The sequence below is a fragment of the Stegodyphus dumicola genome, chromosome 12 (genome assembly GCF_044657685.1).
Source record: "Stegodyphus dumicola isolate Sdum_Otavi_A_Nest chromosome 12, ASM4465768v1".
In the NCBI taxonomy this organism is placed as follows: Eukaryota; Metazoa; Arthropoda; class Arachnida; order Araneae; family Eresidae; genus Stegodyphus; species Stegodyphus dumicola.
The window spans coordinates 113,113,655-113,257,833 of NC_140779.1; the positions used below are offsets into that span (position 1 = coordinate 113,113,655).

At 33.5% G+C, this 144,179-nt stretch overlaps 1 protein-coding gene across 5 annotated transcripts; it reads right to left on the minus strand.

Moving 5' to 3' along the window:
- Positions 1-14,303: 14,303 nt before the first annotated feature.
- LOC118179836 (uncharacterized) lies at positions 14,304-108,457 on the minus strand. 5 transcript variants are annotated; one of them, XM_085806806.1, is made up of 25 exons: positions 108,183-108,457; positions 107,654-107,753; positions 107,481-107,519; positions 96,022-96,103; positions 95,769-95,827; positions 86,389-86,467; positions 86,130-86,194; positions 82,742-82,820; positions 82,483-82,547; positions 78,936-79,014; positions 78,676-78,740; positions 75,002-75,080; positions 74,747-74,811; positions 71,287-71,365; positions 71,028-71,092; positions 67,361-67,439; positions 67,106-67,170; positions 63,604-63,682; positions 63,345-63,409; positions 44,352-44,430; positions 44,093-44,157; positions 39,140-39,218; positions 38,884-38,948; positions 18,720-18,804; positions 14,304-17,711 (listed from the first exon to the last, which is right to left on the minus strand). In XM_085806806.1, exons 1-25 carry the CDS (start codon positions 108,314-108,316, stop codon positions 17,590-17,592), a joined length of 1,917 nt encoding a protein of 638 aa, XP_085662932.1. In that variant the 5' UTR covers positions 108,317-108,457; the 3' UTR covers positions 14,304-17,589. The 5 variants fall into 5 exon arrangements, 2 of the variants coding, with proteins under 2 accessions (XP_085662932.1, XP_085662933.1); XR_015038258.1 differs by lacking the exon at positions 14,304-17,711 and adding an exon at positions 35,172-35,372 and having other exon boundaries at positions 18,738-18,804; XM_085806807.1 differs by lacking the exons at positions 95,769-95,827; positions 108,183-108,457.
- Positions 108,458-144,179: the final 35,722 nt, after the last annotated feature.

Sequence of the window (144,179 nt, forward strand, 5' to 3'; positions counted from 1 at the left end):
AACTGGTTAACTTCAAAATCATTAAAGATAATTTTTTTTCTTCCTAATCAGTTCTAAATGTTTCTGTTAGCGACTTTCCTTTCAGAAGAATTCCATTGTAACTCCATTGCTTAAAATAAAACGAATAAATAACTTTAGTTGCTATTTTTTTTAACCCTGAACATAAGGCGTCCCCGAAACACTTCCTATGGCAGCCTCTTTTGTGAACACATCCGCTCTCTCATTACCGTATATTCCGATATGGGCTTTAACCCAACCAAACTTAATATTAAAGGATAAGGATAGTTTTTGGAAAAGATCTTTAATATCGATAATCAGACCACGATAGGTAGATGGTAGGACGATATGAATGTACGATATGGTAGGACATTATTCCCAAAGGCTTCTACTAATTCACTGTGACATTCATCGCATTTCTCCCTCGGAGAACGACTATTTCGATGTAAGCGTGCTGCTCAACACGGATTACTTCCATCTCGCAGGACACTCACCAACTGACTCATTTCAGAGCTCTCGCTACCACAGAGCCAGCTATCATAGAGCCATTTGTTGTTCTGCATACACACTATGCCTGCAGAACTTCCACACGACACATATACGTTTTGTGATCCGTTCACATATTTACAAGAAAAAAATAGTTGCCATGACTTTTGCCCCAACCCTCGTAGTATCAAATTAATTATAATAATATTCATATTAATTCATTAATATTCAATAATAACTTAATAACATTAATATTTTTATTAATGTTTATTCTTTAATACATTAATATTTATTATTATTTTTACAGATATTTTATGCAATGGTTTTTGCCTTATTTTATGTACCATTTTTCGTTTTTATCAAACTGAATGTGATAAATTATTTTACTTTGCTCTAAATTTAATTTGAATTTGTGTGTGTGTATACACACAGTAAGACATGTAGAGAGAGATACACATACATATCAGTATTTTTGACACCATAAATAAACGCCGGCCTAGAACATCATTCTCTAATACGACCTCCTTCTGGGAGCGGTGAGCCATAGAGAGGTTTTATTCAATACCGATATTTATTTATGTTGTCATAAGTACTTGCCCTTTTAGAGGTGGTCATGTTAGATTCAAAAGCTGATCACTGTCTGCACATATAGTGAATGCTCTCTAAAACGACCATGCATGATTCCAAAATTTAGTAAGGGATACTGATTCTGGTCTCCTGTGGAAGTGATGAAATAAAGTTACTGACGTTTATTTTTTATTTTTTTTTTTTTTTAATTTTTTTTTTTTTTTTAATTTTTTTTTTTTTTTTTTTTTTTTTTTTTTTTTTTCAGAAATACTGCTCCTTTTCAAAGACCAGGAGACGTTTCGATGTGCAATTCATTTAAAAACAGATAAAGCGTTCTTGTTTAAATACCTTTTGTGACATTGCACCGCATTGGATATCAAAATCACCCTTTTTACTTCTTTGCAAGGAGTAAAGAAATATCATGAAAAATTTTAGGTATCATATACTCTTTTTTTTTCTTCCAAAACGGATTGTAAAATGGATTTAAAAATGGATTAAAAATGAATTTTTTTCGTGACGTCTTGTACGTACGTACATACACATGTATGTATCTCGCATAACTCAAAAACAGTTAAACATAGAGCGTTGAAATTTTGTACATGTGACTGCTATAACATCTACTTTTGCACCTCTCTTTTATATCGCAATTGGCAGCACCAATTGTATTATATGTGTGGTACTGCCAATTGCACCCATTTTGAAAGTCTTTATCCGCCCTTTATTTTCGCAGTGTCACATACTTCCAATAACAGAAGTGTTTTAAAAAACGAAAATATTCATGTTTTAACAATGTGAATTTTTTTTAAAAGAATTTAATTTTCGACAATTAACGAAATCTGAATTTTAATGCGGTTTTCCGGTTAATATACTTATATTTGTGAATGTTTTATTCACAAATATAAGTATAGAAATGAAAAATAAAATGAATATGATTCCGTTATGAAAAATAAAATGAAACGTTTGACTCCCGTACGACAAGAATTTACTTGAATATTTAGTTTCAAAATTTTCAAGTTTTGTATGCCATCTTCAACTTGCCTCGAGGGATCCGTTAGAATTATTCTAGAAACACGTTTAAATAAAATGCAGCAAATAATGCGTATAATTTAACAGGGCATATAAAGAAGTGATGTGGTGTCCACATCATATTTTTTCATGGCTTTATGGATCAAAAATTCTGTTTTCAGTCTATTAAGAAGAAATTTTCAGTTTTATTACCACACCAGAAAATTTTCTGAGAATAAACATTTTCCTTCATGTTTGCCGTAGAAACTGAAAACTTTCCACCTTCCTAAAAGGTAACTGCCAGGGCTGGTTTAGGGCCTTCTCAACACTCGCAGTTTCAGAAAGGCCCGAGCTAATGATGGGTCCCGCTCTGTATAAATATTGATAAAAATAGACTGAATTTCTTGCCAAAACAATAGTTTTGCACTTAAATTTTTGAAATCTTGCATGCACTGATATTCCAGTTTAGCAAGTCAAAAATAACACTGTAACTCTTTATCTGTTTTTGGGGGGGAAGGGGGGGCCAGAATGTTTAGAATTTTACAATCACATATAGGTGCTACGCCATCGCCTTGAAACCAAAATACTTGAAACTCCCATTCAAGTTCTTTGCTTCAGATACAGTGTTCCAATAGTGGTGTCTCCAGAAATGATTTTTATTGCCGCTTCCGAAATGGAAGATTCCTGGCTGCTGTTACTAGAAATGTCAGAATCAAAAAGCCGATCAAGTTATTCGTATGCACTAGGCAATCGCAAATGGATTTCTTCAGTCTACTTAATCATGTAGCTTTCGCATTTTCTTATTTTTCAACATAATAATTTTCCTTTTTTCCTATTTATACTAATTTATGTTGGCAGAAGAGAGAGATACACAAATAATTTTTAATTAGGTTTTAGTTTTATTTAATAGCAGGGACTGTTGTTTTCATTTGACGATAATAAGCATTAAATTTATTGCAAAGAAGATGATAACTAGGTTCTACTTGATTTTCACGGCCTCTATTATCAAAACGGAGCGAAGATTGTCGCCAAGCTGCTAAATCTCCCGGTTACTTTTAACATGGCATCAAGAAGCTTATCTTTCTAAGGGTTTCCAGTACATGAATTACTAAAAGCACGACTCTACATGATGTCGAACCGTACCCCTTTGTTTTTTGTTTCCTCATTTAACGCAGCCATATTTTGAGTCCGAGCACCCGTTGTTGGATCAACAAAATTAAATGTGTGATTTACAGTTAAATGGTTGTAATCATCCTTTGCAAGCTCCTCTGTTTTATAGGCTCGCCTCTGTTTCTTTATACGCTGAATATATTGTCGATCCTTTTACTATGTGGTCTATGATCGTTGATGCCAGTGTGCTTGCTTCCCGATTTGGAACCTAAACAAGAAAGCACTCGCCACTTTCACGGAATAACCCGCCGAATATCCATTGCTGTGGAAGTACCCTACCAGCATTTTTTTTTCCGTTTGTTATTGTATAATAATGCTTATTATTGCATTGATGCCTTAGTTGTAAGTATGGCATCCTGTCCAGGGATTGTACTGCCCGGTACGTGCAGTCTTTGGAAAGGGGGCAATGTTAAGAATTTTGTGTACACATCCGTTCTAATGACCAATAATTGATCACTTCATCATGATTTCTTAATGATTGGTAATGACGACTCAGCCAGTCGTCCTGGGATATCTCAAGCACCTCATCTTCTAAACATGGTTTCCCCCCTTACGGGGAAAAGTTCTTTTATTCATACACGGTATAGGGTTTATGTCATCATAATAACCGAAGTCCATTTCATCAGAAGAACGTTTCACTTGCGGAATATAATTTTTCTAAACGTCAAACTTATTCGAATAGTCTTCACTTCGGGCTTCGTGTTTCCAGCCTACATTCGCGGGGGGTTTCATCATTAGAAGCGATCCATGTTCCAGACTCAGAATGTGAGTCATATAATTCTCTCTTGTAAAATGCATCACTCCCGTCGCACCGTAACGCAGTGTGAGAATGCTGTAGCAAGGGTCCAGAGAGCTTTCATCGTCTCCGTGCGCGGAAATCTTGGCATCCCCGTCAGGGTATTTGTTGAGCAGAACGTAATTATATTTTTCGAGGGTGAGGGCTTCCACTTCATTTTTAATTTGGTGCATCATAGGACTCCAGGCCTGGGTACGTACAGAGTTTCTCAAAAATAGAATTGGCCTTTTCTTTACTATGAAAATCTTTGAAATAGGATAGTATTAACTGATCATCAAATATTTCGGTTATGGTGAGAATTGTTAAGAGTTAAAAATGACTGCTTTGAAGTACAATTTGTCAAGATTTGCAACGAAATGAGAAATCTACTGAGATCGAATATTTTTAAACTTATTTATATAACCATCTACTGATAAATAAGGATCATTTGATACATTCTTCTAATCGGTAATCGCCTTATTTATTAGGATAACATCATGTTTTTCAGGACGATGCCAATATATCGAACCTTGCCATGATGAATCATCTAAGAATAAACAGACAGGGTAGTTCGTATCACTTTAAGTTGGTAAACCATCGATTAGGAAAGTGAGGGCTTGTTAAAATAGAATATATACACATCCTATTTTGTGTCTTTATCCTGTCTGTTTATCCTTAGATGATTTATTATGACAAGGCTCGATATATTGGCATCGTTCTGGAAAACATGATGATATCGGAATAAATAAGACAATTACCGATTAAAAGAATGTATCAAATGATCCTTATTTATCAGTAGATGATAATATAAATAAGTTTTGAAATATTCGATCTCAGTAGATTTCTCATTTCATTGCAAATCTTGGCGAATTGTACTTCAAAGCAGTCATTCTTAACTCTTACAATTCTCACGATGACCGAAAAATTTGATGATCAGTTAATACTATCCTATTTCAAAGATTTTCATAAAAAAAGGCCAATTCTATTTTTGAGGAACTCTGTACGTATCCTTTCCAACCCGTGAAATTGAATATTTACGGCCACCAATATATTCCAGCTCGACTTTGTTGCCCTTTCGAGGATGAAGATGGACTCACCTACAGTTTTTCGGGGACATCGATCTTCGCCCGGCACTGGACTCCTATGCTGCACCAAATTAAAAGTGAAGTGGAAGCTCTCACCCACGAAAAATATAATTACGTTCTGCTCAACAAATACCCTGACAGGGATGCCAAGATATCCGCGCACAGAGACGATGAAGGGTTCCTGGACCCTTCCTATTACATTCCCACACTGAGTTACGGTGCGACGCGAGTGATGCATTTTACAAGAGAGAATTATATGACTCACATTCTGAGTCTGGAACATGGATCGCTTCTAATGATGAAACCCCCCCCCCGAATGTAGTCTGGAAACACGGTATTCCATCCCAGCCGAAGTGAAGACTATTCGAATAAGTTTGACGTTTAAGAAAAATTATATCTCATCAAGTGAAGCGTTCTTCTGATGAAATGGACTTCGGTTATTATGACGATATAATCCCTATGCCGTGTATGAATAAAAGAACTTTTCCCCGTAAGGGAAACCATGTTTAGAAGATGAGGTACTCGAGATACCCCAGGATGACTGGCTGAGTCGTCATTATCAATCATCAAGAAATCATGATGAAGTGATCAATTATTGGTCATCAGAAGGGATGAGTCGTCTTTCCATCATTTTTTAATTGAAAATTTAAAATTCCTTGTGCATCATATAGGCTTACAGAGAGAGGTAAGTTTAAAAAAAAAAAATACAACAGCACAACACAAAATAAAATAAACTTACAAATTCACAGATGACATGTAAGAGATAAATTTACAGAAGAAAGAGAAAGCCATTGTAAGTAGAAATAATAATGTTCGAATTCATATACAAAACTTTGCAAAAAAGAATAATTTCAACTGTGGATCGTCTCTTGAGAGTACGAATAAGACTCCTGAGACGTGGTATGATTTCATGAATAAATTACCAAACTTTAATTTCAAGTGTTGGGAAGCATCCTTCATAGCCAATAATAAGTCGGCGGTACTTTCTGCAAACGCGCAATGTGTCCTTCAACAAATTTTTAAAAGATCCTGCGGTGGTTTCCCTCTCGTAGCAGATTGTTTTGAATTAGAGTCATATCAGACTGATAAACTTTTAGATTTATACAGTGAAATAACACATACTATCCAAACTGCTCTATTTGAAAATGTGTTACCCCATGAGATAAGAAAACGGTGATCAAAATGCTGAAACATTTAATTAGCGAGCAATGCATGCAGAAAGTTAACAATGTTATTTACGAGCAGTACATAACCAGTCCAGTGGCGTAACTAGAACTCTTGGGCCCCTATGCAACAATTTTCCTGGCCCTCCTGAGAAACTAACTGTGCTTAAAAAAATGGAAAGTTGAAAAAATCAAGTATTCCAGAAGCCAATGTTTTCATGATTTTTATCAGATCTGGAATAATTATAGAAAATAAAAGCACATTTTTAGAGAACCAGTTGAAAGATACGTAACACGAAGAAAGAATAATAAGGAAAATATTTTCCCTTCACCAACTGTATAATGCAAAGTTACTTTACTCTGGGTGTAATATTTGAAATCAGAATAATTTTAACCAGTTTATTTAGGATATTTTGTGAGCGTGTGTGTGAGAGAGAGACAGATTTTATAATGTAACTTAATTTTTAATGAGAACTTTTACAATGTAAGCGATACATTTGTTAAATATAAAACATATTTATCATAAATTTCATAAAGAAAATTATTTGAACATACAATCTTTGTAGAAAATATGGTAAGCGGTAAAGTTTTTTCCCCCCTCTCTTTTTAAAATACTTTTTGGTACACTCAACTAGTTGAATACATGATTTTCATACAAATACGTATGGTCAATTTTTCCCTGTTATCTTTTAATTTTTCTCGGTCCATACTGGTCTTCTCTATTGTTTTTCATAATTAAGTATAATTATAACACTGGTGGCCAAAATTCGTCATAAAGACAAAACTCCTTCTTTATTAAAATTTGCTGCTCCTAACCTCCATTTCCGCAAACTTATTTATCAATACCTAGACGTCTATTTTCTCAGACATCTCAGCTTCAACACTCTTTGGTCATAGGTCTGACAACCGATCTTGTGTTATAGCGTTTCTCAAATATGTTTTTATTGGTTACAGTTTTGAAAATAATCTCTCAGTTTTGACTGTGGTTACAAGTAATGATAAACACAATACAAATAAAATGCACACTTCTGAATAACTGCTTGCCATGTCATAATATTTTACCACTGCTAATTTAACTAAATCCTTAATGTATTTCTGATCTGAAAGTATTTATAAATCACAGCAGTTTACTTCCAGTGCATTAGTAAAGTCTCCTTTATATATTTTCTGTATTTTTGAAATATTATTATTAATTTTCGCATTTGGTAATGATGACGGATTTTTAGGTCCAAAAAAGGAAAACGTTATTGCGATTTTTGTCATTCCAGTCATTCTATATGTTAACTGAGTATTTAAAATAACGACAGCAGCATAAAAACAGTTACTTTAAAAGATATTTCGGAATTTTCAAACACCTGTTATCCTCACATTCAAACTTATTAGTTCCTGTGTTCCTGTGTCTGCAACAAACTCAGCTTCTTTCATAATATATTCAAACTTGTTTCACATATTTTGCATACCGATAGAAACATCTTTTAGATATTGATGAGATTGATTTTCTTTGTAATACTTGAGACGCTGCATTAGTAAAAGATAAAACGTTTTCCATAAAAATTGTTAAGAATAAAAATTTAAAAGACTGCATTTTTTTAAACCCATTTGCAATGTATTTTCTTTGCGACGTTAATTTAACTTAATTTAATGTTTTTAAGATGTCAAAGTATCTTAGCTTAATTGCTATCAAAAATGATAATCGTCCAACCCACCTTGAAGGATTTAGAATTTTGAAAGTAGTATCAGTCTCCCGAAGAAAGTAAACTCCATCTTCTTAAACTTTCTCCGAAATGCACGTAAATATTTTGAAGAATTTCGAAATGTTTACGTAGCTCTCTTACACTTTGGACTGCATCTTGCACATTGCCGCCTCAAGAAATTTAGAACTTGTTCTCACAATAGACGAGCAATAGCCTGGCCTCAGTTATTACTAATAACTTGAAAGCTGTCCTCTAGAGAGGAATCAAAACGAAAGCATACAGTCTTTTTGTTTTCCTTCAGTTGAAATTTGGGTGTCTGTAACACTGAATTTAGCTGCTTCATCTGCTTCCAAAGTCCTCCTATCTGCGTCGTATATTAGAGGGGGGTTTAGAAACTTAAAATAAGAAGGATTCTATTATGTACATGTTGATAGATAATACTGTTGTTTTAAGTTTGTTGTTTTAAGTTTAAGCATGTAAATGTAGTTCAATAGGACACTCAAGCGCCCCCTAAACCTTTGGGTCCCTATGCGACGACATTCCTTGCATACCCTTATTTACGCCACTGAACCAGTCTCAACGATGTATTTATTTGTGAGGGATGTGCAGTCGATCATCCAATTCAGCGTCGCCACCCCTGTGTAAGAGACGACTCAGGAAAAATGTATGAATAATACTGACAAAGTAATTTTGTCAATGAACTTTAAAAGACTTGCTCAAAAACTTTATGTAGACACTTGCTGTTGTATTTATGGCAATGATGACTTTTTGAAAAATATTTCATTGTCACCTTTATGTGATAGAATATTTGTGAGAAAATATTATTTTAGTATGTATTTTAATAAAAAATGTTTATTTATATTGAAATGTTAAATTATATTGAAATGAAAGTTAAAATATTCAAAAATATAGCGGAGATTTTGGTAAAATGTCCCTGTTTCTTTCTTTGATTCGTTCTGAAAATATAAGTACGTTGGTAATGATATATATTTGTAAAGGTATGCTAGTGTTTCACAAGATTTCGTTCGTAAGAGAATAAAATGTCTAGGGAAATTTAGTTGGAACTGAACTAATTATATAGATTAAACAAAATTGCAAGAATAAGACACAATAGCACGCCGAATAAATACTAAATCAGAAGTCAAACAACAAAAATCAGCGTTAATTTTCAAAAATTTCACAGGACTAGTTTCGATGGTTTTACCGAACGTAAAATTTCAAGAGTTGAAATGAAACCAACGGGTAAAATCGATGGTCATTCACCTTGTATGTGTAACTTAAATAATCGTTAATTCCACATGAAAGTTGCGGTGAAGGCAGAAATATTCGTATTTAGGGTAGGAAAAAGGCAATAATGTGAAAATTTGCGTAGTCGATACATTTAAAGTTTAAAAATAATAGTATGCAATGTAGTCAATTATCAAAAAAATACTGAATTGGAAGGTATGAAACGTCCAAAACAATAAGAAAGACTTCTGGATGTGTACATGAAACTGTGAATATGGTTCTAAAATTACGCATGAAAGTAGTGAATTCATTCTAAAAATGCGAAATCAATCAAGTTAGCTTAATGAGAATAAATAATAAATGGTTCAAAACTGAACATTGTTAACATTAAATAGTTGAAAAACATATTCAGATATAAAGGTTATTAAGAATTAAAAGGAAGTACCAGAATATGCAGGAAATGTTAAAATTTGAAAATACGAATGAAGTTAATAATGAGGTAAAATAGTAGAGTCAGTCATGATAAAAGTGCTACAGAATGATAAATTGTAAAGTTGGCAAATTAAAATAGTACTATAAAATATAGACTAAGTAAGGGCTATTCAACGAATTTGATATGAGTAACAGTTTAGGTTTATAAAATAAAACACTTAATTAAAAACTATTTCTATGTTTAACAAATCTAAACATGTAAATTTAGGAAAAATAGGAAAATCCAAAGCGTGAATATAGTCGAAAATTATAAAAAAAAGAGTTAAAATTCAGAGTATGTTGGAAACTAGAAAGAAAAAAAGGTGTCGGAAAAGTATAAAAATTACATCTAAAATTAATTAAAGTTCATGCATATGGTAGGAAAACGTAATAAACAAGTTCAAAATTAGAGTACTTTTAAAGTTAAGAAGGTTTGAAATGTACTAAACATGTTGAAAATAGCATCTAAAATTCAATACAGCTCATATATGGTCAGAAAATAGAGGAATTAAGCTAAAATTAAGAGCTTGTTTGAAATTACGAAGGTCAAAAAGGTATGAAAGTAGCTACAAATAAACTGAAAGCCATGTACATAATGTGAAAATATAGTAAATTGTTAGAATTCAGAGTATGTTGTAAACTAAAAAAAGTTAAAAAGTAGAAAAGAAGTTGAAATTTACATCTAAAATTAAATACAATTTAGGTATATGATCTGAAAATATAGGAATTATGTTAAAATTAAGATTATATTAGAAATTATGAAGGTTAAAACGTGTGAAAGAAATTAAATAAAAGTCATGTATATAGTGTGAAAATATACTAGTTAAAAATTAGGGTACATTGAATATTATGAAGGTTAAAATTTACAAAGCAAGCTAAAAAATGTTACACCTAAACTTAAGTAAAGGTCACATGTGTAATCACAAAATACAAGAAATAGTTAAAATACAGAATATGTTGAAGATCACTAACGTTAAAATGAGCGAAAAAAGTTAAAAATTACATCTAACATTGAATAATATAATAAATAGAAACAGAAATCTGAATAATTATGCTCGTAAAATATAACAAGTAAGTTAAAAATATTGGTTAAAAAGCATGAAAATAATTCTGGGTAGAATAAATTTAATACTAAAAATGAGTAATGTAATTAAGATTACAGAAAGTAAATCTGGTATTATGATCAGAAGATTTAGAAAATACGGAAAAATTCTGAGTATATAGGAAATTATAATGCTTAAAATATATGGAAAATTTTTAATTTACATCTAAAATTAAGGCCTTCTGAATCAGTCATTTAAATCGAAAGTAAGCGCCGTTCAGGGCACCTAGGAAATAACCATCTTATATGTAGTAAAATAGTTGGAATAGGAAGAAAAAATACAAAGGCTAAAAACTGATTAACAAAAATCTTAAAATCAATAAAAAATAATCTCTTATCAAAGTGTGACATCATTTTATCGGCTAGCTGAAGAATCAATAAACACTCCTTCTTACCTACTGCACCTCCGCAATCCACCTCCTGTCGTTGAACCGGCTGTTTCACATTACTCTAATTTTATATAAACACGTGTCAGACACTTTTATTAAAAGAGAGAGAGGAAGGAGAGAATTTGTATTATATTATTATGTCTTATATGTGGATATCTTTAAAAACATGTTTACTAATAAATGGAGCTAATAAAAACAGTCGATTATTTACTTGCAAAATATTTGTTTACTAATAAATGGAAGAATTCAGCGGTCTCTAATATTACTCTAAAACTCGAAACAGAAAGATTTAGAGCCTGCGAGATATAATCTGATCTTATTGAGAAAAATTCAAACGAAATTTGGTGATACAAGTATTATAAAGAAAGAAGCAGATGATGGAGAAAAAGAATATTTTCTTGAAAAACTTTCTAATAATGCAATTAAAATTAATAAAGGAAATTACATATTCAAAATATAAAGGAATGATAGATGAAGAATATTTTTATAGTTAGGAAAAACTGGAATTTAAGATTTTTATTATTAATTTATGCCCTGCCTAGTGGGGGGGTCATGAAATTTAACAAATATCTTTAATTTTCAAGGAGGGGTAAACATTTATCCGCCTGTATTCTTTGCAAAATATGTAATATATTGATATTTTTCAGAATTATAAATTCTTTATAAAATATGCAATATTCTATGCTATTTAGTGTCGCTTGATTTTTTTTTTTTTTTTTTTTTTTTTTTTTTAAGCATAAAAGAAATGTTTAAAAATTCTTCTGTCTTTATAATTATTTTAATATTTTTTCTTCTTCTTTATGCTTTTTATATTAAAAATGAAATGAAATTCAGTGTAAAATGAACTTTAAACTAGTGTCAACTTTCAAGTGTGTTTAACGTCTAAAATTGAGCAGCATGTGTCATATAATAGGAAATAAAGGCATTTCATTCAAGATATTCACTAAAAATCAATAAATTGATGAAACTTTCATATGTTCTAGAGCATCAGACATATGTTGCTCAATTCTCTACACTAAATGTACAAAAGGGAAAATGTGCTGGCGAACGGAAAGCAAGATAAAGTGCGTAAAATGCCCTTATAGGCTCATGGAAGGTACATATCCTGTCCATTATTGAGGACGCAAAGACAATGATCCTCGATCAGTTCCTCAATTTATTCTTCAGAATTTGTGTTTTTACTTCCACAGAGCCGACTATGGAAGTTAAAATTCCCTATTATGATAAAAAGTTCAAGCAGTTGCTTTATTAAAGCATCTAAATTTTGCTGACCGACGCATTCGTTTGAAGGAAAATAGACACAACTGAAACCAGAAACCTTATATTTATTCGAATTGTAACAGCTTAAAGGCTTGTTCTTAAAGGAAATCAACTGGAGAGGTAATAGAGTGAAATGAGAAGACCATGGAGGTAGGAAGTTCATTCTTACCTCCATGGAGGAGACCTACACCTTCCTTGCAAGCTCACCTATATGATTGCCTTTCCTGACTAATGAGAACCTTCGAAGCTTAGTTTCCTTCTTTGGTTTCAGGTGAGCCTCCTGTACTACCAAACACACAGAATAATCTTTATCAATTAAGTCTTTGATGTTAACGAGATTTTAGTGGAAGCCACGACGATTTCATAAAACAAGGGTGATTCATTTTTCAGTTTGATATCACAGCATGGGTTTTGAACATCCCTGCATCATGAGTTTTACTGATAATTACGTGTAAATAAAATGACTTCTGATTAGTACATCTCTTTCTCTATTATAAATGTATATTCATACCAAATTTCATTAAAATCTCTCCTTAGTTTTTCAGAAATTCAGCATAATGTGTAAATTCCCTTAATTTCGCACTCAAATATAATTATCTATTGGATTACAAATTATGTCTTAAATTATATAAATGAAATAAATTAATTAATATTAAATAAATAAAAATAGTTAAATTACTAAGAAATGCCTTTATTCTTTTCATATCAATCACTTTGTTAAGCAGATTAATTCAATCTGGAATTATGTTTTACCAATTTGTAACAGTCTGAGAACTAGATTTCTGTGACGCTGCATTGAAGAAAAATATTGTTTCTCACAGCTACAACTACTCACTTGGATAACATGCATAGTTTAATAAAACAATGTAATAATAAAAAAATTTCTGAGAAATTCAGCTTAAAATATTTCTAATGTCAAAAATGCAGATATAATGCTTTAAAATTATCTTAAGTACTAAATGTGTGCAGAAGTTTTATGTGTTGAAAGAGATGGTATTTAAAAAAAAAAAAAAAAAAAAAAGCTATAATGACTGTATTTTGAAACAACAAAATTTCCACAATTTTAGAACCTATTTAGAAGCATTTTTATGTCATGCATTTAATAACTTTTGGTTTCAGAATAACTTATTCTTGTATCTTCTTTCCAAGTTCACAATCCCTTTTGAATTCTTTATTGATTTAAAATATTACTATGCAAAATCTCATCAAAAGCATAAGATAAAAATTTTTCATTCAAATTCAAGCTTCTGCTTGGTTTGAATGCATAAGTGGGGCATGACATCATATTAAGTGACACCATCTTAATTTATGAAACCTTATCAATTCCAATTCAGCATTTCTTGAAAAGTGTTAAGTTACTGGGCATGGTTGACAAGTATTAGTAGTTTTATTAAATTCTTCCTATTCAGCATTTTATTTTCTGCCTTTTTTTTTTTTTTTTTTTTTTTTTTAATTACGCCTGATGTTTGCTTATTTTGTGAAGAGTAATATGATTTTTCTAATTCTGCAAACTCATTTCTTTGCATTTCCGTAAAGATGTCATGTTTTATCATCTAAGCAATGTGAAGCAAAAATTTATACCATAAAATGCAATCTAAAACAGACAGGAGAAGAAAGATTTTGAGTTTTCCATCTTGATGCACTTAATGATTAATTGATGATATTTGTTTTTTTCATTTTAGCTTCAAGTAAAATGCTTGTTGTAACATTGTTATTACATCCAATTTCCAAAACAGAGCGTTCAAAGTGATTTCTTCATTCTCTAAATGTTCAGTTATTTTTCTTTATTTCATAATTTTCTTATTATTTATTGACTATGTTTTAATAATGACTAAAAATTTTTAACATGTGATTCATCATCATAATCATTGATGATGTGTAACTGAGATTTAAGAAAAAATACAATTAAGAAAAAGTTTTTATACGGTAAGTTTTATTTAAAATGGGTACAACAAATACACTGAAAAGAAGAAAATAATTTATCTGTACAGTTTAACGGGGAAAATAAATTATTCTATTTACAAAATTCACCTACAATTTTACATCACTAATAATAAAAGAGTGGAGAAACTAAATAACAAAATCTATAAATTTAGTTGCACTGTTAAATATATGTCATTAGCTTTTTTTAAATGTCTATTAATTTCAATGCACTGTTAAATATATAAGCCATATTTTTTTTTAATTTATCATGGATGCCCCACGCTTTCATTATTGGGTTTAAGGAGAGAGATGGCTTCATGGAAAATTTTCTAGAGGAAACTGGCTCTTCCATGTAATTACAAATAAAGATTCATATATATTACTAGGCAACGTTTACAGCAGAGGTCTTAATTCAAATTGCATGTGGGCCAAATTCTCGATCTAAAAGCAGAAAATGGCTGACAAAAAAAAATTAACAAAATGTAAAACAGTTTTTATCAAAACAAAACCAAAACAAACTAAATTAAATTTCCTTAACTGAATATTTATCAAACTGTACATGAATAATAACAACAAAGGAAAAATCAAAATTTAGATTTTTTTTTTTTCTCTATCTGAAAGAAATTTCCATTGGTTATACTTTGTAATTAAATGTACTGGCAGTTAAATATTAAATTCTATATTGATATTCATTTCAATTAATTTCAATATATTTTAAACCTTAACAGTAAAATTTCATAATAAAAATGTGCCACAAGTAGTAGTCTGGCAAACTAAATCTGATTGATAGCACTACGATGTGAAATTCTCTCACTTTACTATAGTCCAGCATTTCTTAAGCTGTGGTTCATGACCTGCACCAGGGGGTCGCAAAAAAAATTTAGCAGCTTTGACATTTCTTTAACTTATTATAATAATTTTGCAATTACCAAATATTTTTACAAGATGTATCTGAATATAGATAAAGATAAGACAATACAGACAAAGAAGAAAAGAAAACGTTTCGACACATACTTTTTATAGTAGAAACATTCATTTTACTTGCTTTGCACGTGACGCTGTCATTTCATCTGTTATTTATTTAAAATTTTCACATTGTTCTATGTCTTAAAATTAAAAATTAATGACCTAAAACTGCAATAGTATATTACAGTACAAGTGAAAAAATTGACTGTTTCCCGCACGCGTGTGTCGGATTTGTGCAATGCTTATGGGAGTCCCATAAAATTTTCGTAAATATTATGGACTCCTGGAGGTCACCAAAAAATCTCAGTGATAAAAAGGGGTCGTGACTGAAAAAAGTTTAAGAAGCCCTGCTCTAGTCACATGGCCAGGCGTACAGCGACATAGTCAAAGCCTCGATCTATTCATTCTATCCCTTTTCATTCAATAGTAGCTGTACACATAAACTTAGTCCATATCTTTATGTCTCGAAAAGAGGTAATGTTCAGAAAGGAACCTTGTTAACAACATTTGGTTCCTTTAAGAATGACGGCTATATTTTATTTCACCAATGGAAGTAAATATTATGAGATGAATAACAGCAAAGGAAAGTTGAAAATATGTAGGGAAAATATTTAAAGAAATGTGTTCTTCTGTTCGACTGCTGATTATTTGTTCAGATCCATTACTGGTGAACTTAGGATTAAAAGCTAATTAATATGCATTTTATTTTATAAGAGAGAGTAAGGCAATTTCAATATTTAGAGGAAAGGACTTAGTATCTTTTTCTAACTGCCAGCTCCTTATTCATCTTGATTTGTTATCCAGCCAAGTTAGTATTAAGTCAACAAATGTGTATTTATGACAGAATTTATGGCAATAGCTTTTGGATCTGACTTCATATTTGTACTATCACTTTACATTAGCTAGTTAGTTAAAATGCCTCAGAAGTTGTATTTATTCCTAATATAATGTGTTTGATTTGAAGAGAATACTTGGTAAATCAGGAGATTTGTATTTCCTTCTCATATTCACCCAAGAAGTATGCTAAATAGTTATTTATGGTGTTCCTTTGCACATCATATATTTAAAAGATATTTTCTGTTTATCCTCATCTCCACAAAAAATTACCAATTCATTGCCAAGTCCACGAACTGTGGAAGACATTTTTTTGGCTTTCTTCATGGCTCACATTAAATAGAAGTATGCTAAATAGTTATTTCTGGTGTTTCTTTGCACATCATATATTAAAAAGATATTTTCCGTTTATCCTCATCTCCACAAAAAATTACCAATTCATTGCCAAGTCTGCAAACTGTGGAAGACATTTGTTTGGCTTTCTTCATGGCTCACATTAAATATCATATAATAAATATCTGTTCATTAATAATAACAGCACATTTTTACAGCCAGTAAATATGGGAAAAACACTGATCAGTGAATCAATGATTAAAATATAAAGCATGTAACTTCATTTAGACATACGTGGTACGTGCATGTATGAGATGAACTGTCGCATGTACACTCAAAAACAGCAATTCTACCAAATGTTAAAACTAGGGGTGCAGATAATCAAAATGTACCATTCAAAATATGCTCAACATATCCAAAAAATGAGTTAAATGAGCACAAGGAATATCTTAAGTAATAGGTACCAGGTGTTGCAGTTGTGCTCAGAAATAAATAAGTTATACATTTTCTAACAAGAATATAATACAAAAGTGGCCTGAATAAAAAAAATACAAAATTATAAGTAACTACAATGAATCTTTGGCAAAGGTAATAACTCCTTTAAGGAAAAAGAATATATTATTAATTAAAATAACTTGTATGGACGCAAAACCATGGTTGATAATCAAGTAACCTACAAAAGTTTCTTGAATTTAAGTATGAAATAATACAGAATACTAAAACTATAACTATCATTAAAGATCTGATAAAGCCAATCTTGCAACTTTAAGTATCAAATAATACATAGCATTGAGAATAAAATTATATGAAGTTCATCAAAAGCATATTTATAACAATCATTAAAATCTGATAATGCCAAAACAAATTGGCAAATATGAAGATTTCTAATTTTTAAATAAAAAATAAATTTTTGTTTATTACAATTCATTATTAAGTTCAAAACTTAATTGGGTATTTTAAAAATATCTCATTCATTTCAGAAATATATCAGAATAAAAAAATTAATTTAATTTAATTTTCTGCTTCCTTTTCCATTTTCAAGATATTTAGGATTATATTTTGGTTTTGAATTATTTTTTTCTGATTTTCAATAGAAATTCTTTGATTTTCTGCTGATTTTTGAAGTAAACTGTGTATCTGATCTAATATATTACTATTATTTTTTGTGGCTGAATGGCCTCCTTTTCTTTCTCTTCAATCTTTTCAGTTTTCACAATTTTCCTTTCTTCTGTCATTCTCCTGTCTCTGATTGTAGAATCTGTATCTAAAAATAAAACATTTTAAATGATCATTAAAAAATTTACACTTTATAATAGACAATTTCAGTTTTTATTTCAACATCCCTATAAAGGGAAACTATTTTTAAATATGCACTGAAAACTCCCTAAAAGCCTGTTATAACATGTTTTCCTAGCAAAGTTAAAGATTTCCTTCATAGGCTTGCTACCCAATGGCATGTGCCTATAAATAAGTGTCACTGCTGTTTAAGCCAATAAGAGAAGTTGTTGAGATGATGATGTTAAATTTTTGTGGAGGTCATCAACATAGAAAAACAACTAGAGTGAACCTCAATATTATTTAAATTATGCAATCATCTTCAAAAACAACTACCATAATAAATTTTACTGTTGATATTTAATTTCCATTCTGTAATTCATTTAGAAAACATTTGGTACAAAAAAAAAAAAAAAAAAAAAAAAAAAAAAAAATTACTTCACTTATTTAAATATCAATAATACAAATGTTGATTACTAAAAAATGGTTACCTGAACATCTAAAATATACTTTAGATGTCATTTCATACATATTTATTCTTTCCCACCTCCTAAATTTCACTGATGATTTTCACAAGGACAAGATATTCATGAAGAAAAATACATTACGTACATTTGACTTCCCCCCCCCACCCTCATTTATATCATCTTATTCTGCACCATATGTTATCCCTTGTTAGTTTAAACAGATAAAAATAGGACAAAAGCTTAAGGGTTTTAAAAATATGGGATATATACTGTAATTTTATATAACTAGATTATAAACTTTTCATTTTTCCTAAATGCCATTGTGTTGTTTTAGCCACAGTCACCTGTAAATTTAGAGGGAAAAAATCATATGAAATCAATATTATTTACTCAAGTTTCCAACAATAAATTTAGGGGGAAAATCACATGAAATAAGTATTATTTACTCAAGAATTTATACTGACATACTTATATAATCAAACATTATCTATAATATTGCATAACCATTATTAAAAGATAACATAATGTACCACTAAGCATTTCAGCATCCTTCACAGCTGTAAAATTTTCTTTGCTATTACTGGATATTATGCTGCTTTCTATTGACGATAACTCCTGAAATATAATAAATATTTAGAGAAACAGAAATACCATTTAAGCAATGCAATATGAGATTAATATCAGTTTAATATGTTTTGTAGGCTTGGATACATCTGAATATGTACAGTAAGATCTAATGTCTAATGCTGTACTCTTTAGGAAAAAAAAAAAAAAAAGAGAGAGAGAGAGAGAGAAGGAAAACATATGCATATATATATATATAAGTACTTGAACATGTACATATTCAATTTGTTTTTAATACATTATTATACAAAAAAATTACAAATACATTCACGAGTACTTTGAAAATAAATGGCATTAACACACTTTTGGCTCGGAGCTTTTATTACAGAATTTTCTGAAACTTCCAAAAAATAAAATAGATTAAACTAAATTACAACAAAACTGATTTCAAAACAAAAATTTTTTAAAATGGTTTTCAAAATAAGTTTTTCAATTTTAAAACAAATGTTGTCACAATTTATATTTCCTGTCAGTTTTTCCCTTTGTTACTGAAGATAAATATATTAGTGAATATTGTTTAATTAAGTTTTAATTATGCACTAATTGACACTTTAGAAAACTTCTAGTTAAAAATTATTTGAAAACTTAAGAATAATGCCATCTGAAGGAAACTGGTAATCTGGCAAAGGAAACTAACTAGCTTACACATTTCCTTAAATTTGCAGCTTCTATTATGCTTGTAAGAGATAACATAAACACTACTATTTAACCACCAGTATCTCCACCAAACTTGTAAAAGTAAAAATCAAAAGAATTTTGACAAAAATTTAGACAAACATGTAAAGTGAATTTTCAATGGGCATATTTTGAAACAACCACATATGCGGTACTTATTATAAAAAATTAGGAAATTTTAAATGAAATTTTAACATAATTATAGTAACTTTTCTCCTTTTACTAAAAAGTAATTCAGAAACTCTGCTTTATAACGCATATTCTCTTCTTTAAAATTCAGACTCAAAGTACTCAAATTGCCAGAATAAAGAATAAATATACTTTAATATATGACACAGGGAATTATAAATATTTCTTTTTAAACTTCCTTATAGCATTTGATTTTCATACTTTCTGCTTGTGATGGGATAACTTTATTTTAGCATTTTCTTTGCCTACATTAAATACTGTCCCATACTTGCCAAGCGACAACAGTTAAAAATCAGGAGAATTTTCTCAGTGGCAAAAATACATGAAAATAAAATATACTTTTTAACAATGAATTAACACTGAATTATAACTAATTAATATCTGAAAGTTCAGTTACCTGTTCTTAAATGCAAACAGTACAAAAATACTTACATGTAAAAAACATTTTAATTATTTGTATATTGTAAGAGAAAAATAATACTTTAATCAGTTTTCCTACAAATGCTAAGAATGGTGGCACATTTTGCTTTCATTAGCAAAGAAACTCTTTGGTGATGAGCTGCTTTTGCTAATGAAAATTTTTCTAATGTATCATTACTAATATTGAATCTAAATGTAGTCCTTGTTTTAATAACACTGAAAATACTCTCACAACCTGCATTACTATAGGAAACTGCCAGAACTGTAATTTAAAATTCCATAAGCACATTTCAGTTTTCCAATTAAACTCCACTGGGTGTCAATCCTTTTGCTTTGATAACTTTATCCAAGTATATATAAATATAAAGAGTTATTTTATAACATTCAGTACAGCCTTTTATCTTAACTCTAGAAGCATTTAATTTTTCCTTAAAAAATGTAAGATGTGGTTCCACTGGCCGAGGATTCTAGATAAACATTTCTCTATAGATAACCAGAGTGTACATACATGTTTCAAATTTTTTCTTATTTCAGCATTATGCAGCTGTTGGAATTGTTTCAATTTTTTTTTTTTTTTTTTTTTTTTTTTTTTTTTTTTTAAGAACTCTCTTCAAGATAATTATAAATATCAACACTGTGTTCATCCACATTTATTGGCAAAAAGCTGCTGATTTTTCAGTTGCTATATTTAAGAGGTGACAGGTGCAGCTCTTCAAACCCTATCTTTACTGGTGCACTGTAGACAAAAGTGCTAAGCAATTATTCAGAGGAACTGCATTTTCCTTTAAAGTTTTATTATTACCCATGCTATATTAAAGCCTGTCGAATCTCCTCCTAAAATGAAAACAGAAAGTAAACTACACTCAACTTAAAAAAACTCTAGATTAAAGAAAGAAATAATTGGATACAGTTTCCATTTTGCCTTAGTACTATTGCTTTCATTAGCAGACAGGCAGAATGGAGCTGTTTTAATGAAATCAATAACTGAAGATTTATTTTTCATACCCATTTCTTTAATAATTGCAGCCATTTTTGTCCTTGCATTTGGATATTTTTTAGCAGTTTCCTTATTGTAAATATTTTTCTAAATACAGCTGCAGCATGATCCAATGCATTCAAAGGCAGGTTGTGTCCATTAAAAAGGTACAGAACAGCTGTAAATAACTTTTGGTCTGTTTGTGTTAATTTGTCTTTTGGTCTGTCTGTTGGCTGTCTGCGTTAATAACTTTTGGTCATTTGTTTCCAAAGAAAAATTTACCTTTTTTTTTTTTTTTTTTCAATACAACTCACTTTGTCCTTGTTTAATATTAGCAGTAGTATTTTTGATATACACATGTTTAAGAACATTCATTTTCCAGCATGTGAAATTGAAAATCACAATGACAAACAGAACATGTTGCAGACTCATTACACTTCCTTGACAAAATAACAGAAGCAAAGTAATATGTGTGCAATTCTTGAAAAGTTTATAACTATTTTAACTTTTTCACACAACTAAAACAAAACATTTCTTGAACTCTTTCTCAAAAGCACATGAAATTCATAATGCTCAATGGCGAGGAGAACAAAATAACCTCAATCTGGCTTTGTGCTTACTGGCTAATTTATGCCAGATGATACAGCAGTGCTTGATGTACATTGCAGAACTGGAACATGATGTTTCCAGACATATGTGCTCTCACAACAAAGCAGGAGCATGTCATAATGTCTCATGAAGTGACTTTGGTTTTCTTTTATATGTAGAGAAAAACAAAGCACTTTCACATGCCAAAACTCACGATTTAGGAGGGAAATAATGAAGAATTACTCCAAGCTACATAAAAATGAGAAGTTTTAAGAATAAGAGAAAGTCAGGATAATTATGTTGTAAATCAGGATATTGGGACTACAGTTGGAAATCGGGTGTCTCCTGCCTGAATCTGGGGAGTTGACATCTCTCTCAACAGTTTTTAAACTAGAATAAAATCTTAATTACTTTTTTTTCAAATTATATATAATATGATGCACATGATTTCAGCAGGCAAGATTTGCAAGTAAAGAAATACATATGATATTTTTATTTTTAGAATTTAATTTTACCAAATTGCAAAAATTTTTATACACATTTTCCAATAAGACAGAAAATATAACATTTTTAAAAAAGAAAAATTACTCTTCTTCAATATTAAATTACATACATACCATATTATATTGTTACTAAATTTATATAATGCAATATAAAATGCATAAACAGAACGAACCTCTGCCAGATAAACAAGATTACAGTAGTACAGTTTAAGCTTACATTTGTGCTTACTTTTGGACAGACTCGATGACAGTTTTGGCATGGATCATGAACACAGAACCATGGAACATATTTGTTGGAAATCAAGTGAATGAAATCAGGGAACTGACCAATATAAATGACTGGAGATACATTTCAAAGAAGGACAAACCAGCAGACTTGAATACCCAAAATTACGACTGGTCGGAAATTCTGCGCAGTCAACGGTAGGAGAGTCCAACCTGGTTGTAAGTAAAGGAAGTGTCTTGGCTACTATCAGAATTATATGTTCCAGAGGAAGCATTTCTAGAATGATGCAAGACAGTTGTCACAAATCTAGTCACTGAGAAGGAAATGAAATTTAGCAAACGAGTTTTGTATTTTTCAAGCTACAAAAGATTTCTCTGCATCACTGCTTATGTATTAAGATTTTATAACACCATCAAAGCAAATTCTAAAAACCTGAAAGATGAGGTTTCTTGTAAAGAGACTGAAAGGGAGAAAACTCAGACAAAAATCATCCAGTCTGAATAGCCTTCTGAAATATGCTAGAGGTAAAATAATACAATGCAGTTTTAAATTGCAAATGGAATTCTTAAGGTTCAGACAACAGAGAATTTTGCATGCCCTATAGTTTTATCAAACCATCCTATTCTAAAGAGACTGATATTGCATACCACTCTTTGATGCACACTGGAGTATTAACGGCATTAACACAATTAAGAGAAAGATTCTGGATTTCAAAAGTATGGAGAGTTATCAGAAGAGTTTTGTGACAATGTATACAGTACAAGAAACTGACTTCCAAAATTTTAACCCAGATTCATTTTCTTTGCCTCCACACAGAATACAGTGAGCTACAGCATTTCAAGTAACTGGTGCAGATCTCGCTGGACCTCTTTTCCTATGTAATGGAAACAAAGCGTGAATAATCTTCTTCATGTGTGCTGTTTATAGAGCAATGCATCTGGAACTAGTTTTTGGGCAAGTAGAGGAAGATGTTCTACCCTTTATACTGATAATGGTATGAATTTATATACTCATAATGGTAGGAACAGCAAATGCTTTGAAATCTCTGGACTGGGATTTCACTCAAAAGGAATGTGCTTTAATGAAAATCAAGTGGATATTAAGCCCTCCATTCTGCCCCATAGTATGGCAGGTTTGGGGAAAGAATGGTTCATTGTATCAAGGAACTTCGAAAAGTGTTTGAGAAAATCCTATGTCACATATGAAGAATTGTTGACTTTGCTCATTGATTGTGAGGCCATTATAAATGGATGACCACTGACATATTTATCAGACGATCCCAATGAATTGAGACTTCTTACACTTACTGCTCACTTTATTCAAGACTGGCGGAAATACCAAATGGCAGTTAAGTTAGATTGAGAATAACACATCTAACAACAGAGAGAGCAATCCTGCTGTAATCCTTCTCTAATAATGATGCAAAACATTCATAGTCATACATTTTTCAGTCTGATGCGATATGGAACCCATATAAAAAATATCAATAGAATAATAAGCAGCTGAAATGCAATTTAGTAAATGCTCCAAGAAAAAAAAAAAAGTAAATGCACATAGATTTTATAGGAAAAGGTGCTAATTTTATTTCTTTAGTGATGTGAACATTCAGAACAAATATAAAATGATATACGGTATGAGCCGGTTGCAGAGCCGAATTTAGTGACACACTGAGCAATAAAATCAAGAAATGGCAAAATTTTAAAATTTAAGATCCAGAGAGATTGCATCAGGTAGGAAAATGCATAGTACCAGCCCTGTGTATGATGCACAAAGCTGTAACTAAGGTTTTCAGCGTCCAGGGACAATTAAAGATTTTGCGCCCCCTCCTGTATGCCAAGAATGAAAAACATTTCATTCTAAAATTTTGTAACATCAATTTGGCATCCCATGGATGCTGCGCCCAGGGACACATGTCCCCCCTTGCCCCACCCTAGCTACGCCACTGACGATGCATTGAGGCATATGATTAATCTTTTAAATTGTCAGTTTTCAATTTCTTTATTAATAGAAAAATTCCTTTCTATAAATTGCTTGTCCATGTGATAAGATTAAAAGCATTTTTGATATTTTCCATGCCTGTATCTAGTGAAAAGTAGAGAAAACAATGGGAAGATAAACGTATTAAGAAAACAAAATCTAGTATCAGTAATAAAACAATTAAATATTATGTTTTCCTTGTTTTTCAGAAAATTCTCCCAAAAGTAAAAGTTTATCACAAACTTTCTGTAAAATACATCCATTATGTGTCCATGAAGACATTTGTCTGGAATCTTCTAGATTCGTGGGACCATAAATCTTGCCTTAAAACCCTTCTAAACTTTGCAAGTTGCAGAGTCAAAAATCCTGAAGAAAAATTACCCCAACCAATTCTGTAACAGCAAAAAGGTTGAAATTTTTTTTAAAAAAAATCAGAGGAAAAAGTATAAAATTAATTTCATAGAGAAAACTGACGCATATTGAGACAACTACATGGGAAAAACTCTCACCATAAAAAAATTACAACGAAGACAGTTTTAATTAATTACATATCTATTTTTCTTTTGCTAAGAATCGTTTCATTAATTGTGCTAAAGTGTTTACTACCTTGTTTATTTTTCAGATTCTAAATATATTGTATAATAAGTCGCCAAAATTGAAAGTAATGTCACTTTATATGATAGCGAAAAACAAAAATGTTTAAGTTTAATGTTATTTCTTAGTCAAAATTTCAATGTATTAGCATTATTTTAATGAAATTGATCAAAGTTATAATATTTAAAAAAATATCGTTGAAAAATTCCCAGATTTCCAAATTAAAAGTTTTCTATAGAAATTGATCTTAAAATCGCCAAAATATTGATAAGTCACCAAATTTGGAACCGTATAATAAAGAATTCACATTCCCAAATGTGAAATGTTGTTTAAGAGTTCTTCATTAAAAAAAAAATGAAATAATTTTGAAATGCTTATGTTTCACTTCTTGCTCAGAAACTTGAGTATCCCACCGTTTATATTAGAAATAGAAACAAATTATAACCCATGAACCTATTCACCCATTTTGTCAATGAATCGCCAAAAATGTTTGTCCGAAATGCTAATTCACAAAGCATACAAAGTTCAAAAACATAAAAATTTCCAAAAGTGTCCACAATTTTGGCCACTACTGTATATGTAATTTTTGAATTCAAACTCAGAAGTAATGACCAAAAAATTGGAGGTGAATGCAGATTAAATCTTCAGTTTTAATTTCAGTAACATGTTGCGGTTACACACAAGTCAGCACATTAAATGTGCCTGTTCCAAAAGGCTTACATTTTTGATAACTTTGTAGCAAGAAAGCAGCAGCATACATACAGCAGTGTAGCTAGGCCAAAGCGTGGAAAGAAAGTGCATAATGTTCAGGATGAAATCGGAAGTCAAAATGAGTTAGTTTTGGTTCTCAAAGCATTTTGATTGGATAGTTAATATTGCTCTAAAATTACTATTGGCTGGTTGAGTTTTAGTTCCATTTACATCATTATAATTATGTAAGAATCATACGACATAGAATATTCTCAAAATGACGCAGTGAAGAGAGGGGTTACTATTTTTAGAATAGAGAAGGGAAATTTACGTTGCTAATTTAAACTTTAACATATTCTTTATATTCTTACATGTATATATTCTTCTAAAGATGGAAGATGAAATATTTTGTGGATTTGCTGCAGGTTTTGCTTATTAGAACTATACACAAAATAACAGTTTCTGCCTTATTTCATGTAATACTTGAATTACAAACGCGATAACTAATCATATAGTTTTTTAACTCTGTACTTAATTTAAGAAATTGAAAAAGATTTGTCAAATTTAAAACCAAGGAATAAGAGCTAGAATAGAGTATTGTAACTGTATTGAACTCAGAAAGAGTATTGTATTCATGGCAGTAGAATACCCTACTGACGAGAAGAAATTGCGATTTGTTAAGCACTGAAGCTGAAGTCAGCCCTGGATTTGAATTATACTATTTCTATAAGCATACAAAGTTCAAAAACATAAAAATTTCCAAAAGTGTCCACAATTTTGGCCACTACTGTATATGTAATTTTTGAATTCAAACTCAGAAGTAATGACCAAAAAATTGGAGGTGAATGCAGATTAAATCTTCAGTTTTAATTTCAGTAACATGTTGCGGTTACACACAAGTCAGCACATTAAATGTGCCTGTTCCAAAAGGCTTACATTTTTGATAACTTTGTAGCAAGAAAGCAGCAGCATACATACAGCAGTGTAGCTAGGCCAAAGCGTGGAAAGAAAGTGCATAATGTTCAGGATGAAATCGGAAGTCAAAATGAGTTAGTTTTGGTTCTCAAAGCATTTTGATTGGATAGTTAATATTGCTCTAAAATTACTATTGGCTGGTTGAGTTTTAGTTCCATTTACATCATTATAATTATGTAAGAATCATATGACATAGAATATTCTCAAAATGACGCAGTGAAGAGAGGGGTTACTATTTTTAGAATAGAGAAGGGAAATTTACGTTGCTAATTTAAACTTTAACATATTCTTTATATTCTTACATGTATATATTCTTCTACAGATGGAAGATGAAATATTTTGTGGATTTGCTGCAGGTTTTGCTTATTAGAACTATACACAAAATAACAGTTTCTGCCTTATTTCATGTAATACTTGAATTACAAACGCGATAACTAATCATATAGTTTTTTAACTCTGTACTTAATTTAAGAAATTGAAAAAGATTTGTCAAATTTAAAACCAAGGAATAAGAGCTAGAATAGAGTATTGTAACTGTATTGAACTCAGAAAGAGTATTGTATTCATGGCAGTAGAATACCCTACTGACGAGAAGAAATTGCGATTTGTTAAGCACTGAAGCTGAAGTCAGCCCTGGATTTGAATTATACTATTTCTATAAGCATACAAAGTTCAAAAACATAAAAATTTCCAAAAGTGTTCACAATTTTGTATATGTAATTTTTGAATTCAAACTCAGAAGTAATGACCAAAAAATTGGAGGTGAATGCAGATTAAATCTTCAGTTTTAATTTCAGTAACATGTTGCGGTTACACACAAGTCAGCACATTAAATGTGCCTGTTCCAAAAGGCTTACATTTTTTATAACTTTGTAGCAAGAAAGCAGCAGCAGACATACAGCAGTGTAGCTAGGCCAAAGCGTGGAAAGAAAGTGCATAATGTTCAGGATGAAATCTGAAGTCAAACTGAGTTAGTTTTGGTTCTCAAAGCATTTTGATTGGATAGTTAATATTGCTCTAAAATTACTATTGGCTGGTAGAGTTTTAGTTCCATTTACATCATTATAATTACGTAAGAATCATATGACATAGAATATTCTCAAAATGACGCAGTGAAGAGAGGGGTTACTATTTTTAGAATAGAGAAGGGAAATTTATGTTGCTAATTTAAACTTTAACATATTCTTTATATTCTTACATGTATATATTCTTCTACAGATGGAAGATGAAATATTTTGTGGATTTCCTGCAGGTTTTGCCTATTAGAACTATACACAAAATAACAGTTTCTGCCTTATTTCATGTAATACTTGAATTACAAACGCGATAACTGATCATATAGTTTCATAATTCTGTACTTAATTTAAGAAATTGAAAAAGATTTGTCAAATTTAAAACCAAGGAATAAGAGCTAGAATAGAGTATTGTAACTGTATTGAACTCAGAAAGAGTATTGTATTCATGGCAGTAAAATACCCTACTACCGAGAAGAAATTGCGATTTGTTAAGCACTAAAGCTGAAGTCAGCCCTGAATTTGAATTATGGTGATAATGTAAAATGGGTACTTAAGTATTAATGCAACCATCTGACTAGACGTTTTCAACTTTTCTGAATGTGCCAAACTCTGGCAACCATACGCACAACCATTCTTAGACAAGCATACTCACAACAATCCTTCAGTCAATCACTGTAGTTATTTCCGTAAGTGTTCATTTTTGTTGTATTCCAAGATCCAACAGTTTTTATAACCAAACCATGATAAGTTTTGCCTTTATATTAAAAATATGGGCTTGTGTAATTTGGCAGTAATGGAAGAAACTCCAGTAAAATTTCTGCAGGAATACAAATTTTTCTAAAGAGAACAGTGAGAAAATGAATTTCTTAGGTAGCGATTGTTCCCAAAGTTTGTACATGAACCAAGTCTCCACTTCTCTGGTATGTTTCTAAGTGCAGAAAAATTGCTGAGTACTTCAGGATAAGACTAGCGCAAAAAAAAATACTCAAAGATTTACAGAAGAATGTAAATGTTCTGTATTTTAATGTATGATAAACATCAAAATTTGCATTTTAAATTGCTAAGGTATATTTTCTTTTCATATGTTTATAAAAGTTACCAACTTACAATACATATCGATAGTTTGGAAATCTTTCTAAGAAACGGAATGAAGATGACGAACTTCTATAGGAACGTAATTTCCGGAAGAAACGCAGCGGCGTTTACGTGTTTAAAACTTGAATTTTCAGCAGGTGTTTTACCCATGCAGCATTTAGGTGCACTAAAAATAAAATATTTCTTATGATGGTCATTGTACATAGTTTGAACAACTTTGTCATTGTACATAGCTTGGATGGCCTTGTCATTGTACATAGAATGGAGAGCTGTTCCTACACAAAAGACCAATCAGTTGCTTTTTGCAAACGTTATTTTGTTTACATTCTTTCTCTTGAACAGACCTACATGCCTTATTCACCCTAAATGGGATCTAAGAACAATAACATTTTCCCCCCTTTCAAAGCAGCATTCTCATCATTTTGAAAAGTCTCTCTCCTCTGCCATTCGATGAATCTTCCAGGACCCATCCTCTCCCCACCCCTGCCTTTTCTGTAATTTTTTTCAAAGGCGGACACAACTCCACCTGCCTCGCAATAACAAACTCTGACGTATTTCCCCTTCAGCATGAATCGATTTTTCTTGGCATTCTGCCAGATACAGATCCCATCAGTTTGGGTACAAGTACTTGCTGGATAGTTTTTAAGTAAGAAGGGAGCAGAAAATTTTTGAAAATGGCACCTAAACAGCACAGAAGCTATACTGCTGGTTTTAAGCTTAATGTAATTTCACGTGCTGAACAAATTGGAAATAGAGCAGCAACTTGAGAGTTTGAAGTGGACGAGAGATGTATTCGACATTGGAGAACTGAAGAACCTAAAAGTATGCCACAACAGAAACGAGCCAAAATAAGTGGTACTGTAAAGTGGCTGAATCTAGAGGACAACCTTGCAAACTGGATAAAGGAGCAACGAGGAAAGGGAATGGCAATTTCGACTGTAAAAATTCGCTTACAAGCAAAATTTATAGCAAAACAAATGAACATAAATGATTTCAAAGGAGGGCCTTGTTACAGTTTATGTAGCTGGCCACGAGAGGGCGCAGCATTTTTTACTTTTAGCTTGTTATATTTTTCTTACCGCATGATTATAGCGGTTTTTTGAGATAGATGTAGTGGCAACCAGAAAAACATGATGAATGTTCTAATGTAAGCATACAATTCTTGTACATAGCTGTAAATAAAGCTTCTGTGTGATAAAAATGAAAAGGAATTCCAAGCGTTCCTGTGGATATTTATTAAGAAAGGTAAGCAAAATTTCACTTATCGATGTTGTTAAAATATAAATAATAAGAATAAGAAAAAAGATCATAAGTTGCAACATGGTGCCGAAACCCGGGATAACAGTGATCTTTAGATATATTGTGATTTAAGTATTTATTATTGTTCAATTAGTGATTGAATATTGATTATTAAGATGGATAAGTTAAAAGCACTAAAAAAGAAGCGAGGAATGTTAAGAGCATCAGTAACAAGATTGATAGCTAAAATGGAAAAGGAAATAGAATCGGATAATATTAAATTTGATTTATTAGAAGATGATTTATCCATCTTAAATGAAAATGAAAACGATATACTAATATTGAACTCTGAAATCGAATCTATCCTAACAGATCAAAAAGAGTACGAAACTGAAATACAGGATAGCTTGGAATATAAAAATAAAATTACCTTGTGTAAATCGAAGATCAGCAAAATATTTAGAAATAGAAAATGTGTTAAATTAAATGAGTTGCCATCTAATTCTGCTACTATAGATACGGTAGAGAACACAAATACAAATGGTGCTAAACTTCCGAAACTAACCATAAATAAATTTAAAGGCGAAATATGTGAATTTCAAAGTTTTTGGGCTCAATACGAATCTGCTATACATAATAACTCTGCTTTAAAGGATGTAGACAAATTTAATTACCTCACATCTTTACTAACGGACACAGCTTTAATGTCAATAAAGGGATTACCGTTAGTTGCCGAAAATTATGCTAAGGCAATAAATATTCTGAAAGAAAGGTTTGGTAGAAAGGACATTTTAATAAATGCACATATGAATCGTCTGCTGAATTTAAAGCCAGTTAAAAAAATGGATGATATTAAAACATTACGTAACTTATATGATAGCTTAGAAATTGAAATTAGAAGCCTTGATTCCCTTAATGTTACTTCGAATTCTTACAGCTATTTGTTATGCCCACTGTTAATGAGGATACTTCCTAGCGAATTGGTTTTAGAGTTTAATCGATCTTTAACCCGTGACACAGAAACCACAGTGACTAACATTTTGGAATTTCTGAAGAAGGAAGTTGAAAGCAGAGAGCGTACGTTTTTCTAAACATCGCCAAACTATTCCGAGTTTAACATTAGAACCGAACAACATAAACAATCGCGAGACCTTATTAAAAGTGAGAAATATACTGCCTTCAAAAACAAACATTTTGTTCCAGCAGTTGCGTCGTTGAATACGAATACATCAACAGCCGATTGTATATTTTGTGGGAAGATAGAAAATGAATCTTTGAAACATTCTACTTCAAATTGCACAATTCCAATTGAGGAAAAAAGAAAAAAATTAAAATTGGCTAACAGATGTTATTTATGCTTTCGTAAGTCTCATACATCTGCCCGTTGCAGCTCGGATATACGCTGTGATTTATGTTTATTAAGGCATAATACTATTTTACATGATAATAAATTTGAAAATAAACGGGAAAATAAAGGTGAGCTTAAAACAGACACAGTGGTGGCGTCAATTTCGGAAAGAGATAACAAAAATAGGGTTTATTTACAAACTGCAAATGCAATAGCTTTAGGTCAGAATAGAAGAAAAAATGTAAGACTCATTTTCGATTCTGCCTCTCATAAATCTTTCATCCTGACGGAAGTATCAAAACAATTAAAATTAAGTGTTGTGGGGAAGAAGAACTTCAGATTTACACCTTCGGCTCTACTGAGCCTACAGTTAAAAGGCTAAAAAAGGTTAAGGTTATTCTTAAAGATATATGTGGACCTGGGAAAATAATAATTGAAGCTCTTGAAACTCCAGAAATTAATCAAGCTGTTATTGGTATGCCAAGAAAGGAAATACTTAATTATTGTAAGGAAAATTCGATAAGACTTGCTGATGCTACAGATATAGGTGTCTATAACTCTCAAATATCAGTATTAATTGGTAATGATTATTACTAGAAAATAGTCACTGGGAAAGTTAAAAGATTATCAAAGGGTCTTGTTGCCTCTGAAACCTTATTTGGTTACACTATAAGCGGAACTGAAGCATTAAGTTATGTTTCTACACTTCATTCCGGAATTATGGTAATGAATGTTGTAGAGAATACTTCACATCCACATGATTTGGAAATTAGTGCAGCTCTAAAAAGGCTATGGGATTTAGATGCAATTGGAATACACGACTATTCAGCAAATGAAAATGACACTGAAGTTATGCGTAGATTTGAAGAAACTATTGAATATAAAAACAATCGTTATGAAGTTTCATTACCTTGGAAGGACAATATGAACAAAATAGGTAGTAATTATAACATCGCCTTAAACAGATGGAACAGTTTACTTAGAAGGTTTAAGAAAAATCCTGAAATTTATGACAAGTATTCAAGGGAAATTGAAGATTATCTAAATAAAGGAATAGCTGAAAAGGCTCCGAAGAATTCTGAAGAAAACATCTATTATTTGCCACACCATTGTGTAATCAGAGAAGATCACGTTTCTACAAAATTAAGGGTCGTATTTGATGCTTCCTCGCATACTCATGACAGTCTATCTTTAAATGATTGCTTACATTCAGGACCAAATTTAAACCCTGAATTATTAGATTTGCTAATTAAATTTCGTCAACACAAAATAGCATTTGCTGCAGATATCGAAGCTGCTTTTCTACAAATTCTGTTGAAGCCTGAGGACAGAAATGCAGTAAGATTTCTTTGGACTTCAAAGGAAAAGGAGCAACCGACGATTTTAAGAATGACGCGTGTAATATTCGGAGCAACCTGTAGCCCCTTTTTACTAGCAGCAACTATAAAGCATCACGCAAGAAAGTTGAAAGCACAATATTCGAAGATCTGTCAGCTTCTTAAAGAAAATTTTTACATAGATGATTTGATTCATGGTACAGATGATGAAGAAGAAGCTGCAGAAATTTATGAAGATGTGAAAAGAATTATGATGCTTGCTAGTTTCAATATGAGAAAGTGGAGGAGTAATAATGCCCAATTACATGCGATTTGGAATGCAGCTGAAAATACGAAGTTTAATGGAGACGGAATGAATAGCACTTTGTTAGGATATATTTGGAATCATGAAGCAGATAAACTGAAATTTCGAATCAAAGATGAATTACTCAAGGATCCGGCTAAGGAAATAACAAAACGGAAGATTCTTCAAGTTGCGGGCGAACTATACGATCTTATCGGTTTCATATCTCCCTTTGTTGTTGCAGCTAAAATGATGATGCAAGAATGTTGGCAAAGAGGTTACCAATGGGATGCACCACTTGATCAAGAATTGCAGAATCGATTTAAAACCTGGTATAATGAAATTCCTAAATTAAAAAATGTTGAAATTCCAAGACATTATTTCAACAATCTGTCAAAAGGAAATCTTTCGAATATTCAATTGCACTGTTTTACAGATAGTAGCCAAAAGGGATATGGTGCCGTTGTATATTTGAGATACAATGAAAATGAGTTAACAAAAACATCATTTGTTATGTCCAAAGCAAGAGTTGCTCCCATAAAAAGGGTTACGTTACCTCGACTGGAGCTTTTAGGAGCAGTCCTAGGAGCTCGACTCATCACATACATCCGACATTCGTTGAAAAACATAGAAATGAAAATTTATATGTGGACAGATTCAGAAATTGTATTACATTGGGTCAAGGCTGATCCGACAAAATGGAAACAATTTGTACGAAATAGGTGTCTAGAAATCCAAGAGAAAACTGATCCAGATTGGTGGAATTATTGTCCCAGCCATGAGAATCCTTCGGACTTATTGAAGAGAGGACAGAAGGTAGAAACCCTTTCAAAAAAAGAGTTGTGGTGGTATGGCCCACCTTGGCTTGTCAAAGATAACAACGTTTGGCCCAGATCTTCGGGAAATTTTAAGGAAGATGATAAAATAACAAATTCTGAGAAACGAAAAGGAAAGAAGCAAGAAATTTTAACAGCAAACTGTATTGTTGAAAATATCATTCCTATCGAGAACTTTAGTGACATAAAAAAGGTATATAGAATAACATCGTATGTTTTCAGATTTATCAATAATTTGAAAAACCCAAAACTAAGAAGCATTGGACCTGTTAAGGCTGAAGAGATGAATGAAGCAGAGAATTTCTGGATCAAGAAAACTCAGGAAGAAAATTTTAGAGAAGAAATAAGGAAATTAAAGATGAAACAAAGCATACATAGTTCCAAAATATTTACATTAAATCCATTTGTAGACTCAAATGGAATACTCAGAGTAGGAGGAAGGCTTCAAAATGCTGGGTTAAGCTATAATCAAACATACCCAGCAATACTACCTGAGAAGTCTTATTTCACAGATCATATCATTAAAGATTGTCACGAAATGCAAGCACACGCTGGTGTAGCTGAAACTTTAACTCAAATTAGGGAAAAATTTTGGATACTTAAGGGTCAGCAGCGTGTAAAGAGTAATATTAACAAATGTGTGATTTGCTACAGATTTAAAGCTAAGCCACTAAGTCAGGATATCGCTCCTTTACCAATCGAAAGAATAACAGAGGCAAATCCCTTCGAAGTTGTAGGACTTGATTTTGCTGGTCCTATGAGTACAAAGGATGAAACTGGGAAAGCTTATATTGCTCTGTATACATGCGCTGTAACCAGAGCAGTGCATCTGGAACTTGTGTCTAGCCAAACAGCAAATAATTTTCTTCTGTCCTTTAGAAGATTTATTTCAAGAAGAGGAGTATGTCGAATAATATATTCAGACAATGCAAAAACCTTCAAAAGAGCAGACAAGGATTTACAAAAACTATGGAATACCATCAAGGACACAGAAGTTCAAAATTATTTTGCTAATAAAGGTATTGAGTGGAAATTCAATGTGGAGAAGGCGGCTTGGTGGGGCAGTTTTTGGGAAAGGCTTATTAGATCTATCAAGTCATGTTTGAAGAAAATACTCATGAAGGCTTCACCTAAATTTGAAGAGCTGGAAACAGTTTTAATTGAAATTGGAGCGATATTGAATTCGCGTCCACTGACATATGTTTATAGTGAAGTTAGAGAACCAGAACCGCTGACGCCAGCTCATTTTCTAGTTGGATGAAGACTGACATCCTTACCATCTGGCAAAATTCTTGAACCTGATTCAACTAAAGAAAATTTAACAAGGCGATATAAATACCGGCTAAGGTTATTAGAAGAGTTTTGGAAAAGATGGAAAAGAGAATACTTACTTGAAATTAGAAACGTAAAACAAATTCAGAGAGGTAATGCCGTAACAGATCTTTTGAAAGGCTCTGTAGTTCTAGTACATGAAGAAAAATTACCAAGAATATTATGGAAGATGGGAGTTGTACAGGAGTGTCATCCAGGACGAGATGGGAAAACAAGAGCTTGCACTGTCCGTTTAGCTAATGGAACTCATCTTCGTCGTCCTGTGCAGTTATTGTACCCATTAGAAATGACTTGAACTCTTTGAACTTAATACAATGAACTAAAATTGCGAACAATGCATGTATGAACATTTAAACTTGTAGAACATTAAAAACATTTAGTGTTTAAGATAACTTCATAATCCAATCCTCTGATGAACCAAGAGTTCATCGAGGGGGAGAATGTTACAGTTTATGTAGCTGGCCACGAGAGGGCGCAGCATTTTTTACTTTTAGCTTGTTATATTTTTCTTACCGCATGATTATTGCGGTTTTTTGAGATAGATGTAGTGGCAACCAGAAAAACATGATGAATGTTCTAATGTAAGCATACAATTCTTGTACATAGCTGTAAATAAAGCTTCTGTGTGATAAAAATGAAAAGGAATTCCAAGTGTTCCTGTGGATATTTATTAAGAAAGGTAAGCAAAATTTCACTTATCGATGTTGTTAAAATATAAATAATAAGAATAAGAAAAAAGATCATAAGTTGCAACAGGCCTTGCTGGTGTAGCAGATTTATGAAAAGAAAAATATTTATGTGCGTTCTTAAACAGTTGGGCAACAATTACCAATGGACTGGCAGGATAAAAAGGCATCTTTTCTAAAATATGTGACAGATATTATTGACAAAAAAAAAACTTCTTTGGTCACAGATAATAAATATGGATGAAACGCCGTTAGCTTTCAACTCTCCTGCAAACAAAACTGTTGATGAAACTGGTGCAAAAACTGTATCTGTGCTTACAACAGGGCATGAAAGAACGTCATTTACATGTGTGTTAGCTTGTGCCCCAAATGGTGACAAGCCAAAGCCGATGATCATTTTTAAACGAAAAACTATTCCAGAGGGAGATTTTCCTAATGACGTAATTATTTGTGCAAACAAGAACGGCTGGATGCGAGAAACAATAATGCATGAGTGGCTACAAAAAGTTTTACAGTGTCGTAAGGGATCTTTTTTCCAACCAAAAGGGTTAGTGATAATTGATTCCATGCATGCTCATTTACATGAATCAGTGAGATAACAAAAATTGTCTATGACCGTAGCAATAATTCCTGGTGGTTTCACAAAAATCTTACAACCATTAGATTTGTCAGGTAATAAATCCTTCAAAGCTGAAGTCTGAAAGCGGTGGGAGTGTTGGATGAGTGAAGGATTGCACACGTATACCAAAAGCGGTAAAATACGTAGAGCATCTTATGAAGAAGTTGCAAAGTGGGTAGGAAGTGCGTAAAAACATCGTCAATAATAGCAGGGTTCAAAGAAGCTGAAATTATATCCTTAGATAAAGACTGTAAACCAAGAGGATGAATGTGGCGATCTGGAAGACTTGGTATTAGATCAGGATTTACTAAATCTTTTTAATTGAGATAGTGAAGAAACATATTTTGATGGCTTCACATGATGTATAGTTTCCTGTAATTCCTTTTGTACGTAAAATTTAAAATTTCCTTTTGTCATCCAAATTTAATATTTCGTTGTTGCAACATTTTTTATAATATAGTCTGAGTATTACAAATATGGACTTCTTTAGTGGGTATAAGTACATTCGTGAACGTAAATATATTTTCAACATTTCTTACCTTTATTTTTGAGTTATGGTTTCATTTCATGGATTTTTCTTAACTGATATCTCACATATTAGGACATAGGTTGAGATTTTGCATCTATACGGCCCACGACGATGTCACACGCAATTTAATCTATTGCAGCATTTACGCTGATGTGGCATTTTTGTGTAATTTTAATTTTTTCCCCGCCATTTTTCTCGGGTGCAGGCGTTTACGCTAATACGGCCTTTCTTCCGGATATTACGATAAGTAACTTTTTTCCTTTCCATCTGTAAAAATCATAAAATTGCACCCGTGTGGTTGTGTTAACATGTAAATAGCATAAAATATATATACAAGTAGGAAGATATTGTGTATAAGTAAAAAGAATATTATTGCAACGAATAATGTCTTTGAAATACCTAAAGTAAAAAATAAGTGGATCTTTACGTGTTTAATGCGCTGTATTTATCATTTAAGGCAGCTCTTCATAAATACAATATACAATGCATTTTCACATTTTAATGGAAAAGGAGGGAACATACAAGTATACGATACAGAGATAATACAAATTTAAAAATTGATATTTTCCAAAATGATTATTTTATGTGTTCTTCTGGTTTCAATTTTTAGCTTTTCGATCTTCACCTTCTTACAAAGAAGCTACATATTTAAATTTTTAAAAAAATGCAAAAGAAACCTCTTTCAATAAATATTATACATAAACACTGAATAGCCTTTTCATCAATCTAATATTCAGTTCACAGTAAGGAGAAAGACACTTTAATGACATTTAACAATTACAGTCAAAAGGCGTTAATTCGGACACCCATAATCCGGAATGATCTATAATCCGGACCTCAAAGCTACAAACTTTCTGCGCATGCGTCGCATTCATTTACAGGTGCGAATATGTTTGTGCACATGCGCGTTTAATGTGTAACTAACGGTATAAGCTAAGCTAAAATTATTTAATTCAGTTAATGTTGCAGATTGCATTGTTCCTTAATCTTCGAATTGGATCCGGCTTATTATTTTTTGCAGACTGTTAGAGCAATTTCATAAAAGTAAGCTTGAACTTTCGATTATGTCAAATAGAATTTCCGATATATATTTACTAATATGTAATTTGTATCTACAAAGCAAAAGTATGTTTGAAATCCGAAATCTGTTTATCAATTTCACGCAGCAGATTGGAAGTTGATCTGTCAGCACTATCCTTATCTTCAGGGCAGATGTTTTTATTTTATTTGGCTTATAATTCCTTACTAAGTGTAGTATTTCATCTTGATGTACTCTGTCTTTGATATGATTTAAAACAAGTTAAAACAAGTTCCTCGTCATTATAATTCGCTTCCGATAGTGAAGAAAGTGACCCAGAGGTTATTGAAAACGAAAACATTTCGATTGACAAATTAGTCGATATTCTCAACACAGCAATTATAGGACTTGAACAGCGGAACTTTGTAACTAAGCAAGAAATTATGTCTGTTTAATAGAATTAAAGAGAAAGTATTATCACATGAAACAAAGCAACTTACATTGAAAGAAATGTTTAACAAAGTAAACAAATAAATATTAAGCTTTTTCTTTTTGCAAATTTTGATACCCTTTAGATCATAATTGTTCTTTATTTCATAAATTACGGTTTGATATTTTTAATTTTGTAATTTCTGCATGCCATCTTACCAGATTTAAACTGATGATCTATAATCCGGAAAAATCGATAATCCGGAATCGCCGAAGTCCCGACGAGTCCGGATTAACAACTTTTGACTGTATCAAATTGCTTCCATTTCCCTCTTTTCATAATTTCCGTGGCATTAAGAGAGATCAATGTTCTTTTCTACTTTTAAATAACATCGTAAATTAAGATATTGCAGAACCTGTTGCTCATTATTATTTTATTAAAATTTTAACAAACTAAATTTGAAAACAGGAAGTAAAATTTTTTATTTACCTCATTACTAATTTCTGGAATATCTTCCAGCTGATTCTGTTCTTCGAATTCATGTTTAACTATAACTGCATGCAGAAAAATTTAATGAAATTATAATAATGCATACACATTTTCAGACATTTAATATTTTCAAATATATTTCACTTAGCTGCTTATATGATAAGTTAATTCATTACTTTACGTTCAAGATCAATTTCTTCTCAAAATTACAAAAAAAAAGGGACAAACTTATTTTTTATTCTCAATTTATAATTACCTGTCGTGGGTACCTCAGTAGGAACACTTTTATGATTACTATATGATGTGCTTATTTCCTTATTTATTCCATTCTCTTCCTAAAAAATAATTCACAAATTGTGTTTCATAACATGTATTTAACTTGTTTAAATTTCAGGGTCAAGGTATTCGAAAACTGCCAGAATAAAATATAAATATATTTTAACACATGGCACAGATAATCAAAAATACTTGATTTTAACCTTCCACGTACAGCTTGCTTTTTATAATTTCTGCTTCTGAAATACGGGATGACATTTTTTAATTAAAATTTTCTCACTCTCCACTAATTATTCACATCACTATGGGTTACTTCTACCATCTCTTACTGGACAGTTTATAAATAATACAATAATTTTAACTGCTTTTGCATTTTTAAGCTACATATAATAATATATAATAAACTACACTCTGTGGCACAAAAGCCATTAGCACAACAGCCATGGCTTGCATTGCCCTATTATATGCTTTCTTGACCGTGGGACCTGGAGTGCATGAACATATGCCCTGGACTAGTGGTAACCTATTCCATGCGGTGTTTAGTCCCCAAGTGAACTTGATATTCATATCATCCACGAACTGAAGCGATTTATAAGGCAACCTTGCCCTGTCCAGGGCTTGTGGACTGTGGTGCTGTTGCATGACATGGCAGCCACTTCACCAATATATAATACAAGGCACATAATTACAGATGGTATGATTTATAAGTTTAAAAAATTCACACAATAATTTTATTCTTAGGCCCTTTATGCATTATCTTCCCACTTTTATCTTTATTTAAACAGTAATTTTCACACTGTCTTCTAGTTTCCTTTTCTATAAGACTTGGTAATATATGCCTGGCAAAACACCTTTCGACAAAGCTAATAAGGCCCTTCAGTGGAAGATTTTTATGACCACATTTGAAGCTTTTATGCAACTTTTTTGCAAATGGACCTCGTAAAGACATCTAACATTGAAATAAAGAATAGATAATGAGTTTTATCTTGCACAAAATCAAAAGGAGAAAACAAATATTTGCTCACAATTTTCATGTGAATCCTAGCAATAGATAAAATTGATAACCCTGCTCAGATTGAAGCCATATGCGAAGTTTTTTTTTTTTTTTTTTTTTTTTTTTTTTGACTGTTTAAATACTGGCAAATGGGCAGGTCACTTGCAAGTTTTTATGGATTTCCAATGTATAATGTAAAACAGTTTCCTTTAGTAAGCCCTTCAGGATCTCTCACATGTTTTGCCAAAAATCCAAGTAATCCAATCAAACCATGCAGTCAACAGCCAACTCACCTCCCAAAATTTGATTCAGGGTTGATTTATCAGAGTTCCGTAGCTTTCCCACTGGTGGGAGCTGCAAGCCATGAAGTCAAAATATTGCAGATGAACTGATTTTATACTAATAATTCAACAAATTTAGAAATAATAATAATCAATTGATAATTATAACAAATTATTTTAATCTGAGACCACAAATATCCTTGTAATATTATCAGTTGCACACATACACAAATATTTACATACATATACCCTTCTACAGGTAAAAGATGAAGTAATTTCAGGTCTTCTGTAGACGAGTACTCAGAAATAGAAAAGAGTATTGTAATCGAAAATAGTATTGCATTCATGGCAGTAGAACATCCTATGACATAAAGAAATTGCAAATTGTAAAGCACTAAAGCAGAATTTAGCCCTAGATTTGAATTATGGTGATAATGTAAAATGGGTACTTAAGTATTTAATGCAACCACCTTACTTGAAGTCGTCAAACTTTCCGAATGTGCCAAACTCTGGCAACCATTCGCATAACCATTCTTATGGTAAGCATACTCACAACAATCTTTCAGTTAAGCACTGCAGTCATTTCCATAAGTATTCATTTTAGTTGTATTCCAAGATCCAACAGTTTTTATAAACAAACCATGATATGTTTTGCCTTTGTGGAATTTGCCAGTAATGGAAGAAACTCCGGTAAAATTTCTGCAGAAATACAAATTTTTCTAAAGCGAACAGTGAGAAAATGCATTTCTTACATACATCTTGTTGCCAAAGTTTGTACCTGACCAAGTCTCCACTCCTCTGGTAAGTATTTAAGTGAAAACAGATCACAGAGTACTTCAGGATAAGACTAGTGCAAAAAAATTACTCAAATATTTGAAGAAGAATGTTAATGTTTTATATTTTAATGTATCATAAAATTCTGATTTAATAATCAAAATTTGTATTTTAAATTGCTAAGGTATATTTTCTTTTCATATGTTTATAATGTATAAAAACTTACAATACATATCGATAGTTTGGAAATCTTTTTAAGAAAAGGAATGAAGACGAAGTTTAAAAATGCACAAAATAATTTTATTCTTAGTAAAATTTAATTTTTAACTAATTTGTTGCAAAAATTTTGACAAAAACTTTCCAATAAAACAGAATATATATATATATATATTTATTCCTGTGATAAACTCTGAAGTATGACTTCAAACATAATCCAACCTGATACTCATGACACCAAACACAAAGCCCCTTTGTGCATTTTCTTCCCACTTTTATCTTTGTTATTAAAACAGTAAATGGCACATTATCTTCTACTTTCTTTTTCTATAAGACTTGGTGATAAATGGCTGGCAAAATGCCTTTCGACAAAGCTAGTAAGGCCCTTCACTGGAACATTTTTATGACCGCATTCGAAGCTTTTATGCAAATTCTCTGCAAATGGATCTCGTAGAGACATCTAGCATTGAAATAATGAACAGATAATGAATTTTATCCTGCGCAACATCGGCTGGGGGGGGGAATATTTGCTCACAATTTTCATGTGAATCATAGCAACAGATAAACTTGATAACCCTGCTGAGATAGAAGCCGTATGCAAAGTGTTAATGTTAGTTTTCTAAAAACATATCTTTAATACAACAGATCTACGTTTATGATAAGAAAATAGATTGCTTAAATGTTATGAAATTCGCAAACCACCAAAATAAATAATTTGCATTATGGTAAAGTGAAAGAATGCTATCTGCTTAAGGAAAGACATGACTTCTAAGAAAACTGTACATATTGATATTATGCATGAGGAAAACCATAAAAGCTCTTATGCAGCTGCCTATCAGCAAGCAAGCAATAAAATTACTGAGCATTACAAGTTTGACTGTTTAAATCCTGGCAAATGGACAGCTCACTTGGAAGTTTTCATGGGTTTCCCATGTATAATGTAAAACAGTTTCCTTCAATAAGCCTTCACATATTTTGCCAAAAAATCAAACTAATCCAATCAAATCATGCAGCCAACAGCCAACCCATTTACCAAGATTTGATTCTGGGTTGGGCTATCAGAGTTCCGTAGCTTTCCCATTTGTGGGAGCTGCAAGCTACGAAGTCAAAATATTGCATTTAAACTGATTTTATGCTAATAATTCCCCAAATTTAGAAATAATAATAATCAACTGATAATTATAACAAATTATTTTAATCTGAGACCACAAATATCCTTGTAATATTATCAATTGCACACATACACAAATATTTACATACATATACTCTTCTACATGTAAAAAAAAGATGAAATAATTTCAGATTTTCTGCAGCCGAGTACTCAGAACTAGACAAGAATATTGTAAATGTACTGAACTCAAAACGAGTACTATATTCATGGCAGTAGAGCATCCTACGGACATAAGGAAATAGCAAATTGTAAAGCACTAAAGCTGAATTTAGCCCTAGATTTGACTTATGGTGATAATGTAAAATGGGTACTTAAGTATTAGTGCAACCACCTTACTAGAAATCGTCAGATTTTCTGAATGTGCCAAACCCTGGCAACCATTCACATAACTATTCTTATGGCAAGCATACTCACAACAATCCTTCATTTCAGCACTGCAGTCATTTCCGTAAGTGTTCATTTTTGTTGTATTCCAAGATCGAACATTTTTTGGAAAAAAACCACAATAGGTTTTTGCCATTATATTTAAAATGTGAGCTTGTGGAATTTGCCAGTAATGGAAAAACTCCAGTAAAATTTCTGGAGGAATACAAATTTTTCTAAAGCGAACAGTGAGAAAATGCATTTCTTACATACACCTTGTTGCCAAAGTTTGTACATGGCCAAGTCTCCACTTATGTGTATGTTTTTAAGTGAAAACAAATTGCTGAGTACTTCAGGATAAGACTAGCACAAAAAAAAAAAAAAAAAAAAAAAAATACTCAAAGATATAGAGAAGAATGTAAATGCTCTGTATTTTAATGTATGATAAAAATCAAAATTTGTATTTTAAATTGCAAAGGTATATTTTCCTTTCATATGTTTATAATGTATAAAAACTTACAATACATATCAATAGTTTGGAAATCTTTCTAAGAAAAGGAATGAAGACGACGAACTTCACATAATTAAGTAGCTTTTTTCCTTTCCATTTACATAAATCGCAAATTGCACCAATGTGTTAACATGTAAAAAGCGTAAGATATATATACAAGTAGGAAGATATTGTGTATAAGTAAAAAGAATATTATTGCAACAAATAATGCCTTTGAAATACCTAAAATAAGAACGTAAGTGAATCTTTACATGTTTAATGTGCTGTATTTATCATTTAAGGCAGCTCTTCAGAAATACAATATACTATGTATTTTCACATTTTAATTAAGAGAGGTCAATGTTCTTTTCTACTTTTAAATAATATTGTAAATTAAGATATCGTAGAACCTGTTGCTCATTATAATTTTATTAAAATTTTAACAAAGTTAATTTGAAAACAGGAAGTAAAACTTTTTATTTACTAATGTTTTCATCATTTCCATATCATTAAGAGAGATTAACGTTATTTTCTGCTTTTAAATATCATAAGTAAATTAAAATATTGAGCCTGTTGCTCATTTTTATGTTACTAAAATTTTAACAAAGTAAATTTTAAAACAAGAAGTAAAACTTTTTAGTTACCTCATCACTAATTTCTGGAATATCTTCCAGCTGATTCTGTTCTTCATATTCAAGTTTAACTACAACTGCATGCAGAAAAATTTAATAAAATTATAATAATGCATACACATTTTAAGACACTTAATATTTTCAAATATATTCGACTTAACGGGTAACATGATGAGAAGTTAATTCATTACTTTACATCCAAGATCAAATTCTTCTCAAAATTACAAATAAAAAAGAACAAACTTATTTTTTATTTTTAATTTATAATTACCTGTCGTGGGTACCTCAGTAGGAACACTTTTATGATTACTATATGATGTGCTCATTTCTCTCTTCATTCCATTCTCTTTCTAAAAAAAAAATTGAGAAATTGTGTTTCATAACATGTTTAACCTTCTTTAAATTTCAGGGTTAAGATATTCAAAAATTGCCAGAACAAAAGATAAATATATTTTAATACATGGCAAAGATAATTAAAAATACTTTACTTCCACATGCAGCTCGCTTTTTATAATTTCTGGTTCTGAAATATGGGATGACTTTTTTCTTTAAGTAAAATTTTCTTAGTCTTCACTAATTACTATTCTCATCACCATGGATTACCTCTACCATATCTTACCTTGACAGTTCTTAAATAATACAGTAATTTTAACTGTTTTTGCATTTTCAAACTACATATAATATAAACTAAACTACCCTCCGTGGCACAACAGCCGTTACAGTGCCAATGCCTGCAGTGCCCTATTATCCAATTTCTTAACCATGGGCCCTGGAGTACATGAATATATGCCCTGGACTAGTTGTCATCTTGTTCTGCGTGGTGTTTAGTCCTTAAGTGAACTTGGTAGTCATATTATTCACCAACTCAAGAGATGAAAGGCTAAGGCAACCTTGGCCTGCCCCGGCAGCGTAATGGCAGACCACACATTCAGCTGATAGTGTTAAGCGAATTTCACTTACTGCATATGCTTGATGGTGCCTTTGGCGCAAGGAGAAATATTGGCGAGTAAGCAACCCTATACTAGCTTATTCGTGATGTCCATTGCTGTCGAGTCTGGTTCAGTGATGTTTACATTTACAATATTATGGAACTTTACGTACTAGTTATTTTAACGTCCATACTGATTGAATTTGCTTATTTTTCTAATATACGTTTCATTTTAATTTAGGCTAATTTGCCGATAACAGTACATTTAATATTTGTCAACGTATGTTGTGCATAATTCATTATTTAGATTTAATTTTTTTACATCTTATAATTCAGTAAAGTAAACTGGATTTTGTCCCCTAGTTTGTTAATGAATGTTGGAGCTTTTATTTTCTTATTTCAAAGAATTAAATAAACAGCATTAAGTAATTGTAAAATTCTTCAGTGTTATTTACAAGCACTTGCTATATTCCTCCATATTTCTGTATGTATGTACGAATGGAACATGTGGCCTGAATTGATTTTATTCATTAAAAGTATAATGAATAAAATTTCAACTATTAACTTGATGGTGCCTTTGGCGCAAGGAGAAATATTGGCGAGTAAGCAACCCTATACTAGCTTATTCGTGATGTCCATTGCTGTCGAGTCTGGTTCAGTGATGTTTACATTTACAATATTATGGAACTTTACGTACTAGTTATTTTAACGTCCATACTGATTGAATTTGCTTATTTTTCTAATATACGTTTCATTTTAATTTAGGCTAATTTGCCGATAACAGTACATTTAATATTTGTCAACGTATGTTGTGCATAATTCATTATTTAGATTTAATTTTTTTACATCTTATAATTCAGTAAAGTAAACTGGATTTTGTCCCCTAGTTTGTTAATGAATGTTGGAGCTTTTATTTTCTTATTTCAAAGAATTAAATAAACAGCATTAAGTAATTGTAAAATTCTTCAGTGTTATTTACAAGCACTTGCTATATTCCTCCATATTTCTGTATGTATGTACGAATGGAACATGTGGCCTGAATTGATTTTATTCATTAAAAGTATAATGAATAAAATTTCAACTATTAACTTGATGGTGCCTTTGGCGCAAGGAGAAATATTGGCGAGTAAGCAACCCTATACTAGCTTATTCGTGATGTCCATTGCTGTCGAGTCTGGTTCAGTGATGTTTACATTTACAATATTATGGAACTTTACGTACTAGTTATTTTAACGTCCATACTGATTGAATTTGCTTATTTTTCTAATATACGTTTCATTTTAATTTAGGCTAATTTGCCGATAACAGTACATTTAATATTTGTCAACGTATGTTGTGCATAATTCATTATTTAGATTTAATTTTTTTACATCTTATAATTCAGTAAAGTAAACTGGATTTTGTCCCCTAGTTTGTTAATGAATGTTGGAGCTTTTATTTTCTTATTTCAAAGAATTAAATAAACAGCATTAAGTAATTGTAAAATTCTTCAGTGTTATTTACAAGCACTTGCTATATTCCTCCATATTTCTGTATGTATGTACGAATGGAACATGTGGCCTGAATTGATTTTATTCATTAAAAGTATAATGAATAAAATTTCAACTATTATATCCTGCAGTGTCTATTAAATTTCAGTCTTTTTTAAAAAAAAATAATTTGTACAGTGCCTGAGGAATGTGCAAAATTTTCTAAATTACTTCCGTGTAATTAAATGTTGGCATTCAAAATGTGCAAATTAAATGTTTGCATTCAAAATCTTACATTTTGAATGCAAACATTGCTTCACATTATTTCGTAATAATTAAATAATTATTTACATTCTCTCCCTCTATGCCTGCATCAGTTTTTATCAGATTATTTATCAATAATTTCAGGTAGAATAAGAAATATATATATATGATTAGAAAATTTTTTTCGTATATTGTCTCCGAGAAACAGAAATTTAATTAAAGCAATTAATTATTGGAATGAATTTTAGTCAGTATAAAGTTATTTAGAATTCTACTATAGTAAAAAATAAGTTATTTAGATTCTTTTGATTTCTGTTATTTAGATTCTGTATATACACTGGTGTGCAAAAATTAAGGACGAAGTCGAAAAATTAGCATATCAGCTGAACGAAGAGGCAGATCGGACAGAAAGACCAATCAGGAGATTAAGTAAGGTGATGTACGGTAGCACATGCGCAGATATGCAGGTAGACGTAATGGGGGAGTGTCTGAGTAGTATAAAGCATGTTGTCGGTGTAAGATCAGTATTTCTGGCAAAGAGATTGCACGCCGTATAGCAGTTAAAATCACACTGAGTTGCTGCCTCAGCGAGAAATGGCGAATAATCAATCTGTTAGATGATATCTGGATGCTTTCACCCGAGGTCGAATCATTGGGAAGTTGGAGGAAGGCCGCAGTGTGACAAGTGTGGCTGCAGAGTTCGGAATTGCTCACAGCATCGTTTCACAACTTTGGAGACAATTTCAAACTACAGGAACAGCTATCCGGGGGTTTAGTAGTGGTCGTCCACGAGGAACCACACCTGCAGATGACCGCTATATTGCCTTACAGGCCAGAAGAAACAGGCGGCAGACAGCGGGAGAAATCGCTAGACACACGACACAGGCGACTGGACGAACGATATCGCGTTTTACCGTGGCCAGAAGACTGCATGGTGGTGGTCTGTTTGCACAACGCCCTGTACGGTGTGTACCTCTAACGCCTGCCCATCGGAGAAGGCGTTCTCTGTGGTGCCGGGAACACCGGAATTGGAGAGACAATGAATGGAGACGAATACTCTTTACAGATGAGAGCAGATTCAGTCTGAGTAGCGATTCTCATCGCATACTCATCTGGAGAGAGCGGGCAAGCCGCAATCATCCCTCGAACATCATTGAAAGGGACAGGTATGGAGGTGGCGGTGTTCTTGTTTGGGGAGGCATCATGCTTGGTAGTCGTACAGACCTTCACATCTTCGACGCAGGTTCAATCAACGGGACCCGTTATTGTAACGAGATTCTTCTTCCATATGTGCGTCTTTTTAGAGGTGCTATGGGTCCGCAGTTCCTTTTCATGGACGACAATGCACCATGTCATCGCACAGTAGCTGCCGAACAGCTCTTAGAGAGTGAGGATACTGAACGTATGGATTGGCCGGCACGATCTCCGGATCTCAATCCCATCGAGCATGTATGGGATTTTCTAGGCAGATGCTTGGCAGCTCGTACCTTACCACCAGTAACAATTCCGGAGCTTCGATTGCCGCTGCAAGACGAATGGGCAGCAATGCCTCAACAACTCATTGACACCCTCATTCTCAGCATGGCCAGACGCTGTGAAACCTGCCTAGCAGTCAGGGGAGATCATATCTCCTATTAAAGACCGAATGTTTCTTGCTGGACATCCATCACAGGGATGTTTCAGCCTTCAGTCGCATTGCGCTCCATGCTACTTTTTCAATAAAGCTTCTTTTTATCCCTCTGATTTCTCTTTTAGTAAGTGTTGCTTACATTACTCATGTCCTTGCGTATTGAGGATCTTACGGTATTAAATGTGTTGATTCGGAAAGCTTTTGTACAAAGTTATTTTGAAAAAACCGTCTCGTCCTTAATTTTTGCACACCAGTGTAGTTCTATTGTATTAAAAATTATTTAAAAGCTGCATAGAAATATTATTTTGAACAGTAAAAATTTTAAATAGCAAAATTAAAAGTAAAATTTAAAGTACTTAAAAGGTAGCTATTGTCATTGATCTTAGATTAATTGACTTGTCAAAGGAAACAAATCAATCCAATATACATATATATATGTGTGTGTGTGTGTAAAAATTATTGGAAAAATTCTCCTTATAAAATCCGATATATATATAATATATATATATATATTATGGCATTCAGTAGATAAACAATATATTTTTTTATTCTGGGAGTGGGCATGGGGGATTAACATTCTTATTAATGGTGATATAATCAAATTACAAAGAATCATTGCAAGTAAAAGATATTTTACCAGTTCTTCGAATTTAGATACTTTTCTGAATATTCCAAGCATTTAAAAGAAATATATTTCATAACATTTTACATATGATACAACTGTGGCTGTATTCATATTTCCTGAAGTTCAGAATGTCTGCAGAAATGCATATTTTGGTCTATGAATTAGTTGCCTTACTAAGTTAAGAAATAAATTTTTCTTCAAGAGGAATTAATACCCCTTTCTCATGTCGATTTTTAATAACAGATGGCGCTATGAACGTTGAACAATAAAGAGTCAAATCTGCAAAACTACCTACAGCCTGGTTACTATGACAATGATGCTTTCCTTCCTCTGTGCTCGTTTGATGGGAAAGTAAGTAAGCCATAAAACACTTAAACACATCCCCTCAGTTGAACAAAAGACCTGCTGTCATTTCTTCCATCTGTGACTCGGACTGCAGGGTATGTTTTGACCAGGAATAGAACTTTTCCACTTTTGTGTTGAATGAAAGATATCTGTGAGATATGTGCAGCAGTCGCAATTCCTTTTCGCAAAATTTGTTCATCATGCTTTTCAATATTGCGCAATGTTTTATAATTTGCCGTTATTCTGTGGAACACAGTTTTTAAAAATACTAGATTTTTAACCATTTCAGTAATTTCATCGAGACAAAAATTATATGATTTTATACTTGATGATATGTGTATACATATATAGCATGCACATAATATTCCATTTACTCATCCATCCATAATATTCCATTTACTCATCCATTCATAATATTCCATAAATTACCATCCATAATATTCCATAAATATGTGTAAGTACTTTGCAGAGCTTTATATATATATTTTTTTACTTGTATTATAAAATCGTATAACACTCCTAGCTATATTTTTTTAATTCAAAAGTGGATAAATCAAATCTTTCTAGTACACGGAGAAATACTCCATGTATTTATACACATAAACGTAGTAATAGATACTATTCTTGATCAAATATCTTTGGCAGCAATATCAAAATACAACGAAAATCAGAAATCAGTTGCTAACATGCATTTTATTACAAAAACGCTAGCAGGATGTATTATTTGCATAAAAAAATTTGTGTGAAAATAATTTGTGGCACATTATCCGAGTTCCGCTTTGAATGAAAACTACATAAAGTATTATAATGAACAGGGGCATAGCTAGAGTTTCCAGTGTCCAGGGACAAATGAAGAATTTGCGCCCCCTTTTCTGTATGTCAAGAATGGAAAACATTTCATTAAAAAATTCCGTAGCATCAATTTAGCGCTCCTTGGATGCTGTGCCTGAGGACATATTTCACTTGATACTGAAATGCATAAAATCAAATTGCATTTCTATGTTTCGGGTTTATAAAATACAACTGTTAATTGAAGGGGTATCAGGTTTATAAAGTACAAGCTGATAATACATGACAAGAGGGAAGAAATTCGTAAATTACAAAATTGAACATAATATTTTAGTAAAGTAAAATGATACATATTATATACACATCCGGAAAAAACGATATACAAATATATATATATATTACGTATTTATATGTATATATACTCTTTTCCGCATGTAACTCTAATTACTTACTGAGCTGGTTTATCATCTTTGTGTATGAATCTGTTGGGGGAATTTTTTTGTGTATGTCTTTGTGTTTGAATGGGAAACACAGTATTGAAAATTGAATTTGTTTTAAGCATTAGTAATTCATATATGTTAGATTGACTAATAAGAGTATATTCATGCATAACGTATAAATAAGCATAGAGAATACTTTTTGGCAATCACCTTTCTAGGAAGGCCATTTTTAAAATAACCAGTACTGTTGATAACATAAACATCGGTACAATCTATCTGCCTAATGGAAAGAATGCCTTCGTGCAAGTTTTTCTAAGGGAAACTGGCTCCTATACACGTTACACATGCGGACACAGTCTCTTCGTGGGATTTGAAACTCGGACCGAACTACTAGTATTCAGCTACTTAACTGCTTTGCCCCTCATTTCAGAGCGGATTTGCTATATACACTGCTCGACATTGAAAATGCAATGCCAAGAAGGAGTGGTCAGAAATTTATGCAAATTTTAGAGTAGACGCACGTCACTAAGTTATGCAAATGATGTGAAATATGAAGCTCTCCGACGCACATGAAGTAAGATATAAGGGAAGGAATGTGCAGAATGGGCAATATTTGTGTCATTATTTCTGCCAGACGAATTATTGAAGAATAGTGGTTTTTGTCCCGAAGGATACGTGTAATAGGAGAGAATGCCAGGCCGCCATCAATGAAGGCACGTCCAGCAGATAGACGATTTTACGAGGGGTATGGTGATCGGGCTAAGAAGGGCAGGTTGGTCCTTACGTCAAATCGCAGCTGATACCCACATGGATGCGAGCACAGTGCATCGGCTATAGCGACCATGGTTGAAACAAGGAAATGTGGGAAGAAGGAGGGGTGCAGGTGCAGCCAGAGTGACATCAGCTTGCATGGATCAATGCATCTGCCGACAACCATTTCCCGTCAATTGGTTGAACATGGCCTGCACCCACGCCATCCGTTAAGAAGACTGCCATTGAACCCACAGCATAGATGCCAACGTTTAGAATGGTGCCGAACTGGAGCAATGTGGATGACAGAATGGCGAAACGTCATGTTCTCAGAAAGTCACGCTTCTGTTTATCCAGTGACAGTCGCCGATACGTGTGTGGCGTCAACATGGAGACAGATCTAATCCGACAGTAACTGTGGAACACCCCACCACGCGACAACGTGGCCTAATGTTTTGGTGCGCTATTGCCTAGGATTGCAGGTCACCTCTAGTTCCTATGCAGGGCATATGACGACCCAACGGTACTTGGATAATGTACTGCGGCCAGTGGCAATCCCCTACCTTCAGGGTCTGCCTAATGCAATTTTTCAGCAGGATAATGCCCAACCACACAGTGCTCGCATCTGCCAACATGCTCTGCAAGGTATACAGATGCTTCCCTGGCCACCGTACTCTCCTGACCTGTCACATGTGTGGGATGTAATTGGACGCCATTTGCAGACTCTGCCCCTGCCTCGTTCAGAAGATGAACTGTGGCAAATGGTTGAATGGGAATGGAGAGCCATCCCTCAGGACACCATCCGCACTGTTACTGATTCTATGCCTAGAAGTGTTTCTTCGTGCCTCGCTGTCCGCTGTGGTTCTACATTCTACTCAGCCGATGCTGTTCTCACTCTGTATTCTATCATTTTGAAATAAAGATCACTTATTGCTACTTGATGTCTCTTTTTTCCAAATTTCATCACTTTCTGACCACTCCTTCTTGATGTTGCATTTTCAATGTCGAGATTCGACATTGAAAATGACAGAGCAAGGTGAACAGAGCAAGGTGTCCTTACCGTATTTAGCAGCCTGCCTTTTTCCTTGACCTACCATAAAAAAATAGGAAAATTATAACAGCATTTCTAAACACATGCTTTGCTTGTATTCTCATTAAATCTTTACCATTCTGCGCTACTGGAAACGAAGTACAATAATTTCAAATTAAAAATTTTATAACATTTTTTTTACAGAAAGTGATATCATAACTTCTAAAAATGAAACCCAATATCTGTTTCTATTCACTTACGTTCTCGACAAAGTAATTTCAGTGCAATGTACGTTCCGTTTTGTCTAACTCTGAACGGGAAAAAAAAAAAAAAAAACTATGTACATAACAGGCAAAAATATTACAGCATATAAATTTACTCAATTATATCGGATTAACAAAGGAGGAAAAATACTCTGATGAGATAATTCTGAGAATTCATAATGCTAAATTAACAATAAATTTTTATAAAATGTTTACTAATGAATGCATGTATTTGCATAGTAAGTTCCCCCCCCTTTTTTTTTAATTTTTCCATCTTTATATATATAACGTTCATTGGAGTGTCGCATTTGACTTCCCAACTATGCTCCGAAATTTCATTGCTGTAGCTTGGATGATTACCAATATATAATCCTACTAGTAACCAGAGCCAGTATTCACTACAATAACTGTGGCTCCTACTTCTGCCATGCGCCATCAGTGGCCGAGTGGTTAAGAATATTGATTACTGGAAGTTCGACCTGGTTTCGGTTCGAATCCAGGCGAACCAGCTGGCTGCATGGTTTGTTTTCCCTGTGTGTAACATGAATACAAGCCAGTTTTATTCAGCAATTAGACTCACCCACGGCCAAGCGATTAAATTACTGAACACTGGCAGTTCCGACCTGGGTTCGAATCAAGGCTAACGGGCCGACTGCATGGACGTTTTCATAGTTTTCTCCATGTGTAACGTGTATGGGGAGCCAATTTTTCTAAGAAAGTCCAACATGAAGGCATCCTACTGTGCTTTGCCATAATAAACTAATCTAAGCCTTTAAAAAATTCCTCCACGAAGGCATCTGCCATCTTAAGGAGGTAACCCTTGTGGCTTTGCTACATTCAAAGAGCCTAACCCAATTCTAACAATCAGTTCCTCCCTAAATTCTAGCAAGCGAGCTGCCAAACACTGGTAGTTCAAGCCTCGATGGTGTAACCAAACTCTCTAAATTCTAAACAAACTAGCGTTCAGTTTGACTGCAATGGCTCTAGCACCACATTCCAAATTATAATTACAGTTCAAAAAATAAATGTCTGGCGTATATATTCGAATAATCTAAGTAAAAAAGGCTTTTTAATTTCTTCCACAACCAAGCATGCATGCAGATAAAGCGAATAAAGAAAAACTTGTGGAGTGCAAAGTCCCATCAGGCTTCTAATCCATAACATATTTAGTTAGTGATCGCCAACATTGGGATCTATAAATATGCTATATTGATGGGAAGGAGAAAATTTCACTTCCTGAGTGAGCTAATTCAGAACTAGTGTTATTTCATCTGTCATCTCAAATTTAGGATACCACGTTACGTGACTAACAAAAACCAGGTATTTATACGAAGCTTGATAAAAATCAAAGTTTTGAAGATGGTATATGTGATCACGTTCTGTTGACTACCATTATGATCAGTAAATATCAACAACAGCAATTTACTGATGTCTTTCTTATCTTTATATTCAGGTGTAGCTTTCAGCGCAACTAGAAAAAATTTATTACATTTATTATTTTTGATGCTTTATACGAATGAAGATTTATTTGTTAGGACGAGAGATCTAAATATCATATTCAAAAAATAAAAATGAATTGTGACGTAAAGATCCTAGAGATACGGCTTCTGATTGCTTTTCAAATTTTTTAACAGATTAGTAATGATATAATCGGATAACCTTTCAAAGATAATTTTTTACCGATTTTATGTAACAGCTAGAAAACATTTTCTTGAACTTATCCTCAAACAAGTTTGTCATGGTAATGAATACTGTATCATGCTATGCATTTTGCTGACTTTGTAGGCAATAATTTCTGTTGTCAAATGCCCTTCCCCCAAAATTCTAAAATTTTATTGCTTGATGCTTCACTGAATTTTACAATTTTGCTGTACCTAAATTCTGCCGTACCGGCAGTTATCATGATTTCAAATCTCCTCCCTCCCCCCCCCCCGAGATTTACTGTGTTATCTGAAAAACTGCTCAAAATGAAGAGAAAACAGTTACAAAAGTCTGAATATTTGGTGTAAAATTCGATTTTTCATTATTAAGTTTAAAAGCCCTTTCCACTGATTACTTTTCTTGATTTAATGAATCTCCTTTTGGTCTTTCTTACACCTAATAGAGTTTCAACCTCTTTGGTAATATATACTGTGTGAGAACTCTGGAAAACTAAACGACTTCTCACTATGTCTTGGAAATTACAACAGAGGTTTGGAATAGGTGTGAAAAAACCCTTTTATAAACTCAGACAAATTAACAGAGTGCACAGCTTATGCCTACAGAAACAGCCAGCATTTATGACATAAATCAAAAGTAAAGAAATGAATTTACTAAGTAAATTTTAGTTAGCCCAAAGGTTACACAGACAGAAAATGTGCAAATTGGCTCAAACCTAATATTGGTGTGATAAGCCTAATGGCAAGAATAATGCAGTGCCACATATAATCTGCTCTCAAGAGAGCCAACTAGTAATGTGGTCTTCAAGTAGATTCTTCGCCCTGATTCTGGCATCTGAAACCTCTTCCTTTAAATACTACTTCTTTCTACCTCATTTGAATACACTTAAACTAGAAATTAGCATTCTGGCAAGAAAATGGAAAGCGAGAAAGAAAACCTAATTAACATAAAATAACTGCTTAATAAAAATAAATGAATATTCTACAACCTCAAATCACTATTTTAATTTAGCCATTTTCATTTTTATGCAGCCTGTGTTTCAAAGTATACATTTGTTTTGGTGACAATAAACTTAATTCTTTAATTTTTTTACCTGGGTACATAGCATATCTGTAACAGCTGTAAATATGAAAAACATGTATATATATTTATTATTAAATAAATAAATATGCAATATGAAAACATGTAATATGTAAATATGAAAAAATGCATATTTTTTATTATTTGTAGGACCTTAAATAACATTTAAAAAATTTTTTAATTCAGGCAGATTACATTTCTTCGTATGAAGTTATTGTTCAAAATTTATTCACTATATATTTGTTACACACACAATATATTCAAATACTAATTAATGATATACTAATACAATATTCAAATACTAATTAAATTCTTAAAAAATTTTCCTCTATTAAAAGGAAGAACATTTTAGAATATCCAATTGAGTAGAATTTTTTTTACCTCAAAATATATCACTGTTGTATTATTTTTCAAGTTTGTTACTAATACACGAATTCAGTAAACTCAAGTATTATTTAGAATCGAGAGTTAGTGATATGGGTGCTTTGAATGTTCAGGGTTTTATGGAAAAGTACTACTAAATGATAAGAAAGGTTTATTAAAATTCAAATACAGTAATTCAATGATATACACACCTATATTGTTGAAACAAGCATTACCAAATGCTAACTTATAATGACATTAATACATGTATCATAACAAATACATAATGAAAATTAAGAAAATCTTAATGTACCAATATTTCTTCTTTCAGTAGTATTAATTTGTGAAATATCATAAAAGAGGAATTAGACATTTTTGATTAAACATTCAATTATACATCTACCAATTTCAGTGTTATAGTATGACACCAGGGTAACTATGCGAGACACACTAATCCCCTCGGAGATTTCTGAACAAAATAATTTTGGCAGTAACTTGTAAAGGCTAAAAAATATTATCAAAAAGATACAATTCTTAAGTAATTACATATATTTTGCAGAAATACTTCGGAACTGTTTAAGCTGGTATTCATGAGAAACCTTGAGTAATTTTTTGAATGCAGAATAATTGAACTGAGAAACAACAGAATGCAGCCAAATTATATCCCTAATTATTCTTTCATTTCACTTTCTAATACATGCACAATAGCATTAATTAAGAATTTAATTAAAACATTAAAAGTAATTACATGAAGCAAGATCTCTAAAATTTCAAAATTACATATAATTCAAATCTAGTTTAATATCTGCAATACATTTTTAACTCATCATATTCTTATAAATTTAACTTTACAATCTAAGACGAATTACAATAAAACATATTTTATGACAAAAGAACATGAACTTCGAAACTAAATATAAAATGTATCATTTAGTCTGAGATTAAAAACTGTACTATGAAACATTCTGGAAAACCATATTTAATACATTTTAAACTATTTTACTTTCAAAGCTAAAGTTTCCTCCATCCCATCAAAATTATTAAATATTCATCAATCTTTTGATCGTCAGTTTCCATTACTTGCTAGTGAGGCAGAATATATTCACCAACACACACAAAAATATGTATTACATACATGTAAAATATAAAAAATATGATGGCTTTGCTCTGCATGAACAGGCAACCTATAATTAACTTTCCGCAGTTTCACGATCTTCCTCCTAGACCAGTACTTTCAAGAACATTTTGGCATGCTAGTAACTCGCTAGTATAAATACTGAATAAGTGTCATTTTTGTCAGACTGCTTTCTTCTACCGCTGCTACAAGACCTTGCTGCTGCTCATCCCATCTTTTTCTTTCCTTTGTTAGAACAGTTATGACATAGAAAGTCTAGCAGCCTTCTACTCAGCCATAAGAACGTCTGGACTATGATGTAGTTATAGTGTCAAGCTTTGTTATTCTTGTACCTACCTGCCAAAATATTACATACATACTAATGAAAGCTATCAATATAAGCTACCTAATGTAATCTTCTACAATTGTTTTGCACAGTATTTAGAATAAAAGTAAAAAATATTGCCAAATCTTACAAAATATCAACTAAATCTGTACAAAAGATACGAAATATCAACTTAATCTATACACAAGAATTTTACATTAAAAATTTCTATGCAGACTTGATAATCAGTATATATACTGTTCTTTGTATAAAGTACTAAAAAGTAAAGCTCCATGTATACAAAAAATTTCAAGATAAGACACTTGATATTTAATCTGTTGCAGAAGCAGACTGTTTATTTTCAATGTATATAAGCAAAGATGATATGTGACAAATTTTCAGTTCTATAATTTTTACATCTAATATACAATGCACTATTATGCTAATAAGCAATCTTCATTTTCATATCCTTGCATTATATGTTGCTGATTATGGGTAGTCTATTATTCATCTGTTATTTTATCTGTCATGGTGACTACCTTAAGACTTAATCAAAGCTCAAATATATCCCTGCCTCCTGTAATTTTACAGAAATATTTGAAGGGACGATAGATTAATTACATAATAATTATACGTACTTTGTGCTTACAATCAGACATAAAACTCAACAAGTAGTATGCTTGAAAATGCCCAAGTGGGATTTGAATGGCTTCAATGACATATACTGGAAAGTAAATAAAAGTCTCATAAAAATATTGCCCCCATTTAGATGGCTTAAATAATAGTTGTGTAATACAAGAACATTTTAGATATGATATTAACCAATTCATTTTTTTAATTTTATCTCTTTGACTTTTAAAATGAAGAAGTAATGTTTCTGATTGATATTATGCAAAAACCTGAGAAGCAAACAACAACTACACTGAATCTAAAAATGTTTCCAAATTCCACACATTTGCAAGAAACTAATAAGGTCAACAATTCCTTATTAACTGAATTTGTTGGCAGATGATCATTCAAATCTGAATATAGGAGACATGTAAATAGTACATTAAAGCACACCAAATTTATATCAGTGTGCGAGTCATCATATGTGTAAATGAGTGCCTACTATAAATTAAGAACAAATCTTAATCTGAACTACTTAGTATGCTTATGCACTAATTTTTGCATTTTCTTAATTAGCATTATGACAAAACTAAATAAAGTCTGTAATAATTGTAATTGAAACAATTGTATTTGAAATTCACCTCTTTCATAATAACCACAATTGACTAATACATATGCATTAGCAAAGCATACAGTGCAGTTTAAGTGCTTCACAGTATTATTAACAATAACTCAGATATCATTACTTACATCTAACATTCCATTTCCAGAAACAAGGGCCAAAATTTTTCAGCTGCCATTCGCTGTGCCAATACCTGAAATTAAAACCATTTTATAAAAAATCTTTAAAAGGATGATTCAAGCATTGAAAAGCCTTAGATCATAACTTGGTCACACACACACAAAATATTTTTATTATTTTTATAGGAATACAATAGTATGTTGTTCAGTGCTGAATTAATTGTTTAACAATGGAAGAGTGCCAATGGTTGTGAAATCACATCATCAAAAAAAGAGAATTTATAAAAAAACGAAATAAGGGGTTCTATTTTTACTGTATTTAAATTTTACTATTAAGAATGATTATCTACAAACTGTAATTCATATATGCATCTCTGGTACACACTTTCTACAACTTATCTTTGGCTACTATAGTCTGTTTAGTCAGCTTGACAGATACAAGCAATGATAACTGACAGTCAAAATTGTTATCTTGCCTTCCTGCTGCATGTGCAGTTACATGTATATGTTTTTCTATAACTTACATGATGGCATATATACTTTACACTGCAGAAATATGCAATTTTCTGAAGTACTAATTTGCAATAATACATAGCACACATGAAAACAATCTAAGTATACTTTTTAATATTAAAGGGCAATGTTATGTAATCATTCATGAAAAATTACATATATCAAAATATACTTTATTGTTGGCTTTAATATTACTTTAGGATTATAAAAAATCATAATCAATTCCTACATGCTGTACAATAATCTACCTTTTAAAAATAAAAATTGTTACATTTGATATTTCATCAGCTTTTATATTCAATAGATACTTAATAATATAAGAAGTTAAATAAATTTGAACCAATTATATTTTATTTTTACCAATTTTTTACAGTTATAACACAATTCATTACATTACAAGTTCATTAACATTATTTTACATTAACTTTAAAAAAAAAGTTTCAACATATTTTGAGATAAAAATATGGTCACTTCTAGAAAATTAGTAAAGTAAAATTGCCCAAGTACATGTATCTTGCATCAGTTTTAGCTGTAATAAAATTATGCTGTAAATACTAATAGTTTTCTTCTTGAAGTTTCTTGAAAATGGTGTTTCTTTTCAAAAACATAAGAACAGTAAGGAAACAAATCCTTTATTAAAATGTTTTTTTTTAATTTTACATTATATATAAATTTAGAAAATGTTAAAAAATTAATGAATTGTATGTGTGTTAAGAAAGGTGATACTGTGACATAGTATATAAACATACTTGCACTTATACCATATAAAATTTACTGAAATGGAAAAATATATACACACCTGAAAGCAATCTTCTAGTAGCACTTGGTTTGGAGCTCTTGCGCTATCCACTGGGGCATTTGTATTTACGCTCAATTCCTTTACCCATTTTTTGCACAGTTCAATCGAACTTATACTTGATAGTATCATTGAACTTTCCAGTTGTTGAAGCAATAAAGGAAATAAATCTTATTTTAAAGCAGTAATTATTTTACATTTCAGATATACTCTACGAAGATTTAAACACCAGTTTTGTTTACAATCAGATGGCGGTACATCTACAATATACCATATTTATCTCCTTTACAAATCGTGCCAACGTAAAAATTACACCAAATTTTTTGGGGGGGGCATGCGCAGTATGCGATATTCGCTTAACACTGCTGAACTCAATGTGCAGTCTGCCATTATGCGATCGGGCCTCGAACCCCGAACCTGTGGTGCTGTTGAGTGACATGCTAGCCACTGCACCAATATATAATACAATGCCCATGATTAAAGGTGGCATGATTTATAAGTTTAAAAATGCACATAATATTTTTAATCTTGGTTAAATTTAATTTTAATTAATTTGTTGCAAAAATTTTGGCACAACCTTTGCAAATGAAACAGAATTTTTTTTCTGTGATAAACTCTCAAGTATGCCTCCAGACATAATCCAACCTCATACTCATGACACCAAATGCAAGGCCCTTTATGCATTTTCTTCCCATTTTTAGCTTTGTTATTAAAACAGTAAATGGCACACTGTCTTCTAGTTTCCTTTTCTTGGTGATGTATGGCTGGCAAAACACCTTTCGACAAAGCTAATACAGCACATCACTGGAATATTTTGATGACCACATTCGTAGCTTTTATGTGATTCATATTCAAATCAAGGGGGGGGGAAATATTTGCTCACACTTTTCATGTGAATCATAGCAGAAAATAAATTTGATAACCCTGCTCAGATTGGAACCACATGCAAAGTCTTAATGTTATTTTCTAAAAACATATTTTTATTACAATAGTTCTGATTTTATGATAAGAAAATAACATTACAATACAAAGTCCGTAATCCGGACTCCTTGGGACTTCAACGACAGATCATCAATTTAAATCTCGTAAGACAGCATGCAGAAATTATACAATTAAAAATATGAAACCATAATTTATGAAATAAAGAGCAATTATGATCTAAAGGGTATCAAAATTTAAAAAAATAGCTTAATATTTATTTGTTTATTTATTAAACATTTCTTTCAATGTAAGTTGTTTAAGTTGCTTCGTTTTCTATGCTAAACGTGCATATGTAAACCATACAAAAGAAAAATGTTTGTAGCTTTGAGGTCTGGATTATAGATCATTCCGGATAATGGACGTCCAGATTACAGACATTGTATTGTATACCATTGCTTAAATGTTATGAAATTTGCAAATCACCAGAAAAAACAATTTGCATTATGGTAAAATGAAATAATGCTATCTATTTAAGAAAAGGCCCAAATTCATGGAAAACTGTCTTATATTAATATTATGTATGAGAAAAACCACAAAAGCTCTTATGCAGCTGCCTACCAGCACGCAAGCAGTAACATTACTGAACATTATAAGTTTCACTATTTACATCCTGGCAAATGGGCAGCTCACTTGGAATTTTCATGCATTTCCCATGTATAATACAAAACAGTTTCTTTTAATAAGTCCTTCTGAAGCCCTCACATGTTTTGCCAAAAATTCAAGTTATCCAATCAAATCATGCAGCCAACAGCCAACCCATCTGCCAAGATTTGATTTTTGGGTCAAACTATCAGAGTTCCGTAGCTTTCCCACTGGTAGGAGCTGCGAACCATGAAACCAAATATTGCATATAAACTGATTTTATGCTGATAATTCACCAAATTTAGAAATAATAATAATCAACTGATAATTCTAACCAAATATTTTAATCTGAGACCATAAGTATCCTTGTAATATTAGCAATAGCACACATACAAAAATATTTACATACATATACTCTTCTGCATGTAAAAAAAGATGAAGTAATTTCAGATTTTCTGCAGTCGAGTATTCAGAACTAGACATGAATATTGTAAATGTACTGAACTAGAAATGAGTAGTGTATTCATGGCTGAAGAGCATCCTACGGACATGAAGAAATAGCAAATTGTAAAGCACTGAAGCTGAATTTAGCCCTGGATTTGAATTATGGTGATAATGTAAAATGGATACCTAAGTATTAATGTAACCACCTTGCTAAAAGTTGTCCAATTTCTGAATGTGCCAAACTCTGGCAACCATTCACATGATTATTCTTACGGCAAGCATACTCACAACAATTCCTTCAGTCTACACTTCACTCATTTCTGTAAGTGTCATTTTTGTTGTATTCCAAGACACAACAGTTTTTATACACAAACCATGATACGTTTTGCTTTTATATTTAAAATGTGGGCTTATGGAATTTGCCAGTAATGGAAGAAACACCGGTAAAATTTCTGCAGGAATACAAATTTTTTTAAAGCGAACAGTGAGAAAATGAATTTCTTAGGTACCCCTTGTTGCCAAAGTTTGTACATGACCAAGTCTTCACTTCTCTGGTATGTTTTTAAGTGAAAACAAATTGCTAAGTACTTCAGGATAAAACTAGCACCAAAAAAAAAAAAACTCAAAGATTTAAACAAGAATGTAAATGTTCTATATTTGAATGTACGACAAAAATCAAAATTTGCATTTTAAATTGCTAAGGTATATTTTCTTTTCCTATGTTTTTAATGTTTACCAACTTGCAATACATATCGATTGTTTGGAAATGTTTCTAACAAAAGAAATTAAATCCACAAACTTCACATTGTAAGCAACTTTTTTTCTTTCCGTCCGTAAAAATTACCAAATGGAACCAAATTGGTTGTGTTAACAGGTAAATACCATAAAATATATATACAAGTAGAAAGATATTGTGTATAAGTAAAAAGAAAATTATTCCAACGAATAATGACTTTGAAATACCTAAAGTAAGAAACATAAGTGAATCTTTACATGTTTAATGTGCTGTATTTATCATTGAAGGCAGTTCTTCAGAAATACAATATACTATGTATTGTCACATTTTAATGGAAAAGGAAGGAACATGCAAATATACCATACAGAGACCATACAAATTTAAAGATTAATATTTTTCCAAATGATTACTTTATGTGTTCTATTAGTGGTGATTCTTTTGGTTATAATTTTTAGCTTTTTGGTGTTCACCTTTTTATGGAGAGCTACATATTTAAATTTTTAGAATAATGCAAAAGAAACCTCTTTAAATAAATAGCATGCATAAACACAGAATAGCCTTTTCATCAATCTAATATTCAATTCAAAGTAAAGAGAAAGACATTTTAATGACATTTAACAATAATCAAATTGCTTCCATTTCGCTCTTTTAATAATTTCTATGGCAATAAGAGAGATTAACGTTATTTTCTGCTCTTAAATAACATCGTAAATTAAGACATTGCAGAAACTGTCTCTCATTATTATTTTACTAAAATTTGAAAACAGAAAGTAAACTTTTTTATTTACCTCATCACTAATTTCTGGAATATGTTCCAGCTGATTCTGTTCTTCAAATTCATGTTTAACTATAACTGCATGCAGAAAAATTTAACAAAACTATAATAATGCATACACATTTTCAGACATTTAATATTTTCAAAAAAATTCAACTTAACTGGCAATATGATGAGAAGTTAATTGATTACTTTACGATCAAGACCACATTCTTCTCAGAATTACAAATAAAAAAGAACAAACTTATTCTTTATTCTCAATTTATAATTACCTGTTGTGGATACCTCAGTAGGAACACTTTTATGATTACTATATGATGTGCTTATTTCTCTATTTATTTCATTCCCTTCCTGAAAAATAATTCAGAAATTGTGTTTCATAACATGTATTTACCTTCTTTAAATTTCGGGGTCAATATATTCAAAAGTTGAAAAAACAAAAGATAAATATATTTTAATACATGGCACACATAATTAAAAATACTTTATTTTAACCTTCCACACATAGCTCGTTTTTTATAATATCTGGTTCTGAAATACTTTATGTTTTTACTGTATTTTTTAATTAAAATTTTCTTAGTCTCCACTAATTACTATTCACAACATTAGGGGTTACATCTACTATCTCTTACTGGACAGTTCTTAAATAATACAATAATATTAACTGCTTTTGCATTTTTTAATATTAACTGTTTTTGCATTTTTAAACTACATATAATACAAACTAAACTACTCTCCGTGGGGCAACAAAAATTAAGAGTGCCATGTCCTGCAAAGCCCTATTATCAGCTATCTTGGCAGTGGTCCCTGGAGTTCATGAACATACGCTTTGGACTAGTGGTCAGCTTGTCGCATGTGGTGTTTAGTCCCCAAGTAACCTCAGTACTCATATTATCCATCAACTCAAGGGATGAATGCCTAAAGCAGCCTCGCCCTGGCTGGGCCTTGAACCCCGGACCTGTGGTGCTGTAGCGTGACATGCTAGACACTGTGCCACTAAGCAATATAATGCCCATGATTACAGATGGCATAATTTATTACTTTAAAAATGCACACAATATTTTTATTCTTAGCAAAATTTAATTTTTAATTAATATGTTACAAAAATTTTGACAAAAACTTTGCGATGAAAAAGAACTTTTTTTTTTTTCTGTAATAAACTCCGAAGTATGGCTCCAAACATAATCCAACCTGATACTCATGACACCAAACGCAAGGCCGTTCATGCATTTTCTTCCCATTTTTATCTTTATTAAAACATCAAATGGAACACTGTCTTCTAGTTTCCTTTTCTATAAAATTTGGTAATATATAGCTGGCAAAATGCCTTTTGACAAAGCTAATACAGCCCATCACTGAAACATTTTGATGACCACATTTGAAGTTTTTATGCAAATTCTCTAGAAATGGACGTCGTACAGACGTCTAGCATTAAAATAACGAACAAATAACGAATTTTATCCTGTGCAGAAAAAGGGCAGAATTCATTATGTGCTCACTCAAATCATATATTCAAATCAAGGGGAAAAACAATTTTCTCACAATTTTCATCTGAATCAGAGAGCAGATAAACTAGATATCCCTGCTCAGATTGGAACCATATGTGAAGTGTTAATGTTATTTTTCTAAAAACATATTTTTAATACAATATTTCTCATTTTATGATAAGAAAATAGCATTGTAACATTATTTAAATGTTATAACATTTGCAAACCACCAAATAAACAATTTGCATTATGGTAAAGCAAAATAATGCTATCTGTTTAAGGAAAGGCAAGACTTCATGGAAAACTGTCTTATATTGATATTATGCATGAGGAAAATCACAAAAGATCTTATGCAGCTGCCTATCAGCAGGCAAGCATCAACATTACGGAACAAGTTTGACTATTTAAATCCTGGCAAATTGCCACTTCACTTGGAAGTTTTTATGGGTTTCCCACGTATAATGCAAAACAGTTTCTTTTAAGAAGCCCTTCAGGAGCCCTCACATGTTCTGCCAAAAATCCAAGTTATCGAATCAAATCACGCAGCCAACTGATGTGCAAAGATTTGAATTTGAGTCAAACTATCAAAGTTCCGTAGCTTTCCCACTGGTGGGAGCTGCAAAGCATAAAGACAAAATATTGTAGATAAAATGATTTTATGCTCATAATTTGCCAAATCTAGAAATAATAATAATCAACTGATAATTATAACCAACTATTTTATTCTGAGACTACAAGGATCCTTGTAAAATTACCAATTGCACACACACACAAATATTTTACATACATATACTCTTCTACAGGTAAAAAAATATGAAGTGATTTCGGGTTTTCTGCAACCGAGTACTCAGAACTAGATTAGAGTATTGTAACTGTACAGAACTCGAAAAGACTATCGTTTTCGTGGCAGTAGAACATCCTACTGACATTAAAAAATTGCAATTTGTAAAGCACTGAAGCTGAATTTAGCCCTAGATTTCAATTATGGTGATAATGTAAAATGGGTACTTAAGTATTAATGCAACCACCTTACTAAAAGTTGTCCTATTTTCTGAATGTGCCAAACTCTGGCAACCATTCACATAACCATTCTCATGGAAAGCATACTCGCAACAATCGTTCAGTTAAGCATTGCAGCCACTTCTGTAAGTGTCATTTTTGTTGTATTCCAAGATTCAACAGTTTTTATAAACAAGCCATGATATGTTTTGTCTTTATATTTAAAATATGGGCTTGTGGAATTCGCCAGTAATGGAAAAAACTTCAGTAAAATTTCTGCAAGGATACAAATTTTTCTAAAGGGAACAATGACAAAATGAATTTCTTAGGTACCCCTTGTTGCCAAAGTTTGTACATGACCAAGTCTTCACTTCTCTGATATGTTTTCAAGTGAAAACAGATCACTGAGTACTTCGAGATAAGACTAGTGCAAAAAAAAATTACTCAAAGATTTGAAGAAGAATGTAAATGTTTTATATTTTAATGTATCATAAAATTCTGATTTAATAATATAAATTTTTATTTTAAATTGCTAAGGTATATTTTCTTTTCATATGTTCATAATGTTTAAAAACTTACAATACATATCAATAGTTTAGAAATCTTTCTAACAAAAGAAATGAAAACCACGCATTTCACTGGTAAATAACTTAAAAGTAAAAGGAATACTAATGGATTGAATAAATGCCTTTGAAATACCTAAAGTAAGAACATAAGTGAATCTTTATATTTTAATGTGCTGTATTTATCATTTAAGACATCTCTTCAGAAATACAATCTAGTATGTATTTTCGCTTTTTCAAATTTTTAATGGAAAAGGAAGGAACATGCAAGTATACCACACAAAGATCATACAAATTTAAAAATTAATATTTTTCAAAATGATTACTTTATGTGTTCTTTTATTAGTGGTGATTCTTTTGCTTTTAATTTTTAGCTTTTCGAACTTCACCTTCTTACGAGGAGCTACATTTTAAATTTTAAAAAAAATGCAAAAGAAACCTCTTTTAATAAATATTACACATTAAAAAACTCTGAATAGCCTTTAAGTCAATCTAATATTCATTTAAAACTAAAGAGAAAGACAATTTAATTCCATTTAACAATTATCAAATTGCTTCAATTTTCCTCTTTTCATAATTTTTGGGTCATTAAGAGAGATTAACGTTATTTTCTGGTTTTAAATAACATGGTAAATAAAGATATTGCTGGACCTGTTGTTCATTTTTAGTTTACTAAGATTTCAACAAAGTAAATCTGAAAACAGGAATTAAAACTTTTTATTTACCTCATGACTAACTTTTGGAATATCTTCCTGTTCATTCTGTTCTTCATATTCATGTTTAATTACAACTGCATACAGAAAAATGTATTAAAATTATAATAATGCATACACATTTTAAGACATTTAATATTTTCAAATATATTGGAGTTAACTGCTAAAATTGTAAGAATTTCATAACTTTATGTCCAAGATCAAATTCTTCTCAAAATTACAAATAAAAAAGGACGAATTTATTTTTTATTCTCAATTTATAATTACCTGCCGTGGGTATCTCAGTAAGAACACTTTTATGATTACTATGTGATGTGCTTATTTCTCTCTTTATTCCATTCTCTTCCTAAAAAATAATTCAGAAATTGTGTTCCATAGCATGTATTTACCTTCTTTAAATTTCAAGGTCAAGATATTCAAAAATTGGAAGAACAAAAGATAAATATATTTTAATACATAGCACACATAATTAAAATTATTTTAACCTTCCGCATATAGCTCCTTTCTATAATTTCTGGCTCTGAATTACAGAATGACTCTATTTCTTTAATTAAAATTTTCTTAGTCTCCACAAATTACTATTCACATCACTAGGGGTTACATCTACTATCTTTTACTGGACAGTTCTTAAATAATACAATAATTTTAACTGCTTTTGCCTTTTTAAAGGACATATAATACAGACTAAACTACTCTCCGCATCGCAACAGCTGTTAAGAGTGCCATGTCCTGCAGTACACTACTATCTGCTATCTTGATCGTGGTCTCTGGTGTGCATGAACATATGCCCTGGACTAGTGGTCAGTTTGTCGCATGCGGTGTTTAGTCCGCAAGTGAACTCAGTACTCATATTTTCTACCCACTCAAGGGATGAAAGCCTAAAGCAGCCTCGCCCTGCCCGGGCCTTGAACCCCGGACCTGTGGTGATGTAGCGTGACATGCTAGACACTGTGCCAATATATAATACAATGCCTATGATTACAGATGGCATGATTTATTACTTTAAAAATGCACACAATATTTTTATTAGCAAAATTTAATTTTTAATTAATATGTTACAAAACTTTTTACACAAACTTTGCAATGAAACAGAAATTTTTTTCTGTAATAAACTCTGAAGTATGTCTCCAAACATAATCCAACCTGATACTCATGACACCAAAGACACAGCCGTTTATGCATTTTCTTCCCATTTTTATCTTTATTAAAACAGCAAATGGCTCACTGTCTTCTAGTTTCCTTTTCTATAAAATTTGGTGATATAGCTGGCAAAATGCCTTTGACAAAGCTAATACAGCCCATCACTGAAACATTTTGATGACCACATTCAAAGTTTTTATGCAAATTCTCTGCAAATGGAACTCGTAGAGACGTCTAGCATTGAAATAATGAACAGATAATGAATTTTATCCTGCGCAACATGGGGGAGGGGGCAGGATATTTGCTCACAATTTTCATGTGAATCATAGATAATTTTATGATAAGAAAATAGCATTGTAACATTGTTTAAATGTTATAAAATTTGCAAACCACCAAATCAACAATTTGCATTATGGTAAAGCAAAATAATGCTATCTGTTTAAGGAAACCCAAGACTTCATGGAAAACTGTCTTATATTGATATTATGCATGAGGAAAATCACAAAAGATCTTATGCAGCTGCCTATCAGCAGGCAAGCATCAACATTACGGAACAAGTTTGACTATTTAAATCCTGGCAAATTGCCACTTCACTTGGAAGTTTTTATGGGTTTCCCACGTATAATGGAAAACAGTTTCTTTTAATAAGCCCTTCAGTAGCCTTCACATGTTCTGCCAAAAATCCAAGTAATCGAATCAAATCACGCAGCCAACTAATGTGCGAAGATTTGAATCTGAGTCAAACTATCAAAGTTCCGTAGCTTTCCCACTGGTGGGAGATGCAAAGCATAAAGACAAAATATTGTAGATAAACTGATTTTATGCTCATAATTTGCCAAATTTAGAGATAATAATAATCAACTGATAATTATAACCAACTATTTTATTCTGAGACTACATGTAAAACATTTTCTTTTAATAAGTCCTTCAAGAGCCCTCACATGTTTTGCCAAAAATTCAAGTAATCCAATCAAATGATGCAGCCAACACCCAACCCATCTGCCAAGATTTGATTTTGGGTCAAACTATCAGACTTCCGTAGCTTTCCCACTGGTAGGAGGTGAAAAACCATGAAACCAAATATTGCATATAAACTGATTTTATGCTGATAGTTCACCAAATGTAGAAATAATAATAATCAACTGATAATTATAAACAAATATTTTAATCTAAGACCACAAGTATCCTTGTAATGTTATCAATTGCACACATACACAAATATTTACATACATATACTCTTCTGCATGTAAAAAAAGATGAAGTAATTTCAGATTTTCTGCAGCCGAGTACTCAGAACTAGACAAGAATATTGTAAATGTAATGAACTCGAAACGAGTATTGTAGTCATGGCGGTAGAGCATCCTACGGACATGAAGAAATAGCAAATTGTAAAGCACTGAAGCTGAATTTAGCACTAGATTTGAATTATGGAGATAATGTAAAATGGATACCTAAGTATTAATGTAACCACCTTGCTAAAAGTTGTCCAATTTTCTCAATGTGCCAAACTCTGGCAACAATACACATAATTATTCTTACGGCAAGCATACTCACAACAACTCAAGCACCTTACTAATTTTGTAAGTGTCATTTTTGTTGTATTCCCCGATACGACAGTTTTTATACACAAACCATGATATGTTTTGCCTTTATATTTAAAATGTGGGCTTATGGAATTTGCCAGTAATGGAAGAAACACCAGTAAAATTTCTGCAGGAATACAAATTTTTTTAAAGCGAACAGTCAGAAAATGAATTTATTAGGTACCCCTTGTTGCCAAAGTTTGTACATGACCAAGTCTCCACTTCTCTGGTATGTTTTTAAGTGAAAACAAATTGCTAACTACTTCAGGATAAAACTAGCAAAAAAAAAAAAAAAAAAAAAAAAAACTCAAAGATTTAAACAAGAATGTAAATGTTCTATATTTGAATGTACGATAAAAATCAAAATTTGCATTTTAAATTGCTAAGGTATATTTTCTTTTCATATGTTTCTAATGTTTACCAACTTGCAATACATATTGATTGCTTGGAAATGTTTCTAACAAAAGAAATTAAATCCACGAACTTCACATTGTAAGCAACTTTTACTCTCTCCGTCTGTAAAAATTACCAAATTGCACCAAATTGGTTGTGTTAACAGGTAAATACCATAAAATATATATACAAGTAGAAAGATATTGTGTATAAGTAAAAAAAAAAATTATTCCAATGAATAATGACTTTGAAATACCTAAAGTAAGAACATAAGTGAATCTTTACATGTTTAATGTGCTGTATTTATAATTGAAGGCAGTTCTTCAGAAATACAATATACTATGTATTGTCACATTTTAATGGAAAAGGAGGGAACATGCAAATATACCATACAGAGACCATACAAATTTAAAGATTAATATTTTTCCAAATGATTACTTTATGTGTTCTTCTATTAGTGGTGATTCTTCTGGTTATAATTTTTAGCTTTTTGGTGTTCACCTTTTTATGGAGAGCTACATATTTAAATTTTTAGAATAATGCAAAAGAAACCTTTTTAAATAAATAGTATGCATAAACACCGCATAGCCTTTTCATCAATCTAATATTCAATTCAATGTAAAGAGAAAGACATTTTAATCACATTTAACAATAATCAAATTGCTTCCATTTCCCTCTTTTAAGAATTTCTGTGGCATTAAGAGAGATTAACATTATTTTCGGCTCTTAAATAACATCGTAAATTAGGACATTACAGAAACTGTCTCTTATTATTATTTTACTAAAATTTGAAAACAGGAAGTAAACTTTTTATTTACCTCATCACTAATTTCTGGAATATCTTCCAGCTGATTTTTTTCTTCAAATTCATGTTTAACTATAACTGCATGCAGAAAAATTTAACAAAATTATAATAATGCATACACATTTTCAGACATTTAATATTTTAAAAAACATTCAATTTAACTGGTAATATGATGAGAATTTAATTGATTACTTTACATTCAAGACCAAATTCTTCTCAAAATTACAAATAAAAAAGAACAAACTTATTCTTTATTCTCAATTTATAATTACCTGTCTTGGATACCTCAGTAGGAACACTTTTATGATTACTATATGATGTGCTTATTTCTCTATTTATTCCATTCCCTTCCTAAAAAATAATTCAGAAATTGTGTTTCATAGCATGTATTTACCTTCTTTAATTTTCAGAGTCAAGATATTCAAAAATTGAAACAACAAAAGATAAATATATTTTAATGCATGGTACACATAATTAAAAATACTTTATTTTAACCTTCCACATATAGCTCATTTTTTATAATTTCTGGTTCTGAAATACGGGATAATTTACTTTTTTAATTAAAATTTTCTTAGTCTCCACTAATTACTATTCACAACACTAGGGGTTACATCTACTGTCTCTTACTGGACAGTTCTTAAAATAATACAATAATTTTAACTGCTTTTGCATTTTTAAACTACATATAATACAAACTAAACTACTCTCTGTGGGGCAACAGCCATTAAGAGTGCCATGTCCTGCAGTGCCCTATTATCTGTTGACAGTGGTCTCTGGAGTGCATGAGCATATGCCCTGGACTAGTGGTCAGCTTGTTGCATGTGGTGTTTAGTCCCCAAGTAAACTCAGTACTCATATTATCCATCAACTCAAGGAATGAAAGCCTAAACCAGCCTCGCCCTGCCCGGGCCTTGAAACCCAGACCTATGGTACTGTAGCGAGACATGCTAGACACTGTGCCAATACATAATACAATGCCCATGATTATAGATGGCATGATTTATTATTTTATAAATGCATACAACAGTTTTATTCTTAGTAAAATTTAATTTTTAATTAATTTATTGCAAAATTTTGACATAAACTTTGCAATGAAAGAGAATTTTTTTTTTTTTTTTTTTTTTTTTTTTTCTGTGAAAAACTCGGAAGTATGGCTCCAAACATAATCCAACCTGATGCTCACGACACCAAATGCAAAGGCTCTTTATACATTTTCTTCCCACTTTTATCTTTATTTAAAAATTAATTTGCACACTGTCTTCTAGTTTCCTCTTCTATAAGACTTGGTAATATATGGCTGGCAAAACACCTTTCAACAAAGCTAATACAGCCCATCACTGGAACATTTTGATGATGCCATTCGAAGTTTTTAGGCAAATTCTCTAGAAATGGACCTCGTAGAGATGTCTAGCATTGAAATAACGAACACATAATGAATTTTATCCTGTGCAGAAAAAGCACAGAATTCATATTCAAATCAAGGGGAAAATATATTTGCTCACAATTTTCATCTGAATCATAGCAGCAGATACACTAGATAACCCTGCTGAGATTGGAACCATATGTGAAGTGTTAATATTATTTTTCTAAAAACATATTTGTAATACAATATTTCTGATTTTATGATAAGAAATAGCATTCTAACATTGCTTAAATGTTATAAAATTTGCAAACCACCAAATAAACAATTTTCATTATGGTAAAGCAAAATAATGCTATCTGTTTAAGGAAAGGTAAGACTTCATTGAAAACTGTCTTATATTGATATTATGCATGAGGAAAATCACAAAAGATCTTATGCAGCTGCCTATCAGCAGGCAAGCAGTAACATTACTGAACAAGTTTGACTATTTAAATCCTGGCAAATTGGCAGCTCACTTGGAAGTTTTAATGGGTTTCCCACATATAATGCAAAACAGTTTCTTTTAATAAGCCCTTCAGGAGCCCTCACATGTTCTGTCTAAAATACAAGTAATCAAATCAAATCACGCAGCCAACTAATGTGCAAAGATTTGAATCTGAGTCAAACTATCAAAGTTCTGTAGCTTTCCCACTGGTGGGAGCTGGAAAGCATAAAGACAAAATATTGTAGATAAAATGATTTTATGCTCATAATTTGCCAAATCTAGAAATAATAATAATCAACTGATAATTATAACCAACTATTTTATTCTGAGACTACAAGGATCCTTGTAAAATTACCAATTGCACACATACACAAATATTTTACATACATATACTCTTCTACAGGTAAAAATATGAAGTGATTTCGGGTTTTCTGCAACCGAGTACTCAGAACTAGATTAGAGTATTGTAACTGTACAGAACTCGAAAAGACTATCGTTTTCATGGCAGTAGAACATCCTACTGACATTAAAAAATTGCAATTTGTAAAGCATTGAAGCTGAATTTAGCCTTAGATTTGAATAATGGTGATAATGTAAAATGGGTACTTAAGTATTAATGCAACCACCTTACTAAAAGTTGTCCTATTTTCTGAATGTGCCAAACTCTGGCAACCATTCACATAACCATTCTCATGGAAAGCATAATCGCAACAATCGTTCAGTTAAGCATTGCAGCCACTTCTGTAAGTGTCATTTTTGTTGTATTCCAAGATCCAACAGTTTTTATAAACAAGCCATGATATGTTTTGTCTTTATATTTAAAATATGGGCTTGCGGAATTCGCCAGTAATGGAAAAAACTGCAGTAAAATTTCTGCAAGGATACAAATTTTTCTAAAGGGAACAATGACAAAATGAATTTCTTAGGTACCCCTTGTTGCCAAAGTTTGTACATGACCAAGTCTTCACTTCTCTGATATGTTTTCAAGTGAAAACAGATCACTGAGTACTTCGAGATAAGACTAGTGCAAAAAAAAATTACTCAAAGATTTGAAGAAGAATGTAAATGTTTTATATTTTAATGTATCATAAAATTCTGATTTAATAATATAAATTTTTATTTTAAATTGCTAAGGTATATTTTCTTTTCATATGTTCATAATGTTTAAAAACTTACAATACATATCAATAGTTTAGAAATCTTTCTAACAAAAGAAATGAAAACCACGCACTTCACTGGTAAATAACTTAAAAGTAAAAGGAATACTAATGGATTGAATAAATGCCTTTGAAATACCTAAAGTAAGAACATAAGTGAATCTTTATATTTTAATGTGCTGTATTTATCATTTAAGACATCTCTTCAGAAATACAATCTAGTATGTATTTTCGCTTTTTCAAATTTTTAATGGAAAAGGAAGGAACATGCAAGTATACCATACAAAGATCATACAAATTTAAAAATTAATATTTTTCAAAATGATTACTTTATGTGTTCTTTTATTAGTGGTGATTCTTTTGCTTTTAATTTTTAGCTTTTCGTACTTCACCTTCTTACGAGGAGCTACATTTTAAATTTTAAAAAAAATGCAAAAGAAACCTCTTTTAATAAATATTACACATTAAAAAACTCTGAATAGCCTTTAAGTCAATCTAATATTCATTTAAAACTAAAGAGAAAGACAATTTAATTCCATTTAACAATTATCAAATTGCTTCAATTTTCCTCTTTTCATAATTTTTGGGTCATTAAGAGAGATTAACGTTATTTTCTGGTTTTAAATAACATGGTAAATAAAGATATTGCTGGACCTGTTGTTCATTTTTAGTTTACTAAAATTTCAACAAAGTAAATCTGAAAACAGGAATTAAAACTTTTTATTTACCTCATGACTAACTTTTGGAATATCTTCCTGTTCATTCTGTTCTTCATATTCATGTTTAATTACAACTGCATACAGAAAAATGTATTAAAATTATAATAATGCATACACATTTTAAGACATTTAATATTTTCAAATATATTGGAGTTAACTGCTAAAATTGTAAGAATTTCATAACTTTATGTCCAAGATCAAATTCTTCTCAAAATTACAAATAAAAAAGGACGAATTTATTTTTTATTCTCAATTTATAATTACCTGCCGTGGGTATCTCAGTAAGAACACTTTTATGATTACTATGTGATGTGCTTATTTCTCTCTTTATTCCATTCTCTTCCTAAAAAATAATTCAGAAATTGTGTTCCATAGCATGTATTTACCTTCTTTAAATTTCAAGGTCAAGATATTCAAAAATTGGAAGAACAAAAGATAAATATATTTTAATACATAGCACACATAATTAAAATTATTTTAACCTTCCGCATATAGCTCCTTTCTATAATTTCTGGTTCTGAATTACAGAATGACTCTATTTCTTTAATTAAAATTTTCTTAGTCTCCACAAATTACTATTCACATCACTAGGGGTTACATCTACTATCTTTTACTGGACAGTTCTTAAATAATACAATAATTTTAACTGCTTTTGCCTTTTTAAAGGACATATAATACAGACTAAACTACTCTCCGCATCGCAACAGCTGTTAAGAGTGCCATGTCCTGCAGTACACTACTATCTGCTATCTTGATCGTGGTCTCTGGTGTGCATGAACATATGCCCTGGACTAGTGGTCAGTTTGTCGCATGCGGTGTTTAGTCCGCAAGTGAACTCAGTACTCATATTTTCTACCCACTCAAGGGATGAAAGCCTAAAGCAGCCTCGCCCTGCCCGGGCCTTGAACCCCGGACCTGTGGTGATGTAGCGTGACATGCTAGACACTGTGCCAATATATAATATAATGCCTATGATTACAGATGGCATGATTTATTACTTTAAAAATGCACACAATATTTTTATTAGCAAAATTTAATTTTTAATTAATATGTTACAAAACTTTTTACACAAACTTTGCAATGAAACAGAAATTTTTTTCTGTAATAAACTCTGAAGTATGTCTCCAAACATAATCCAACCTGATACTCATGACACCAAAGACACAGCCGTTTATGCATTTTCTTCCCATTTTTATCTTTATTAAAACAGCAAATGGCTCACTGTCTTCTAGTTTCCTTTTCTATAAAATTTGGTGATATAGCTGGCAAAATGCCTTTGACAAAGCTAATACAGCCCATCACTGAAACATTTTGATGACCACATTCAAAGTTTTTATGCAAATTCTCTGCAAATGGAACTCGTAGAGACGTCTAGCATTGAAATAATGAACAGATAATGAATTTTATCCTGCGCAACATGGGGGAGGGGGCAGGATATTTGCTCACAATTTTCATGTGAATCATAGATAATTTTATGATAAGAAAATAGCATTGTAACATTGTTTAAATGTTATAAAATTTGCAAACCACCAAATCAACAATTTGCATTATGGTAAAGCAAAATAATGCTATCTGTTTAAGGAAAGGTAAGACTTCATTGAAAACTGTCTTATATTGATATTATGCATGAGGAAAATCACAAAAGATCTTATGCAGCTGCCTATCAGCAGGCAAGCATCAACATTACGGAACAAGTTTGACTATTTAAATCCTGGCAAATTGCCACTTCACTTGGAAGTTTTTATGGGTTTCCCACGTATAATGGAAAACAGTTTCTTTTAATAAGCCCTTCAGTAGCCTTCACATGTTCTGCCAAAAATCCAAGTAATCGAATCAAATCACGCAGCCAACTAATGTGCGAAGATTTGAATCTGAGTCAAACTATCAAAGTTCCGTAGCTTTCCCACTGGTGGGAGATGCAAAGCATAAAGACAAAATATTGTAGATAAACTGATTTTATGCTCATAATTTGCCAAATTTAGAGATAATAATAATCAACTGATAATTATAACCAACTATTTTATTCTGAGACTACATGTAAAACAGTTTCTTTTAATAAGTCCTTCAAGAGCCCTCACATGTTTTGCCAAAAATTCAAGTAATCCAATCAAATGATGCAGCCAACACCCAACCCATCTGCCAAGATTTGATTTTGGGTCAAACTATCAGACTTCCGTAGCTTTCCCACTGGTAGGAAGTGAAAAACCATGAAACCAAATATTGCATATAAACTGATTTTATGCTGATAGTTCACCAAATTTAGAAATAAAAATAATCAACTGATAATTATAAACAAATATTTTAATCTAAGACCACAAGTATCCTTGTAATATTATCAATTGCACACATACACAAATATTTACATACATATACTCTTCTGCATGTAAAAAAAGATGAAGTAATTTCAGATTTTCTGCAGCCGAGTACTCAGAACTAGACAAGAATATTGTAAATGTAATGAACTCGAAACGAGTATTGTATTCATGGCGGTAGAGCATCCTACGGACATGAAGAAATAGCAAATTGTAAAGCACTGAAGCTGAATTTAGCACTAGATTTGAATTATGGAGATAATGTAAAATGGATACCTAAGTATTAATGTAACCACCTTGCTAAAAGTTGTCCAATTTTCTCAATGTGCCAAACTCTGGCAACAATACACATAATTATTCTTACGGCAAGCATACTCACAACAACTCAAGCACCTTACTAATTTTGTAAGTGTCATTTTTGTTGTATTCCCCGATACGACAGTTTTTATACACAAACCATGATATGTTTTGCCTTTATATTTAAAATGTGGGCTTATGGAATTTGCCAGTAATGGAAGAAACACCAGTAAAATTTCTGCAGGAATACAAATTTTTTTAAAGCGAACAGTCAGAAAATGAATTTATTAGGTACCCCTTGTTGCCAAAGTTTGTACATGACCAAGTCTCCACTTCTCTGGTATGTTTTTAAGTGAAAACAAATTGCTAACTACTTCAGGATAAAACTAGCACCAAAAAAAAAAAAAAAAAAAAAAAAAAAACTCAAAGATTTAAACAAGAATGTAAATGTTCTATATTTGAATGTACGATAAAAATCAAAATTTGCATTTTAAATTGCTAAGGTATATTTTCTTTTCATATGTTTCTAATGTTTACCAACTTGCAATACATATTGATTGCTTGGAAATGTTTCTAACAAAAGAAATTAAATCCACGAACTTCACATTGTAAGCAACTTTTACTCTCTCCGTCTGTAAAAATTATCAAATTGCACCAAATTGGTTGTGTTAACAGGTAAATACCATAAAATATATATACAAGTAGAAAGATATTGTGTATAAGTAAAAAAAAAAAAATTATTCCAATGAATAATGACTTTGAAATACCTAAAGTAAGAACATAAGTGAATCTTTACATGTTTAATATGCTGTATTTATAATTGAAGGCAGTTCTTCAGAAATACGATATACTATGTATTGTCACATTTTAATGGAAAAGGAGGGAACATGCAAATATACCATACAGAGACCATACAAATTTAAAGATTAATATTTTTCCAAATGATTACTTTATGTGTTCTTTTATTAGTGGTGATTCTTCTGGTTATAATTTTTAGCTTTTTGGTGTTCACCTTTTTATGGAGAGCTACATATTTAAATTTTTAGAATAATGCAAAAGAAACCTTTTTAAATAAATAGTATGCATAAACACAGCATAGCCTTTTCATCAATCTAATATTCAATTCAATGTAAAGAGAAAGACATTTTAATGACATTTAACAATAATCAAATTGCTTCCATTTCCCTCTTTTAAGAATTTCTGTGGCATTAAGAGAGATTAACATTATTTTCGGCTCTTAAATAACATCGTAAATTAGGACATTACAGAAACTGTCTCTTATTATTATTTTACTAAAATTTGAAAACAGGAAGTAAACTTTTTATTTACCTCATCACTAATTTCTGGAATATCTTCCAGCTGATTTTTTTCTTCAAATTCATGTTTAACTATAACTGCATGCAGAAAAATTTAACAAAATTATAATAATGCATACACATTTTCAGACATTTAATATTTTAAAAAACATTCAATTTAACTGGTAATATGATGAGAATTTAATTGATTACTTTACATTCAAGACCAAATTCTTCTCAAAATTACAAATAAAAAAAGAACAAACTTATTCTTTATTCTCAATTTATAATTACCTGTCTTGGATACCTCAGTAGGAACACTTTTATGATTACTATATGATGTGCTTATTTCTCTATTTATTCCATTCCCTTCCTAAAAAATAATTCAGAAATTGTGTTTCATAGCATGTATTTACCTTCTTTAATTTTCAGAGTCAAGATATTCAAAAATTGAAACAACAAAAGATAAATATATTTTAATACATGGTACACATAATTAAAAATACTTTATTTTAACCTTCCACATATAGCTCATTTTTTATAATTTCTGGTTCTGAAATACGGGATAATTTACTTTTTTAATTAAAATTTTCTTAGTCTCCACTAATTACTATTCACAACACTAGGGGTTACATCTACTGTCTCTTACTGGACAGTTCTTAAAATAATACAATAATTTTAACTGCTTTTGCATTTTTAAACTACATATAATACAAACTAAACTACTCTCTGTGGGGCAACAGCCATTAAGAGTGCCATGTCCTGCAGTGCCCTATTATCTGTTGACAGTGGTCTCTGGAGTGCATGAGCATATGCCCTGGACTAGTGGTCAGCTTGTTGCATGTGGTGTTTAGTCCCCAAGTAAACTCAGTACTCATATTATCCATCAACTCAAGGAATGAAAGCCTAAACCAGCCTCGCCCTGCCCGGGCCTTGAAACCCAGACCTATGGTGCTGTAGCGAGACATGCTAGACACTGTGCCAATACATAATACAATGCCCATGATTATAGATGGCATGATTTATTATTTTATAAATGCATACAACAGTTTTATTCTTAGTAAAATTTAATTTTTAATTAATTTATTGCAAAAATTTGACATAAACTTTGCAATGAAAGAGAATTTTTTTTTTTTTTTTTTTTTCTGTGAAAAACTCGGAAGTATGGCTCCAAACATAATCCAACCTGATGCTCACGACACCAAATGCAAAGGCTCTTTATACATTTTCTTCCCACTTTTATCTTTATTTAAAAATTAATTTGCACACTGTCTTCTAGTTTCCTCTTATATAAGACTTGGTAATATATGCCTGGCAAAACACCTTTCAACAAAGCTAATACAGCCCATCACTGGAACATTTTGATGATGCCATTCGAAGTTTTTAGGCAAATTCTCTAGAAATGGACCTCGTAGAGATGTCTAGCATTGAAATAACGAACACATAATGAATTTTATCCTGTGCAGAAAAAGCACAGAATTCATATTCAAATCAAGGGGAAAATATATTTGCTCACAATTTTCATCTGAATCATAGCAGCAGATACACTAGATAACCCTGCTGAGATTGGAACCATATGTGAAGTGTTAATATTATTTTTTTAAAAACATATTTGTAATACAATATTTCTGATTTTGTGATAAGAAATAGCATTCTAACATTGCTTAAATGTTATAAAATTTGCAAACCACCAAATAAACAATTTTCATTATGGTAAAGCAAAATAATGCTATCTGTTTAAGGAAAGGTAAGACTTCATTGAAAACTGTCTTATATTGATATTATGCATGAGAAAAATCACAAAAGATCTTATGCAGCTGCCTATCAGCAGGCAAGCAGTAACATTACTGAACAAGTTTGACTATTTAAATCCTGGCAAATTGGCAGCTCACTTGGAAGTTTTAATGGGTTTCCCACGTATAATGCAAAACAGTTTCTTTTAATAAGCCCTTCAGGAGCCCTCACATGTTCTGTCTAAAATACAAGTAATCAAATCAAATCACGCAGCCAACTAATGTGCAAAGATTTGAATCTGAATCAAACTATCAAAGTTCTGTAGCTTTCCCACTGGTGGGAGCTGGAAAGCATAAAGACAAAATATTGTAGATAAACTGATTTTATGCTCATAATTTGCCAAATTTAGAGATAATAATAATCAACTGATAATTATAACCAACTATTTTATTCTGAGACTACAAGGATCCTTGTAATATTACCAATTGCACACATACACAAATATTTTACATACATATACTCTTCTACAGGTAAAAATATGATTTCAGGTTTTCTGCAACCGAGTACTCAGAACTAGATTAGAGTATTGTAACTGTACAGAACTCGAAAAGACTATCGTTTTCATGGCAGTAGAACATCCTACTGACATAAAAAAATTGCAATTTGTAAAGCACTGAAGCTGAATTTAGCCCTAGATTTCAATTATGGTGATAATGTAAAATGGGTACTTAAGTATTAATGCAACCACCTTACTAAAAGTTGTCCTATTTTCTGAATGTGCCAAACTCTGGCAACCATTCACATAACCATTCTCATGGAAAGCATACTCGCAACAATCGTTCAGTTAAGCATTGCAGCCACTTCTGTAAGTGTCATTTTTGTTGTATTCCAAGATTCAACAGTTTTTATAAACAAGCCATGATATGTTTTGTCTTTATATTTAAAATATGGGCTTGTGGAATTCGCCAGTAATGGAAAAAACTTCAGTAAAATTTCTGCAAGGATACAAATTTTTCTAAAGGGAACAATGACAAAATGAATTTCCTAGGTACCCCTTGTTGCCAAAGTTTGTACATGACCAAGTCTTCACTTCTCTGATATGTTTTTAAGTGAAAACAGATCACTGAGTACTTCGAGATAAGACTAGTGAAAAAAAAAATTACTCAAAGATTTGAAGAAGAATGTAAATGTTTTATATTTTAATGTATCAAAAAATTCTGATTTAATAATATAAATTTTTATTTTAAATTGCTAAGGTATATTTTCTTTTCATATGTTCATAATGTTTAAAAACTTACAATACATATCGATAGTTTAGAAATCTTTCTAACAAAAGAAATGAAAACCACGCATTTCACTGGTAAATAACTTTTTGTGTTTCTGTCTGTAAAAATTGTCCTATTGCACTAATGTGGTTGTGTTAACAGGTAAATACCATAAAATACATATATAAGTAGGAAGATAGTGTGTATAAGTAATAAGAATACTAATGGATTGAATAAATGCCTTTGAAATACCTAAAGTAAGAACATAAGTGAATCTTTATATGTTTAATGTGCTGTATTTATCATTTAAGACATCTCTTCAGAAATACAATCTAGTATGTATTTTCGCGTTTTCAAATTTTTAATGGAAAAGGAAGGAACATGCAAGTATACCATACAAAGATCATACAAATTTAAAAATTAATATTTTTCAAAATGATTACTTTATGTGTTCTTTTATTAGTGGTGATTCTTTTGCTTTTAATTTTTAGCTTTTTGAACTTCACCTTCTTACGAGGAGCTACATTTTAAATTTTAAAAAAAATGCAAAAGAAACCTCTTTTAATAAATATTACACATTAAAAAACTCTGAATAGCCTTTAAGTCAATCTAATATTCATTTAAAACTAAAGAGAAAGACAATTTAATTCCATTTAACAATTATCAAATTGCTTCAATTTTCCTCTTTTCATAATTTTTGGGTCATTAAGAGAGATTAACGTTATTTTCTGGTTTTAAATAACACGGTAAATTAAGATATTGCTGGACCTGCTGTTCATTTTTAGTTTACTAAAACTTTAACAAAGTAAATCTGAAAACAGGAATTAAAACTTTTTATTTACCTCATGACTAATTTTTGGAATGTCTTCCTGTTCATTCTGTTCTTCATATTCATGTTTAATTACAACTGCATACAGAAAAATGTATTAAAATTATAATAATGCATACACATTTTAAGACATTTAATATTTTCAAATATATTCGAGTTAACTGCTAAAACGATAAGAATTTAATTCATAACTTTATATCCAAGATCAAATTCTTCTCAAAATTACAAATAAAAAAGCACGAATTTATTTTTTATTCTCAATTTATAATTACCTGCAGTAGGTATCTCAGTAGGAACACTTTTATGATTACTATATGATGTGCTTATTTCTCTCTTTATTCCATTCTCTTCCTAAAAAATAATTCAGAAATTGTGTTCCATAACATGTATTTAACTTCTTTAAATTTCAGGGTCAAGATATTAAAAAATTGGAAGAACAAAAGATAAATATATTTTAATACATGGCACATATAATTAAAATTATTTTATTTTAACCTTCCGCATATAGCTCGCTTTTTATAATTTCTGGTACTGAAATACAGGATGACTTTATTTCTTTAATTAAAGTTTTTTAGTCTCCACTAATTACTATTCATATCACTAGGGGTTACATCTACCATCTCCTAGTAGACAGTTCTTAAATAATACAATAATTTTAACTGCTTTTGCATTTTTAAACGACATATAATACAAACTAAACGACTCTCCGTAATGCGACAGCTGTTCAGAGTGCCATGTCCTGCAGTGCACTACTATCTGCTATCTTGATCGTGGCCTCTGGATTGCATGAACATATGCCCTGGACTAGTGGTCAGTTTGTCGCATGCGGTGTTTAGTCCGCAAGTGAACTCAGTACTCATATTATCTACTCAAGGGATGAAAGCCTAAAGTAGCCTCGCCCTGGCCGGGCCTTGAACCCCGAACCTGTGGTGCTGTAGCGTGACATGCTAGACACTGTGCCACTAAGTAATATAATGCCCATGATTACAGATGGCATTATTTATTACTTTAAAAATGCACACAATATTTTTGTTCTTAGCAAAATTTAATTTTTAATTAATATGTTACAAAAATTTTTACACAAACTTTACAATGAAACAGAAATTTTTTTTCTGTAATAAACTCTGAAGTATGTCTCCAAACATAATCCAACCTGATACTCATGACACCAAAGACACAGCCGTTTATGCATTTTCTTCCCATTTTTATCTTTATTAAAACAGCAAATGGCTCACTGTCTTCTAGTTTCCTTTTCTATAAAATTTGGTGATATATAGCTGGCAAAATGCATTTTGACAAAGCTAATACAGCCCATCACTGAAACATTTTGATGACCACATTCAAAGTTTTTATGCAAATTCTCTAGAAATGGACCTTGTAGAGACATCTAGTATTGAAATAACAAACACATAATAAATTTTATCCTGTGCAGAAAAAGCACAGAATTCATTATGTGTTCGTTCAAATCAATTATTCGTTCAAATCAAATATTCAAATCAAGGGAAAAAAAATATTTGCTCACAATTTTCATTTGAATCATAGAGCAGATAAACTAGATATCACTGCTTAGATTGGAACCATATGTGAAGTGTTAATGTTATTTTTCTAAAAACATATTTTTAATACAATATTTCTCATTTTATGATAAGAAAATAGCATTTTAACATTGTTTAAATGTTATAACGTTTGCAAACCACCAAATAAACAATTTGCATTATGGTAAAGCAAAATAATGCTATCTGTTTAGGGAAAGGCAAGACTTCAAGGAAAACTGTCTTATATTGACATTATGCACGAGGAAAATCACAAAAGCTCTTATGCAGCTGCCTATCCACAGACAAGCAGTAACATTACTGAACATTATAAGTTTCACTATTTACATCCTGGCAAATGGGCAGCTCACTTGGAATTTTCATGCGTTTCCCATGTATAATGAGAAACAGTTTCTTTTAATAAGTCCTTCAGGAGCCCTCACATGTTTTGCCAAAAATCCAAGGATTCCAATCAAATCATGCAACCAACAGCTAACCCATCTGCTAAGATTTGATTTTGGGTCAAACTATCAGCGTTCCGTAGCTTTCCCGCTGGTAGGAGCTGCGAACCATGAAACCAAATATTGCATATAAACTGATTTTATGCTGATAATTCACCAAATTTAGAAATAATAATAATCAACTGATAATTATAACCAAATATTTTAATCTGAGACCACAAGTACCCTTGTAATATTATCAATTGCACACATACACAAATATTTACATACATATACTCTTCTGCATGTAAAAAAAGATGAAGTAATTTCAGATTTTCTGCAGCCGAGTACTCAGAACTAGACAAGAATAGTGTAAATGTAATGAACTCGAAACGAGTATTGTATTTATGGCGGTAGAGCATCCTATGGACATGAAGAAATAGCAAATTGTAAAGCACTGAAGCTGAATTTAGCCCTGGATTTGAATTATGGTGATAATGTAAAATGGATACCTAAGTATTAATGTAACCACCTTGCTAAAAGTTGCCCAATTTTCTGAATGTGCAAAACTCTGGCAACCATTCACATAATTATTCTTACGGAAAGCATACTCACAATCCTTTAGTCAAGCACTTCATTCATTTCTGTGTCATTTTTGTTGTATTCCAAGATACAACAGTTTTCATACACAAACCATGATATGTTTTGCCTTTATATTTAAAATATGGGCTTGTGGAATTTGCCAGTAATGGAAGAAACACCTGTAAAATTTCTGCGGGAATACAAATTTTTCTAAAGAGAACAGTGAGAAAATGAATTTCTTAGGTACCCCTTGTTCCCAAATTCCAAAATTGTACATGTTCCCAAAATTGTACATGACCAAGTTTTCACACCTCTGGTATGTTTTTAAGCGAAAACAAATTTCTGAGTACTTCAGGATAACACTAGCACAATAAAAAATACTCAATGTTTTAGAGAAGAATGTAAATGTTCTTCATTTTAATGTATGATAAAAATCAAAATTTGCATTTAAATTGCTAAGGTGTATTTTCTTTTCATATGTTTCTAATCTTTACCAACTTGCATTACATATCGATTGTTTAGAAATGTTTCTAACAAAAGAAATTAAATTCCCGAACTTCACATTGTAATTAACTTTTTTTCTTTCCGTCTGTAAAAATTTCCAATTGTTAACTGGTAAATACCATAAAATATATATAAAAGTAGGAAGATATTGTGTATAAGTAAAAGGAATATTACTGGATTGAATAAATTCCTTTGAAATACCTAAAATAAGAACGTAAGTGAATCTTTACATGTTTAATGTGCTGTATTTATCATTTAAGGCAGCTCTTCAGAAATACAATATACTATGTATTTTCACATTTTAATTAAGAGAGGTCAATGTTCTTTTCTACTTTTAAATAATATTGCAAATTTAGATATTGCAGAACCTGTTACCCATTATTATTTTATTAAAATTTTAACAAAGTTAATTTGAAAACAGGAAGTAAAACTTTTTATTTACTAATGTTTTCATCATTTCCATATCATTAAGAGAGATTAACGTTATTTTCTTCTTTTAAATAGCATAAGTAAATTAAAATATTGAACCTGTTGCTCATTTTTATGTTACTAAAATTTTAACAAAGTAAATTTGAAAACAAGAAGTAAAACTTTTTATTTACCTCATCACTAATTTCTGGAATATCTTCCTGCTGATTTTGTTCTTCATATTCAAGTTTAACTACAACTGCATACAGAAAAATTTAATAAATTTATAATAATGCATACACATTTTAAGACACTTAATATTTTCAAATATATTGGACTTAACAGGTAACATGATGAGAAGTTAATTCATTACTTTACATCCAAGATCAAATTCTTCTCAAAATTACAAATAAAAAAGGACGAATTTATTTTTTATTCTCAATTTATAATTACCTGCCGTGGGTATCTCAGTAGGAACACTTTTATGATTAATATATGATGTTCTTATTTTTCTGTTTATTCCATTCTCTTCCTAAAAAAATAATTCAGAAATTGTGTTTCATAACATGTATTTACCTTGTTTAAATTTCAGGGTCATGGTATTCAAAAACTACCAGAATAAAAGATAAATATATTTTAATACATGGAACAGATGATTAAAAATACTTTAACCGTCTGCATACAGCTGACTTTTTAAAATTTCTAGTTCTGAAATATGGGATGACTTTTCTTTTAATTAAAATTTTCTTAGTCTCCATTAAATAGTATTCAGAGCACTACGGGTTACCTCTACCATCTCTTATTGGACAGTTCCTAAATAATACAATAATTTTAATTGCTTTTGTATTTTCAAACTATATAAAATACAAATGAAACTACACTCAGTGGCCCAACAGCCTTTAAATAGCCATGACTTCAGTGCACAGATATCTGCTTTCTTGACCATGGGCCCTGGAGTGCAGGAACACATGCCCTGGACTAGTGGTCAGCTTGTCGCATGCAGTGTTTAGTCCCCAAGTGAACTCAGTACTCATATTATCTACCAACTCAAGGGATCAAAGGCTACGGCAACCTAGCTCTGTTCCGGGGCTTGAACCCCAGACCTGTGGTGCTGTTGCATGACGCGCTAGCCGCTACGCCAAGTAGCCTATATATAATACAATGCGCACGATTTCGGAGTTTAAATCGCATGCAATATTTTTATTTTTAAATTAATTTAATTTTTAATTAATTTGTTTGAAAAATTTTGACACAAACTTTGCAATATAGCAGAATTTTTTTTTTAATCTGATAAACTCTAAAGTATGACTCCAAACATAATCCAGCCAGATACTCATGACACGAAATGCAAGATGCTTTATGCATTTTATCCCGATGTTTATCTTTCTTAAAACAGCAAATGGCACACTGCCTTGTAGTTTCCGTTTTTATAGGATTTGGTGGTGTATGGCTGGCAAAATGCCTTTTGACAAAGCTAATACAGCCCATCACTGGCACATTTTGAATACTACATTCGAATATTTTATGCAAATTCTGTAGAAATAGACCTCATAGAGACATAACGAACACATAATGAACTTTAGCTTGCACAGAGAAGGAGCAGGTATTATATTAAAATCAAGGGGGAAAAAATATTTCATCACAATTTTCACGTGAACTGCAGCAGCAGATAAACTTGGTAACCCTGCTCAGATCGAAGTCATATGCGAAGGGTTAACATTATTGTTCTAAAAACATAATTTTAATACATTAGCTCTGATTTTATGATGATAATATAATAAAATTATAAGCTTTCTTAAATATTTTGAAATTTGCAAACCACTGGGTAAAAATATTGCAGATAAACTGATTTTATACTGATAACTCACCAAATTTAGAAATAATAATAGTGAACTGCTAATAATAACCAATTATTTTAATCTGAGAACACAAATATTCCTTGTATTATTATCAACTGCACACATACACAAATATATACATATATATATATATTAGTCTTCTACAGGTGCTTTAGTAATGTGTGTTAGCTTCCTTTTGTATTTAAATTATCACTTATAAGATGTTTTTAAAAGATAAACAAATATTTATTAAAAGATAAATCGTACTCGCAACTTAATAACCTACAGGTAACGTATCCATAAACATACATAACATAACAGACATTCTTACTGCATCATAACGATATACATTTCAATTGTACATCATCTGAATATTTTTAGAAATTAAATAAATAAAATGACATCTGGAATTAGCTGTTGCCATTTCTCAATAGATATTCTGTCTAATAACAATAAATAATTTACACTCGTGCTTACATTCGACTATCCTAACTTTTCAATTGTCCTCAATTGAACCAAATCTTAAAGTCATTAAAACAACAAATGAACAACAAAATAAAATAAGTAGGGAAAAAAATTAAATATAATTAAAAAAATTCTATAAGTCCAACAGAAAGTCTCTATAGCAGAATGGTTTACGTACTGTTCACTTGGACCTTTTAAGTTCGTCATCATCCTCATCATCATTTGTTTCTGCATTTTTCCAAGATTTTAGTTGACTTACATGAGCAGTTGATGTATAAAAGTGACTATATAGGCTTCTTCTAGTTGTGATATTCTATAAGTGTTATCCAGAAGTACTTCTGTCACAACCATTGGACCACGAAACTTAGGTTGAGTTTTGGTTGGTTCTTCTGTAGATTTTGAATTCCTTTTGACTACTACTATTTCTCCTTGTTCAAATGACAGAGATCCCAATTTCTTCTTGTTATAATAAGTTTTCATTTTTTCTTGCTCTCGAACAATTTTTTCTCTAGCTTCTTTCCGTAGTTTTCCAAGTTCCTTCCAAATTTCTGCTTCTTCATCAGCAAGTAACCTCAAAACTCCATCTTGAAATCGTAGCATATACCCATGAAGTATTTCAAATGGTGTTTTCCCAATAGTTTTATTGATTGTGTTATTCAAATTTCTCTCAACTTCTTTAATTCTTTTGTCCCAATCCTTTTGATCTTTACTTTTCACTGATGTTACTATCGTTGATAAAATTGTTCTGTTCAATCTCTTAACCATACCACTCCCTTGTGAGTGGGAGGTTGAATTTAATGTATGAAGAATTCCCTTTTCCTAGCAAAAGCTTCGAAATTCCTCTGAAGTAAAATAAGAACCTCGATGTGATATTATACAATCTGGTAATCCAAATTCTTCTATGAAACTCAGCAATGATTTCAGTAAGTTTTTCGAAGATGTGTTTTTCATAGCATACAATCGAACGAATCTGGTCATATTATCAATGATGACTAACAATTCCTTGTTTCTTTTAGAACTTGTGATAAAAGGTCCAAGATGATCATTGTGTATTGTTGCAAAAGGTCTGCAGCCTGGGGCAATAGTATGCAAAAGACCCTGTCTTTTTTCACTTGGCATTGAAACACACTGGTATATGTTGATGAACATATCTTTTTATAGCAGGAAACCAGTTCCTTTCTTTGATTTTTGAGACAGTCCTATCAAAAGCAAAATGTCCCTAAGGTCATGAAACTTCACAACTATGCTTTTTCTCATGCTTTTAGGTACGACGTATAATAACTTCTTCTTTTCTCCCTCCTCCACAATATGGAAAAGTCTATTCCTTTTTCAAAATATAATTCTCCACATTTTGATTTTCTTCTTTGGTTCTTTCTTCTTGTCTTTCTTCAAAATCATTATTAATTCTCTTAACTTTTCATCTGCATGTTGTATCAAAGAAGTTGTTCATCTAAATTTAAAATCAGACAAATTTCTAAATTATCTTCATCAAAGTATGCATGGTATCTGATGAATCGATAACAGGAGCTCTACTGATTGCATCGATATGAGACATTTTACACTCATGTCCATAAATTAAGGATAATGCAAAATCAGGCAAAGGAAGAGTTAGAAGCAAAACAAATTTGACTTATTTGTAAAGCTTATTTATTAAACAAAAGATAAAGAGCAAAAAAAGATGCTATATGTTTGATATTATTACAAAAATTAGCGATTTTTTCTCCCTGGAGCATATTATTAAAAAAACCTATTCACAAAAATCCAATATTACATGGTTGGTATGATTGTTAATACACTGTATGTCTCCCAGACGATGCAATACAGTCCGTACAACACCTAGGCATGCTGAGTATCAAATTATCAATCTGATCTTGGGGAATATTACACCACTCAAAAAGCAATGCTCTCTGAAGTTCCGGTAGACATGTAGGAGGAGGTTGACGGGCTGCAACTCATCGACCAAGCATGTCCCACACGTACTCTACTGGATTCAAGTCCGGTGAGAAAGCTGGCCAGTCCATACGGGTGATATCCTCCGATTGAAGGCATTAGCTTATGATGTTTGCACCGTGCGTTGTCATCCATAAACACAAATTGTACGCCCATGGCGCCCCGAAACAAACGTACACGTTGTTCCAGGATGACGTCCCGATAGATTTGGCTTGCCATGGTTCCAATTTGAACATGCAGGTTAGTTCTGGAACCCAGAAGAATTCCACCCCAAACGAGCCTTCCTGCACCACTGTAACGGTGTCATTCAATGATGTTTTCTTGGTGGTAACGGGTACCTGGAGCTCTCCATATGAAAGTCCGGCGAGAATCAGACTGCAAGCTAAACCTGGACTCATCGGAAAACATCACACAAGCCCACTGTTGCAGTGTCCACAATGCATACTCTCTACTCCAGGCTAACCACAGGCAACAGTGAGTTGCAGTAAGTGGAATGCATCTGGCAGGTCTACGAGCATATAGACTAATCTGCCCTAAGCATCTTTACAAGGTCTGCCTTGAAATTGTCGTACCAGTGGCTGAAAAGAGCTGACGAGACAGGTCTGAGGCTGTGCTCCGCCTGTTTCTTTTGGCAGTAACTGCCAAATACCGGTCCTCATTCGGCGTTGTAACTCTGGGGCAACCTGTGCTGTAATGTCTACTCACATTACCATCATCTTGGAATCGTTGCCAAAGCCTGGAGATGACACTCTGGGCAATTCCAAGTTTGTCTGATACTTCCAGTTGGGTACGCCCACATTCCAGACGGCCGATAATTCTACCACGTAAAAAATCATCCAAATGCATCCTTTGTGTCATAAATATTCAGTTATTGCACTGAAATGCTTATAAAGCGCCTGCGAACAATTTTACTTCTTTGCCTGTATTTCTTATATATCACTTTCTTACACTCTTGTCATTGTGACGTACCATCGGTGTCATCTGGAGACTTCCTGAAATTTGCATATGATTCTTGAAAATGTGTGTAGTGATTTTACAGGTGATATATTTATTTTAGTTTCGATTTCCGGGTGACTCCGAATTATCCTTAATTTATGGACATAAGTGTAATTCCTGATTTGTGGTGTATTTCAAAATTATATTCTTGAATAAAGATACTCCAACGAGCAATTTGGGGATTGCTGTATTTCATTGCATTCATATAAATCAATGCTTTGCAGTCGGTAACTACCGTAAATTCAATACCTTGTAAGAATTGTCAAAGTCTATCTAGAGTCCAGACAATTGCCATTAGCTCAAGTTTATTCCAGTGATAATTCTTTTCAGCTTCCGTTGTCTTCTTACTCACGCAGTAGACAAGATGCCATTTGCCGTCACTTCCGAGTTGAAGTAACATGCCAGCAATACCCCCTGAACATGCATCAGTATGGACTTCTGTTTGAGCCTTAGGGTTGTACAAAGCTAAAATTGGCTGATTCCTCCGTTCATTTTTCAGCACTGTAAAAGAATTCGGCTGACTTTCTTCCCATCTGAATGTTTGATTTTTCTTAGTTATTTGAGTCAATGGTCCAGCTTTAATGGCATAATTTAGAATAAATCTTCTAAAAAAACTTGTCAAACCAAGAAAGCGTCAAACTTCATGAATGCTTTTAGGTTCTGGGAATTTTGATATTACTTCAACTTTTCTTGATCCTAGCTTTATTCAGTTTTTATTAATGATAAACCCTAAATATTATATTTCTTGTTTGGCAAATTCTCATTTCGGTAACTTCAGGGTTAGTTTAGCTGCACGTAGTGCTTCAAATACTTTACTTAATTTCTGAATCATTTCTTCCAAAGTCCTTGCTGGAACAATTATATTGTCAAGGTAGCACAACACTTCTTTATTACATAATGTGGATAATGCATGATACATCAATCGTCGAAATTCTGCAGGAGTATTAGTCAACCCAAAAATCATTCTTTCAAATTGCCCACTTTCATCCGGTGTTACGAAAGCAGTTTTCTATTTTGCACTTTCAGTTAGTAGAATCTGTATATATCCGTGTCCTAAATCTAGCATTGTAAACAAAATACACTCATACAATCGTTCTAATAAATCATCTATTTTAGGCAGGGAAAATTTATCCTTTATAGTTTGGCTATTGAAACGCCTATAATCAACAGCTACTCTGTATTCACCCATCTTTTTCTTTATTAATATGACAGGACTAGCATATGGGGATTGCGTTTCTGTTACAATTTTATTTTCTTTTCATTCTTGGACTATTTTTTTGATCGCAGCTCTTTCAGAGGCATTTGTTCTATAAGGCTTATACATACTGGCTTTGAACCTTCGACTTCCTTAATGTCCATTTTTATGAGATCTGTGCACCCTAGTTCTGAAATATTTAGTGCGAAGCAGTCTCTGTATTCATTCAGAAGAAGCAGTAACTCTTACTGGTGATCAATGTCTAGATCCGAGCCAATTTTAACTTTGCTTAAACTTATAGTAGCTTTTATGTTGTTAATATTTTTCCTTTTTGCTGGGTTCAAGATCAATTCAGAAATTTCAGTATTTAAACACAATTGCTCTACCAACACACTAACACTTCTATCGCCAATGTTAATCATTGGTATACAAGTTTCGACATTTTTAATTTCTAATAAACAGCCGATACCTTCACAATTTTCTATCATAATTAATCCATTATCTGCAAAATCTGTTTCAGAACTGACAAGACTGATCGTATTTTTCTCTAATTCATTTGCCTCACGAGCTTTAAGGCAGACTCGGTTTATTTTTTCATCAATTTGGAGGTTACTAAATAGTTCATCTTCTCGATATCTGAAGTGAAATTTTTTTCCTATTCTGACATAAGTGATATGAGGGAGATCAAGCCATGTCCATCCGATGATTAGATCAACTGGCTGTGCATTATCAGAAACACGGTATATATTTAAGCCTTGATTTTTTACATTATCAACTTCGATATCGGGATTAATCATTCCTATAGAAGTCACTGCAGGCACCCTTTGATTTCCAAAACCATCAATTCATTCATAACAAGTTTGGGTTTAAGTTTCTGAGCAACTGAAGCCCTTAAGAGACAACAATAACTCCCCGAATCAATTAAAGCCTGTACTTCTTCAGAATTATTCAGTTTTGCTTTCTTCAAATATCAATTGCTCTCTTTTAAATTTTTGCCCACTTGCTCAACAGAATAATTTTTTTCATTTGAATGATTATTTTCAGCTTTAGTACCACAATTTTTAGCTTTATGAACTGTTTTATTACATTTTCGGCATATTACTACTGGTTTGGGCAGCGGACATTCCTTTGAAATGTTATAATGTAAATATTACAACTGAAGTATTTTGGTTCACCTTTTCATAATGTGTGATACCGTAGAGTTCTTTCTTTTCGTTGATTGTAGCAACTGGACCATCTTTAAAGGAGTGCCGTTTGTCGGAAGGCCCTTCTTTACCCGGTTGTTTATTGTTGAAAGTTGACTTCAAGGTACCATAATCATCTAGTTTTTCAACTAGATCAGTTGGTGAAATCAAGTTAGACCAGACGTCAATAAAATGATCTTTTACTTCTGGAGACACTTTATGTTTTATTCGATCTGCTATAATCAGGTCGCTCAGTTTCTCAAAAGTGTCTATTTTAAATCCAATTACCCATTCATTAAGAAAATTTCTTAACTCATGCACAAAATTCTTCCATGTGTTTCCTACACTCTTAACCCTCTAAGTGGCAAGGCCGTATATATACGGCCTAGAATATTTTTTGTGATATCTGTAAGAATGTATATTAAAATATATCATATTAAAATATGTCAAAGAAATTAAGGCAATATATCAAAAGAAAACAAATCCAGGTATGAAATACCAGGAGAGTTTTTACATTAAAATCCAAAAAGTAATTTGTTCTCATAGTAATTTGGGAAAATTTGTGCTTTCTTAGCAAAAACCCTGGCTGCTTAGAGGGATAATATGCATAACAAATTGTTGGCGAAATTTTTCAGGTGTCATCTTGTACCGTTTTAATAAGATCATTTTAACTTCTTTATAATCGTTTGCAATCTCATCAGTTTCTCTGGCGATTAACTGAGCAATGTCATATGGCAATAAGCCAATGAGACGAGTAACACATGTATTTTCTGGTATTTCAACTTGTTTAGCCAAACGTTCAAACATGATTAAATACAGACTGATATCACTCTCATCAGGTTTAAATTTTTTTACGAAACGAGGAAGCTCTAACTTTGGATTCATGTACATACCACTAGCATTTTCATTGGTGTCAGAATTTGTAGATCTACTTTCTGCTTCAATACGTAATTTTTCAATTCAAATTCCCTTTTCTACTTACATTTTCATTCCTCATATTCTTCTTTTCTCCTGCATTCTTCATCTTGACGTTTTTGTTCTTCAATTTCTTCATTTCACCTATGTTCTTCAATTTCTTCTTTTTCTTTTCTTTCATTTATTATAATGTTCAACAATTCTTTGGCATATTCTTCATCATACTCTTTGATAGCCAAAATTATCTTTTTCAAATTGTTCATTTTATGACTTTCATTTACATCTTCTCCCAATTCTTCAGCTAATATTCTTAAATCATATTTCTTTGCTTTACCAAAAATAGACATTTTCGTATTTATTAAAATGCAAATATATATACATATGCTATTATTATTAACTTCCAATTAGATAACTTAGTAGAACAAAGTTATTAGTATGTTATAAGTTTGTTTGGCGTTCTGAATATATTTCAAAATTTAAATAAATGGGAAAAAAATTAAACTCTTTTTCCAAAACAATAAAAAAATACCAAAATTTAATTTTATAATAAATATATTACATCAATCAATGCACATACCTTGAAATTCAAATTCTTTCAACCTATTTAAGTGTAGATTTAGTTTCAGAATAATCCCGCTTCTTATTTCTGTTATCTTCCTTTTGTATTTAAATTAATCACTTATAAGACATTTTTAAAAGATAACCAAATATTTATTAAAAGATAAATTGTACTCGTAACTTAATAACCTACAGGTAACATATCCATAAACATACATAACATAACAGACATTCTTACCGCATCGCATTAACGATATACAATTCAATTGTACTTCATCTGAATATTTTTAAAAATTAAATAAATAGAATGACATCTGGAAATTAGCTGTTGCCATTTCTCAATAGATATTCTGTCTAATAACAATAAATAATTTACAATCATGCTTACATGTGCTTTATTTATTATTTAAGACTTCTCTAGAAATACTATACACTATGTAGTTTCCCTTTTTTAAAGGTTAAATTAATGGAAAAGGGGGATATGCAAGTACACAATAAACATATAATGCAATTTTAAGGAATCTTATTTCAGTAAATATTACATCAACAATGAATAGCCTTACTGTCATTTTAGACTCTACCATTCATTCCAAAACAAAGAGAAAGCCATTTTTATTATGATTTATATTTACCTAATTTTACCCCTTTTTCGCAGAGCCTGTTGCTCATTTTCATTTTACTAAAATTTTTAAAAAGTTTATTTTAATAAAAGAAATAAAACTTTTTGTTTACCTCGTATCTAAGTTTTTTAACAACTTTCTGTTGATTCTGTTCTTCATACACACGCTTAACTACAAGTGCATAGAGAAAAATTTAATATAATTACAAGGATGCATACATAGATTCACAAATTAATTTTTTTAATAAATCTGATTTAATTAATAATATGAGTAGTAGTTTGTTATTTCATATTCTAGATAAAAATCTTCTCAAAATTAAAAGTAAACAAAGATAAATTTATTTTTCACTCTCAAATTATAATTACCTGTTGTAGGCATCGCAATCGAAGCTCCTTTATCAATGCCATCTGATGTGCTAATTTCCCCATTTAAATATGCTAATAATTCCTATAAATATTGAAAGAAAAAACGTGTGTAATTTGCATAATTTCATTTTTTAAAATTGCATTAAAATTTACAACTAACAAATTGGTGAAAGACTTTATGCTGAACACAATAAAGTCTTAAATATAGAAATTTAATTACAACTAAATTTTTACAATATTTCTAAAATAGTTTGACAAAAAAAAGGGGGACTACATATGTTTAAAAGAAAGATTAAAATTAAGCAATTTCTTAGTAATAATTTTTATACTTACACAGATTTTTTACTTCTTCAACGATTATCAATTACCGAGTTACAGTTAAGAAAATTCTTCATTATTTAATATATAACAATTCCTATTCCTGCTAATTTCCTATAGTTAAAAAAACTTTTAGCAATTATTAAGAACATATATACTTTATTTAATAAAGTCACCACAGACTAAAAAAGGTAATTGTAGGACTCCAAAATTTGGAAACTTAGGGCCTATGCTTAAGACAGTAACCAGGCTCTAACAATTGTCCAAACAGAGTTTACCTCTTTTATTCCAAAGACAATGGCAATCTCAGAGTGCTTAATTTCCTACACCTATGCCACTGTAATAATGTTAAGACATTTTTACTAACAGGAAATGATACTTTGGACCAACTTTTTAAGCAGTTGTGACTATTTTTTTTTTTTTTTTTTTTTTTAATTTATTCTTAGAAAATGGTTAAAACAGACTCTCATAAATTTACCTGATCATTACGAAATTTGTGTTCCGTCATTGTTCTTAATGATAAATGGATTCAATGCTGAAACAACATGGTCTCCTTTCCAAATGTTGACACAGAAGGCGTTATTTTATCAAACAAAAAAAAGCACTACGGGAAAGGTAAAAGGCAGAAGTAACATCTAGAGGTCAGTCTTTCATTATGGAGCGGGGAGAATTTTATTATAAAACTTGAATGCAAAAAACGATGTTACACTTTGTAGCTTTTAAGTCCACATTTAGCCTAGAAATGCCAGTGTGTTTCCCCTTTCTGAATGTTATAGTACCTTGCATTTAATGCTGGCTCATGATGAAAACTGTTTTAGTAGGCAGTCTTCCTCTAATCTAGTAATTTAAATTTCCTGAAGTTTCTGGGGGAGGACATATTTTTCTCAAGACTAGCAGTTATTAGGTACAGCTACCTCTATTTGCCATCAGTGAGCTTTATTTCTATTAACAAATTACCACTAAAAAGAAAGATCATAATCTACTCAGAGTATATTTAACCCTCTGACTGCTCAATTTGTGAACCGAAATCACTTCCCTTCCCCCCCCCCATATTTTAAATCTATATATAACTGAGAATTGAAAAATGCACCTTTTCTTTCTAGAAAATATTCTTTATACAAATTTTTATCATGAGAAACTACGTTGCCAGAAAAACCAATTTCAGATGTTATCACCAAAAAAAATTCTTTTTTAGAATAAATTTCAGTCGAATTACAGTTAATTTCTATTTACTGCATAATAGAAAAAAGTAAAATGTATAAAATTTAAGAAAATATAAAGAACTGAGGGGAAAATGCCTTAGAAATGCAGTTTAGTACGACAGAACTCAAAACAGGGTTCCAGGCAAAGTCTAACTTCACAGTCATTGCACCAGATTCAATAAATTTAATTTATAATGAATCTAATTAATAATTCAATAATTTACTTAAATAATCGAGAAAATTGCTGAACGTTTTCAGCAGCCATTTCTTTAAGAAAAAAGTGGCAAAAAGTGAAGTGTGAGCGCTAATACCACGTGCCTTTAAATGCCGCAATTTAGTGGACAACTAACGATATCTGTTGGCCAAAACGTAAACTAAATGCCTAATACTGTATATAATTTATTTCAATGGTTAAACGGGGGAAAAACGGGATGCGCTCCTCAATAAAGAAAGAAAAACATATGACCACGGGATGAACAAATTTTGCTATATTTGAGTTGTCCGTGGAAATCGCAAGATGATCAGTCAGAGGGTTAAGGGTGCCTCTTGGATTATCGGTAAGTTGTTGTTTCATTTATCGCAAAGTTGTTGTTTCATTTATGGTAACCTGAGTAGTTGAATGTTACGGAAACCCTATCACGACATTATTGGCTGTGTGGTTGCGATGAATTTGAATGATGGGAAAAGATTTGTAAGGGCTTATTTGCGTGTTAGATGTTGGTTAGGAAGTATAGTAAAAAGTCTTTAATCTGGACTCGTCAGGATTTTGGCGATTCCGGATTAGGGGTTTTTCCGGGTTATAGACCATCAATTTAAATCTGGCAAGATAGCATGCAGAAATTATAAAATTAAAAATATTAAACCTTAATTTATGAAATAAAGAGCAATTACGGTCTAAAAGGTATCAAAATTTACACGAAAAAAGCTTAATATTTATTTTACTTTATTAAACATTTCTTTCAATGTGCACATGCGTAAAACATACATTATGCATAGCTGAAATTAGAAAATTGCAACCAGAAAAGTATTTGATGTGTATTTGTGATATTTATAATGACGAGAAATTTGATTTAAATCATATCAGAGTACATCGAGACGAAACACTACATTTAGTAAGGAATTTTAAGCCAAATAAAATAAAAACATCTCCCCTGAAGATAAGGATAGTGCTGACAGATCAACTTCCAGTCCATTGCGTGCCGCAACGTTCCCCCCCCCCGCCCCTGCAGAGCAGCATGAAATTTATAAACAGATTTTGGAATAGTCAGAGAAATAAAGGATATGCCTTTATCCCTTTTTTGCAGCAATTCCACTTTTTGTTTGATGGACGTCGAAACATACTTTCGCTTTGTAGATCCTTTGGCAGCTCCAGCATCGGAAATTCTATTTGACATAATCGAAAGTTCAAGTTTACTTTTATAAAATTGCTCTAACAGTCTGCAAAAAATAATAAGCCGGATCCAATTAGAAGATTAAGGAGCAACGCAATCTGCAACATTAACTGAAATAGATAATTAGATAATTTTTGCTTAGCTTATACCGTCCGTTGCACATTAAATGTGTATGCATAAACGTATTATGCACATGCGCATAATACCATAAATGCATTATGTGTGCATGTGCAGAAAGTTTGTAGCTTTGAGGTCCGGATTAAAGACTTTTGACTGTACTATGTATGTTACTACTGCATCAAAAAAAGACAGAGAAATAAATCCTTTTAAACACCTTTTTAAACCCAAACGCAGATATAAAAAGTCTCAGACTAAATTGGACAGGGTAAACTCCTAGTATACAGAACGGCTTTGGCACGATTTGATTTGTCGCCAACACCAAAATGACTTGTTTACTGCTCATAATAATGTCACCAAATTCCATGTGTACTTATATACTGGGATTAAACCCAGAACAGAAAACTGTGTATATGGCGCACACAAATAATTTTTATAACTAAAAAATTAGTAAAAGAAGCACTTCCTCAAAGAACCTGGTAAAATGTAAACACTGCAAACAATGGAGATAATAATTCAAACCTGGTAATTCAATAGATTTGCATGTTCGAAGGTAGCAACCATCCTCTAATGCTGTGTTTGGTTCTTTACATTGCTGTTCATAATTTTGCATGTTGTAGCATCACACTTTTTGTTTGCCTTTGCAAGTGTAATATATTCTTCACTTATTCACTATTATTTTGCTGATAACCATGTTATCTTTTATGAATTTTTTAACAATGACTAAATGGAATTACTTTCATTTAATTAAAGAAGTTGTCTGCAGTGGTGCATGTCTTAAAGATTACTCCTTCATCGAAACCATGTTCCCAGCAAACAATAGATTAGTGGAGTTTCCGATGCCGCTGATTAAGAAGCACGTGTCAAAGTGAACAATTATGACTGACGAATGGCAACATATTTATTCTTAGGCAAGCAATGGAATTATGTGCATCAGAACGTTAATCACTTCACAAATTTCATTTATCTGGCAACTGGTACAAATATCCAGTCCAAAGAATTGAGCAGGTAGTTTCTAATAGTTAAAATTACAAAAACAAAACCAAAAAAAAAAGTTATCTTCATAATGGCAAGATGAATTCACCAAACTTTAAACACAATTAAAGATTATATCGTTTTAGGGTAATACATCTCTGGCAATTTACTTTATGACATAAGGTTTTAAAAAAAGAGGGAGGGCAGCATAAAAATCTGGAAAAAGAAATTCAATATTGCTAGGTATAAGTATACAAATCTTTTAAAACTACTTTGTAATAATAGAATTAGAAATATGTTTCAGTAATAATACTAACATTTACTTTACTTTTTTATGCTAATCTTTACTTACAGGTGTTTAACATCATGCTTTTCTACCAACCTGAATTGAATTGCATTAAATTTTAATCAGCTTATTTTTAACTTTATATGTTTAATACCATGCTTTTCTGCTAACTGAACTTAACTTTACGAATTGTTATGTTTAACACACTAAAATTGACTTGTGTGCTTAATACGTTTAATCAGCTAATTTTTAGCTAAACTTGCATATGCTTATCACTCAATGCACCAAGTATCATGTTCATGTTAAATTTGACTTAGATATCCATTATTATATCATGTTTCATTTCAAAACTTAAACGTATATCACTCATACCTTTACTGTTTGCAAGCCTGGTGACAAAACAGGTAATGTCACCAACAGGTTCTTTCTAGAAGAAAACCCCTAGTAAATTCCTAGCATTTACAATACTCAAGATGCTTTTAATAACCTGAAATATATTTTTTCCATTTTACGATTCGGTTCTTTGTGGATGAAAACCCATTCCTTTCATAGTAATCTACAGGAAACAGTAACTTATATAATGACCACCATCTCAGTTTAGATGGCACATGATGCATAACTGTACTTACGTGTAACTAAAATCAGCACCAAAAACCTTTTGTACTATTATCAAAATTATTCATATAATTATTGACTGACAGCTTAACTTTAAAATAAAAATCAGGTCTGATGGAAAAAATTTTTAAAGAAAAAAGTGACATATTCCCTTACAGTATATGTACTCCAGTACAGTACTTAACTAATAGTCTTCAGCGACTTTACCGCTTAGCCACTAGTGGGCCATTTCATCCATGACTATGAAGCCTTTAATTCAATCAATCAAATTAATGTACTCACATACTGTAAACAGATTTCGGAATGGTTAGAGAAACAAAAGATATGCCTTTATCCATTTTTTGCAGCAATTCCACTTTTTGTTTGAAGGACATCGAAACATGCTTTTGCTTTGTAGATCCTTTGGCAGCTCTAGAATCCGAAACTCTTTTTGACATAATCGAAAGTTCAAGCTTACTTTTTATAAAATTGCTCTAACAGTCTGCAAAAAATAATAAGCCAGATCCAATTAGAGGATTAAGGAACAATGCAATCTGCAACATTAACTTAAATAGATAATTACATAATTTTTGCCTAGCTTATACAGTCCGTTATACATTAAACGCACATGCGTAAACGTATTATGTGCATGCATAAACGCATTAATGTGTTTACACATGGGCAGAAAGTTTATAGCTTTGAGGTATGGATTAAAGACTTTGTACCGTACTTTGGTTATTTTATGGTTTACACGGTAAAATGGCTGAATGTGGTAAGATTAATTTGAAGTTTCTGTATGATTTGAAACAAAAGGAAAAAAAGCATTAATTGACTAGTGTGTAAATGAAGGTTTACTTAGTAGCAATATAAGTGTTCTGTTTGTACGAAAGAAATGCATATGGTCGAACGTCAGAGGATACCGACACTATGGAGGATATTTTTTGCTCTTATTTTTGTGAATTTATGTGGCGATGCCAGTATACAGACTCTAGTTCAGATAATTTTAGGACATTTTTGCATGCTGTTAAGGAATTTTGTTTATTGAAGGTACGGAAATTTCTAATTAAGGTAAGTGGATATTTCCTTTGTGTAGTGCTAAGATGAATTTCCTTTGTGTAATGCTAAGATGAAATTTCTTTTTTATGTTACTTCTTTGTTTAATTTTAAATGTAGTTTATTCAGATTATGTATTTTTGGGGTACTTTTCCATTTTGCTGGTGCAAATGCAAAAAATGTAAAGTCGCCAAAAATGGTAAAACTGATGCCAAATGGAATATCCTCGCTGGTAACCTTTTACGCCTCATTTTCAAAACAAGTCACAGCCATTTCTTATCAGATTGATTGTTTCTTTCAATACTGGCATACAGTTACATAGAATTTTTATGCCCTAAAGCCCCTGACGCCCAATTTTATGCACTAAGGCCATTTGCAATAATTAAGTCAAGCAGGATGCAACCACACCGCTCACCCGAATGCAAAAATATAGAAAAGGCAAAGTCAAGGCTTAAAATCATCAATTCTAATAAGAATGCACTAGCAAAGTAAAGCACTGCAGTTTCATATAATTTCTAAGTAAGCTATTCATATGAATTGAAATAATTCTTGCATTTAAACTTGTACTCCAAATTAAGATTTAACTTGAAATTACTGTAGAGAATTACTGAGAGAATTAAATTTTTGTAGCGTAGTTTACGTGAGATGAGATCACTTAAAGTCACGTGATATGTACCATGAAAGCATAATAAATTCTTAATGTTTTTTTTACAAATTTATTGTCTGTTTACAAAATTTTTAACAATATTAAAATGTTTATGCCTTCAAAATAAAAAATTCTTAGAACTAACATATGTTAATACTTTTTATGTGTATACTGTGTGTTGTTGGCAATAAAGTCTGCTTGGCAAGATTTGCGTCGGCGAAACCGAAAAGTACCATTTTTTGTTTGGCTCTACTGTAGAATTGGCTGCTCCTCTGACTTTTTTAAATGAAAACAGATGCACATGGACAAAGTCAAGGGAGTGTGCACGTTAGAGTAGATTTACAGGTGCTCCTTGGATTATCAATAAGTTGTTTCATTTATCGCCAATTTGTTGTTTCATTGTTTTCCTGGCTGCTCTTTAGAATATGGTAACTGGTAGTTTGGCGACATTTTGGAGGCGATAAAGGTTACTACCTGGGACTTTGGTAATAATGTGAGCAGTACTCAGTTCCGATTACGCATTATTTTGTGTGAGGGAAAATGTAAAGTCGCCAAAAATGGTAAAACTGATGCCAAATGGAATATCCTCGCTGGTAACCTTTTACGCCTCATTTTCAAAACAAGTCACAGCCATTTCTTATCAGATTGATTGTTTCTTTCAATACTGGCATACAGTTACATAGAATTTTTATGCCCTAAAGCCCCTGACGCCCAATTTTATGCACTAAGGCCATGGGATATGTCATGTGATATTAATGGATGAATTACGGTTCTTTAATCGGAAAAGGGGGGAATTTGGAAAAATATCTCTGGCTGTATATTATTTTGTATTAAGCTTCATTGTGTGTTGTGTGAAGTAGGGTTGAATAATTTTGGGATTGTATGGCGCTGTCTAAAGTGGATTCTAGATTTTTAATGCGTTTGTGTGATAATTCAAAAGAATTGGTTGAATGGTGCATGAGTGTAGGTTTAATTGCTTTTTATTTAGCGGAGGAAGTGTGGAGGAAAAATTCGCAGAAAAAATCGTTCAATAATTTTATTGAATCCATAATAAAAGTGTATCCACCATGTAAGCAAGATTCTGAAGAAGATTAGGTAAGTTAGTATTTTTAATTATTTGTGTGTGTGTGTGATTATGGCAGAGCCTCGAGGGCTATCTGCCTAAGAGGAGGGATGCCTTCGTGGAGGACTTTCTAAGGGAAACTGGCTTGTATACACATTACACATGAGGAAAACCACGAAAACGCCCAAGCAGCCAGCCCGTTCGCGGGATTCGAACCTCGGACCGAACTACCAGTGTTCAGTGACTTTACCGCTCGGCCGCTGGTGGGCTTTTAATTATTTGACGATATTATTTTTATGCATTGTTCTAAATGTAAGGTGGAAGTAAAGTAATTTGGTATTATTGGGAAAATTGTTATTAGCAATGATTTAGTTTAAAGTAATTAGGATTGTAAGCTAATTTTTTTTAATGTATCTGCTTATTTATATTTTAAGTAGTGTTTTTGAATTTAATTATATTTTAATTAAATGATAGTTATTTTGTGAATTTTATGTTTGTAGGAATTTGGTATACGTTTTAGTTGAAGTAAACGTGCATGGAAATAATTTAAATATTTGACACTAAGTACTTGTAATGTTTGCAGTATGAATTCGTTGGTGACGTTTATAATATAATAGATAATTTAGAGGCCAAAGTTTTTGGATATTTTATTTATTTTATACGTGGAAATGTTGATATTTGGAAAGGGTATATACTTTTTTGTTATTAGGTAATTTCATATATGTTCTTTTTAACGGGTTTAAAGATTCAGAAAATTGTCATGCATTTTCGTGAAATTTTTCTAATTTATGAGAAAAAAGCAGTGTACATGGATATGGTGAAGAGTGTGCGCAATGCCAATTTTGTGCAATTCTGGGATTTTTTTTTAAGTAAAAATAAGTCAACGTGTACATGGTTTAGTGATATTTTAATTAAATGATAGTTATTTTGTGAATTTTATGTTTGTAGGAATTTGGTATACGTTTTAGTTGAAGTAAACGTGCATGGAAATAATTTAAATATTTGACATTAAGTATTTGTAATGCTTGCGGTATGAATTCGTTGGTGACATTTATAATATAATGGATGATTTAGAGGTAAAAGTTTTGGAAATTTTATTTATATTATACGTGGAAATGTTCATATTTAGAAAGGGTATATACTTTTTCGCGATCAGGTAATTTCATATATGTTCTTTTTACCGGGTTTAAGATTCAGAAAATTGTCATGTATTTTCGTGAAATTTTTCTAATTTATGAGAAAAAAGCAGTGTACATGGATATAGTGAAGAGTGTGCGCAATGCCCCTTTTGTGTAATTCTGGGATGTTTTTTTAAGTAAAAATAAGTCGACGTGTACATGGTTTATGTATATGTGTTATTTTGAAAAATGCGTAAGGAGTATGGTATTGTGCACTTTTTCCCAATTTTGCAGTGAATATTTGTCATGATTAAGCAGTTTTGTTAGATAAAATTTCTAGCATAAGTGTAATTCGGCTAGTAGATTGTTGGAAGAAGTGTTCAGTAGATAAAAAGAAAAGAAACATGTCTTTACTTCGTGAGGACAAAATGGCGGCGGGGAAAAAAAAATAGAGGGTTGCTGTAGGAGAGTTGGTCGCCAAATTTTCGCCAAAAAATCGCCAAGTTACCATAATCTAAAGATCAACCGTTTTCCTTTATCACCAATTTGTTGTGGTAACCTGAGCAGATCAATGTTATGAAAACCCTATTATGACATAATTGTTTGTGTGATTGTAGTCAATTTGAATGATTAGAAAAGATTTGGAAAGTTTGTATCAGATTTTGGATAAGAAATACGTTGTTATTTTGTGGTTTACATGGTAAAATGGCTGAATGTGGTCAAATTCATTTGAAGTTTCTGCACAATTTGGAACGAAAGGGAAAAAAGCATAATTAACTTGTGTGTAAATGAAGGTTTACTTAGTGGCCATTATTAAGTGTCCTGTTTGTAGGAAGGAAATGCGTATGGTCGAATGTTGGACGCCCAAATTCATAAATAAGATACGTGGGTATTTCCTTTAATGTAGTGCTAAGATGACTTTGCTTTTTTATGTTATTTTATTGTTTGATTTAAAATGTAGCTTATTTAGATTATATATATATACATATATATATATTTTTTTTTTTTTTTTTGGCTGCTCCTTTAAGTTTTTAAGTGAATATAGATCGATATATGCATGGACAAAGTCAAGAGAGTGCACCATGATTAGTTTGTGCAATTCTCTGATGTTTTTTATGTGAAAATAGGTCGATGTGTACATGGATATCGAGTTTGTGCAATTCTTCAACTTGTTATTTTGAATTTGTGTAGTGGCGATTTTTGAAAAAATAAGCCACTACACAAAGTCACACTGAATAAGTCAATGAATTGCACTAACTCAGTGTCCATGTACTACCAAAAATCACAAATTTTCACCAAGGAGCACCAGTAAATATATTTTTACCATCTATTCTAAATAAAACAGTTAACTTTTAATTACTAATAAAAAGGCATTTAGCAAATGAATTTTGAAACCAATATTCAATACGAAAATTCACTGAAAATTTTGGTACAACTCTGATATAAGCCCTTATTTCACCAAATGTGGCGATATGTGTTCTGCGCTGGTTTTTGGCACAATTGCGTGTTGTTTGGCAACCCTGTTGACGTTGAAAAGTCATGCTCTGTGTCTGAGAAGCTAGGGGAGAAAAATAAAATGATGGAAGTTGTTGAATTGAAGTTCGGCAAAAGGAAATATTGTCACGGCCATCCTGTTGAGGAGCAGTGGGTATTTGGAGACGTGGAAAGAGGGTCTGAGAGATTATTTTTAGTGGCTGTGTATGATAAAAGTAGGGATTTGTGATTATTTGTTATTTTATTTATTTGTGAACCACAGTATGAATCTGGCTGTCATATAAATACGATAGTGATTACGTGAAGGCATGTTAAAGGTGGTACGAAATTGGTATTTCTGCTATTTGAAAAAGCATTAATTCATGGTAAGTGCATGTTATTTTATTCTTGTTCTTATTTTGTAGAATGTTATGTTCATTGATTTTTTAGTATGAATTTTCATCGTTATTGTTGTTTTTTTAATTGTTTGAAATTTATTTTGTTGATTAGTACGTACCATCTAAATTGTGCAATTCGTAGATGTTTTTTAAAGTTGAAACAGAATGCTGTATACATGGTATTCTTTGAAATTTATTGCTGTTATGTTAATTTATTAAAGTGAGGCGTGCGTAGTTCGTAGAATCGTTTGTTGCCTAAGTTGTGCAATTCGTAGATGTTTTCTTAAGTTTAAACAGGATGCTGTGTACATGGTATTCTTTGAAATTTATTGTTGTTATGTTAATTTATTAAAGAGAGGTCTGCGTAGTTCGTAGCCTAGATTGTGCCATTTGTAGATGTTTTTTTAAGTTAAAACATATCGCTGTGTACATGGACTCTTGTCAAATAATTTTGGTTAGAAATTTACGGTTTTGCTATCTAAATTTTTTGTTTTTGTTTTGAATTTTTAGCTTAAATTGTGTGTTCAAAATGTGGTTTTTGCATTCGCAAAAACCGTGTTTTTGGAGACATTTTAGGCACTTATGTTAGGGAGACATTTTATTATTTAAGTTCAAAATGTAGACAAAAAATTTAGATAGCAATATGGCAGCGTGGAGTTTCCCGGCAAAGATATTTGGCGACTTGAGGGAGCATATCAGAGTAGTTCCAAAATTTTCCCTTACTACATAAGTGCTACACTAAAAAATATAATTCTAAAAACAGAACAAGAAAAGACATATTTAACTTGAATTCTTAATTCAAAGCACAGAACGAGGTTAAACTACCTTTCGATCAGGTCGTCTCACAGCAGGTATGTTTTCTGCCTGCAAATATAATTCCCATAAAACCGTTTTTAAAAGTATTAATGATCTTAGCATACATTAGTATAATAAACAAGAAAATAATAAATAAGAAGAAGAAATGAAAGTAATGTTAAAATGAATTTGTTTTAACATACCTCAGCTTTTCTCACATACTCTGGATGAAATAAGTGGGCATTTTTCAAGAAAAATAAGAGACTTTCTAAAGTATAGTATTTTTTAATTGCTGCCTTTTTTCTAGAAATAAAAAAGGAAAAAAATAACAAATTTCCATACCCTTGAAGTGAAATGATTTACACACCTCTAAAAATGCTAACTAGATCTGTACATAATATTATCACTCATAAATATTCCAAACTTTCACAAGAAGTTCGGGGTGGAGGGCAGAATCACCCACTTATTTGGCGCTTTTTACAAGAGTAAGAAAAATTGCATTTGTGTCAATTTTCTTTGACTTTTTGAGTGAAAATACATCGATGTGTACATGGACAAAGTCAACGGGGTGAGCAATGCCGAATTTGTCAAATTCTCTGATTTTTTTTAAGTGAAAATAGGTCGATGTGTACATGGATACCAAGTTTGTGAAATTCAAGCAGTGGCTGATTCTGCACTTTCCCCAAAAAGTGTAATCAAAACATATGTATTACGAAACTATGTTCCACTCACCGCCATAATTCCAAATAATTTGTCTCCACAGTTTTAGGCCATGAATATTCACCAAAAATAATCTGATTATTTCTCTCCGTGATAGGCTTTTTATTTACATTGTATTCACGAAGAATACTCAGCGGATCAACCATTGTATGATTACCCAATCAGAAAAGAAATGTTTGTTTCTAATTGCCCCTTTTATTTATAAAATTAAAAAGAAACTCACAATACTGCTAAAGCTTAAAGTGACGAAAGACAACGCAGGCCACGTAACAGACACACAAAGTAGACAGATGTCTTATTTTGCACCCGCTAAGTCTTTCTGCACCGATGGGCGAAAAATCAAGCTTAGGTGTTAAGGAGAGGTATATAGCACGGAGTATAAAGTATAATACTCTCTGGTATATAGAAAGGGGGCGATTTCGTATTTCAGAGGAGAGTAAAAAGGAACTTCATACATTTCGTACGAGTTCGAAAGGCCAGGAAGAAGAGCGGAGACAAAATAAAATTTAAAATAAATGGCCCAAAAAATAATAGAGGGAAAGAAAAAAAAGGGGGGCCTATAGAAAGAAAAGGAAAAGAAGTAGGAAATATCCTAAAATACGATTGTGTCCCTGAGTGTAGTTAAAAGGAGAAGAAGCTGTCTTCATTTACAATAAATACTGTCTCACAGGTGTGTGTATAGTGAGTGTGTTTGGTAATGCTGAGTAGATGTGATACTGGGGGGGGGGGGGATAATGCATCGTATCAAAGTATTTAGCATGGAATACAAAGTAATATGTACAGTCGGTCACAAAAGTATTCGAACACCGGTACCCTATCAGAAAATGACAAGATGGCGTTTTTTTTTCTCTTTCTCTCTGTGTGTCGTGTTATTCCATCCTAGGTTTTCTTCTCCCCCCATCTTGGAAAAAACTGGAAAAAATTGGTTACGATCTCTTTTTGAATGGGGAGATGCCATTTTGAGAAAAAGCTGACGACCCTATCTTGGAGAATGAACATGACCGCTCTACACACCCTTTTACTCTCTCTCTCTCTCTCTCTTTTTGAATTGGGAAGCCATTTTGGGAAAAAGCAGACGACCCTATCTTGGAGAATGGAAATGAACGCCTCTCCCTCTCTCTTTGAAATGGGAAGCCATTTTGGGACCCTCTATTCTTGGGGAGGGAGAAAACTGAAGTCTGCATTTCGCTGTCTCTGAATGCGGAAAGCCCTTTTGGGAAAAGCGGACCCTCTTCTTCTGATCTTGGAGAACTGGAAATGAACGCTCTACACGATCTCTCTTTGAATTCAGAAGGTATTTTGGGACCTTCTAATGTTGGAAAACTGAAATGAACGCTCTACACCTTCTGTCTCTCTCTCTCTCTCTCTCTCTTTCTCTGAAATGGGTAGCCATTTGAAAACTCCCTAACTTTGGAAAAAAACAGAAATGAACGCTCTACACCATCTCTCTTTGAAAATGGGGGGGGGTGTCATTTTGAGACCTCCCTCCCCTAAACTTGAAAAAAAACTGAAATGAATGCTCTACACTTTCTCTCTTTGGACATGGGTAGCCCTTTGGGGACCCTCTCCTCTTGGTATATAAAAAAAAGAACTGAAGTGAAGGCTCTACACAATCTCTCTTGGAATGGGATCCATATTTCGGGAAACGTGGATCACCTCATGCTGGAAAACTGAAGTGAACCACCAAGATTGGACTCTATATAATATTTTTTTTAATTGACATCATGACCCTCCTCCAATTTGTTATTAAAAAAATTTTTTTTCGTTTTGGTTTTTATCCCATTTCCGATGTGATTTCAGAAATGCAATTCCATAACAGTTCAATTTCATTCGAGGTTAAATGATCTAAACAGTCTTTGACCCACCCATCCGTATGATTATTTTCTTCTCCTTCCTGTTGCACCAAATTTTGTAAGTCCATATAATCATTCCATACGGGAAGGGCTGGATCCTCACAAGGCTGTCTTGAAACACTTGGAGTCTCTTTGGGATGAGTGGAGGGATCTAGGATGTCTGGACCCGGCTGCGATTCTACCTCCATGATTTCTGGACCCGTTGGAACTTGTTTACCCGGCTGAAATTCTACCTCCATGATTTCTGGACCCGTTGAAACTTGTGAACCCGGCTGTGATTCTGCCTCCATGATTTCTGGACCCGTTGGAACTTGTGGACCCGGCTGACATTCTACCTCTACGATGTCGGGACTTTTTGAAGCTTGTGGACCCGTCTGACATTCTACCTCTACGATGTCGGGACAGGTTGGAGGAGAAGAAGAAGAAGAAGAAGAGGATAGTAGAAGAGGTTCTGTCTGTGAGGAGTCCGAAAGAGGTTGCCTGTTTGAACAAGTCGGGGAAGAAGAAGAAGAAGAAGAAGAAGAAGAAGCTTCTGGATTCTGAAGCGGATCTTGCACGCCAGGTAGGTTCCGGTAAGTCGACCGTTTTTTAAGAGGTAATTTTTTTTCTTCCTCCTCATCTTCAATTGTGATGACTTCAATTTCATTCCGTTGTCGGGTCGATTTTGTTTCGGGCCATGACGACGGTTTGGTCCAGCTCCTCTTATCATCTAAGGAAGGGATGGGTAAAGGTGGCGGAGGGTTTTCTTCTTCTTTTTCTTGAAACATCATCGGCGATTGGAAAGAAATCTCCTCTTTCAATTGTTTCCAAAGCGAGTACGAGCACCGATCGACGAGAAAGAGACTCTTCTGGGTTGTGACGATGAGATATTGCGTTTTCGGGGGAACGACATAGTTTTGAAAAGGTCTTAGAATATATTTCTTATATTTCATCCTGTCGCTGACTTTAAAACTTCTTTCCTTCAGATTGGGGGACGATGACTCGTAATAGGCGAGAGGAGCGGCTGTGGTTTGAACAATATGAACTTCGTCCTCAGCCGTCGTTCTCACTCCAAACGTAAAATATCGTTTCGTGAGAAAAATATTTTTCCACCGAAAACTCGTGCGCGGATCCGTATATCGCTGGTCTGTTTGAATGGGCCGTCTCAAAGCTCGATCCATCCGATTCCAAGAGAAGGGAGATTCCTCTTTCGTTTGTTGCGATTCGAATAAATTTCTGTATATATTCTGAACGAGCAGGTTGGAGGATTCGACATCTTGGTTGAAAGAAACGATCGCTTGATGAGGTGGTAAATGCGGAATAAATGTCGCACAATGACACGCCAAAAAAATTTTCAAGTTGGAGATTTGCTTTAGCGTCTTCAAATCCTCCCCGTTCGAAATCCGTTGAGTTGGAAAAACGTCTAACAGCGACATGGCTCCCAATGGGAAAGAAATGATCTCGCCCAGTACTCTCGTCTTTTTATATATCTATATAGACACACACAGACACACATAGAGGCTCTATGACGTCCGTTTATTTGTTTTTTCTTTGTTTCTCTCTCTCTTCTTTCCAAGAAATCTTATCTCCATGACCTCTTTTTCTTTTCTTAAAAAGATGAATGTGTGTGGGAATGAGGAAGTGAAAGTAATAATTTAATAAACAAAAAATTATCCAACCATGACCTTCTTTTTTTTCAAAGTCAACCTTTCCAATCCAAGGACGTCCAGAGATAGAGGAAGCAGGGAGAGAGGAGGAGGAGGGAAGGGAAGGTCACACTCTCTTTCTCTCTATAAATAAAAGGGGAGAGCCCCAAAGTCGTATTTTTGTCCAAGTGGATCATGAGGAGGCATCCCCAGCTCACTACGTGTATTCCTTTCAAATATAAATATGTTGATCTTTCCTTTTATATCATTCAAGGAGTCGTTTACCTGAAAGCCTCCGATTTTTCAAAATGTGCGGGTTATTATACCGTGGGGAGTTATCAAAAGATGCGGGACGAATTTTTGTCCGACGAAAACGTGTTGATGGCTCGTGACATTCCACCTTTGGATGCACAAATTTTGTTAATGAAACGAGCCAAATATTTTTACACGTCCCACTTTCTAACCGTCTCGCAAGTGAATAGGATTATGGATCGTCTTGAGAAGACAAAAGGGATTCTCGTTCATTTTAGTGAATGGTTGCATAAATGTTTGCACGAACCTCTCTCGATCGAGAAGACTGGGAAGAATACCTATTATATTCTTCTCGAGGACTCTCCTTCTTCGTCTCATCATGGAGAGGCTACGACTTTTGAAAAAATCCTCGAGCAAGAAAAAATAGAATGGTGGAACAACTACCCCATCCCTCTCCCCGAGCATCAAGAGGAGCCTGTTCAGAAGAGAAAGAAAAAACCTTTCCAAAAGCCTATCCTCATCCTCCTCGATAATGATGGGGATGAGGAGAAGCCTGTTCAGATTCCTCTCAGTTTGTCAAAACCCGTCGAGGATGAAAAACCTCTTCCTTCCTCAAAACCCCTTGAGGAAGAGAGACCCCTCGAGAAGGAGAAATCTCTCCCATTGTCAAACCTCCTCGAAGATGAAAAACCTCTCCATTTATCAAGACCCCTCGAGAAGGAGGGACCTCTTCCTTTATCAAACCCCCTCGAAGATGAAAAACCTCTCCATTTATCAAGACCCCTCGAAAATGAGGGACCTCTCGATTTGTCAAAACCCCTCGAGGATAAGGGAACCAAAACTTCTCTCTCTTTCGAAGAGGAGGGACCTCTCAATTTGTCAAAACCTCTCAAGAATAAGGGAACCGAAAATCCTCTCCCTTTCTCAAAACTTCTCGAGGAGGAGGAGGAGGAAAGACCGCTCCATGTCTCAAGACAGGACCCCCCTCTATCTCTTGAGGATCCGAGGGAAACGATTCCTATTGAAAAACCATCTATCGACGATCCCCAGAAAAAGTCTTCGGAGGAGATTAGACTTCCATGTAGAAAACGAATCTGCCACAATCATCATCATCATCATAATAATAATAATAATAATATACCCCCTTCTCAACAACAGAATCCTACAACATTTGCAGATAAATGCATTCAAACCAATCCCTTTATAGTAACCCTTTTGATTGGAGAACCCGTGCATTAGCCTCGAAAAATAAAATGAGATTCTAGACTGTTTCTATGACCAGAATGTTAAGCCAATAGATAGGTCTAGCTCAGAATTTTTCTTTTTAAAAGAAAATAAATAAATAATCCAAAGACTATTCGTAAATATAAATGGTAAAGTCTCGAGTCGGCTGGAAAAAAATTTTCAGAGCTGAGAAAAATTCTACAACTCAAAAAAAAAAAAAAAAAAAAAGAACTTTTTGTTAATTTTTAATCATGTCTTAGACATGATAAAAATTAACGACCCACCTTCCCTTTTCGTCTGGGAATGTTGTCTCACTCTTTTGAAAAACAAATCGTGATTCATTCATGGAATGATTGCCATTAGAGAAAGGATGAGTCATGGTCTATTTTTAGAAAGGGTGAGACATCCTTCCCAGCCAAAAAGGGAGGGTCATTAATTTTTATCATGTCTAAGACATGATAAAAATTAACCAAAAGTTTTTTTTTTTTTTTCATTAGAGAATTTTTATCTCAGCTCTGAGAAATTTTTTTTCTCCCAGCCGATTCGAGACTTTACCCATTTGTTTTTAAGAATGATTTCTCCCTGATCTATTATTTCAAAATTCCAAGTTTCGCTTCAGAACCATATGTGCTGTTGAAGAAGTAACATGATATATGTATTTTTTTAATGAGTTCTGTCAAGATTGAATTGTGCAGGATCGACCTTGCAAATTTCTTCTCTGTGTCTTTAAATAATAATGATACCGAACTGCTTTTTGTAGAGCGCAATGGAGAAAACCTTTTGTATGGTTAGGACAATTCATGTGTTCGATCCCATTGTATTTGAGAATCTCTTGCGTCGATCCCGAAATGCAATAAATGGATATTTGCAACCATTTCTCAAAAAACTGCCGTTTCATTTCTCCTCGCACCCAAATCATGGAAAAAGGTTCCGTCAACATCGTTAGCACCCATGGAAAATAACTGTACGGAATTTCTCCTTCGTACCACGACAAGCCGTGATAATAATCACTCGCCCACACAGCGGTTCGTTTTTCTTTCTCGGTGAGCATTTGCCATGGAAACGGGGGTTTAAAAACAAATACCCCTCGAGAAGTACCGTCCAATGTGACGTAAGCCAATTCTTTCACAATAAAGGCTCCTTGAGAATCGTAGAAACCTTCAAAGTCGAGCACGAGTTCCATGTTTTTTATTTCTTTTTCTTTCCAAGGTGACCTTTATTATCATGATGATGGATGTGTATTGAGATACGCACGATATTATTCAAAAAACAAATATACATATACGAATGTGACCTTTCCCAGAATTCATACGACCTGTCACGTGCAACCTTCTCTCTCTATATATATAAAAGAGGAGACGGCGAGAGAACGCTATCCATTTTTTCCTTCAGGACACACAGCGAGAGAGAGAGAGAATTTTGTTTTCTTTTTTTCCTCAATTGAAGAAGATGGACATTTTGAGTACCAAACCTCTCAAAGATTCCTACATTGTTCTGGACACGGAATACTTTCACTGTTATGATCCAAAGACGGGAGATATATGTTTCATCTTGAAAGAACTGGGCTACATCACTTGCGATTTAACCTTATGCGGATCCATGATTTTTCTCCCTCCTGTCCATTACGATGACTTATCGTCCCGCAATCAAGCTGTGGTCAACCAGACTACAAATAACCGATACGGCCTGCAATGGATCGAGGGTCGTCTTTCCTACGAGCATCTTCCTACGATCCTGAAAGTACTGACCGAAAATGTGGAGGTGATCTACGTCAATGGATACGATAAAGCCGAATTTTTCAGCAAGCTCTGCCAGCGATCCGTTTACGAGTTTTACATCCCAGGGAAAACCGAGTGGCGGAACAAGTCGAAATGCACGCGACACCAATATTTCCAAAAGATGATTCATTGTGCCGAGAACAAGGTGAGAAATTTTCGATACCATTTGATGGAGGGTAGTTATGTTTTCCGGAAATTACATTGTTACCCCTCCGAGAGCAAAGCTGTCGAAGAGGAGGCGGAAGAATCTCCCCAGGAGAACTCGTGCGACGATGAGGAGGAGGAGGATGAACTTTCTAATAATAATAATAATAATAATAAATGTCTAAGTTGGGATGCTTTAGAGACCCAAGAATATTGGTCTCAACCCTTATCTCAACTAGACCTGAAAGAGGATCCTCAAGTGTACTCTTTGTGGTCCTCTTCTAAAATTTGGTCTTGGAGAGAACCCTTGAATGTTCATGAATGAAATAGTATGTAAATCCCTAGAGAAAAAAAAATAGAAAAAAAAAGTTCCTTTTTTTGTAATATGTTGATTTCTTTCCAATCCCATTTCTTTTCTATAACTCCACCCCAATCGACGAGAAGAAGAAGAATCTTCCAAGTTACACAAGACGTAGAAACATTTCACAAGGATTTATAAATCACACGCTCCCACATGATATATGTATAGAGAGAAAAAGACCCTCTGTTCTCTAGCCAATACGTCAAGACTTCCCTAAACTAAGAGAGATCATGAGTACCGAGGAAACCTTAGCAGAGCAAGTGGAAAGACTTTCAAAGAGATTAGAAGAGTTAAGACGGGATAGATTTACAGTTCCGCCGACTAAAGAGGAAACTATCATCGATTTCAACAAACCGCTGTACTTTCATCCCCTACCCCAAAGAATGAGACGAATGGACTCGCCGTTGAACAGTTCCAATGAGAAACAAAATGTCACTTATTTGAATAGCCAATTTCAACACATGAATATTTCATAAGTATTTTTTTCCCTAAAGCGTAGGGAGATCGGATCAGTAGTTTTTCCCTTTTCATCGTCGAAAAAGATTGGGAGGAAAAATCTTTCTCAGCTCTCTCAGAAAAATTTTTCAGCCTTAAAAAAAAAAAAAAAAAAAAAAAAAAACTTTTTGTTAATTTTTATCATGTCTTAGACATGATAAAAATTAACTCTACCCCCCTTTTGTCTGGGAATGTTGTCTCACACTTTCTAAAAATAGACCATCACTCCTCCTTTCCTAAAGAATAGAATTCCAAGAATGGGATCTGGTCTATTTTTAGAAACGGTGAGACCCTATTCCCAGACAAAAGGCGGGTAGAGTTAATTTTTATCATGTCTAAAGTTCAGAGTCCATCCATCTTCTTTTGTGAAACGGTGACCCTGACAAGATCGAGATAAACAAGTCCTGTGAGTTGTTTTGTAATCTTGACGCGATCCAAGAAAGACTTTTTATTATTTTTTTTTGAAATAGGCGGGGGGTGGGGAGAGAAAATGTTCTCACGACCCTCAGATATCTTTTCATAAATATATTTTTTATCAAAGTGTTTCTTTCATTCCGATCCTTTTAAGAGGTTGGAATGACCCTGACATTTAGATGGGGTCGCGATCCCGACAGATGTCGCGCGAGTATAAAAGTGTGTATCCTCCGCGAGATTTCTTCAGAGAACAGAAGAAGACGTGAACTGAGCTGGTAAGTCCCTTTGGTCCTATGAATATGGTTTAATCATAACTTCATTTAAAAAGACCTTTGAAACTTTGAAACTTCTTAACCCTTTGAAAAGAAAAATGTCTCTTTCAAGACGACGACTCTAAAACGTTTTATTGTTTTTTCCCCCTTTCTAGATCTTCCCTGTTATACATATATACCTTTTCGATTCTTTTTTTTTGCTCCTGTTTGTGGAAGACATCACCGTATTCATCGCCATGGCGTGTTCAGAAAACTTTATCATGCTCGATCTAGAGGGTTTCCAGTCCTACAACCACAAGAAGGGTGAATTTACCTACGTTTTAAAAGAATTGGGCTATGTGACAAAAGATTTTTTGACCGTGGGATCGTTGACGTTTGCTCCTCCTCACCCCTTCCACCAACTGAATGAAAAAAACCAACAGACGAATGCCTGGCTGACGAGAAACCGGCACGGACTTCGTTGGAACGAGGGTCATATTCCCTACAACCATTTAGGACGCATTCTCCAATCGCTCACTCACAGCTTCTCCACAATTTATGTGGTGGGATGCCAGAAAGCTAAATTCTTTGCTAAAGCCTTGGATTATCAAAAACCCGTGACGGAAATTTATGTGCCAGATGGAATCATTTGGAAGTATCGGGAAAAATGTGCCCGACATCATCAAAGGATGAAATATTTCCATTGTGCCGAAAACAAAGTGCGCAACTATCGATGGCATATTACGGAAGGAGATTTTCATATCAATCACGTCTATCCAGACGGAACGGAGAAAGAGGAGAGGTTTCAGGAGGAAGCAGACAATCCTCTGCAAGCTTTTGATAAGGCCTACGATCAGTTAGAGAAGGATCCGTCCCCAAAAGCGTACGATAACCTCATCCAGAAATGGGATAATCTGTCCTGTTTCCATGTGATGGAACATCCGGATGAGCATACGCCTTTAAACTTGATGGGCTCTTCTTCTTTGTCGTCAACTTCCTCCAATAACTAGAGGAAGACGGAGGGTTGGGGAGACATACCTGAAAATATTCCCCATTACGATCCAGCAGCCTGTTGGGACGAACCTTCCAAAGAATCTCATGAGACCCCCAAAATATCTTCAGAGGATCCATAGACAAAATCCACTGAGTGTTGGGACAATGAACGGACGACTCATGCTCTAAAATCCACTAAGACTATGTCCACTGAGTGTTGGGACAATGAACAGACGACTCATGCTCCAAAATCTATTGAGACTATGTCCACTGAATGTTGGGACAATGAACGGACGACCCATGCTCCAAAATCGACTGAGACTATGTCCACTGAGTGTTGGGACGATGAAACCGAAAAGACGACAGAGAATTGGGATGACCGTTCTCAAAAGTATTTGAATTGATATATACATAAACTCAGGAGAAAAAAAAAAAAGAAAAGATTTTTAGAAATAAGTAGAGAAAGGTTCTCCGCTTTCCCTATATTTATGGAAATGGACTGAGGAGAGAGAGAAAGAGAGACGAATCAGGAGACCAAAAAAAATGGGTCTTGGAAGGAATGAGTGCAAATGCATTCGATTCCTTCCAAGACCCATTTTTTTTGGGTCCCTCTCTCATCCAATCTTGGAAAAGAACTTTGTCCTATTTTTCTAGGTCCATTCAAAAAGAAATGAATCTATCCATAAATTTTCTTAAAAGAAAAAAAAACAAAAAGATCCTTTACCTCATGACGGTCCAAAGTCGAGAATCTTGGAAAAAGTTATCCACTCTCTCCATCCAGTCAAGCTTCTCTGTAGAAAATCTAGTAGGTGCATCTGCATTCTTGAACACCCGGCAGTTATTATTGGACGCGAAACGTCGAATGCTGAAATAGTTAACAGTGAGCCCATTCTTAAAGAAACGGGGATGTTTTATTCATCCAGTCGAGTGCGGAAAAATTTCTGAGAGACGGAGAAAAATTTCTCTAACTGAAAAAAAAAAAAAAAAAAAAAAAAAAAAACCTTTTAGTCTGAAAATTGATGTCTTCAATTTTTCAAAAATTGAAGACATCAATTTTCAAATTTTCAGACTAAAAGGGTTTATTTTTTTTTTTATTTTTTTTTTTTTTTTATATCTAACTTTGAACCACAGAAATTTTTTCCGGCTCTCAGAAACTTTTCCCAGCCGACTCGATGTGAATAATACTTTACTGTTTGTTAAGAATGTTATTTAATGGATCGATTTCAACCTATCGAGTTTCGCTTGAGTTCCGGCCGTGCTGTGGGCCCACCTGGATACAAGTTTTCCCCTTTTGGAATAGAATAAAACTTTACTGTTTTTTAAGAATGTTATTTAATGGATCGATTTCAACTTATCGAGTTTCGCTTGAGTTCCGGCCGTGCTGTGGGCAAACCTGGATACACGTTTTCCCCTTTTGGAATAGAATTTCCGTAAAGGTAGGCTATTTTTCCTCTTTTTGCATTTTTCATGTCATTTCATTTGTATTACAATATACTGAAAACGGGCGTTCGAACTGATTTCTAGGCTATTTCTATACAAATGGAGCTCGATCCAAGAAAGAAATTATGTCTTTTTTTTATTTTGTGGACTGCCAATTTGTATTGGAATATACTGAAAACGGGTGTTTGAGTCGGTTTTCAGTATATTTCAATACAAATAGAGCTCGGTCCAAGAAAGAAATGATGTCTTTTTTTTATTTTGTGAACTGCCAATTTGTATTGGAATATACTGAAAACGGGTGTTTGAGTCGGTTTTCAGTGTATTTCAATACAAATAGAGCTCGATCCAAGAAAGAAATGATGTCTTTTTTTTATTTTGTGGACTGCCAATTTGTATTGGAATATACTGAAAACGGGTGTTTCAGTCGGTTTTCAGTATATTACAATACAAATGGAGCTGGATCCAAGAAAAAAATGATGTCTTTTTTTTATGTTGTGGACAGCCAATTTTGTATTGGAATATACTGAAAACGGGCATTCACGTCGGTTTTCAGTATATTCCAATACAAATGGAGCTGGATCCAAGAAAAAAATGATGTCTTTTTTTTATGTTGTGGACAGCCAATTTTGTATTGGAATATACTGAAAACGGGTGTTCACGTTGGCTTTCAGTATATTACAATAAAAGTGGAGATCGATCCAAGAAAAAAATGATGTCTTTTTTTATTTTGTGGACTGCCAATTTTGTATTGGAATACACTGAAAACGGGCGTTCACGTCGGTTTTCAGTATATTACAATACAAGTGGAGCTCGATCCAAGAAAAAAATGATGTCTTTTTTTTATTTTGTGGACTGCCCTATTTTGTATTGGAATATACTGAAAACGGGCGTTCACGTCGGTTTTCAGTATATTACAATACAAGTGGAGCTCCATCCAAGAAAAAAATGATGTCTTTTTTTTATTTTGTGGACAGCCAATTTTGTATTGGAATATACTGAAAACGGGCGTTCACGTCGGTTTTCAGTATATTACAATACAAATGGAGCTCCATCCAAGAAAAAAATGATGTCTTTTTTTTATGTTGTGACTGCCCTATTTTGTATTGGAATATACTGAAAACGGGCGTTCGAGTCGGTGTATGGAATACAAATGGAGCTCCATCCAAGAAAATAATGATGTCTTTTTTTTTATGTTGTGGACAGCCAATTTTGTATTGGAATATACTGAAAACGGGCGTTCACGTCGGTTTTCAGTATATTACAATACAAGTGGAGCTCCATCCAAGAAAAAAATGATGTCTTTTTTTTATTTTGTGGACAGCCAATTTTGTATTGGAATATACTGAAAACGGGCGTTCACGTCGGTTTTCAGTATATTTCAATACAAGTGGAGCTCCATCCAAGAAAAAAAAGATGTCTTTTTTTTTATTTTGTGGACAGCCAATTTTGTATTGGAATATACTGAAAACGGGCGTTCACGTCGGTTTTCAGTATATTCCAATACAAGTGAAGCTCCGTCCAAGAAAAAAATGATGTCTTTTTTTTATGTTGTGGACTGTCCTATTTTGTATTGGAATATACTGAAAACGGGCGTTCGAGTCGGTTTTCAGTATATTCAAATACAAATGGAGCTCTATCCAAGAAAAAAATGATGTCTTTTTTTATGTTGTGGACAATCAATTTTGTATTGGAATATACTGAAAACGGGCGTTCGAATCCTTTTTCCGACTATTTCTACACACATTCCACTATATTAAAATGACGTCATGGTTGAGTCCAAACAGAGTCGTCCCCGGACAGAGTCGTCTCCGGACAAAGTCGTCCCCGGACAATTTTATACCGAATTTGTATAGAGATATAATTAAAATGGGCTTGGAGGGGAGGGCGCTTTCTAGTATATTCCTATATACATTCGGTTGCATTCAGAAACAAAAAAAATGTCTTTTTGAATGGACAGGATGACTATGGAAACCGGATCTCTCTCTCTCTCTCTCCCAAGATTGGATGAGAGAGTGCCTCCTATTTGTATTGTAATATACTGAAAACGGGCTTTCGAGTCAATTTCTAGACTATTTCTATACAAATGGAGCTCTATTTACGAAAAAAATGATGTCTTTTTTTTATTGTGTGGACAGCCCTATTTGTATTGCAATATACTGAAAACAGGCGTTCGAGTCGGTTTCTAAACTCTTCCTATACAAATTCCACCATCTATATAGAAATGATGTCATCGTTGAGTCTAAACAAAGTCGTCCCCGGACCATCTTGATGACCAGACATATTGCCTTTTCAACAGCCCACATTATTCTGAACAAAAACGTGGAATACTTTAATAGAAAAGAGAAGAATTGAAAGTGAAAGTCAAAAAGCAAAATGGGATCGGCTGGGAAAAATTTCTGAGAGCCGAGAAATAATTCTGAGTCAGAAAAAAAAAGAAAAAATATATAATATATATATTATATAATATATATATTATATAATATATATTATATAATATATATTATATAATATATATTATATAATATATATTATATAATATATATTATAAATACTTTTTGTTAATTTTTATCATGTCTTCTAGACATGATAAAAATTAACTAATCCCTTTTGTCTAGGAATGTTGTCTCACCGTTTCTAAAGAAATAGACCATGATTCATTCTCTCTAAAGAATAGAATTCCAAGAAAAGAATGGGTTCTGGTCTATTTTTAGAAACGGTGAGACAACATTCCCAGACAAAAGGGGGTACATTGAGTCTGTGCTGTAGACCCTGAACAACCTATCGGTTACCGGTAATATATCTGGAAGGACCCCAAAAAGCTATCCACTGTCGTTGGAATTGTGTTCACTGGAGGCCATTTCTTTTTTTCGCAATCTCGCTTTTAGGTTTCTCTGAGATTCTTTAGAAATGGGTGAAGATGGGTAGCGTGAAGCGGGGGACACCTGGATCAGGATTCCCGATTAGGGTAGAGAGGGAGGCGTGTTCCCTTTTCAACAGCCCACAGTGTTCTGAACAGAAACGTGGAATGCTTTTATAGAAAAGAGAAGAGTTGAAAGTGAAATTAACTCACCCCCTTTTGTCTGGGTATGTTGTCTCACCGTTTCTAAAAATAGACCAGAACCCAGTCTTTTCTTGGAATTCTATTCTTTAAAAGGATGAGTCATGGTCTATTTTTAGAAAGTGGGAGACAACATTCCCAGACAAAAGAGGGGTGAGTTAATTTTTATCATGTCTAGAAGACATGATAAAAATTAACAAAAAGTTTTTTTTTTTTTTTTTTTTTTTTTTTTTTTTTTTTTTTACATTTCAGAATTTTTTTCTGAGCTCTGAGAAAATTTTCCTAGCCGATCCCATTTCGTTTTTCGACTTTCACTTTCAACTCTTCACTTTTCCTATCCACTGTCGTTGGAATTGTGTTCACTGGAGGCTATTTCTTTTTTTGCAATCTCGCTTTTAGTTTTCTATGAGATTCTTTAGAAATGGCTATACAAATTTCACCATCTATATAGAAATGATTTCCAAACAAAGTCGTCCCCGGACCATCTTGATGACCGAATATGTATAGAAGTAGTCTGAAAATGGGCTTGAGGGCCGGTTTCTGGACGATTCATCTACAAATTCGGCCGCATCCAGAAAAACAAAAATACATAGTTTCTTTTTGGTTGGACAGGAGATGATAAATTTCTTTTCTCTCTCTCTCTCTCTCCCAAGATTGGAGGAGAGAGTGGCCCAAAAAAATGGGTCTCGGAAGGAATCGAATGCATTTTGAAATGCACTCATTCCTTCCAAGACCCATTTTTTTGGTCTCCTGATTCAACTCTCCAGTCTATGGAATAGGGAAAGCGGAGAACGTTTCCCCTTCTTTAAGCGACTGGAGACCATATCGCATCATCATCATCATCATCACCATCGTCCTCTTTCTGATACTTTTCAACGAAGGCTTGATGTCTCTGGATGATTTTGGGGAGATGATGGATCCCGAATTGAGTGATGAAAAAGAGAGGACTCTTTTTCCTTTCTTGTTCGTCTTGCACAGTCTCTCGGAGGGTGATATACGTTTCCCCGTCCTCCTCAATTTTCGTCAGAGGTCTCATGAATATTTTACACATCCAAGGGAAGAGCGACTTGTTATGCAGGGATTTCGAAGCGACGAAAGCCGCTTCATTCGAAGTGAGGACAATCTGGTTCGGTTGACCCCATTCTCTGGAGTAGTTGTCCAAATCGCCTAGTCGAAGAAAATGGTGTCGATTAGGAAAAAAGACTTGGAGAACACTCGTCGTATGCGAGACGTTCGTAGGCAAGAGAGTCAAGATATCTTTGGCATTCCAGTACAGGAATCCTAGATCCACATACGCGTGCACGTAATAGTCATCGTTATATTCCAGTTTGAGCAGCATGGCTTTTGTATTTTTTTTTCGTTCTCAAGGCGAAATACTCGTCTGATATGAACAAGAGCTCGCTGGCGATCCGTTTATATAGACTCCTCAGAGAGAGAGAGAGAGGGAGAGGGGAGGAGGAACAAGGTTGATGAATTCTAAAATTAAAAAAAAATGATAACGAAATGAGATCGGCTGGCAAAATATTTTCACAGCTCAGAAAAAAACTCTGAGATGTAAAAAAAAAAAAACTATTTGTTAATTTTTATCATGTCTTCTAAACATGATAAAAATTAACTCCCCCCCTTTTGTCTAGGTATGTTGTCTCACCGTTTCTAAAAATAGACCAGAACCCAGTCTTTTCTTGGATTCTATTCTTTAAAAGGATGAGTCATGGTCTATTTTTAGAAAGTGGGAGACAACATTCCCAGACAAAAGGGGGGTGAGTTAATTTTTATCATGTCTAGAAGACATGATAAATATTAACAAAAAGTTGTTTTTTTTTTTTTTTTACATTTCAGAATTTTTTTCTGAGCTCTGAGAAATTTTTCCTACCCGATCTCATTTCGTTTTTCGACTTTCACTTTCAACTCTTCACTTTTCTATAAAAGCATTCCACGTTTCTGTTCAGAACAGTGTCTCTCTCTACCCAAATCTGAAACCCTAGTCACGAGAGAATATGAGACTAGAAAAATAGTTTAGCTTATTGATCTAAAAAATGTCCCATGCTAGAACTCAGAATTATAATCAGAGCGGGGCTTTCCAGTATCCACTTCCAAGATTTTAGATTTGTCATAGGTGACATGTTCCCAAATTCATAATTTCTTCAATTATAGTCCCCTTCTTTGACAAATGGCTAAGAAATTCTTAAAGAATATCATGATAAAGATTTAGCTATCTATATATAACATTATGTTTTCTTTTCAAAAAAAAAAATTCAGTCTTGATCGAAATGGACTTTACGCACAATTTATTGTATCCCCACCTTTCCAAGATTGGTTTGAAGAAGTGATCAAAAAAAATGGGTCTGGAAGGAAAAGGGTGCATTTCGAGAAAAGAAAAGAGGACCCTCTTTTTCTCGCAATGCACCCGTTTCCTTCCAGACCCATTTCTTTTGCCTCCTCAGAACTCTCTTTTCTCCTCCCTCTCTCTCTTAAGAGGGATTGAAAGAAAGAGGCTAGATGGAAAAGTTTCTTTTTTTTTCTTTCGAGAAGATAAAAAAAAATTTGGAGGAGGAGCAAATTTTTTTTGGGTGATGGTGGTTGTTTTTTTTAGAAGGTGATAACTTTAGTAACATTTAAAGAGACCACCAGAGGATCCGTTTGAGTCTCGACGACCTTTTCTTGACGGGGGTCTGTCTGGCAATAAGCGCTGGCATATTGTTTAGGGTAAGTAGAAGAATCCGTCATGCCTGAATGAGGCGGTATGTAGCGCACTCCCAGATTAAAGAGGGTGATGAAGGGAAATTTCTCCCCCGGATAGAGCAGTCGGTAAACGGGTTTATTGGGTACAACTCGAACCAGCGGCTGAGTTAAAATGCTATACAGCCAGGCCAGAAGCTGATTATTTTTAGGATTATTTTCGGCCAGATGTAACATTTCTTCGCTGGAGAGGACATATCCCTCTTGAGAACTCTCGAGACATTCGAGATCTTTTATTTTCCTGAAGACGTGGTGTTCGTCGAAAAACACGGAGAGAATGTCCCAGGTTCTTTTACTGGAAGTATGAATCAGAGGCAAAATGTCCGTAGCGTTCCAAAACAATCTTCCGTCATCCACATAACAGCGAATGCTCACAAACTCATTATATAAGATGCGGATCATCATCTTGAGTAGAAATATGGATACGCACAGCAGTCTCTCTCTTTGGGAAATAGAGTCTGTCTTCCACTCGCCTCTCTATATATACGAGAAGACCACGTGATGGGCGACGTGACGGTTGACTTCTAGAAAAAAAAATCAACTTTGGCTATCTCTCTCTCTATGACCTTCTATTTTTTTCCTAAAGAACACCCCGTCACCTTTTCAAAGGTCATGGGATTGAGAGGAACGAATGAAAAAAAAACAACCATCCTTTGTATACTACCTATGACCTTCTCCTAGAGACCTCTGTCATTTTCTTCTCGAGAGCTACGTGATGAAAGCTTTTTTTTTATTCTAAAGTTTATCAACTTTGTAGACACATGACCCTGTCACCTTCTCAGTGGCCATGTCGTATGGAATGGGACCCTTTTGGTTTTTTCTTTTGAGAAAATAAAAAATAAAACAACTCTATAATCATCTCTCTATGACCTTCACAAACACTCATTTCGTTATCATTTTTTTTATTTTAGAATTCATCAACCTTGTTCCTCCTCCTCCTCTCTCTCACTCTCTCTCTCTGAGGAGTCTATATAAACGGATCGCCAGCGAGCTCTTGTTCATATCAGACGAGTATTTCGCCTTGAGAACGGAAAAAAAAATACAAAAGCCATGCTGCTCAAACTGGAATATAACGATGACTATTACGTGCACGCGTATGTGGATCTAGGATTCCTGTACTGGAATGCCAAAGATATCTTGACTCTCTTGCCTACGAACGTCTCGCATACGACGAGTGTTCTCCAAGTCATTTTTCCTAATCGACACCATTTTCTTCGACTAGGCGATTTGGACAACTACTCCAAAGAATGGGGTCAACCGAACCAGATTGTCCTCACTTCGAATGAAGCGGCTTTCGTCGCTTCGAAATCCCTGCATAACAAGTCGCTCTTCCCTTGGATGTGTAAAATATTCATGAGACCTCTGACGAAAATTGAGGAGGACGGGGAAACGTATATCACCCTCCGAGAGACTGTGCAAGACGAACAAGAAAGGAAAAGACGTCCTCTCTTTTTCATCACTCAATTCGGGATCCATCATCTCCCCAAAATCATCCAGAGACATCAAGCCTTCGTTGAAAAGTATCAGAAAGAGGACGATGGTGATGGTGATGATGATGATGATGATGCGATATGGTCTCCAGTCGCTTAAAGAAGGGGAAACGTTCTCCGCTTTCCCTATTCCATAGACTGGAGAGTTGAATCAGGAGACCAAAAAAATGGGTCTTGGAAGGAATGAGTGCATTTCAAAATGCATTCGATTCCTTCCGAGACCCATTTTTTTGGGCCACTCTCTCCTCCAATCTTGGGAGAGAGAGAGAGAGAGAAAAGAAATTTATCATCTCCTGTTCACCCAAAAAGAAACTATGTATTTTTGTTTTTCTGGATGCGGCCGAATTTGTAGATGAATCGTCCAGAAACCGGCCCTCAAGCCCACTTTCAGACTACTTCTATACATATTCGGTCATCAAGATGGTCCGGGGACGACTTTGTTTGGAAATCATTTCTATATAGATGGTGAAATTTGTATAGCCATTTCTAAAGAATCTCAGAGAAAACTAAAAGCGAGATTGCAAAAAAAGAAATAGCCTCCAGTGAACATAATTCCAACGACAGTGGATAGGAAAAGTGAAGAGTTGAAAGTGAAAGTCGAAAAACGAAATGGGATCGGCTAGGAAAAATTTCTCAGAGCTCAGAAAAAAATTCTGAGATGTAAAAAAAAAAAAAAAAAAAAAAAAAAAAAAAAAAAAAAAATTAACTCACCCCCCCTTTTGTCTAGGTATGTTGTCTCAGCGTTTCTAAAAATAGACCAGAACCCAGTCTTTTCTTGGATTCTATTCTTTAAAAGGATGAGTCATGGTCTATTTTTAGAAAGTGGGAGACAACATTCCCAGACAAAAGGGGGGGTGAGTTAATTTTATCATGTCTAGAAGACATGATAAAAATTAAGAAAAAGTTTTTTTTTTTTTTTTTTACATTTCAGAATTTTTTTCTGAGCTCTGAGAAATTTTTCCTAGCCGATCTCATTTCGTTTTTCGACTTTCACTTTCAACTCCTGACTTTTCTATAAAAGCATTCCACGTTTCTGTTCAGAACAGTGTCTCTCTCTACCCAAATCTGAAACCCTAGTCACGAGAGAATATGAGACTAGAAAAATAGTTTAGCTTATTTATCTAAAAAATGTCCCATGCTAGAACTCAGAATTATAATCAGAGCGGGGCTTTCCAGTATCCACTTCCAAGATTTTAGATTTGTCATGGGTGACATGTTCCCAAATTCATAAATTCTTCAATTATAGTCCCCTTCTTTGACAAATGGCTAAGAAATTCTTAAAGAATATCATGATAAAGATTTAGCTATCTATATATAACATTATGTTTTCTTTTCAAAAAAAAAAAAATTCAGTCTTGATCGAAATGGACTTTACGCACAATTTATTGTATCCCCACCTTTCCAAGATTGGTTTGAAGAAGTGATCAAAAAAAATGGGTCTGGAAGGAAAAGGGTGCATTTCGAGAAAAGAAAAGAGGACCCTCTTTTTCTCGCAATGCACCCGTTTCCTTCCAGACCCATTTCTTTTGCCTCCTCAGAACTCTCTTTCTTTTCTCCTCCCTCTCTCTCTTAAGAGGGATTGAAAGAAAGAGGCTACATGGAAAAGTTTCTTTTTTTTTTCTTTCGAGAAGATAAAAAAAAATTTGGAGGAGGAGCAAATTTTTTTTTGGGTGATGGTGGTTTTTTTTTTTAGAAGGTGGTAACTTTAGTGACATTTAAAGAGACCACCAGAGGATCCGTTTGAGTCTCGACGACCTTTTCTTGACGGGGGTCTGTCTGGCAATAAGCGCTGGCATATTGTTTAGGGTAAGTAGAAGAATCCGTCATGCCTGGATGAGGCGGTATGTAGCGCACTCCCAGATTAAAGAGGGTGATGAAGGGAAATTTCTCCCCCGGATAGAGCAGTCGGTAAACGGCTTGATTGGGTACAACTCGAACCAGCGGCTGAGTTAAAATGCTATACAGCCACGCCAGAAGCTGATTATTTTTAGGATTATTTTCGGCCAGATGTAACATTTCTTCGCTGGAGAGGACATATCCCTCTTGAGAACTGCCGAGACTCTCAAGATCTTTTATTTTCCTGAAGACGTGGTGTTCGTCGAAAAACACGGAGAGAATGTCCCAGGTTCCTTTACTGGAAGTATGAATCAGAGGCAAAATTTGTATTTGAATATACTGAAAACCGACTCGAACGCCCGTTTTCAGTATATTCCAATACAAAATAGGGCAGTCCACAACATAAAAAAAAGACATCATATTTTTCTTGGATGGAGCTTCACTTGTATTGGAATATACTGAAAACCGACGTGAACGCCCGTTTTCAGTATATTCCAATACAAAATTGGCTGTCCACAAAATAAAAAAAAAGACATCTTTTTTTTCTTGGATGGAGCTCCACTTGTATTGAAATATACTGAAAACCGACGTGAACGCCCGTTTTCAGTATATTCCAATACAAAATTGGCTGTCCACAAAATAAAAAAAAGACATCATTTTTTTCTTGGATGGAGCTCCACTTGTATTGTAATATACTGAAAACCGACGTGAACGCCCGTTTTCAGTATATTCCAATACAAAATTGGCAGTCCACAAAATAAAAAAAGACATCATTTTTTTCTTGGATCGAGCTCCACTTGTATTGTAATATACTGAAAACCAACGTGAACACCCGTTTTCAGTATATTCCAATACAAAATTGGCTGTCCACAACATAAAAAAAAGACATCATTTTTTTCTTGGATCCAGCTCCATTTGTATTGGAATATACTGAAAACCGACGTGAATGCCCGTTTTCAGTATATTCCAATACAAAATTGGCTGTCCACAACATAAAAAAAAAAGACATCATTTTTTTCTTGGATCCAGCTCCATTTGTATTGTAATATACTGAAAACCGACGTGAATGCCCGTTTTCAGTATATTCCAATACAAAATTGGTTGTCCACAAAATAAAAAAAAGACATCATTTTTTTCTTGGATCGAGCTCTATTTGTATTGAAATATACTGAAAACCGACTCAAACACCCGTTTTCAGTATATTCCAATACAAATTGGCAGTTCTCAAAATAAAAAAAAAGACATCATTTCTTTCTTGGACCGAGCTCTATTTGTATTGAAATATACTGAAAACCGACTCAAACACCCGTTTTCAGTATATTCCAATACAAATTGGCAGTCCACAAAATAAAAAAAAGACATCATTTCTTTCTTGGATCGAGCTCTATTTGTATTGAAATATGCTGAAAACCGACTCAAACACCCGTTTTCAGTATATTCCAATACAAATTGGCAGTTCACAAAATAAAAAAAAAGACATCATTTCTTTCTTGGACCGAGCTCTATTTGTATTGAAATATACTGAAAACCGACTCAAACACCCGTTTTCAGTATATTCCAATACAAATTGGCAGTCCACAAAATAAAAAAAAAGACATCATTTCTTTCTTGGATCGAGCTCCATTTGTATAGAAATAGCCTAGAAATCAGTTCGAACGCCCGTTTTCAGTATATTGTAATACAAATGAAATGACATGAAAAATGCAAAAAGAGGAAAAGTAGCCTACCTTGACGGAAATTCTATTCCAAAAGGGGAAAACTTGTATCCAGGTGGGCCCACAGCACGGCCGGAACTCAAGCGAAACTCGATAGGTTGAAATCGATCCATTAAATAACATTCTTAACAAACAGTAAAGTTTTATTCACATCGAGTCGGCTGGGAAAAGTTTCTGAGAGCCGGAAAAAATTTCTGTGGTTCAAAGTTAGATATAAAAAAAAAAAAAAAAAAGTTTTTTTTTTCAAGTTAGAGAAATTTTTCTCCGGCTCTCAGAAATTTTTCCGCACTCGACTGGATGAATAAAACATCCCCGTTTCTTTAAGAATGGGCTCACTGTTCGACGTTTCGCGTCCAATAATAACTGCCGGGTGTTCAAGAATGCAGATGCACCTACTAGATTTTCTACAGAGAAGCTTGACTGGATGGAGAGAGTGGATAACTTTTTCCAAGATTCTCGACTTTGGACCGTCATGAGGTAAAGGATCTTTTTGTTTTTTTTTCTTTTAAGAAAATTTATGGATAGATTCATTTCTTTTAAATGGACCTAGAAAAATAGGACAAAGTTCTTTTCCAAGATTGGATGAGAGAGGGACCCAAAAAAATGGGTCTTGGAAGGAATCGAATGCATTTGCACTCATTCCTTCCAAGACCCATTTTTTTTGGTCTCCTGATTCATCTCTCTTTCTCTCTCTCCTCAGTCCATTTCCATAAATATAGGGAAAGCGGAGAACCTTTCTCTACTTATTTCTAAAAATCTTTTCTTTATTTTTTTTTCTCCTGAGTTTATGTATATATCAATTCAAATACTTTTGAGAACGGTCATCCCAATTCTCTGTCGTCTTTTCGGTTTCATCGTCCCAACACTCAGTGGACATAGTCTCAGTCGATTTTGGAGCATGGGTCGTCCGTTCATTGTCCCAACATTCAGTGGACATAGTCTCAATAGATTTTGGAGCATGAGTCGTCTGTTCATTGTCCCAACACTCAGTGGACATAGTCTTAGTGGATTTTAGAGCATGAGTCGTCCGTTCATTGTCCCAACACTCAGTGGATTTTGTCTTTGGATCCTCTGAAGATATTTTGGGGGTCTCATGAGATTCTTTGGAAGGTTCGTCCCAACAGGCTGCTGGATCGTAATGGGGAATATTTTCAGGTATGTCTCCCCAACCCTCCGTCTTCCTCTAGTTATTGGAGGAAGTTGACGACAAAGAAAAAGAGCCCATCAAGTTTAAAGGCGTATGCTCATCCGGATGTTCCATCACATGGAAACAGGACAGATTATCCCATTTCTGGATGAGGTTATCGTACGCTTTTGGGGACGGATCCTTCTCTAACTGATCGTAGGCCTTATCAAAAGCTTGCAGAGGATTGTCTGCTTCCTCCTGAAACCTCTCCTCTTTCTCCGTTCCGTCTGGATAGACGTGATTGATATGAAAATCTCCTTCCGTAATATGCCATCGATAGTTGCGCACTTTGTTTTCGGCACAATGGAAATATTTCATCCTTTGATGATGTCGGGCACATTTTTCCCGATACTTCCAAATGATTCCATCTGGCACATAAATTTCCGTCACGGGTTTTTGATAATCCAAGGCTTTAGCAAAGAATTTAGCTTTCTGGCATCCCACCACATAAATCGTGGAGAAGCTGTGAGTGAGCGATTGGAGAATGCGTCCTAAATGGTTGTAGGGAATATGACCCTCGTTCCAACGAAGTCCGTGCCGGTTTTTCGTCAGCCAGGCATTTGTCTTTTGGTTTTTTTCACTCAGTTGGTGGAAGGGGTGAGGAGGAGCAAACGTCAACGATCCCACGGTCAAAAAATCTTTTGTCGCATAGCCCAATTCTTCTAAAACGTAGGTAAATTCACCCTTCTTGTGGTTGTAGGACTGGAAACCCTCTAAATCGAGCACGATAAAGTTTTCTGAACACGCCATGGCGATGAATACGGTGATGTCTTCCACAAACAGGAGCAAAAAAAAGAATCGAAAAGTTATATATGTATAACAGGGAAGATCTAGAAAGGGAAAAAAAACAATAAAACGTTTTAGAGTCGTCGTCTTGAAAGAGACATTTTTCTTTTCAAAGGGTTAAGAAGTTTCAAAGGGTTAAGAAGTTCAAAGGGTCTTTTTAAATGAAGTTATGATTATTATCATTATTGAAAAAACTAAGAATCAAATCGAGTTTATAGATAACCATATTCATAGGACCAAAGGGACTTACCAGCTCAGTTCACGTCTTCTTCTGTTCTATGAAGAAATCTCGCGGAGGACACACACTTTTATACTCGCGCGACATCTGTCGGGATCGCGACCCCATCTAAATGTCAGGGTCATTCCAACCTCTTAAAAGGATCGGAATGAAAGAAACACTTTGATAAAAAATATATTTATGAAAAGATATCTGAGGGTCGTGAGAACATTTTCTCTCCCCACCCCCCGCCTATTTCAAAAAAAAAATAATAAAAAGTCTTTCTTGGATCGCGTCAAGATTACAAAACAACTCACAGGAATTGTTTATCTCGATCTTGTCAGGGTCACCGTTTCACATAAGAAGATGGATGGACCCTGAACTTTAGACATGATAAAAATTAACTCTACCCGCCTTTTGTCTGGGAATAGGGTCTCACCGTTTCTAAAAATAGACCAGATCCCATTCTTGGAATTCTATTCTTTAAGAAAGGAGGAGTGATGGTCTATTTTTAGAAAGTGTGAGACAACATTCCCAGACAAAAGGGGGGGTAGAGTTAATTTTTATCATGTCTAAGACATGAAAAAAATTAACAAAAAGTTTTTTTTTTTTTTTTTTTTTTTTTTTTTTTTTTTTTTTTTTTTTTTTTTAAGGCTGAAAAATTTTTCTGAGAGAGCTGAGAAAGATTTTTCCTCCCAATCTTTTTCGACGATGAAAAGGGAAAAACTACTGATCCGATCTCCCTACGCTTTAGGGAAAAAAATACTTATGAAATATTCATGTGTTGAAATTGGCTATTCAAATAAGTGACATTTTGTTTCTCATTGGAACTGTTCAACGGCGAGTCCACTCGTCTCATTCTTTGGGGTAGGGGATGAAAGTACAGCGGTTTGTTGAAATCGATGATAGTTTCCTCTTTAGTCGGCGGAACTGTAAATCTATCCCGTCTTAACTCTTCTAATCTCTTTGAAAGTCTTTCCACTTGCTCTGCTAAGGTTTCCTCGGTACTCATGATCTCTCTTAGTTTAGGGAAGTCTTGACGTATTGGCTAGAGAACAGAGGGTCTTTTTCTCTCTATACATATATCATGTGGGAGCGTGTGATTTATAAATCCTTGTGAAATGTTTCTACGTCTTGTGTAACTTGGAAGATTCTTCTTCTCGTCGATTGGGGTGGAGTTATAGAAAAGAAATGGGATTGGAAAGAAATCAACATATTACAAAAAAAGGAACTTTTTTTTTATATTTTTTTTCTCTAGGGATTTACATACTATTTCATTCATGAACATTCAAGGGTTCTCTCCAAGACCAAATTTTAGAAGAGGACCACAAAGAGTACACTTGAGGATCCTCTTTCAGGTCTAGGTGAGATAAGGGTTGAGACCAATATTCTTGGGTCTCTAAAGCATCCCAACTTAGACATTTATTATTATTATTATTATTATTAGAAAGTTCATCCTCCTCCTCCTCATCGTCGCACGAGTTCTCCTGGGGAGATTCTTCCGCCTCCTCTTCGACAGCTTTGCTCTCGGAGGGGTAACAATGTAATTTCCGGAAAACGTAACTACCCTCCATCAAATGGTATCGAAAATTTCTCACCTTGTTCTCGGCACAATGAATCATCTTTTGGAAATATTGGTGTCGCGTGCATTTCGACTTGTTCCGCCACTCGGTTTTCCCTGGGATGTAAAACTCGTAAACGGATCGCTGGCAGAGCTTGCTGAAAAATTCGGCTTTATCGTATCCATTGACGTAGATCACCTCCACATTTTCGGTCAGTATTTTCAGGATCGTAGGAAGATGCTCGTAGGAAAGACGACCCTCGATCCATTGCAGGCCGTATCGGTTATTTGTAGTCTGGTTGACCACAGCTTGATTGCGGGACGATAAGTCATCGTAATGGACAGGAGGGAGAAAAATCATGGATCCGCATAAGGTTAAATCGCAAGTGATGTAGCCCAGTTCTTTCAAGATGAAACATATATCTCCCGTCTTTGGATCATAACAGTGAAAGTATTCCATGTCCAGAACAATGTAGGAATCTTTGAGAGGTTTGGCACTCAAAATGTCCATCTTCTTCAATTGAGGAAAAAAAGAAAACAAAATTCTCTCTCTCTCGCTGAGTGTCCTGAAGGAAAAAATGGATAGCGTTCTCTCGCCGTCTCCTCTTTTATATATATATAGAGAGAAGTTTGCACGTGACAGGTCGTATGAATTCTGGGAAAGGTCACATTCGTATATATATATTTGTTTTTTGAATAATATCGTGCGTATCTCAATACACATCCATCATCATGATAATAAAGGTCACCTTGGAAAGAAAAAGAAATAAAAAACATGGAACTCGTGCTCGACTTTGAAGGTTTCTACGATTCTCAAGGAGCCTTTATTGTGAAAGAATTGGCTTACGTCACATTGGACGGTACTTCTCGAGGGGTATTTGTTTTTAAACCCCCGTTTCCATGGCAAATGCTCACCGAGAAAGAAAAACGAACCGCTGTGTGGGCGAGTGATTATTATCACGGCTTGTCGTGGTACGAAGGAGAAATTCCGTACAGTTATTTTCCATGGGTGTTAACGATGTTGACGGAACCTTTTTCCATGATTTGGGTGCGAGGAGAAATGAAACGGCAGTTTTTATAGAAATGGTTGCAAAGATCCATTTATTGCATTTCGGGATCGACGCAAGAGATTCTCAAATACAATGGGATCGAACACATGAATTGTCCTAACCATACAAAAGGTTTTTTCCATTGCGCTCTACAAAAAGCAGTTCGGTATCATTATTATTTAAAGACACAGAGAAGATATTCGCAAGGTCGATCCTGCACAATTCAATCTTGACAGAACTCATTAAAAAAATACATATATCATGTTACTTCTTCAACAGCACAGATGGTTCTGAAGCGAAACTTGGAATTTTGAAATAATAGATCAGGGAGAAATCATTCTTAAAAACAAATGGGTAAAGTCTCGAATCGGCTGGGAGAAAAAAAAATTTCTCAGAGCTGAGATAAAAATTCTCTAATGAAAAAAAAAAAAAAAAAAACTTTTGGTTAATTTTTATCATGTCTTAGACATGATAAAAATTAATGACCCTCCCTTTTTGGCTGGGAAGGATGTCTCACCCTTTCTAAAAATAGACCATGACTCATCCTTTCTCTAATGGCAATCATTCCATGAATGAATCACGATTTGTTTTTCAAAAGAGTGAGACAACATTCCCAGACGAAAAGGGAAGGGGGGTCGTTAATTTTTATCGTGTCTAAGACATGATAAAAATTAACAAAAAGTTTTTTTTTTTTTTTTTTTTTTTTTTTTTTTTTTTTTGAGTTGTAGAATTTTTCTCAGCTCTGAAAATTTTTTTCCAGCCGACTCGAGACTTTACCATTTATATTTACGAATAGTCTTTGGATTATTTATTTATTTTCTTTTAAAAAGAAAAATTCTGAGCTAGACCTATCTATTGGCTTAACATTCTGGTCATAGAAACAGTCTAGAATCTCATTTTATTTTTCGAGGCTAATGCACGGGTTCTCCAATCAAAAGGGTTACTATAAAGGGATTGGTTCGAATGCATTTATCTGCAAATGTTGTATGATTCTGTTGTTGAGAAGGGGGTATATTATTATTATTATTATGATGATGATGATTGTGGCAGATTCGTTTTCTACATGGAAGTCTAATCTCCTCCGAAGACTTTTTCTGGGGATCGTCGATAGATGGTTTTTCAATAGGAATCGTTTCCCTCGGATCCTCAAGAGATAGAGGGGGGTCTTGTCTTGAGACATGGAGCGGTCTCTCCTCCTCCTCCTCCTCGAGAAGTTTTGAGAAAGGGAGAGGATTTTCGGTTCCCTTATTCTTGAGGGGTCTTGACAAACTGAGAGGTCCCTCCTCTTCGAAAGAGAGAGAAGTTTTGGTTCCCTTATCCTCGAGGGGTTTTGACAAATCGAGAGGTCCCTCATTTTCGAGGGGTCTTGATAAATGGAGAGGTTTTTCATCTTCGAGGGGGTTTGATAAAGGAAGAGGTCCCTCCTTCTCGAGGGGTCTTGATAAATGGAGAGGTTTTTCATCTTCGAGGAGGTTTGACAATGGGAGAGATTTCTCCTTCTCGAGGGGTCTCTCTTCCTCAAGGGGTTTTGAGGAAGGGAGAGGTTTTTCATCCTCGACGGGTTTTGACAAACTGAGAGGAATCTGAACAGGCTTCTCCTCATCCCCATCATTATCGAGGAGGATGAGGATAGGCTTTTGGAAAGGTTTTTTCTTTTTCTTCTGAACAGGCTCCTCTTGATGCTCGGGGAGAGGGATGGGGTAGTTGTTCCACCAATCTATTTTTTCTTGCTCGAGGATTTTTTCAAAAGTCGTAGCCTCTCTATGATGAGACGAAGAAGGAGAGTCCTCGAGAAGAATAAAATAGGTATTCTTCCCAGTCTTCTCGATCGAGAGAGGTTCGTGCAAACATTTATGCAACCATTCACTAAAATGAACGAGAATCCCTTTTGTCTTCTCAAGACGATCCATAATCCTATTCATTTGCGAGACGGTTCGAAAGTGGGACGTGTAAAAATATTTGGCTCGTTTCATTAACAAAATTTGTGCATCCAAAGGTGGAATGTCACGAGCCATCAACACGTTTTCGTCGGACAAAAATTCGTCCCGCATCTTTTGATAACTCCCCACGGTATAATAACCCGCACATTTTGAAAAATCGGAGGCTTTCAGGTAAACGACTCCTTGAATGATATAAAAGGAAAGATCAACATATTTATATTTGAAAGGAATACACGTAGTGAGCTGGGGATGCCTCCTCATGATCCACTTGGACAAAAATACGACTTTGGGGCTCTCCCCTTTTATTTATAGAGAGAAAGAGAGTGTGACCTTCCCTTCCCTCCTCCTCCTCTCTCCCTGCTTCCTCTATCTCTGGACGTCCTTGGATTGGAAAGGTTGACTTTGAAAAAAAAAGAAGGTCATGGTTGGATAATTTTTTGTTTATTAAATTATTACTTTCACTTCCTCATTCCCACACACATTCATCTTTTTAAGAAAAGAAAAAGAGGTCATGGAGATAAGATTTCTTGGAAAGAAGAGAGAGAGAAACAAAAAAAACAAATAAAACGGACGTCATAGAGCCTCTATGTGTGTCTGTGTGTGTCTACATAGATATGCAAAAAGACGAGAGTACTGGGCGAGATCATTTCTTTTCCATTGGGAGCCATGTCGCTGTTAGACGTTTTTCCAACTCAACGGATTTCGAACGGGGAGGATTTGAAGACGCTAAAGCAAATCTCCAACTTGAAAATTTTTTTGGCGTGTCATTGTGCGACATTTATTCCGCATTTACCACCTCATCAAGCGATCGTTTCTTTCAACCAAGATGTCGAATCCTCCAACCTGCTCGTTCAGAATATATACAGAAATTTATTCGAATTGCAACAAACGAAAGAGGAATCTCTCTTCTCTAGGAATCGGATGGGTCGAGCTTTGAGACGGCCCATTCAAACAGACCGGCGATATACGGATCCGTGCACGAGTTTTCCGTGGAAAAATATTTTTCTCACGAAACGATATTTTACGTTTGGAGTGAGAACGACGGCTGAGGACGAAGTTCATATTGTTCAAACCACAGCCGCTCCTATCGCCTATTACGAATCATCGTCCCCCAATCTGAAGGAAAGAAGTTTTAAAGTCAGCGACAGGATGAAATATAAGAAATATATTCTAAGACCTTTTCAAAACTATGTCGTTCCCCCGAAAACGCAATATCTCATCGTCACAACCCAGAAGAGTCTCTTTCTCGTCGATCGGTGCTCGTACTCGCTTTGGAAACAATTGAAAGAGGAGATTTCTTTCCAATCGCCGATGATGTTTCAAGAAAAAGAAGAAGAAAACCCTCCGCCACCTTTACCCATCCCTTCCTTAGATGATAAGAGGAGCTGGACCAAACCGTCGTCATGGCCCGAAACAAAATCGACCCGACAACGGAATGAAATTGAAGTCATCACAATTGAAGATGAGGAGGAAGAAAAAAAATTACCTCTTAAAAAACGGTCGACTTACCGGAACCAACCTGGCGTGCAAGATCCGCTTCAGAATCCAGAAGCTTCTTCTTCTTCTTCTTCTTCTTCCCCGACTTGTTCAAACAGGCAACCTCTTTCGGACTCCTCACAGACAGAACCTCTTCTACTATCCTCTTCTTCTTCTTCTTCTTCTCCTCCAACCTGTCCCGACATCGTAGAGGTAGAATGTCAGATGGGTCCACAAGCTTCAAAAAGTCCCGACATCGTAGAGGTAGAATGTCAGCCGGGTCCACAAGTTCCAACGGGTCCAGAAATCATGGAGGCAGAATCACAGCCGGGTAAACAAGTTCCAACGGGTCCAGAAATCATGGAGGTAGAATCGCAGCCGGGTCCAGACATCCTAGATCCCTCCACTCATCCCAAAGAGACTCCAAGTGTTTCAAGACAGCCTTGTGAGGATCCAGCCCTTCCCGTATGGAATGATTATATGGACTTACAAAATTTGGTGCAACAGGAAGGAGAAGAAAATAATCATACGGATGGGTGGGTCAAAGACTGTTTAGATCATTTAACCTCGAATGAAATTGAACTGTTATGGAATTGCATTTCTGAAATCACATCGGAAATGGGATAAAAACCAAAACGAAAAAAAATTTTTTTAATAACAAATTGGAGGAGGGTCATGATGTCAATTAAAAAAAATATTATATAGAGTCCAATCTTGGTGGTTCACTTCAGTTTTCCAGCATGAGGTGATCCACGTTTCCCGAAATATGGATCCCATTCCAAGAGAGATTGTGTAGAGCCTTCACTTCAGTTCTTTTTTTTATATACCAAGAGGAGAGGGTCCCCAAAGGGCTACCCATGTCCAAAGAGAGAAAGTGTAGAGCATTCATTTCAGTTTTTTTTTCAAGTTTAGGGGAGGGAGGTCTCAAAATGACACCCCCCCATTTTCAAAGAGAGATGGTGTAGAGCGTTCATTTCTGTTTTTTTCCAAAGTTAGGGAGTTTTCAAATGGCTACCCATTTCAGAGAAAGAGAGAGAGAGAGAAGGTGTAGAGCGTTCATTTCAGTTTTCCAACATTAGAAGGTCCCAAAATACCTTCTGAATTCAAAGAGAGATCGTGTAGAGCGTTCATTTCCAGTTCTCCAAGATCAGAAGAAGAGGGTCCGCTTTTCCCAAAAGGGATTTCCGCATTCAGAGACAGCGAAATGCAGACTTCAGTTTTCTCCCTCCCCAAGAATAGAGGGTCCCAAAATGGCTTCCCATTTCAAAGAGAGAGGGAGAGGCGTTCATTTCCATTCTCCAAGATAGGGTCGTCTGCTTTTTCCCAAAATGGCTTCCCAATTCAAAAAGAGAGAGAGAGAGAGAGAGTAAAAGGGTGTGTAGAGCGGTCATGTTCATTCTCCAAGATAGGGTCGTCAGCTTTTTCTCAAAATGGCATCTCCCCATTCAAAAAGAGATCGTAACCAATTTTTTCCAGTTTTTTCCAAGATGGGGGGAGAAGAAAACCTAGGATGGAATAACACGACACACAGAGAGAAAGAGGAAAAAAAACGCCATCTTGTCATTTTCTGATAGGGTACCGGTGTTCGAATACTTTTGTGACCGACTGTCTGATTATACTGGGAGAACCATAAAATCGGAAAAGCGATGGGTTTCATAGTTAACGAGGCAATCGAAGACAGACTAGGAAAGAGAGATCCTTTTTTTTTAGCTGAGAAGCAGATTACCCTTGAAATCCGTGACTCTGACCATATAATTTCTCCATAGACTCTTTGAACGGTATTCAGGAGACATCCTCCATGAGGAAAAAAAATCTCCCCTTCCCCTTCTAAATCGACTGGAAAGAGAATGAGGTGGAAGAGATCCATCCACGAGAGATCATACTCTTGAACGTCAGACAAATATGAAGTCGAATAGCTTAAACAAAAAATGCTTGAAATGTCATCGAGTCTCGAAAATTTAGGTCTCTCTCTCTCTGAAGGAAATGAGAAAATGGGAATCTGCGTTTTTCTTCCTCAACGGCTGACATTCATCTGAAGTGACACTCGAAATGTTTAAATAGATAAACGAGAATCCATTCTTAAAAAAATGACGCTGTGTCGTCAATTGGAGAATCGAGTCGGCTGGGAAAATATTTTTGAGAGCCAGGAAAAAAAATTTTCTAACTCTATAAAAAAAAAAAAACTTTTTGTTAATTTTTATCATGTCTTTAGACATGATAAAAATTAACTACCTTCCCCTTTTGTCTGGGAATGTTGTCTCACCGTTTCTAAAAATAGACCATCACTCATCCTTTCTAAAAAGAATAAAATTCCAAGAATGGGTTCTGGATCCCTCTATGGATCAGAGAATCTCACACATATCCTCCTCCGTGGATCGAAATGGACTGACCGCCATATCTGTTTTAGATAATAATTTTGAATTTTCCACCTCCTCCACAAGATTGGACTATCTCAATATTTTTTAAAGAAAAACAAAATTATTTTTTATGATTATTCTACAATTTTTAGGTTTTCTTTCCCCCCACTCCTCTTTAAGAAGAATAAAAACATAAAGCACATTGAAACAGTTCCGATAAATTTTGAAACTGAAAGTCCATCACCTTGTTCTCCACGGGACTAAAATAAGTTTCCCCGGTCTGAGAATCTTCTTGGATTTGAAGAGGTTCTCTCATCACACTCTGAAGGCAGGTCGAAAAGACCCAAATCGTTAAGCACTTTTTCCAGGGAATCGAAGGTGATAAAAGGGGTATAGCGGAGAATCCGGCTGGGGCGGTCCGACGTATCGATCCAGAGATCCGTCGTTAAGGATCGGTAAGGGCGAAAAGGTGTTCGAGAGATCCATTGCTGAATAGTCCGTTGACTTTTCGGACTCATCCAAGTCCCTTGCTGGGAAAGGCAAGTCACGAGTTCCGATCCTCGAAAATAGAGCGTGCCCGACCCCAAGTAAAACGTGAGGGGAATTGTCTTGGCGAAACGGAAACGAATCGCGAGGGAAAAAGACTCTCGCCGTAACCACTCCATGGCATTTGGTTTTCTCTCTCTCTCTCTCTTTCTCCTGAGGACGAGATGGAAAAAAAAAAGAAAAGACAACTTTTCTCTCGGTTTCTTTTATATATAGGAAGAGAGAGGGGAAGGAGTGTTCTCGAAAAGTTTCATGGGAAATTTCTTCTTCTTCTTCTTCTTTTTGGGGTAGGTGGGAGGAACTCGTTTTTTTTGGCGGAGAGAATGCGTCGGATGACATCCCGAGACATTTAAAAAAAGAATAGATAGGATGGATTCTTCAAGTGGGAAATGCGGGGTGGTTAAGGGATCTTATTTTAAAGAATATTATTACCATTCTGCGAGGGTGAGTCGTCTTACCATTAAGTCAGGTAATCCGAGATGATGAGCATTCCTTTTGACATGCCTCATATGTTTTCTAATAGTTATGTAACATAAATTTTCCAGGCTAAGAATACGTGGTTCAACAGCATAATTGAGTAACCGCATATTTTCCTCTTCCAATTTTCCATTTTTTCGCCAGCGTTCTAAAACGGTTTTGGGATCGCAACACCGGACATTTGCACCAGCAAGCAACAACATATCCACGATGAGTTTGCATCGTAATTGACAGGCATAGTGTAAAGGGGTAAAACCAAAAATATCATGTTTGTTCATGTCGCATCCAAGAAGAATCAGTTGCCGTACGATATCATCCATTGAGAACAAAATAGCGAAATGTAAAGCATTTCTTTTCGTTAATCTGTGTTCATAAAAAACGGGTGGTTCCGCGTTTATTATTAATTTTGTGAATATCCATTGATGAAAACTGTTAGAAAAACTCATATTGAATTCAACTCTATTAAATTTACGCGTAGCTTCTTTGATAGATAGGTAGGAGATATCCTTAAATTCTTCACTGGACGGGGTTCTTGAGAAGAGAGGGTAGAAGCATGTTGGAGAGCACACACTCATTCTAAAAGGAAACACGGATTGAACTAAATCGAAACTCGGAATGCTTAAATAGATGAGCGATAGTCCGTTCTTAAAAAATTGGATAGTTTTGTCCATCGAGTTCGCTGGGAAAAATTTCTGAGAGCCAAGAAAAAAATTTCTAAACCTTGGAAAAAAAAAAAAAAAATTTTTGGTTAATTTTTATCATGTCTTAAGACATGATAAAAATTAACTGTCTCTTCTTTTTGTCTGAGAATGATGTCTCATCCTTTCGAATATGTTTCTAAAAATAAATTTCCAAGAAAGAAATGAGTCATGTTCTAGTTTTAGAAGCATATTGAGACAACAGGTTAACATCATTTGAAAAAGAGGGTATAGTTAATTTTTATCATGTCTAAAGACATGATAAAAATTAACAAAAAGTTTTTTTTTTTTTTTTTTTTTTTTTTTTTTTTTTTTTTAGGTTAAAAATTTTTTTGAGAGAAATATTTTTCCCAACGACTTATCTTTTTTACTCCTACCTACTTTCATTCCCCCCTCTCACTCTTTCTCTATATAAACGATTGCAGAAGGAATCGCGGCTTATTTTCTTGAGCAGATAGGTCGAAAACAGATGGCTACGGGAGACTTAATCATGACGTGTGAAGACGATAATGAACCCTGTTTGGACTTGCAACCTTCTTCGCCTTTATATGAATGTGTTTCTTCGGAGAATGAGTATATCACGTCGTGGTCTGATATATCGCCAACTCCTTCTCCTCCACCTGTCCGCCGTAGGATCAAAAAGAAGAAACCTAATCCAATTCGTGATACTCCTTCTCTGAATTTTAATCCGCCGTTATCGCCCATTTCGTCTTCTTCCTCTCATTATTCAGAAATAATGGACCAATCCTCTCCACCACGCATGCGTTCTACAATCGAAGAAGATCTTCCCTCCTCATCTCATTCTACTTCTTCTACTAAAAAAAAGAAATATCGAACTGAAATTCATCCGAGTGTCATAGGTGTGCTGGCCATCACGTCTGATGGATACACTCTGACAAACAGTGTCCGGTTTGCCTCTAGAGACATGAAAACGTATCGACCGCATACCAAATGGATTCAGCAATTGAATGAGGATCTGCGAAAACTTCATATTCAAAGACTGTATGTCGCGAATGAACATTGTCGAAAAAAAATTTATCAATTGCTCCGTGTTGAATCTGTATGGACAGTAAGCTATAAACCTTCTCGTCGTCCACAGAAATGTGGGTATTGTGGAACGAAATATTGTCATCGATTTATGGCTATGATCGCCCTGCAACAAATAGTGAAATATGGTGTCAATAAATATATTCATTGAAGAACCAAATGAAGTGTCATTTTTTATAGATGATGATTAGTATTTTGTCCAACCTCCTCTGTGTTCTATGACAGATGCAATTCGTCGAGGCATGGACGCGATTAATGTTTCAAAATAAGTTTCTTCCAAACTATAAAAAGCATCGCGGACCAAGTCCCATAATTCCAATCGGTTTCGAGCTACCCGATTCGCTAATCGACGTTCTAATTCCGCCCAAACATTTTCGACGGGATTCAAATCAGCTCCTTTAGGAGGCCAGTCTTCCACCATAGGAATTTCATGTTCTCGAATCCATTGTGTGACGCGTAAACTCGTATGGATCGGAGAGAGATCGTGCATGAACAAGAGACGGTGTTCGGTGATCAAAGGGTTTAAAGAAACATCGGGAGGTTGACTATGATCGAGAAGCACCGGCTCTAAAATATTAGAGAGGTAATAGTCGGCATTTAAATGCTGGATCCCGATTCGACGGATTTGGTTGGGAAATTTTCCGCTCATGCACATCCAGACACTGAGATTAAAACGACCGGAACGTTGACGGCCTTGTAACGCAGAAGAAAAATAACGTTCGTCTTGATAACGCAGGACCTGTCGAGGCCGCCATACGCGAATAGGACCGTACCCGATCGAACTGAATACTTTCTCGTCGGAAAATATAATCCGGGACCAATCATCGACCGTCCATTCCGCACGCTGAGAAGCAAAGTCGTAGCGTCGTTGACGATGAATCTCCCGCAAATAATCTTTTCGGACGGGGATGCGCGACACTAATCCTTTTTCTTTTAATCGTCGACGAACCGTTTGAGCGGTGCAAGGCACTTGTAATCGACGACCAATATCCGTCGCGGGT

Coding starts and splice junctions, on each gene's coding strand:
- LOC118179836 (XM_085806806.1), bottom strand. CDS start 108,316: ATGGTTGATCCGCTGAGTATTCTTCGTGAATACAATGTAAATAAAAAG. Junction 86,195..86,388: donor TACTGAGATACCCACGGCAG/GTAATTATAAAT, acceptor TTCTGTATGCAG/TTGTAGTTAAACTTGAATAT. Junction 67,171..67,360: donor TACTGAGATACCCACGGCAG/GTAATTATAAAT, acceptor TTCTGTATGCAG/TTGTAATTAAACATGAATAT.